At 25.6% G+C, this 120,023-nt stretch overlaps 6 protein-coding genes across 12 annotated transcripts; 3 read left to right on the forward strand and 3 right to left on the reverse strand.

Annotated features, from left to right (window-relative positions):
• Nucleotides 1–4,554: 4,554 nt before the first annotated feature.
• On the reverse strand, nt 4,555–28,569 carry LOC145831256 (coiled-coil domain-containing protein 66-like). Of its 4 annotated transcripts, none has more exons than XM_082938430.1 (20): nt 28,462–28,569; nt 26,851–27,461; nt 26,074–26,276; nt 25,764–25,902; nt 19,855–20,008; nt 16,603–16,743; nt 16,396–16,488; nt 16,036–16,210; nt 15,761–15,922; nt 13,743–13,897; nt 13,338–13,438; nt 12,047–12,187; nt 10,493–10,613; nt 9,388–9,515; nt 8,266–8,467; nt 7,109–7,165; nt 6,889–7,005; nt 6,510–6,688; nt 6,263–6,306; nt 4,555–5,708 (listed from the first exon to the last, which is right to left on the reverse strand). In XM_082938430.1, the coding sequence occupies exons 1-20, from the start codon at nt 28,470–28,472 to the stop codon at nt 5,529–5,531; spliced, it is 3,114 nt and encodes a 1,037-aa protein (XP_082794556.1). In that variant the 5' UTR covers nt 28,473–28,569; the 3' UTR covers nt 4,555–5,528. The 4 variants fall into 4 exon arrangements, 3 of the variants coding, with proteins under 3 accessions (XP_082794556.1, XP_082794555.1, XP_082794557.1); XM_082938429.1 differs by having other exon boundaries at nt 4,555–5,711; XM_082938431.1 differs by lacking the exon at nt 7,109–7,165 and having other exon boundaries at nt 4,555–5,711.
• An 11,860-nt stretch (nt 28,570–40,429) lies between these two features.
• Nucleotides 40,430–50,056, reverse strand: LOC145831887 (uncharacterized). 2 transcript variants are annotated; one of them, XM_082939238.1, is made up of 4 exons: nt 49,840–50,056; nt 48,775–48,968; nt 40,987–41,131; nt 40,430–40,629 (listed from the first exon to the last, which is right to left on the reverse strand). In XM_082939238.1, exons 1-3 carry the CDS (start codon nt 50,013–50,015, stop codon nt 41,016–41,018), a joined length of 486 nt encoding a protein of 161 aa, XP_082795364.1. In that variant the 5' UTR covers nt 50,016–50,056; the 3' UTR covers nt 40,430–40,629; nt 40,987–41,015. The 2 variants fall into 2 exon arrangements, with proteins under 2 accessions (XP_082795364.1, XP_082795363.1); XM_082939237.1 differs by having other exon boundaries at nt 40,987–41,134.
• Nucleotides 50,057–66,765: 16,709 nt separating this feature from the next.
• On the forward strand, nt 66,766–69,744 carry LOC145831527 (universal stress protein Sll1388-like). Its single transcript, XM_082938806.1, has 4 exons — nt 66,766–66,843; nt 67,225–67,314; nt 68,557–68,663; nt 69,543–69,744. Exons 1-4 carry the CDS (start codon nt 66,789–66,791, stop codon nt 69,735–69,737), a joined length of 447 nt encoding a protein of 148 aa, XP_082794932.1. The 5' UTR covers nt 66,766–66,788; the 3' UTR covers nt 69,738–69,744.
• A 13,257-nt stretch (nt 69,745–83,001) lies between these two features.
• LOC145831543 (thiosulfate sulfurtransferase/rhodanese-like domain-containing protein 2) lies at nt 83,002–87,488 on the forward strand. Its single transcript, XM_082938827.1, has 4 exons — nt 83,002–83,407; nt 83,622–83,948; nt 84,143–84,396; nt 86,530–87,488. The coding sequence occupies exons 1-4, from the start codon at nt 83,027–83,029 to the stop codon at nt 86,849–86,851; spliced, it is 1,284 nt and encodes a 427-aa protein (XP_082794953.1). The 5' UTR covers nt 83,002–83,026; the 3' UTR covers nt 86,852–87,488.
• A 200-nt stretch (nt 87,489–87,688) lies between these two features.
• LOC145831742 (uncharacterized) lies at nt 87,689–98,280 on the forward strand. 3 transcript variants are annotated; one of them, XM_082939064.1, is made up of 15 exons: nt 87,689–88,122; nt 88,962–89,081; nt 90,538–90,643; nt 92,241–92,320; nt 92,577–92,700; nt 93,635–93,769; nt 94,828–94,983; nt 95,667–95,824; nt 95,915–96,037; nt 96,233–96,379; nt 96,538–96,669; nt 96,772–96,852; nt 96,908–97,045; nt 97,455–97,530; nt 97,880–98,280. In XM_082939064.1, exons 1-15 carry the CDS (start codon nt 87,887–87,889, stop codon nt 97,961–97,963), a joined length of 1,896 nt encoding a protein of 631 aa, XP_082795190.1. In that variant the 5' UTR covers nt 87,689–87,886; the 3' UTR covers nt 97,964–98,280. The 3 variants fall into 3 exon arrangements, 2 of the variants coding, with proteins under 2 accessions (XP_082795190.1, XP_082795191.1); XM_082939065.1 differs by having other exon boundaries at nt 97,862–97,995; XR_014369682.1 differs by lacking the exon at nt 97,880–98,280 and having other exon boundaries at nt 96,895–97,045; nt 97,455–97,525.
• A 4,569-nt stretch (nt 98,281–102,849) lies between these two features.
• LOC145832325 (uncharacterized) lies at nt 102,850–107,348 on the reverse strand. The gene is made up of 6 exons (XM_082939643.1): nt 107,242–107,348; nt 106,771–106,871; nt 104,572–104,709; nt 104,017–104,151; nt 103,346–103,554; nt 102,850–103,005 (listed from the first exon to the last, which is right to left on the reverse strand). The coding sequence occupies exons 1-6, from the start codon at nt 107,283–107,285 to the stop codon at nt 102,850–102,852; spliced, it is 783 nt and encodes a 260-aa protein (XP_082795769.1). The 5' UTR covers nt 107,286–107,348.
• Between the last annotated feature and the right edge of the window lie 12,675 nt (nt 107,349–120,023).

Raw genomic sequence — 120,023 nt, forward strand, 5'->3', positions numbered from 1 at the left:
GGGCCAGAACCGGCCCGTGGGCCTTACGTTTCCCAACCCTAATTTAGACTAACAAAAAAGATATTTAGTATGACTTTATGAGGAAAAAGATTATATTTGAATGGAGCAGATATAAATTCATAATTAAAAAAAAAATAACTAAAAAAGTATTATTTAAGTATGAAATTCATTTTTAGATATTCACAATAATTTTTACTGTCTTTTGTGTAGTAAAAACGACAATAAAACTGCTTCCACAAAAAATGCAAAACGGATTTTTAAAAAGTAGAATTAATGATGCTTCTAAGCAAAACGACAGCAAACTTACTTCCTTAGAACATCAAACTTAAGACAAAAAAAATTAAAAAGATTTCTACATAAACTAAGTTTGGCTTCAGAATAGATTTCCATGGTCTGTATTAGATCTGAAAATTATGTACTTGATAAAAAGAAATTTTAATCGATATTTTCATTTTTATGTTAATTTTTTAATTAAGGATATGCGATGTTTTACTGTCTAAACTCCTAAGAAAGTGTTTTTTCACTAAACTTAAAAAATATATCTAGGTTTAGTTATAAAATCCTTAATTCAAACAGCCTACATTAATCAACAGTGGTTTATTGAACAAAAACAAAATTTGCTCAAGATTTTTAGGTTCAAGGACCTAGATACGCAAAAAGACCTTTCGGTCATCGAGTTGCATACCCAACTTTATTAAAATTATAATGAGCTACAAATGAAAAAAAAAAAGAAAAACACTTTAAAGATGTTTTTTAAGCGCAAAAAATTGTTTGGAATAACTTAGTTATAGATTAGGAGTTTTTTATTTTTAGTCAGATTATAAAAGTCAAAGGAACTTATGATTTTTAAGTTTATTTTAGGTAAAAAATTTAAAAAATACTATTCAAAATGCATATTTTAAAATTCAATAGTTTTTATAGCAGCCTTATTGATTTGAAAACAAATTTTTATATTAAAGTTGTTTTTGATCCACAATCGATTATTTATAGCTTGCTTTTAAAAATGATTTTTAGGTCATCCATAGTGCTTACATGAAAAAGTTTAATCAATAAAAATATTTTGTTTAATTGTTATATTTTTTAACTTATGAAACTAAAAATCTTAAAGAATTAAGGTTAAATTACAAAAAATAATAATTTTTATGTTTTTGACTGAACTTATTAGTTTTTTTCAACTAATTTTTGAAAAAGTTTCGAGAATTGTAAAATTCACTTCACAAAATTGATTTTTCAGAAATGTTCTTCTTTTTTTAATATACTAACTTATGGATTAAACTTATAATTTTCGAAATTAAAGTGTTAAAATCTCAATTTTTATAGAAGAATATTTTTTTCTTTAAGAAAGTAATAATAGCTATCAATAAACAAAATTCAGTGTATACTGTTTATTGAACAATTTAAATAAAATCGTTCAAAATACTTGGTCCTAGGACCAGGTGCACAAAAAAACGTTTCAGTTATCGAGTCGCACACCACTTGGATACCTTTTAACGTCTTGTCCAGGACAACCATAGATTTTTAAACTATAAATTATCAGTACTTTTATAAGCTTTTACTTACTTATGAACGATTTTTAGAAAAAAAAAGTTTGTTTGTTTTCAAAAAGAAATATATACCTTGCGTTTATAGGTCTTCATGTGTTGACCAAAGCTTAGTTAGTTAACTTTCACTCGAGGTAATATACTTTTTTTTTAATGTTGATATCAATACTTATTATAAACTAATATAGTATAAACTAAAAAAACATAGCAATTTTAATAAAACTTAAGTGAGCTCTTATAAATCCGCCCGATTGATGTTTATTTGAAATAACTTGTAGCTAGTTCTGAGTAGTACAATCTGAGATTTAAAAAAACCAGTCGCTGTTTAATTTATTGTCTTTCGCACTTTAATCGATATGCATCTAGTTTTGGAAATTCGAGCACAAAAAATGGCAGTTTAAGATTATGTTTAGGGTCATAAGCTTAAAAGTACAAGTAAATTTCCCCATATTTTTTTTCAAGTTTAATTTTAAAAAAGTTATGAAAAATACGTTCATAGAAAATTCTGTTTTCAGGACAAAAAGTTTTTTACGTTTTTGTAAGCAATACTTTAAAGCCTATTATATATTTCATATATAATATTAAACAGCTTATCTTTTTTTGGATAATCACTATACTATATTTTAGAAATTATTAAATATACTACTTATAAATATTTAGTATACTTGCTTTGTGCAGTTTTTGCAAATCAATTAATAAAAACTTAAAAAAAAAATTTTGTACTAAAAATATCAAAAACTGGTTGTATATAAACTTATACAATTTCTGAAATACTTAAAGCAGAAAGAAATCTAACAGAGTTTTAGTAAAAACCTAGCTCTACACAACGCTTCACAACAAATAGTTTAATTTTCTAGTCACCTACAAATTTATTCCTACTTGATCCCTCTCTTCAGCCCACTATTAGATACAAATTTTTGTACTATAATTTCAAAGCTATTATCTATTTGTCAAACAAAAGCTTTTAGTTTAATGTATTTTTGAATAATAGTAACTTTAAAAATTAAAGGTTTTAGATAAAGGTACAAATTCTATCCTGAGTAAAAATGACAAATTTTAAATATAACGTGTCGTATTGTTTTTATAAACTTATCTCTTTTATAGGCTCATCTTTTTTATTTTAACAAAGTTGTAAGAATTTTGAATCAAAATTAATTTTTAAAGTTTAATTTTCAACCATGCTGCATTGAAAATTGGGCTGATCGAAACTACAAACCATACCACAGAGAAAACAAAGTTTATAGTGGAATTTCACTTGTCAGGTCACTTAGTTACTGCTAAAACTACAGCTGTAAACACCAAATCAAAGAAAGCAACATAAAAGAAAAAAATCTTCAAGTTTAGTTTAACATCTAATTAATTGTTTTTTCAAGCACTGAGCTACTGCATGAAAAGTTGTCTTATTTACAAACTTATGTACTTTGATATAACAGTTTTAACGGTAAACCAAAAGGGAGTTGAGAGTTAGAACGAATTGAGTATAGTATTTAAAGAAAGTTATAGTTAACTGTTAATAAATATAATGTACTTAGTTCAGAACAGTTGAAGGAGTTTTAACTCGTGGTACTTTGTATTTTTATAACTTTATATTTAATAAAACTATAAGCAATTATAAATGACCTAAAGTTTGGAAACAAGAAAAACTTGTCTACTGCAAAGTTTATCAAAAACAATTTAACTTTTAAATGTACACCACTGTTAATTCTATACCTTGATTAAATTAACTTTTCGTGTTGAAGAATCATCAAAATATATTTTGGTAAACTACTTTAAGTTGTGTAGCTATATAACTGTAATAAGTTATAGCTCATTATATTTTTAAAGGAGTTTTGTTGCTTGTTAAAAGATTGTAGCCACGTGAGCGAAATGATAAACCACTCATTTTTAAGTTATGCTTGCAGTTTGAAGAAGCATGCACAAACCAACAATATTTGAGTAACACATTTTATAATTTTGCACAGTGTCTTGAGAAGCAAGTACAAAAAAAGAATTCGAAAAAATAAGTAATATACTAGAAATTTAGGCCCTATCTATTATCAACGAAATGAGGAATAAAACTGTACTATTTAGTTTTTTTAAAGAAATTTATTCTAGAAAACTCAAAAAAAAAAACGTTGCATTGAAAATTATAACGATAAAATTTATCTAGATACTAAATAATTACATTGGAGTTATAAATAGTTTCAAATTCCTTATTTATCAAAAAAACTTGAAAAAAACATATTTAGAATTTATTCAAAACTTATTATGTTGCATTAAAGAACTGCAACGGTTTTTCCACAAATGAAGCCAAAAAGTTTTAATATAAGTTTTGTCAAAAACAGAAATTCCACCAAAATTTCAAAAAAAAAAGTTATAGGAAAATCCATTAATTATAGCAAATTTATAGGGAAATTATCAAAAAATAAACAACAAAATTTAAACGTTGCAAACGTATTTTTAAGGTAAACAAAGTAAAATATACCATTAACCGTTTATAAGCACAGTCTTAATAAGAAATTTACTAAAGTTCGAGGGTTTTTGAAATCTAATTTTTGTTAAATAAGCAAACTTTAGATAAAATATGCAAAATTTAAAAAACGAATTTTTTATCCGCTAGGTGGCGCCATAGAGTCACAGTTTAGTACTGAGAATGAAAAGATTTTGATTTAAATAAATTTATTAAATTTTTTACTTGTCTTTTACCACGCGGTGTCGCTGTTTTGGCTTTAAAATTTCAATCACCAAGCGAAAAAATGTATTTTATAGGGATTTGCACATATTTTTAAATTTTTTTAGGGATTTTTTAAATTATTGCAAATTTATATGCAAGTGGGAACCCTGCAAAAACCGTTTTACAGTTAACATTACCTTAACTTGTAAACAAAAATTCCATAATTTATATACAACTCTAGGTATAAAAAACACATAAGGTAAAACAATACTTTGAAAAAGTATCGTTGTTTAAATTATTTATAAAACTCAAGATATTTAAATTTAATAAAACTTAATTTTTTTATGAATGCAAATAAGGAAATATATTTGTAGTAAAAAACTTTGTATAACATTAACTACCTTAAATTTAGGTTTCTTCATACTTTTTATAAAGTGTATGCACAAATTTTAATTGACAAAATATTAGTAAATCACAAGACAATCAAATCAAAGCTTTAAAATACTGGACGTAGAAAAACTTATATTTTTTTTGCAATTAAACAACTAATAGTAAAAAAGAATGAGAAATTCATAATAACAGTCTCTACTTAGTCAGTAACTTTAAAAAGTCTTAACTATAACTAAGAAACACATTAGAATTTTTCATGATTCGATCTACATTTGAAAAAAATTGTTTAGCATAGAGGTGGGCAAATTTTCTAGTCCGCAGGCTAGATTTAGAAGCAAAAGTTTTCGTAGGCCATGTAATCAAAAAAATAAACGATAAAAAAAAGTCTTTAAAAAATGCTTAATAAAATGATTTTTTTATAAAAATTACTGTTTACCGAAAATCAAATTAAAAGCTCATATTAAATTATTTGTTTTTAAAATCTCAATTTTATTTGTTTTGCACAAATTGATGCGAAAGTACAGTACATGTCGCGGGCCAGATATTTTTGCTTATAGGGGCGGATTCAACCCACGGGCCGTATGTTGCCCACCCTTAGCACAACAGTAAAAGTATTGCTAAAAGCAAAAGTTTTAATAACATAATCGGAAATTTGCTTTTGAAAAAACACAATTTAGAATTTAACATAAGTATAAACTGACCTGAATTATACTTATAATAACATGAATTAGTGATTTTAGTTTATGGATTAATACAAAAAATTTAATGGTAACAACGTCACATTTTAATTGTAAAAATAAAACACAAAACTTTAAGTGAGTTCATGTTAAACGTTTATTAAATAAATTGTACATTTAGATTAACAAACTTACTATCTTTCAAGTTTAGAAGGTAGAATCTTATAGGACTAGACAAAAGTACAATTTAAAAATAAACTTTAACGATTAACTTTCATTTAAAGACAACTGCTTGTTTTTTGATGTTATAGCTACTGGATAACTAGCAATTTCTCGCTGTTTGAGTAGTAGTCCTTGTCTTAAAATAGATATCTCTTTTAGAATTTGATCTTGCCTTTCCTTATTCTTTAACCTCGCTGAATCGACTGTTATATCTGTGTTCGTTTTCTGCTTCGAAACAATTAAAATTAGTACTTGTGTATCGTTGCTGATAATTAAAAAATATGTTTATGTGGTTACTGATAAAAAAAAAAGATGTCTCTTAAAACACAAAATATATATAAATTACTGGGGTACTTACGTTATATTACGTTTATAAGTTACTTTCTTATGATGCAGTGTTTAAATTTGTTTTATAGTGCTCAATACGTTAGAAATAAAGCAGAGAAAATTATGTTTAAAATAAAAACAAAAACTGTTTTACGTACATTTCAGTTTAATATTTAAGATAAAAATATATTCAGAAACATACACCATGTGTTGTTAACAAAAGAAAACATCGGCGAAAGTCTACAGAGCAACAGCCTGGACTTTCGTATGCCGTGAGACAAGCTAAAGTTATCAAAAAGGTTTAATGATACTTAAATATTTATTAGAGAAAATTTTTGTTTATATTAGTCAAACCAATGATTTTTGAATAAAAGATAACGTTATGTAGAAGCTAGCTGTTTTGCTTTTGAACCTAAGCAATAAAAATATTTAAACTATAAAGTATAACTTACTTTTCTTGTAGCTGTGCTTGATATAGGTGCCTCATTAACTGCATCTAAAGAAATATAACAAAATTTACACCTTCATATCAAAAAAATAAAAAAATAACTTGCCACTTTATTGACTGATATAAATATTCACAAAAGTTAAACTTAAATAAAACTTTGAACTGTCAGATAAAAAAAATAGTATAAATAAAACGTGTTAAAGTAGTTCAGTGAACTTTTGTCGCAGATAAATCAGGTATCAAAAACTGACTGGTGTCTAAAGCGTAGTTGTTGTAGCCGGTGTTTGGTCTCGATTGAGGAACATTTGGATCCAGTACGGCATCACTGCGTCGGTACTCAACAAAATCAGCCAGATTTCCGGGAACTGGCGATCCTGCGGTGTGCCTGTTGGCCTGATATTTCGCATCCTGGGTAGTTACTGACATCGGCCTACAATAAAGGTTTTAGGTTAAATGAAAGAAAATATAAGCTAGAAAATATGAGTAGTGTTATTTTATACTATTTCGAGTAAATGATATTTAGAATACTTGGACAATTAATAATTTAATAAAAGTTATACCTAATAATTCCTACTTGACTATGAATATACGTTTAAGAGTATGCATTTAAAGAAAAAATGTTTGTAAGACCTCTTGTCGATGTCAATGTTTTCCAAATGTAATTTATGAACGAATTGTTCTTCAACATCATGTTTATTTTGAAATGACTCTTTTTCCATATGATTGTTTGCATTCCGTTGTTTGTTACTATAAAAACGTAACATAAACACATCAATTTTTAATAATGAGTCTATATAAAAATAAAGCAACAAAGTCAATGTAAGCAACTATACTGATTAAGACACCTAACCTTTTGACTGTAAATTCATCATTTACTTTGTTTTTTCTCCTAGTTTCAGTTACTTTCCTAAAACAAAGTTTCCAATATAAATGCTCAGTAAATGCTAAAAAAATTCTGGATTTTAAAAAATTACGAGTAAAACTAGAAAAGCAAGAGTCTTTTCAACTTAAATCTTATAAACTCTAGTATATTATATGTTTTGGTTTTAAGAAAACAAATAGAGAGATCTCAACTGCTGGAGGAGAAGTAATATATTTATTCTTTCAAAAATTTATTTTGCAAACTAAGTTTCGGTCAAAGACCTCGTCAGTGCTTAAATAAATCTTATTCAAATAGAATCAAATAGAATTTCTATTTGAATAAGATTTATTTAAGCACTGACGAGGTCTTTGACCGAAACTTAGTTTGCAAAATAAATTTTTGAAAGAATAAATATAAACTCTAGTATTGTAAACATAAATTTATCAAAGGTTAAATTAAAGCAACGAACTATCTATTACAACTTTGTAAAAACTATTTAGTAGATTTTCAAAAGTAAAAGCTGATTTATAGAAAGAAAAAAAGCAAAGTAAAAGATGCTGCTTTAACTAATCAATTTTGAAAACAATAGTAAAAAATAAAACAAAACTGTACACAAAATATACAACGAATAAAACTATTTTAACTTGTAGTGACAGAAAAAAGCTATAAAAAAAGCAACATGGGTTGCCAAAGGTTTTACGTAAATTTCTACCAGGTTTTTGAAAATTATTTTTTTTAGGCCATTTTTAGTGTAAAATTAAACTTAAGTTAAAAAAACTATCTTAAATAGTATAACAACATTTAAAAGATACTGTGAAGCTTATTAAATGTGTTTTTTACGGAAAACTTTTTAATGATACAATTTTTTTTTTGATTGATGATAGATATTCAGTATTTTATCGAAATTTATTACTTTACAAGCAAAAATAGTTTAAAATTCCAGGTTTTTCTAGTTTTTTTGCCTAAATTTTCAAATTCCAGGTTTTTCCAGGTTTCTAATTTTTTGGCAACCCTGAAGCAATGAAGCATTAAGCTGTTATACTATATAATTAAAAAAAAAAAAAGTTTTGTAAAAACGTAAACAAGTTAAGACAACTTAAAACAGTATACTTTGAACAGACAACTTGGAATTAATAAGAAGTCACCTTCTCACAGGGTTGTTTTCCTTCGTTGTTCGCAGGAACAATTTTTCATTTGCTTGCTGCTGCTTCTTCAGCTCACTTATTCTCCTCTGTTTCGACTCCTCCCTCCTAGCTCGCTCCTCGCTGCCTCCAGCAGTGAATTTTGAGGAGGCGGGAACAAACTTCTTCTTTGATTTGTCGCCCACTCCCCACTTCGGCTTTGCACCTTTAGATGTTTAACGTTTTGAATGTTTAGCGGACTTACTATACTTTTAGCAAGTGTTTGAATAGTAAACAAAGGAAGAAAACTAAGTAAGTTGTGTTGTGAACATAAGTGTTTAAAATATAAGTTTTTAAAATGCTTGCTGATAAGAGATCCAAACGAGATCGTTAGAATATAACTAAATTGTTGTTTTTATTGTGAAAATGTTAATCAAATTAGGAATTATTTATAATTTACACAGATTTATAGCAAAAACTAAAAAGAATGATTTTTATACTTGACAGGTTTAAAACATGGGAACCTTTTTATTTTTCAGAACAAAAATGTAGAACCTATGTGTAAATATAATTCTCTTTTAAGATTAAGTAAAATTTATATCTAATAAAAGCAATAAATATTATTAATGCGGCTCCTTAAAAAAATTAGGCGACTTAAGAAAACTACAAGGTCTTATAAAAATATGTACTTGGATTAAACTTATACTTACCAACAGTCATATACTTTAATCTAGTCATATCTAGTTTTTTCATTAAAGCTTTTAATTAAGCACAATATTTGGATATAGACTTAAGGTAGTAAAAAAGGTTAATCAAATAAAGACTTTTTACAAAAAAAAAAAAAAAATAGATGTTATAACTTTTTAAAGAGAGTTGTGCAAATAAAATATTTTATTCACGACTGGTTTCGGTGGCAAAAAATTGCGTCCTCATAATTTCTTTTTTTGCCACCGAAACTGGTCGTGAATAAAATATTTAATTTGCACAAATCTATTTAAATAAACTCTTTACATTCCAGTAAATTGAGCATTCTTTTTCATTAAAGGCAAATAACTATATAACTTTTTAAAGAAAATTAAAACATATAAATAGTATGTAATTGATCGTTTAATAAACTAGACACTAAAACAAGTAAACAGTTCTTACCATTTTGACTTTTTTTGATTTTATTTTGCTTAGCATATTTGTCATACAAATTGCTTGGACTAACTTTTACATCATTGCGCTTTTTTAAAACCGACACTTTTTTATCATCTTTTGTTTGGCGAGATGAGCTGTAAGTATTTTGTTAAGGGTATTTATAAAATAGTCGTTATATAAATAATTTTGAGTACGTTTTGAGAAGCTTACATTTCTGATTAATTTTTAAAACTTATTTTAGTTAACATGTAACAAATTCGCCCATTTTCATTAAATTGTATTTGAGTTTTCGGCCATTTTTGTGTGTTGGCGATTAATGTTATTACTTTATTGAGTTGTTGATATAAGCTGTATTGCACTAATTTTGTACATATTATTTATAAGCTGTTTTCGCACTCATTTTGTACATATAATTTATAAACTGTTAATGCACTAATTTTGTACATATTGTTGTTTCTCATTGCTGTTATTAGTTTAAATATAATAGATTAAATTATTTGTAACTCTGTAGCTCTTGTATTTAATTCTATAAAAAGTAACTAAGCCTTTATATAAAAGTAATCCCTTAATACAGGCAATTAGGGTTACAAACAAACATAGCAACTAAACAGTATGAGTAGGTAAATTTTATTTTTTCAAAAAAATAAAATAATTGTTACAAGTGCACTAACTCGAAGTTAAAATAATTTCTTTAATTTTTAGTCTTAACTTTGAAAAAACTAAAACTTGAGTGTGCTTATTCAAAATTATTTAAATTTCAGTTGTTCATACTTTATGTGTTCTTCAGCACGTCTATTTTACCCATTAACTCAAGTTACAGCTTGTTTAAGACATAATGTTTTTAAAAACAATTACAAAATAATACTGTATGTATGTGTAGATAATTTACTAAAACCTATTTAGTTTGTTATATTGTGTTTCATATTTACGATATTAAATTATTAATAAGTACATACTAAAACATATGCTTTATACTAGTATAAACGTTGAAGTTTATCAATAATTCCGTTGTGACAGCTAGAATTTAAGGTTATGTTGGCTAATGGAGAAAACTCACAGCTGAATTAAAAACTAAATTATTATTATCTTGTAATAGTTATGAGTTTCACACCTGTGGCCTTGTATTAAACGCTGTTTTCTACTACTTGACATCGGTAGTGGTATATACTCAGTTGGTGCCTCACTAACGAATGATGTATTCAGACTGTTACCAGTGACATTTTTCACTTGATCTGTAAAAATTAGGAAATAGTTATAAATCTTGGTACAGTAAAAATGATTATAAAAAATAATTTATAAAAACATGGTAATAACTAGTGATCTCTCGTGCGGATACTTTAAAGTTTTTATAACCTTTAATGCTAAATTAACTTTCAAATAAAAATTTTTCATCCATTTGTTACTCATAGTAGTGGTCGGAAACTATTCTATTCGACGTTGCCGGATATATCAAAAAGTAAATTTAGGAAATTAATTTTAGTAAATATAGGATATGGTGTCTTATTTAAATTTTAAATAAAAAGTTGTATTGAACTGAAATAATCATTTTAAACGCACTATTTAGGTATAAAGTTATATAAAGGGCACATTAGAAAGTATTTGTTATAAAAAAGCTCGATTTTAGTTGTTTAGCACAAGCTGTTTCAGAATAAAACATACATCGCACGCCAGAGGTTTCGGTTCGCGGGCTGTGCGTTGCTTAACTCTAATCTATGGTTATTTTTTATCTAACTATTAAATGAAATTAGACTACTGTTTCAAGTTTATTAATTTTCAGTTCAACAACTTTTGCAAAATAGTAAGGGTGGACAACATAGTGCCTGTGGTTACGAACCGGCCAATTTAAAATTATAATGACATACATTTTTATTAAACAGGAAAGATTAAAAAAACTTGAATAAAAACTTAGAAGTACTATATAAACTAAATAAATAGTATACTGTAGTGCTCATTTCATGGTTATACTGTTAAAAATTCAAAGAAAGTCAAATAAAAACTTTTTAAAATAATAGCTTTACAATGGTAAATTGTCGAACAAATCCAGCTCATTATAAACGAAAAGCTGTTATTTCGGGCCCAGAGAATAGGGAAATTGTCCAACATTAATATAAAACAACAACTAACTGATAAAGGAATAAAAATTGTATAAAAATTAAAACAGAATAGAAAAAAAAGTATGCAATGAGAAGAAAAAGGAACAATCTCTGCATTAATCAACATGCTTGTATTGATCGAATTAAGAAAAAGATATGCGAATAAAGTACAAGTTGAAATTTTACCGTTTTACTTTTCCTTTAATTTTAGTAATTTACAAAGAAACGAGAAAACATTTAAATATTTGTTAACATAAAACATAGATCAAATACAATTTGTAAAAGTATCTGATATTCTCTATTTTTATGCTTCATGGTTTACTTGTGTCTTTTCAGAAAAGTTTAGAGTGATTGGTTTTAAAATATGGCCATTCGTTTCTACAAAAAATACTATTACTCTTTTTAATTAATTAGATTTGGTAGATAACTATTAATAGTTAATTAAAACAAAAAATTGAAACTAACAGTTAATTAAATTAAACTAAAGTAGTTAGTTGATTTAAACTTGGTAACAATGATAAAAAAAAATGTTAACAATAGGCAAAAAGTAAACAAAAACTTGTTTTAATAACCAGTTTGAATGGATATTTCTTTTGTATCATTGAACGAGTTTGACTTCGTCACTGATATTTCTAATCTGATTGGATTGTCATCACCTATCTTCTCAAACCTTACTGGCTGAAGTACAGATGTTTGATATTGTTCTCCTTGCACTACAAATTTTATTTAAACATAAAGTTTTGTAGTTATATATAAATATCTAACTAGAAATAGAAAAGTAAGATTGAAATTTTATTTGTTTAGTATTAATAAAGTTAGTAGATATTGTTATAAAGTTGGTAGTTTGGAAATATATATAACTTAAAGTAACAATTTTGATTTCATATAAAGTGTTTGATCGGAACAGGTTGAATAAAAAAAAAGACATTATATACTTAAAGGATAGTTGTGTATAATTTAGTTTTAGTCTTTTTAGTAAAACAACTTAAACTATTAGTCAGAATTTATTTTTATTTAGTAAAAAATGTGAAAAGTAATCCTAATTCTTTTAGTATTATCTGTGATAGATTTGCAACATTGCAGAAACAAAATAAAAATTTTTGTTGTAAGTAAAAATAAAGATATAAAATTCAAAATTGAAGGTTATAGCACATAATAAATTAATATTCATCTGATATGCATACTAAAAAATTATCAACTTAAAAAAACTTCTGTTGTGAAATATAAAATAATTGGAAGCTACGTATTATTTGCAGTAACAGAATAGGCTTGATAAAATTTGTAACAAAACCAAAAACTAACTCAGTTCATTAATTAAGCACAGAAAATTTTATAAATGATCAAGTATAGCATACAGAGATAACTTGATTAAAAGTTTATGAATAAGGTGCTAATAACAGTTTCAATTACAACAAAAAAGTTATAAAAAGTATAAGTAATTTTTACTATTTTTTTATAACCCAAACATGTATATTTTTAATTTTCAAAACAGAGTTGTATAAGAAAATAAAGAATAAAAATTCGTATTTTGTTTAGCATTATAAAATTTTACTTTATAAAAGTAATGAGCTAAAAATATGTTAAAAAGCTAAAAAATACTACACTTTTAAAGAGGTTTCTTATTAACTTTGCTATCAAAATTGTCCCTTGAGCATAATATGTCAATATCATCAACTATAAAGTTTCTAAAAATAAAGCTTAAATAAAAACTAAAACTAAATATAAAGTTTCAGTACTGCTAACAAATATAGTTTACAATTTAAAAACTACCAAGTTGTAAATTTGAAACTAGATGAATGTAAACAACAGTACTGTTTTTGACTTATAAGTTAGAAAACAATAGCATTATTAAAATTTAATAACCTTTATTTGAAGACACAACTTGAGGAGTAGGAGAATTTATATTGTTCACATTTATAGATGGAATGTTAGAGTTTAGTATATCTTCATTTGATTTAGCTTTTCTGCTTGTAATAATTAGTACATAATTATATGAAATTTAAAATAGTAAAAATTTGTTAACTTGACATATGCATTTGACTAAAAACAACTTGTTTTAGCTGACAACTAACTTAGTCATTAGTTTTACTTTTAAAATATAAGCTGCAACACTTCTTTAAAAGTCTTTAGATTACAAAACTTGTTCGAATAAAACAAACCTATAAATAGAAAACATTTCTTAACCTATTTAAATTTAAATAGGTGTTACAATCTAAAATTCTAATTTTACATGCAATGCATATACTCGCTAGTTTAGAAGCAACGCACATGAGCTCGATTTTGTGATGTTGTTCAAGTCTGCTTGTGTCATGACCATTTTTCCTGAGTAATTTTTGTCTCCTTTCAAATTTTTCTTTCAATGCACTAGCTTGTGCTTGCTGCATTTGTTGGTACAGCTGCTTTGTTTTTTGGTCTCTGACTTCCTATTTAAAGTTGTATAAAATGATATTTTTCTATCTTAAAAAATAAATATCAGTTTTTTTATTAACAACAGTTTTATGATGTATGCCTACTGTAGAATTTGTAGACCCCGTAAAGGTCACCAATGATTATATTTTATAAGTAGCAAAACGCCGTTGGTCGAATAAAATACTTGTGTAGATAAACAGTTTGTTTTTTTGACTTTTGATAGTTTGGATCTTCTGGATTTAAAACCTTATTACGTTACCTCTGAAAATAAAAGTTTTATAAATAAGCAGCTAATGTACAAAATATCGTTATTTTTTCACTGAATCAAAATTTTGAATAAACTTTAAAGATATGGAAAGTTTTGAAGAAAAAGCTTGAACAAGCATATGGATGTTTTATTGATTTTTCAAAGATAAAAAAATATAAAAGTTAAAAAGCTATCTACTTTAAGCTTTAAAGAGTTTGAGAGCAAGAATCTCGAAGAAATATTCTTTAAATGGTTATAAAATATAACTGTAATAAAAACCAATACTTTTTAAATTAAAATAAATAAAATTATAAATATATAATTGAAATTTGAGAAAAAAAACAACTTAAAAACTAAATATGAAAATAAATTTAAAGATTTTCTTCCTGATTGTTGGTCTGTTTTACCTACCATTAATAACCTAACTAAATGTTTAATTTTAATTTTAGAGTTCCAAAAAAACAAAAAACTTGCAAGTGCGACCTAAAAAGCACTAATAAGTTGGAGGATATTCCTAATGACCGCGACAAATGGCGATCTTTCACTTATAGAAGACTAAAAATAAGAGAAAAAGCAATATTTAAAGAAACCCAAGTAGAGTAAGAAATAAAAATTATTACATTTTTTGTTTCTTTTATTATAATTTTGTTGCATAACTGTGTCTGTCTTATTTTTAGTACATATAAGGCATTTATTGCGATTTTATTAAAACAGAAGTTGAAAACTACTGTTTTTCAGTTTATAAGTCAAAAAATATATACAAATGTATTATGTAAAAAAAAATTCTGATATTGCTTAAATAGTTTCAGTGCTTGTTGCAACTAAAAGTCAAAGCAAAACAATCTTAATATTATTGAGTGAAATATTACAAACATACGCAACATGACGAAAGAGCTCTAAAAAGTTGCATAGAAGCACTGAGAAATTAGTCAATCCAAAAAAAAAAACAATACTAATTATAATATAGTATATTTAAAATACTTTTTTTTTTGTGCATAACACGCATAGGTGATTTCAGCTGACAGTGAGCCTACTAAAATGTAACTAATACTATTTAATTCTTACAAAACATTAAACTATAATTTACTATTAAAAAATATACAGTTTTATATTTGTTTTTTGTATAAATATATGCAAGGCAAGTTCAGTAAAAAGTTCGTTCTATGTTATTAAAGTAAAAAAAAACTTGAATTTAAATAAATATAGAACAAATATATGATTAAAAACAACACAATTAAAAAAAATATTTTAAATATACTAAGAATGTTTCAAATTTAATCTAGGATACACAATGAAAACTGTAGAATAAACTCATATTAAGATTTTATTTATTTATTTATTTACAACCCTAGAAACAAATGCAGCAAGAGTTTAGCTATAATTAATGATGATAATTAAGAAACTGATAAAACTATATTTTGTATTTTCTAAAAATTGCCCAACTTCAGCATTAATTTTTTCTTAATTATTTAGCCATATCAAAATTAACTTTATTTCAAAGACAAAGGTAGGACAAATTCTTTGAAAAAACGAAAAACTATTACTATAATCAATAGATTAGAAGACAAAATAAAAACAGAAGTTGGGAAAAACTATCATGCCTAATTTTCAGCATAAACAAGATACCAACTTCCTTTTGCATTTGATTTATTCTTTCTTTCTCAAATTGTGAATGCATAGAACTTATCTCCTCTTTCAACTTTCTGTCAGCTTCTTTATCCTCCAACTTTCGAATTCTTTCCTCCTCGTCCTTCATCCGCTTCCTTTCTGCTACTTGCTCAGCAATAGCTCTCTACAACAAAGTTACAATTAATTGCAATTCCATAAACTATTACATACAGAAAATACTATTTAGTTTTTAAATCAGCAAAAATTAAACATAAAAGAATAAAAAAAAATACTTACTCTGTGTTCCTGTTGTTTAATTCGCTTCATTCGCATCGCGTCCATTTGCGCTGGATCAAGCAACGAAGTCATTTTACGCAGGTGACTTATTTCCTGAGTGTCATCGTTCAACGAACTTTTTGTTTTTAGTGTGTCACTTAAATGAGGTGGTAAAATTTCAAGACTGCTTTGACTTCTGTAACATAAAATTAAGCAAAAAGTTTGAAAAACTGTTGAATAAAAAAAGTTAGTTTCAAAGAAAATACACTACTTCACAATAGCCAAAACATACTTTCTAAACGTTAGGGCCTGACTCTTTTAACAAACCCAACAAACAAATATACAAGGCTGTATTACAGTATAAACTGAAAAATAACTAACTGAATATTGTTTTTCTTAACATCTGTAGCTGACCTTGCACTCAAAGGTTCTTGAGAAAATGGTATTTCCTTTTGTACAACACTGGAGTTCTCTCTGTAGTAAAAAGAATTCAATATAGATTAATATTTTATGATAATCAAAATTGTTTACAATTTTACGTGACATAAAAACGCATTTAAGTTTAGTTTTCTAAATAATATATCAAACCCATTTTTATTCTGCATTGTATCAAAATGTTTGAACCAAAGTTCTTCATCTTCAGTAGATTTGTCAATTGTTGACTGTACTTGTATTTTAGACTTTTTAATTTTTTGCTCATTAATTTGCTTTTCTAGTTCTTCTTTCCATCTAAACCATAAAGAGAAAGTTTATATTTTTATAAATGGGATTTATTTGATTTTATAAGAGTTATAATTCATGTTCAGCACTAGATACTAAATAATTGGAAAGGTGTGCACATTATATTCTTTTTTTTAAGCCTACAAGATTTTTTAGAGTTTAGTGAGTTTATCAAAATAAATTTTTATTTTTGGTCTTTAAATATATAAATAAAAACTGTAAGGCATATTGAAAAGTAGTAAATTGGTATAAATAAATCAGAATGAATGACTAAGTAAATATTCTTATTTACTATTTATCTTTGAGATGAAAAATGTCTCAAGGCAGTTTACAAATAATAGGGAAGAATAAAAAGAAAGCACCGAACATTAAGAAAAATACTCAAATTTGATAATCAAACAGGTCTGAAAAGATATCGCTCTAAAAGTTTTTCTTTTTGGTTCCTTTTTTCAAATAAAAGTGTCAACGCATGTTTGTGGATTACATATTTTTATAAAAGTTAGGCAAAAGTCAAAACATATAATTTAAGACGAAGCGGGTCAAAATTGCACCAGTTTACTAAATTGCACGAAGATATATTTGCACGAAGACAAATTTGCACGAGGGAGAAAAATTGCACGATGACAATTTTGCACCAAGGGTCAATTTTGCACGAGTTACATTTTTGCACAAGAGTAAAAAAAAAACAGATAATAACTAAAAGATGAATTTATAAAAAAAATAAAATAAAAAAAGTTACTGACTGAGGGTAAGGGTTAGGTGTATCAGTGATAAAAAAAAAAAAGCTACCGACCGAGGGTAAGCGGTAACAGTGATAGTAAAAAGAATTATAAATATAAGCTACCGACCGAGGGTAAGGGGTTACAGTGATAGCAAAAAAAAAAAAAAACAACTAAATTCAAAAGAAAATAAATAGTAATTTAATAAAAAAAATTCAACCTGTGCAAAATTGATTGCTCGTGCAAAAGTGTCTTCGTGCAATTTTGTAGGATGTACAATTTTGTACCCTCGTGCAAATTTGACAGCTACTTAATTTAAGAACATTGTAAAAAACTTTGATAAACTCTAAATGTGATTATTAACACTTAATTAGAAAAAACAGAAAATTTCTTATAAAGGAGTTTTTTGAAACTGAAATCGCTCAAATTAAAAAAAATGAGTTAAAATTATTTTTACATTATACTTAGCACGGTAAAACTTTTACCAAGCTCAACTACAAAACTTTAATTTTGATTAAATATTGACTTTTTGCTTCTTTTAATCATAAAAATTTATTTTTCAAAATCCTTACAATAGGATTTTTTCTTATAATGCAAGGAACAATTCTTGATAATTTGAGGTGAATAATGTAAAAAATTGAGGAGAAGATATAATTTTAGCAAGTTTTTAAATTTTCAATTAAATTGATCATGAAAAATTGCGGTCTTACGTTTGTGTATAAAAATTTTTACAAAAATTACTATATCGTAGTAGTTAATAAATATTTTCACATTTTATAAAAACTGACTTATAGTTTATACTTTTATTTTAGCAAATGTGAAGCTGAAAAAAACCCTTTGCCCTAAGACGTTTAGTAAGACGACGGGCAGCTCACTCTGACCTTAATATTTAGCTAACCATTTTACGATGCTTCTTATATTTTTTCAATTTATCTAAATTTTTCTTCATATAATTCTTATAAATTATTATTAACTACTTACTAAGAAAATAAAATAAAAAGAATGCTAAACTAAACCTTTTAACAATAAGACAACAAATTTTAAATCATAAATCATTGTAAATTAAGTATGAAAAATTTGTAAAAACAACACTTTAAGATAAACTAAAATCACTAAAATCTAAAATATGGTTCCTAAAATTTCTTATATTCATAAAAATTATGCCTAATTGACATTAAACATTTGTTTGAAACTTTAATAAATTATTTTAAAAAATATACAAAAGATTCAAATTTTAGAACAATATATATTTCATGCTTATTTCACCAGTTGTTTACTAAACAATGAAAATAAAATTCATCGATAAAATTTACATCAGAAAAATAAAAAAACGATGAATTGGCTTTTCTTGACGTTTTAGTTAAACGACACAAAAACAAATTTTTGGTAACTGTTTATAGATAGAAAACTTTTACTGGGAATTATTTAAACTTTCATTCCTTTTGTAGTATGAAGAGAAAGACAAATTTAATAAGAACGCTCTGCCATCGAGCACATAAAATCTGCTCAAGAGATTTATTTGCTGATGAAATAAATCAGAAAAAATTAATACTTGATAAAAATGGCTATCCACAAGAACTTGTAAATAAAATAATTAATTTACACCTTAAAAGTTTTAATAAAATAAAACCAGCAGGGTTGGAGAAATGTTTGATTACTTTATTACTACCTTATGTCAATAAGAACTCAAGAATTGTAGAAAGAAATATCAAACAATTGATAAGTAAAACTTATCACCCAGCAAAACCGAGAGTTATTTTCTTATCCAAACCAATGATTAGACCTGGGGGCAAAGATCCGATATCAGAATATAAAAAAATTATGTTAGTTTACCAGTTTAACTGCTTCTGTGAAGAAAGTTATGTTGGAATGACTTCAAGGCAATTTGGCAAAAGAATAAAGGAGAATATTCCAAAATGTATTGATGAATTTTGTAAAACGAGTAATAAGGAAAGTAAATCTATCAGATTGATTGTGCAAGTAATTATAACTTGAAAAGATTTAAAATTATTTAAAATTGTTTTAACATTTTTGATTTAATTAAACTTTCGCTATATGTATTTTGTTAAGAAAACCTAAATTGTATAAACATGAAGACTTTGATTACACTGTTTCGTTGTTTTCATAAATTGCTTTATAAGTTTTAAGTATGTTTTATTTATCTACTTTTAGTTGCATTGAAATTAGAAGTACTTATGTATTGTTAATTACCCTTTGCTTTATTAATACTTTTACGTTGATTTCATTTTCTTTATATAAGCTAGATTTGAAATTTTATTTTTACTGCTTAGTAAACAACTGATGAAATAAGCATGAAACAAATATTGTTCTAAAATTTGAGTTTTTTGTATATTTTTTGAACTAATTGACATTAAAACAGTTTATTTGAAATGATCAAAACCTTTTTTGTTCCTGCCGTTTTTTCGCACTAAATGCATGACGTCTAGGTGCAGATTCTCCAATAAGGAATGAAGATCTTATTGCAGATGGAAGATTTTCTTCTCTTTCTTGCAATTTTAATAATCTTTCTTTTTCTTTTGAATCTTTTTCATGTTCTTGTAAATTAAACTTTTACTCTAGTTAAGATAATTTACTTCGGATTTCGTTTTTAATATATAACTATTTAAATAGTGATATACAATATATTATTGCAACTTACTTTTTGGTAGAATAATACAGTTAATAACTATAAATCAGTAACAAAAACATCGGCGAAAGTCTGCAGAGCAGAAGCCTGGACTTTCGTATGCCGTGAGACAAAAATCAAGTTTAACAAAAGGGTAGATCATATTAATTCGATCATCAGACCACAAGCCTTTGGTAGGCTGGGACCGGAACAAACATGAAACTTAAAAATGGGGACTTATTAAACTGATAGTAAAAAAATGTTGCTTTCAAATAAAGCAGATCTGTATTAATCTAGAACAACTTAACATTTTATAGATACTCTATAAGTATATAATCTAGTAGACCTACATAAGTATATCTAGCTTAGGGGTTTAGGGCTCTCAATATTTTTTTTAATAAATATTAATGTTTTAAGTTTATTTTGGGTACTAGAATACTTTTAGTTCACACGAAACTTTAACATAATTTTAGATATATAGTATTCAAAGACTACAATACTATATAGTTCTTATATAAGGGTCTCAATAAAAAAAAATAATTTTTCATAGTTTTTCAGAAACAAAATTTATTGCAACAAATTGGTTTCAAAACTTACATATTTTGTTAAATCTTTAAGGCAATATTAAAATTTTTATCTTTTATACTATCATTCATTTTACAGGGTTGCCAAATTTTTTGAGAAATTTCTTCCAGATTTTCTGAACTTTATCTAGGTTTTTAAAAGTACACGTTTTGGGTCTATTTGTAGTTTACAGCTAAGTTTAGGTTAAAAACTGTGCTAAGTAGCATAACAAGATTGAAAAGATACTGTAAAGCTACTTTAAATGTGTTTTTAAATAAAAAAACTACTTTAATGATGACAACTTTTTTTAATCTACATGGTAGATTTTCGTGTCAAATTAAAATTTGACTACTTAACATATAATAATTGTTTAAAATTTCAGGTTTTTTCAAGTTTTTTAGTGATTTTTCTTAAAAATTCTAGGTTTTTCAAAATTTCTCAAATTCCAGGTTTTCCCAGGATTCCAGGCAACCCTGGTTTTACTTAAACGTGATTAAATATCTAAAAAAAAAAGAATAGAAAACTGATAAAAAATGTATATACTATAACATTTTTGATTACTTACTTTATTTGAAATTATTTTTCATTGCATGAAAATACTATGCGGTGTAACACTTCAACAGTGTTTTTGGCAGTCAAAAGTGGCTTTCTTTACTTTCTCTCAAATTTATTTAACTTAAATTCAGTAACGCGCTTGTTTTTAGTGAGTTAGTTTTCAGTGTCTTAGTTGATAACACTTATCTATTGTAAAGTGTTGTGTTCGCATCGTACACTTGTACGATGGCGACTGTATTTTATATGAACTTTTGAATGAAAGTAGTTTACTTGTATAGTTTGTTATATGTTTTATCGCATTTCCTATTCATCGTAATACAGTTTTTTGTTTCTAAGACTCGATTTCTTTATATACTATTAGTTTAAGCATTCTAACAATCTTACAGTACTTTATTAGGCTAAGCTTAAATGATAGTCTAAGGTTAATTCGCGTTTCATAAATCGACTTACCTAAATCAATTCTAAACATTTAAGTAACCGTCACCGATATTGTTATAACGCGTCAAGTCAGTTAATATCCAGGTTCGCGTAACTAAGTAACAACTTTACATCGGTCGATCGGTAAATGGTGACCCTAAATATTTGAGCACGCACCTTAATTAAGTTCGTAATCTTTTGTTTTTTTTTAATTTCTATCATTTTGTAGATAATGACCCAAAATTAGTTTAAAATTTTATTAAGGCTTTAAACATGTCTACTAGTATTATGGACATAGACTATTCTAGGCCTAGTAGCAGCCAACTTGTTAGGAACTGGAATGAACTTAAACAAAATAAATATAACTTATTAACTTCTGATTGTCCCGAGTATTTTCGGCCCGAACCAGTAGCCTACAGAAAACTTAATTGTAAGTACAACCAGATTAACGTCTTAGAAAGAGACCCATTGTATTGGTTACTGCAAAGTCTAGATACTGACATCTATCAACTTGTATTATGGGAAGAGCGCGTAGCTAACTGCTTAATGTCTATCGAACGCGGTCGGGACCCGGTCTACTTAACAGACCATATAGCTCACCAATGGGGTGGAAAAAGGCGCACCGAAGTAATCAAGTCAAAACTCAATAGTCTCAAAACGATTATAAGAGCCTGTAACGAAGTCATAAATTTTAACTTGAAAATTGATTTGTTTAGAGCTGAGATTAGCAAAAGACAAAGTAGGCGCGATATACTCGAAAAAACGGAGTACGAGAAAATTGTATGGTTTCGAGTATCAAGGATTTAGCAATACACAGTACCATGCCATATTAACTACAAGCTAGAACTTGTTTTGAAATTCCTTTCCTCATTAAGTCTTATCGAAGAATTCTCGCATATAGAATCCGTAATTACCACATTCGAAAACTTTTGTAGGTACAACGGCATCGACTGATTATACTATAGTGAGAAAATAAAATTTGTCTTATTTTCTAATATATTGCCTTCTAAAGAGATGTGTTTATTTTTCAGTACTACGTCAATTGAGCACAGAAATCTCGTTAACTTAAAGTTATTTATACGTAATACCGATAGAAGAATTCTGTAGAAACTCAAGCACGAATCTTTGCAAAAATTACGCAAATTAGAAGCCGAATTAGCCGAACTCGATCGCAAAATAGCTGCTAGAGATGCAAAACGCAATCGCGCTAACGCCATACCGGATTATGACGTCACAAGTACAGCGTCACGTAATGCAGCAAAAAAAAACCTGATGATAACCAACGTTCTGAGCAACCACAGCCAGCATCACCAGGGCCAGAGCCTACGACTAGCGCCAACGATCCCAGCCAGCACCACATCGGGCAGTCCCAACGATCAGCGCAACCGCAGCCAGCATCAGCAGGGCCAGAGTCAACAGTCAGCACCACCGAAGCCAGCACCTATATGACCAGCGCCAACGATCCGAGCCATCTTTGCCAGCACCACAACGGTCAGCACAACCGAAGCCAGCACCAGTACAATTAGAGCCAACTGCCGGTTCAGAAATCTCTTCCGTCAAGCCGACAAACTCACGGAAATCATCCTCGTCTACAACCAAAAGCACAGCAGCGACTACAAACACTTCTTCCAGCATTAATTCGTCCGGTAAAGCGACAAACTCACGAAAATTGCCCTTTTCTCTAAACAAAAGCACAGTAGCGATGCCAAACAACGACGTAACTAAAATAAATGTTAGGCCCGATTGCGAAATCTTAACCAAAAAACACATTTCTTACTTGAAACGCAAAACGATTGCGAATAACAAAAAACCTTTAAAAATTAGCTTAGAGCAGATTTTTAAAACAAACCACGAATTATTTTGGCTTATACTTCACAAATGGCGATTTAAAACCGAAAAATCTTTAAACAATGAAACACGCATTTTAAAAACTAATCACGAAATATTTTGGTTCATTTTTCATCGATGGCGCTTTAAAAATTTTTAAATCGTTAAACCTGTTAGTCAGAAAATAAACCGTTGTGAAACTTTGAGTATATGCTCGAACGCAATTTTTCATCACTGGAAAATAAAATCAAGATGTTAGTGAAACTTTACGGTTAATTAACTCTTAGAACAGAAAATTGAGACCACCAAAAGAGTAATTTGTTTTTATTTAATTATAGCAGACAACTAGTCTAAGAAGCTTTCAGAACAAAGCTTATTACGAAACCGAGTCGTAAGAAATTGAAGAAGTGTTTTTTAGAGTTTTAACTTTAACTTAAATTTTATGTCGAGCTCTTTCTAAATACTAAAAAAAAATTGCCTTAATTTGTTAAACTTAATTTTAATTTGTTTTTTAACCACATTTTTATGTTCAAACTCTGAACTATAATTTACAGTTGTGTTATAATAACCTTTGTAATTGCTTGTAACAAACTTTATTGGCATGTTTTTGTTGTGCAAATCTCAGCGTATTTATAAAAACATTTTTTTATTAAGGTCATTCGAGCTATTTAAAAAACCTTATTCAACATTTAAACTCTAACAAACAACTCTGTTTTTAACTTTCCTAGAATATTAAAGTTTTAAAAATAAGTACAAAGTTCAACAGCTATATATTTTACGAAAACAAGTTTTAACTTTTGAAACGCATGTAGTTGCTTGTTTTGTCAACTAACCCGTGGTAAATGTGAAATGTTTTTAATATGCTAAAAATTTGTAGAAAATATTTTGTTTAAACTGAAGCTATAAATGTTTTTAAATTTCTTATAAACATACTTGAAGGACTTGAAAATACTTGAAAAAGTATCTTCTTTATATTTTTACTTAAAGTTAAGTTAATTAAGTAGTTAATTAAACTCTATTTGCACTTTCGCACGAAAACGGCTCGAGAATCGAAAGTCATAAACGAGTCAGCGAAGGAGAGGCAGAGATCTGATGTACCATCAGCGTACGGTGGCCGAGGTGGAGAACAGATGAGGAAACCAAGCATGTACGAGGAGCGTGTACGGGACACAACGGGGAACGAGTACTATCAGTGAAGAATTTCTGAAAATTCTTTCAGTTTTTTTGTCATTTTGTAAATTGTTCAAAATTCTTAACTAATTCTGCACGTCATCAACGGACTCTATAGCATTTTCGAAGTAAAGTGATACTTATTTACAAATAATCAGATAAAAGTCGACGACAGTCAGCGGTCATTTTTCATTCATGCTTCTATAATAGAGGTTGTTTAGTGTTTTTTACAAGTTCAAAACTAATTAAAAACAATATTTTTCTTAACCCTAAGTGAAAATTCCAAAATGGCGAAATAAGTGGACAGAATGTAACACTTCAACAGTGTTTTTCGCAGTCAAAAATGGCTTTCTTTCTTTTCTCTCAAATTTATTTAGCTTAAATTCAGTAATGCGCTTGTTTTTAGTGAGTTAGTTTTCAGTGTCTTAGTTGATAACACTTATCTATTGTAAAGTGTTGTGTTCGCATCGTACACTTGTACGATGGCGACTGTATTTTATATGAACTTTTGAATTAAAGTAGTTTACTTGTATAGTTTGTTATATGTTTTATCGCATTTCCTATTCATCGTAATACAGTTTTTTGTTTCTAAGACTCGATTTCTTTATATATTATTAGTTTAAGCATTCTAATAATCTTACAATACTTTATTAGGCTAAGCTTAAATAATAGTCTAAGATTAATTCGCGTTTCATAAATCGACTTAGCTAATTAACTTAGCTAAATCAATTGTAAACATTTAAGTAACCGTCACCGATATTGTTATAACGCGTTAAGTCAGTTAATATCCAGGTTCGCGTAACTAAGTAATAACTTTACATCGGTCGATCGGTAAAGCGGATTATAAGTTTGGTTTATAACAGAAACCAATAATTATTTTTGTAGAAATTAGTTTATAGTACCGAATTTATTTAAAACTAACGTAAGTTTCTTTTTGTTTAGATAGGTTCTTTGTAAATTATTGTATATTCTAACAACCTTTTTTGTTTTTATCTCAATAACCAAAGATTATCATAAATTAAAAGTATTTGAACAATAGAAACTTATGTTATATATAGTAGTTTTTTGATCCTAATTTCAAATGTGAATAAACAAGCTCAAATAAGCAAAAGTTATGACTGTAGTAAATGTTTGAGCTGGTTTTAACTAACTTGGTTTTGACACATTAGTTTGATCCAAATTAGATACGTTTTCACTTAAAGAAGATAACTTCTCATTAGTTTTTTTATTACCAACTTCAATTTGTAACTTTTTTAACTCATTTTCATTATTTTCCTTGATTCTTATATCCTAGACAATTACAGTTTCAAATTAAAAATATATTAACTAAAATTTTAAAATTAAAAAAAACTATTATTCAATTTTTTATTAAAAAACAATAAAATATTGTCTATGTATGCAACACATATTGTATCAAAAACTAAAATTATGTAAATAGTTATGGAAATAACAAAATTATACCTTATTAGTCATTACTTGAGCTCTTAAATCATCCATCCATTGCTTTTTATCTCGTTCAAGCTTTTCTTTTTCTTGCTCACGAGATCCAAGTCCCATTAACGGAGAAGCAAATGTGTAAGTTTTGTTATTTTCAACTTGCTTAACTTCTTTCAAGGAAAAATCAGACTGTTGTTGTTTGTTCAGTGTGCTTGAAGTTACTGATTCTAATAAAATTATTAAGATTAAAAGATTTATATTATAAGTTGTAAAGATAAAAACTAAAACATATAAATAAGATGAAAATTTAAATGAGTTTATAAAAGTAGTTCACAATAAAATTAAATTGGTAAATCAATGAAAAAAATATTTAGCTTGTTTGTTACTCAGTTCAACATTAGAAAAGGAGACAGAATTTTATAAACATGCTTAATAGATTTGATGTGTAAAAAGAAATTTTCGTCAAGAGCTAAATACCACTTATTCACTGTAACTCATAACAATAACCCTTCACTTTAATTACAAGATGAATAACAATAATGATTGCAATCTTAAAAACTATAAAGAGCTTTAGAGTTGTTATACAAACAGAACACTCATGGAACTAAAAACTATAAAGGTAAAAATTTAAATTAATCTATATTAGTATAAAATAATATTAAATAAATAATTTCAATTATATCAAACTAACAACCAACAATAAAACCAAAAAATATTGTCTATAAACTATAACTGGTAAGTTGTTAATAGACAACTACAGTTTTTATTTTCAAATAAATTTTAAATAATTAAAAAACTAACCTAATTCAGCTGAACCTTTTAATTCGATTTGACTATTGTTTACTTTTTTTGTAGAACCAAATTCTGATTCAATTGTTTTATGTGTAGAGATAGAATTTTGACTAATTTTTGTACTACCAGAACAGGAGCTAGCAGTCTCTCGAAAATTTTCACTTTCAGCGTTAGTGTTAATTGCTTTTGAAACATCTATATCATGTTGTGTTTTAACTAAAGAAAGAATAGTATTTAACTGGTCTTTAGTTAAAGTGACATAGTTAGGATCAAAAACATTATTATTAGTTTTATTTGCTGAAGAACTTCGTGAAATAGTCTTGTTGTTACAATTATTTGAGTTAGTATTAGGTCCCTTGAGTTTCTTTTTTAATTTAACAGAATTTTTTTCACACAACTCTTTCTTCTTTTGTATTGAAGTTATTTTTGGTACTACATTTTTTTTTACATATTTTTCTTTGTTTCCATTTTCATTAGTAATTAGATTTTTTGTTTTTAATTGATTATTTGAGGAAGGAAGACTGTTTATTCTTTTGCCTTTTTGTTTTTTAGCTGACTCAAAGAATATTCCAGTTACAGTTTTTCCTTTAACAGTTTGAGTCTGAAGGGTAAGCCCATTTCTAAGCAATATTTTTGATTGTAAATTTAAAAGCAAAAATATATTTTAACATCAGTTTTTAGTTTTATAAAAAAATTAAATAGATTAGCAATCTAATTATATAACAACTGTACAAAATATCTAAGTCACAACAAAAAAGATGTCAAAAATATTTTCTCTAAGAAGACTTTTGTACTTTTAACAAAAAACTAAGCACATAAAACTACAAAAACTTAGCTTTTAATTAAAATTGGTTTTTGTAAGCATCTTTATTAATATGTGTAGTTATAGACCCTAGACATAAAAACTGAGACACAAAACATTTATTGTTTAAACTACTGTTTCGAACTATCATCAATAAGCTTATCCATATAATTGCTTAGTTCAGGAGTTGGCAAAATGCGGCCCATGAGCCAATTGTGGCTAAGCAGCAAAAATATGCAGCACACTATCTACCTTTAAGCTAAAAACTTACTTTTTTTAATCAAAAAAATAAACTGAAGTAAAAACTCACAGCAAGACTCTTTGTTTAATAATTAGAAATTAATAGAGCTTTATTATTGCTTTTTTTAGACTTTTGGTTTGAAACAGTAGTTTTTTCTTTGGTTAGTACAATTAATTACTAAATAATAATAATAAATATATTAATTTTTTTATATTTATACATAAAACACTTAATTGTCATCTTATTTTTTAAATGCTGCTTTAAATTTATTAATAATTACAATTTAATTCTTGTGATAAGCATCAACTAAGATAAGATTCACTACTAGAAAAAAAAACTGTTAACTATTGACTGGAATTTTTGTCACAAAAGGCTAAGGTTATTCTACAGTTAGCAAGGTTTAAAATATTTAATAAACATAGAAGTTATTGAAGTTGGGTAAATACTCTCATCCGTAGCATATTTAAATTTTTAATTTAATTTTTTTAACAAAAATGTTTCTTATACTAAACTTTTTAAATTAACCAGATGTTGTTGAGAAAAATACATAGTTTCTATGAATTTCAAACTTACTTACCCAAGATTCATTACTAAAATGAACTTAACAACAGTATTTTCTGGAAAAGATCATTTAATTGTTGGCAATAATTGATGAACTAAAGACATGTACACACTAATTGTAAAAACTGTTAAAAAATAAACAAACATTTAAACTTTTTAGACATTTAAATTTGAAGTTTTATTTTAACTAAATAAAATTAAAAAAAAAAGTTATATATCAAGGTGTCACTGTCTAAAGAAAACATAGCCTGATTAATCAACAGGGTTGCAACTCTTTGAGGCAAATAAGGTAGAAGGAGCAATGAAAAAATAGCTTGAGCTACATCATACCAGCCTGAGTTTGTCAAAAAGATAAAACAACTAATTACAGCCAAAAATATAAAACTGTTAATCAAGATAGTCAGTATTCATGTGTTAAACTGTAGGAAAACGTTTTAGGGCAATTTAATTTAACTTTAAGCTTTTGCTAAATAACATACAATTTTAGAATTACTAAAAGAAAGAAAATAGTGAATGCTCACAACTAAGGTCAATGGATTGGTGTGGAGAGAAACCTTTTGGTCATCAAGCTACACACCATTTGATTGTAATTAATATTTTGAGCTAACTTTATAAAAATAATGAAAATAAATAATACAAAAAACTTGAAATCTAATTATATATATTTTTGAGTAGAAAAATGGTACTTGCTTTGGCAGTACATATACCCTTTTTTAACCCATTACTGCCAATATTGACCATGGAAACCATAGTCTACCATGGACTCCAGTCTCTTCCTATTATTTTGATTTTTATAAACATTTACATTCACACTTTTCTTGTTACCTTTTCTACAAGAGCTACCATATAAAAGGCAACAAATAACTCAAATTTAAATTAGAGGGGATAATTGATCTGAGGTAAATTTTACAGCATGTAAGTAAATTTGCAAAGCAAACAATGTTTGACTTTATTATAATGATGATAATAAAACTGAATTATTAAAAAATTGAGGTTATAAATATGTGTAATTAAGTGTTAGAAAACATGACTTTTTTAACCATTTTTATTTAACAGCACAACAACTTCACCATGGTGTTTAATTAATCTAATTAAAACACATCTTCTAATTAGATTTAAAATTTTGAGTAAGGGACTACTAGCTGCAGCTAATAGAAATTTTTAAAGTTCAAGTTAGCAGTACAACTTATTTTAAACTCATAAATAAAATAAAGTGTAGAAGTTTAGTAAACTAGTAATTTAGTTTACAGATATTTACCAGTAATTTAGCATCATTTAGTAAAAGATGGCATACCTTATCAACCATACAAACTTCGTTTTTAACTGATATTTTAATGAACACAGGGCTTAACTTAAACCAAAAAATTAAATATGCTTTAGGTTACTGTTGCTGTATCCAAGTTTAAAAATACAATTAAATTAAGAAAATCTAAGAAATATAAATTCTTTTAATTTTTACACATGTCTCAATTTATATATTTTTTGTGTTATTTGGTTTTAAGCAAATTAAATACTTTCAGTAAAGTAAATAGTATACTAGGTATAATTAATACAATTGGGGTATACGTAAGATTATGATAAAACAAGAAAAATCAAATGGTTTTTTTACTACTTAATTTAAATTCAAAATAAAAACTTGAGTTTAAAATTAAAATAAAGTTTTGTGTTTATTAACTAATGTTACAAATAAATAATAAACACTGCTTTAAGTTTAAGCTTTTTCGTTTAGCAACGTTATCTAACAGTCGTTTTTTATATAAAACCAGTTTTTATGGTAAAAAACATCATTCTCATACTCAACAAACGTTTTCTGACCAAAACAAGTGTGTTACATTACATAAGTCTACTTTTTGCTGTCCCATACTTTACTTTTAATTACCAAAATAAGATTTAAAAATACCGTTTAAAAAATAATAATCCCTTGGTGACCGATAGAGGCCATCTGGAGAACGTTAACCAGGCCAAAAATATCAATAATAAAAACCTAAAAAAGTTGGAAATCATATAGTACCTAAAAAACATGAAAATAAAATTGCTATTTTAAACTGCAAGTATATTTAAACGGAAAAATATTTAAATAAAAACGCTTGACCCAGGTATCAAAATCTGGGCCACTTAAACTGAATAACACATAACGAAGAGACGAAAATTCATATATCTTAAAACAAAAACTACAGTTTTTTTAGTTTTTATAAATTAACAGCAAAAGAAATCAACACTTAAGTAAAATACTAATTATCTATAACTTATCTATGATTTAAAGGGGAAGGTTTTAAATAAATTTAGTTTTAACTTCATAATAAGTAACTTTAACTACAAAAAAGCTTTTCTGAAAAATTCAGCAACACATATTGAGACGGTTTAGTAATTTATTTCAATGATTTTAGTGCAGCAATCAGCAAAATAGCCTGAATCACGCATTTCTACATTAAAATGAGGTTCAAGGTTACTTTTATAAAATTCATTTAGAACATCATACTAGAATGTCAAAATTTTAACAAACTACAAAAATTCATGAAAAAATTTTCTTCTTGTTCAAAGATCAACCGGATATACACATCCTGACTTTTAGAGTTAGGTTCTCTGCATTTGTGTTTAGTACTTCATTGTTTTTTTATCAGTAATTTTTGTGGCGTTGCGAAAGCAAAATCGATACAATCAAATTAAATATTATTGGAATTAAGGTACAGACAGCTGTAAAAAAAAATCAAAAATCTAATTGCATCGACTAATCTTTAAATTGAAAATCTAAAGTCCAAAGCACATTAAGAATACAGGCCAAACAAATATCAATCAATAATATTGAAAAATAGTTTATTATTTACAGAGAAAAGGTACTGCTAATAAAAACAAACTGTAGAATGAACAAAATCCTATACATTAAATCAACGGTTTATAAGTTTAAAACTTGTTAAATTACTAATAGTTTCAAGTATAAAGTATCTTATCTTAATCAAGTAGATTTTTTGATCAAAGTTGTTCAATTTTTATGCAAATATTAGTTTTGTTTGAAAGCTAATTCCACATTTAAACTGAAAGATAATTATGACTGCATGCATTTTTCGATTTATTTTCATGGTAATTAATTATTTTAATGAGGTTCAAAAATGGGTTACAAATTAGCTGTAGTTAATTAGTTTTAAAAAGCATTAGGAAAAGTATAAGTCTTCAGTATTCTAAAGAATAAATATTAAGTTTTGTTAGTCGTCAATTTAAGAAATATAATGAGTATTGTAGCTGTTAAAAACTATTCTGTACTTTTTCTTTGAAGAGATTCAATATGGTTAATATATGTTTTTTATTATAGAGACCAGATTGGCAAGTTGCATTATAATTTAGGGCGATTTTATATGAAATAAAACTTTTTAAGAACACTAATATCAGTATATATAAAACTTGAAACAATACACTTAATAAAATTCAGTAATCGAAATAAGTATGGTGGTTTCATTTAACAGTATCATCATTAAATTCTAAGTTCTTAAAACGAAAGTATACTGTTTAATACAAAGTCAAAAGCAGAAGTAAACGTTCTTTTAAATAAATAGAACCTGTCATTTACTAGAAGCTAAATTAATTTTCTTTCTTTTAGACAAAGGTAAATTATATCTAAAGACTAAATAAGAAATATTATATAATAAACTTAAATATAAAAATTAAGTGTCGAAAACTTATTACTATTATTACTTTTATTTTTTTTTAAATATGATGTATATAGAGCAAAACTAATTTAAATTTTTCATAAAAATTTAAAACTTTTTGAAACTCAAAATTTAAAATTGCAAAAACATTTTCCTTCAATTAATAGTTCAAATTTCTTTTATAACTTACTTGATATCTTTTAAAAATTATTGTTTCACAGGTTTCCAACAACACAAAAACTTTAGATTTTTAGCGATCATTAAATATAAAATGTAAGTATAAGTTATTAGATTAATTTATATAACTTAAAAACTTATAAAACTTGTCCTGTACATGACTTTAAACTGTATTCTGGTGTATGACTCGATAACCGAAAGGTTTTTTCGTACACCAGGTCCTTGGAGTAAATATTTGAGCGCTTTATCTTTTTCGTTTAATAAACAATAATAAAATAATAAAAATACATTGTATTGTAAAAAACCTATTATATAGGTTTAAATTTCTATTGAAGAAAAAACGCATGACATTTATAGAAATTTAGAGGTGGAAAACACACCGAGAATAAAGTCAATAGCTTCTAGATGGCTTTAGTGTAATAAACAAAAAGTAAATATTTTGCTTGTAATAATCGTCTAAAAAAGTATTTGATTAATTGAAAAAAATAACTTGATGGAGTTTTTATCAACTTCTGCTACTATTTATACTTAATTTAAATATAATTAATTTGTTTTTTTATATCTAAAAATGCTTTTTTTTAGTACTTATTTCGTTTTTATTTAAGTTATTGCAACTGTTCACAATAAAATAAATTTTAAAGAAGAGTTTGTCAACTAAAGTACTAATTTAAGTCGTAATTGAAACATTTCGTATATCATATGAATTTATATGAAGGTTTTAAAGAAGATTACCTAGGCGAGATTTAAATGCCTTCGGATTTTTTATACAAATGAAAATGTCTATTTAATTGTTAGTGACGTTGTTTTTCGCTATAGGACTAAGTAGGAATTTATTAATTATGTGAAATAAAGACGGTCAGTCGACGTAACATACTTTTGCGGTTTGTTATATGGCTTATATGTTATATGACTTAACTGTTTTAATAGCTAGGTTTTATCTAAAAATCATTCTGTTCGACTTAATATAAAAAAGTATTTAATTTCTCCTAATGTTTGTTTGAATTCCATTATCTTGATAGGCCTATGCAAGTTGTAAAAAAAATTATATAAGTTATTAAGATGAAACTTAAAACTAACCTACTATAAAACGTAGTCAGCAATAATACGACATTTACGTCAGACTTACAAGTTTTTAGACCGTAATATAAAGGTTTTTGTATCTGAATATTACAATTATAAAGGTTTACTTTTTAAAATTTTCTTATGTTAAAATTATTATAGTCACGTGAATTACAATGAAATCAAACTTTAGTATAATTATAACTGCTAATTTTAGAATCCTATAAAGAAGAGTTCAAAATATTGTAAAGTAAACGATTTAGTAAATTGTGTATGATTAACGAAAAACGTCTGTTAAAGTAGATTGAAAAAACAAAAAAAAAATGAAATAATGAGAAAAAAGAAGTTATGTGTAGGATGAAAAAAAATGAAGTAATAAAAATAAATTGAAATTATGTTAAGTTAATACTAAAATAAGATTTATAAAATTTATTTTTTACGTAACACATTAAAATCATTATATTTTAAAGCAGGGTTTTCCAAACTCTTTTACTAAATCGCCCCCTTTTCAGAAATTTGATAAAAAATTGCCCCCCCCCCCCATGGTTTAATAAAGTTTTTTTTCTTCTAAAGTACGCACTTTTGAGCCAAAAATCTTGAATTCGAAATGTAATTTAGTCTGGAACTTTTTATGCACGCACTTTTGGGCTGTGTTCAAAGTAATTTACAGAGCTTGAAAAAATATATAGTTATTTACTTATAAGTCCAGTAAAGTGTATTAAAATACTTAGATATTAAAAAGCCTTTTGCAATCTGTAATCAATCCTCTTTATATATGAATTGTTTTGAAACAAATGAAATCTTTAGGTTAGTTGTGGACAAATTTTGTTGTTAGCAAGTCATTTTTACTAAAAAGCCTTTCTAGTGTCTTGTTAAAAAAGTGTACTTGCGGGCTGCATAATTTAAAAAACTAACATACAAGAAAATAAAAAAACTTCAGAAAAATTGTAATAAATTGATTTTCTTATTATTGTGATCTAGGAAGTATTATTGTGAACTGAAAACCAAACTAAAAGCGTATTTCAAAGTATTAAGTATCATTAAGCCTTATTTTATTTGTTTTGCACAAGTAGTTTTCAAATTACTTAGTTGGCCGAAATTTGGCTTGATCTGGACCGTACGTTACCCATCTAAAATCTTAACTAAAACCTGGCATGATAATAATCTCTTATATAACGAATTTTGTACATTTAGATTTTGCTAAAAATTTGCTAAATAAATTATTTAAGTCGCACAATATACTTAAATTATTTTGTAAATATGAATATTCAAAAACTATTTAACCATAGGTTAAAAAACTACAAAAGAATGAACAGTTTATTTTACACATAATGAAATAAATATTAAAACATCATTGCTAATCTAGTTTTAGGAAGTTTGACCGACTGGTTGATTATCTCACATTAAAAAAAAGGTTTTATCAATAGCTTCTGTTAATGCTAAAAGATATTTTAAGCAAGTTAGTTGTAAATTTTAAAATAATTGATTACTTTTTTAAACTATATGTTTCGTAGTATAATACCATGAAACAGTATTTGACTTGGAATAACCTTTAAAAAATTAAACCATAATCCTAACAATATTTTCTTTTCTTTATTTAAATAAAAATAAAAGGTTTTACAGTTCATTTTGTCAGCAATAAATTTTTTTTTATTAGACTAAAATTTTGTTTTGTAACTGTAGCAGTTTTTTCGATGGCTTATTTAATTCTGTTCAAAAGTGAATTTGTTTTCTAGCTATCAAACTATAATAATGTAACAGAGGTAATAGTAAAAAATTAAAAGCTAGAGTTGAAATATTAAAATAAACAACACATTTTAAATGTCAAAGTATTTAGAATTAGGATAAAACAAAAAACAGTTGTACTAATAATTTAAAATTCCTTAATAAACAGATTTTTAAACGTTAATAAATCAAGTTAAAAAAAACTGACTTTAAGAATCTTTTTAGTGAAATAGTTAAAGTCATTTCAATTAGAGACCTCAAATCTATACTCTTTAAAGTCAAAAAATCTTCTTTGAACTAAAAACTTTAATGGTTTTCAAGATTTTTTTATTCATACAGATTAAACAAGTAATAACGAAAATCTGTCAAATAAATATCTTTCAAACAAATTTTTTATTCACTATGCTATAAAAACTTTTAGTGCAATGTAAAACGACAAATATAAACTACAAAATAAACCAAGTCAAAACATAACTATTTATAACTTTAAAACATAAACCACTCAATAAATACAGTAGACTTCTGCTTGAAATTGCACTTTGAACAAAATCAAAAAGTGCGAACTCAAAAATACATTATCATTTTTTTAAAAAATGGCTAATTTCAATATGTAATAATGCAATAATGTTATGTTAAACGTCAAATCCACTAAAACATAAAATAAACATTCATTACAAAACATTGATCTATATAAGCTATTAAGTATAATAAAAACCTTGTTTTACTAATACTTAGTTAGTTATATACTTTATTTAAGTTAAGTTTAAGAAATTATAAATTTGTACTTTTTTTTGGGTAGAAAAGGGCGAACTCAAGAGGAAGTCTACCGTAACTAATATTCATTTGGCATTAAGCAAACCTGTTGTAGAATAAATAATTTAATAATATTGTTATTACAAAAAGGCCACTTAAATACAATACAAAGTAGCTTAAATAATAAATCTTTTAAAAAACAACCTAAATTAAAAACCTTACTGAAAATAATGTCTGCAACTGAAGTCTAATCTAATGTGAAGGTTGAGCTTCATGACTGCTTGCAAGTTTTTCTATATCTGTTTCTAAATCAGTCAAATAAGGCCTCAAATTTTAAATTATATCTTTTGCTAAATATGTTGATAGCTGAACTTCCTCCAAAATGATTGGACACTTTTGCCTTAGTTTTTGTTGAGTCCAAAAGCTTTATATCGTTCTTTGAAAAAAATTACTTTAAGTTCAGGGTCAGTTTGTAAGGCTGAGAAAGTTTCCTGTAAGTCAACGTTTACTTAAAAAAATCTGCTTCGAAGGGATCCATAATCTACTTCGGGACGTTTAATTGAAAAACGTCAGTAAACTGTTCATCAATATCACATTTAAGCTGTTCCAGATGAGATGAAAACACTTCTAATTCACCTTCACTTATTTAAAGTTTTAAGTTTTCCAAACTTGCAAACTATGAAAACTGATTATTAAAAAAAAAAATTTCTTACTGTTCCAAGTTGGTTTCTGAAACTGGTTATCTTACTTTTGACTTTTACAAGATTTAAGTTTTTACCTTGTAAAGTTTTGTTCAGATTGTTGATCTAACCGGTTACATGACAATTCAAATTCGGACAACTCAAATTCCGACAATTTAAATTATTAAAAAAATGTTTAAAAGGCTATATTTAAATAAGTAAAATAAATTAAAAAAAAAATACATATGTAGATCTTATTATTATATATGTACAAGCAACTTTTTTCTTTTTTGCTAAATCTTAAGTATTTTTCAAGTACTACTAAAAATAACTATGTTTTTTACTTTATTGAAGCCATATCTCAAAAAATAGTTAACGTTTTGTTAAAACAAAAAACTGGTTCGTAGATATTTATAAGATCTACATATATATTTTTTATATTTGACAGGTACACATTACTTTTTTAGTTGTGGCCCTTTCAATTTTTTCTTATAAATTTGAATTGTCGGAATTTGAATTGTCCGAATTTGAATAGTCGTTCACCCAATCTTACCATATAATTCCGAAATGTAACCAATGTCTATTTTTCTTTTAACAAGATTGTCTGCCAATACCTTATCCTTTTCAGAGAAAAATCAATAACTGAGTTAAAAACAGCCAAAAACTTTTCTTTTGATACTCATCTCACTTCTATATGCAATATCAACTTATCAAAAACTTCATCATTGTCTTTGCACAGCTGTTTAAAAAGACGACTTTGTAAATCATGTCTTTTTATATTGTTCATAGCTTTTATTACAAAGTTTAATGAGTCATTTAAACGGACGCTCAAATTTTTTGTCGCTATTTGTTGGCGATGTATATCGCATTGAATGGTAAATATATCAGGGTTTAACTTTTTTTAATCTGTGATTAATTCACGATACTTTCCTATCATAGACGGAGCACCATCTGTTGCAGTTCCTATAAGATGTTTTTAAGGTATTTTCATTACTTCAAAATAATTTTAATTTTTTAAACACAAACCTTCCTGTGCTATATATTAGTTGAGAGAAAGATAGTTCTTCGTATGTTGTATCATTAACTATTAAATACACGCAAACAAGAAAAAGACATTTATTTTCCAGCAAAGTGGACTCGTCAACCTGCATCGAAAATAAATTATTGCACATCATTCGAACTAACTTTTGTTCAACACATTCTGACATTTCATATATACTTCTTTTTTACAGTGTTGTTGCTTAAAGAATAGAACGTAAAACATTACTAGTTCTTTTATAATGAATGACTTTTTCAAGAACTGTTTTTAAGACAGGAATAAACGTTTTTTCCCCAATGGTGTAAGGCAGTCCTTGTTTAGCAATGATAAGAGACAAATGTTAAAAAGCTAATTGTCCATCTTCAATACTTTGTGTAGATTTCTTGAACATGTTTGCGATTTAACACTATTTTGTTTTTTCATCTCGACGTTTTCTGAAAAAGTCTACATTCTTATCTACATGTTCGAAATGAAATCTATACTGTACGTAAACAAAATTGTCTTTATTTGTTTAAGTTTTAACTCAGAGTCAGATATTTAATGGCAAGCTAAAATTATTAAAATAACATGATAGAAAGTAGAAATTTTATGATTGCCCAAAATTATAAAATCGCTCCCGATTCGCCCCTTACTATTAATTCCCCCCCCCCCTTTCGCCCCTTTACTAAAATTGGCCCCCTAACTTACTAAAATCGCCCCCAGGGGGGCGATATCGCCCACTTTGGGAAACCCTGTTTTAAAGTAATTAAAATTTTAATATACTTTTATTATTTTAATACTTTTATTAAGACTATTTTGTTTTTTGCATGAAATCTAGACCACAGAAATTAAAATAAGATAAACAAGTAAAATGGGTTAGAAACGATCAAGCTAGAAGTGATCGGGTTAGAAGTGATCGGGTTATAAATGATCGGTTTAGAAATTATCGGGTTAAGAATGATCGTGTTAGAAATGATTGGGTTAAATCGGGTTAGAAATGGTCGGGTTAGAAGTGGTCGGGTTAGAAGTGATCGGGTTTGAAGTGATCGGGTTAGAAATGATCGGGTTAGAAGTGATCGGGTTATAAATGATCGGTTAGAATTGATCGGTTTAGAAGTGATCGGCTTACGACCATTGCACACCTTCAAATAAAAAATCATTCAAGAAGATGATTATAATAATATAGACTATGTTTTTAAATACTACTTTTATTTAAACTAAGTTAATTTAGAATTTAAGTCATTTTTAGTTTAAAAACATTAAAGTTTCAAAATATTAAATCAATTATTAAATTAAAATATTTTTGTAATCAATTTTTTGTTTAAAGTAAAATTTCTTATACCTGCAGAATTTTTTTTTTAATTGCTGTAGTGGTATCTAAATTTCTTAATGCTATCACTATAATATTATCATTTATACCATTAAGCTGTTTGGCACAATATATTTTTACAACTTTTTTTCATTAGTCATGGACAAGACATAAAACTTTATCCATAGTGCAGGGGCGTCGCGTAGGTCGGAGGCATATGAAAAAATGTTCCACCTAAAATGTATAATATTATAAAACCTTTTAAATTGTATATTTTGAAATAAACTTTTGAATACAATCGATTTGTTGTATCGGTAATATTATCGTTTTACAAAAAAGTTTTAAAAAATATCAAACAAAAAACTTTTAAAACTACTTGTAAGTTTATCGCACCCCTTAAGAAAAGCTATGCGTTGGTACTGTCGTGGTGTATGACACAATACCGAAAGATTTTTTGTACACCAGTTCCTTAGACTAAACTTTTCGGGTGCTTTTTTGACTAACAAAAGACACTATAACGTAGTCATGAAGTTAAAAAAAATAATGCCTTTTTGTGTAACTTTAACAGCTGTGGATTAAGCATTTAGCTTTATGAAACATATATACTGTTTTTTTGAGTTCGAAAATTTTCAATAAGCTCTAAGTGGGCTCTGTGGAAGTTGATTTAGTTTATCTAATTTTTTCTTTTCCGTATATACTGATAAAACACTACGTTTTAATAGTAAAAATGCTTCACTGTCTTGATAACAGAACCGCTCTTCAGTTAGTTTAATACAAAGTATCTTAAAATATAAGATATATAAGAAATAAAGCAAAAAATTATAAGGATTGTTACGTCACTAAATAAATCTTTAAAAAATATAATACGGTATACTAACAATTATCTCTTATTTTTCACTGATTACATAATCTCATTATATAAATAATATTTAAAAAAAGAAAATATTACTGATGCTTCAATTCATTCTTTAATGCTTTTTTTAAAGTTTAAAGTAAATTAGGAACAGAAATATACGTAAAATATATATTTTTTTAACTTAATAGTTTTTTAAATGATATAAAAAAAATTACGAGCTATGAAACCTTAAATAGTCTTAATTTAGTAAATAGGAGTATTAAAAAAATGTATGGTCAATATATTTAAAATTAGAACAAAACTACTCCTTTGAAAAAACAATAAGCTCTAATTTCAAATTAACCTATATAGTTGAACAAAAGTTTATTACTTTGCACATTTTAGTATCACATTTCAAAAAAAAAGTGTATAAAACTTCGATAAAAATAATCAATTTATTTTAGATAATATTTAGTTTATTGTTTTTAAATATAGCTAAAAATGTAAGTGTTAAAAAACTTTTAGATTTTGTAAGTGAATGAAGAGTATATATAAGATAAATTTCCAGAGTTTACTAAAAGTGAAAACTATCAAAATTTAAAATCAAAAAACTCATTACCTTACTTTCGAACTTCAAGTTTAGTATTACTTATTTAATCTAATAAATATAAATATAGAACTAACGTTTTTTTTTGTAAAGTATAGATAAAAGTTAAAAAAAAACAACAAAATAAACAGCATAAGATAAAACATATTTTCTATGACTTTAATTATATATTTTGTTAAGTTAACGGAAAATAATAAAAAATGTTAAAACTTTACTTAAAGTGCAACTTTTTATAAAATTTGCAAAAGAATTTGAAAGTATATTGGCAAGATAAACAGTAGTACAAATACTAAAAACGAATGCTATAAGCTTTGAAGGTTAACTGAGGATTCTTCTAACTTTATCTTATATTGAAAGTTTTTTTTCTTTCCCTTGAAATACTTTTATTGTTTTTTTTAATAAAAAAATGTATAAAAAATAAATAAAAAATAAACGAAAACTTAATTTAACATTAGACTTTCTATAAGAAAAAAAAAAGTTTTCTTGTTTATTTTAACTTATTTTGAATCAAAAGTTACAATAAATATTAGTGAAAAACATTTTTTTAAACATCAATGCAAGATATAATTATTAAAAAATTTTTTTTGTATACTGTTGTTCAAAAATTGAATAAAACTGAATCCTTAAACATAGTAAAAGTTGTAAAACTATGTTTTTTTGTTTACTTCATTTTAAACTTATAATTATTGAACTAAAAATTTTCTATAAGAATTTGATAAAGTAATTTAATAACTAACTTTAAGTAGTAGTTACTTTTTAGTTTTTGTTATGTGTTGACGACATACGCATTGTTAGCAATTCCTCTTTTCTTTTTAATAACTACTTCATCGTCACTTGCTTCCACCTTAAATACTGGATTGTCTACTCCTTTTTGAGTTTTATCTTCTATAAAATAAGTTTTTATCAGTATATTTATAATTAAAATTGTATTTTAGATATACTCTATTTATGACATTTTTTCTAAACGCTTCCATAGTACTTAACTTGCACAATAGTACGTGAGGCAACCTAACATCTGAAAAGTAATGAGTACTAACATGTTTTCAGAAAACTTTTATGTTCTAGTTTATTTTATTTTCCAATGCTTATTGTTAGTAAAACACGCAATTATTACTAAAATTAAGTATAGTAAGTATTAGTAGATTAAAATTAAGTAAATAGTTTATATAAACAAATAATTTTCTGGGTTTAATAAAGTTCAGCATTCAGTGTCTAACTGTTCAGAATTCTTAAAAAACTGAAAGTTGACATAAAGAAGCAGGAACAAATCACAAATATCTAAAACTTAATCGTTTATTATTTAAATCTTAAACTACACAATATTTTTCCGTATTTTTTTATAGATTAGCTAAGCTGACTTTTATTACAAAAGTTAGTTTTATTTCATTAGACAGCAATTAACACTAAAAAAAGGTCCATTTGTTTACTAGGTCTAGAGTTTTTTAATTTCAATATAAACTTGAGGGGAACGGGTCAACATTGCACGAGGGGACTTAATTGCATGAAGATAAAATTGTACGAAGACAAATTTTCACGACGTGACAAAATTGAATGAAGATTATTTTGTACCAAAGGTTAGTTTTGCACGAGAGTAAAAAAAAAAAAAAAAAACTAAAAGATAAATTAATTAAAAAATAATAAAAAAGTTACTCACCGAGGGTAAGGGTAAGGGGTAACAGTGATAACAAAAATAAAAAAACAGCTAATAAATATTATTATAAAAAAAAAAAAGCTACCGAATGAAGGTAAGGGTTAGGGGTAACAGTGAGAGTAAAAAAAAAAATTAAAAAAAGAGTTACCGACCAACGGTAAGGGTTAGGGGTAACACTGATAGTAAAAAAAAACAACTAAATAAAAAAAAAAAAAATAAAACTATTAAAAATTAAAAAAATAATTCAACCCGTGCGAAAATGTATCCATGCAAAACTGTCTTTTTGCAACTTTATCTTCGTGAAATTTTATCCCCTCGTGCAATTTCGTGCACTCGTGCAAATTTGACAGCTACCCCAATTTAAATCTTATTTATTTTATACAGTATATAAATTGTTTACCAAAAGCTAATTTAAATTTGTTGTACTAAATGAATTTTATTTTGTTAAGATTAGAACCTTTAGGAACAAAACAAATCTAAATACATTTTTATTTTTTTAAAGTATAGCTACTTGAAAAAATCTAGTCAAACCTTTTACAGACTTTACCGGTTTTGTAATTTGAAATTAAAATGATACTAAAGGTATCTAAATAAATGTTAAGAATTTCATTTAAATTTTTTTATAAACAACTTAATTTATAGTAACTCCCATAAGCCAATTGATTACTTTTGCGTTTTTTTCTATACATTTAGTAATCTAAGTACTAGAATTTAAAAGTATCCCTTCAAAATATTTAAAAAGTCGTTAGGTTAAAAAAGAATATTTGTTACAAAAACTTATATAGAATACTAGTATAGGTAAAAAAGGTTTTAGTTTTGCATTATGTGTTATTTATTAAGAAAGTATATTTTAGTATTAATCTCTAAAAGTATTGTCTAGAAAAATTGTTTTGTTTTACTGTTTCTATCTTATATATAGAAAAATATTTAAATAATAATTTGTACTAAACACTTAAAAAATATTGTATCCATTTTAATAATAAAAAATTTAAACAGTATTTTTTCTTTATTACACTAACACATGTTTCTGTGTTAGTGTTAACACACTTCAACGGGTTAACAAATTTCAACGAACCTCTGTAAAAATAAATACTGTAAGGAAAAAATAGAAGCTAAAGTAGGTATATATATGTGTTTATTAAAAGTATAAACACTGAAGATTGTTGTAGATTAATGGTTAATAGTAGTTACAATACATACTCTTAAATTCGACTGTTATAAAAATATATAATATTTGTAATTATTAAATCAAATTACATAAATTAAAATAAAATAAAAAATCATGATAAAAGCAACTCACATGAAGAAATACGGATTAAAAGTATTTAACCGTTACTAAACATTCAAAAAACATTCAATATTGACGTTATTTTTAACATTATGTATTGTATCTATTAATCTACAATAATATATAGTATTTATTTATATTTTTAGTAAACACACATATATATATATATAAATATATAACTTATTGAAATGGCGATTTTAAAAATTCTGGAACATATGTTTCATAAAGACAAAGAAGATTGTCTCTAATCTTCAGCCAGTTCGAATTTAAAATAAAAAGCACTTTGGTAAACAAAGATGCAAAAGTTTACAAAAAAACAAAAACAATATGACGTAAGAATTGAACATTGTACATTACAAATATTCAGTACAAAAATCGATCTACCATCTAACTAATCAAACAACCAAAATTAACGAAAACAACAGTTAATTGACTATAAAATACTTCAAAATTTGTTGTATTTTAAGATGAGCTTTTTCATATGTCGACAAGACGATATAAATTCGCTCCTCTTATTTAAACAACCTTCCTTTTTTAAAGCATACATAACGGCTGTAGATTCTTTTAAGCACAGCCTACAAACAGGGTTGTTACCATCTGCTATTGGCTGTGCTCTTTTTATCACCTCCCAAGTTAATTTAAAATCAATGTTTTTGCGCTTAAGGCCGCAAACATACTTTGAAAGCTCAGTTTCATTTTCGTATACACCACCTTTAAAGGATTTTTTATGGTTGGCATACCGAAATCTGAATTGAGTGGAGCATAGGCCGATGTAGAACTTCTTCTCAAGGTCAGAGTTAACTGTTGCCTTGTAGATAATGTTCTCTGACCGGCAATTGCCCCCCTTCAAATTATATTTACAGCCACCAGCGCAACTACACTGATTTTTGATTAAATTACTTTTGTTTAAAATCCTTTGGTTATGTGACTTAATTAATCTCTCCAAATTCGCCATACATGAATAACTGATTCGCATATTATGTTTGTTAAATATCTTTGATAATGGGTTATTTTTGTTGAACTGTTTTTTTACTAGATTTATGAATTCTCTGCCGATGTTTGTTTTAACTGAAGTACAGAATGGGGGATTATACCAAATTATACTTCGCTTTCTTTTACTTTTATTGGTCGTTTTGTTTTTTTGCTCCGTTGTTTCAAAATTAAGTTTATCATTGTAACCGCATTTTTTCATTATTAGTTCGTAATCTTGCTTTGTCTTTAAAAAGTTTTCTTCGTTGCTTGATCTTTTATTTAAACGTTGATTAATTATTTTTGGTATTTGGTTATAATATTTTTGGGTGGCTAGAACATTTATTTATATACATAATTTTTGCGTTTTGCTTTTTATAAGGCATATAGGAGAGATCATATAAGTTGAGCTTCACATCCAGTTAGTCAGTCGTCAACATTGGTGATTCAATAGTGACTCTTAACCCCATAGACTTGAAGAAGGCGTGCGTTTGTTTTTTAGCCTTTCAACTATAAAGCCAGAAGAATTGGGCAGTACAGCTAGACCATCGTCCCTGTACAACCCAACTCTTTCTAAACCAAAGATATTCTTCAACCCATCTAACAAAAAAAGACCTACTAATTCACATAACTCTGCACCCATGAACGATCCCTGCGCTACATCAAAAAGAGAGCTGGTTTTATTTGCTCTCTTCTTTTGCCACAGGTTTCCTTGTTCATAAAGTACTGATTTACATGCGTTTTTTATTATAATATAAATATTATTTTATTTAAATATATATATATATATACATATGTATGTAAAGGTTTATTTAAAGATGTAAAACTCAAAGGACTCGAGTTTTACATCTTTAAATAAACCTTTTTATTAATAAAGCCCTTAAGGTGGGCTCAGTGTGAAAGATTTAATTTATCAAGTTAAATAACTTAATTATATATGTATATATATGTATATATAAAATAAGGTTAATGTTTAAACGTAAACACTTTCAACTGAGCCCACTTGAAGGGCTTTTAAATAATTTATTCAAATGGCGATTTTAAAAATTCTGGAACATATGTTTCACAAAGCTTTAATTTTTCATAAAGCTTTGATCATCAGCCAGTTATTTTGTATTTTGAATTTAACTGGCTGATGATCAAAGATTTATGAAAAATTAAAGCTTTGTGAAACATATGTTCCAGAATTTTTAAAATCGCCATTTGAATAAATTATATGTATATATATATATACATATACCTACTTTATAGTATTTGTTTACATAGCTTCGTTAAAAGGTGTTAAACCGTTAATACACAGAAACATGTGTTAGTGTAATAAAGAAAGAATACTGTTTGAATTTGTTATAATTATATATTCCCGTTAACTTGTTTCGCTAGGAGCTTTATCAGAAGACGCTTAAATTTATATTTAGAATAGTTATATCTATTTTAGCAATTTACGTAAATTATAAATGTTTAAGTAAATGTGTAAAATAATAAATAGAAAAACACAATAAAAAAAAAAACTAAAAATAACAGAAAGAAATAAAATAGACTTCAAAAAAACTTTACATTTATATGTAGTTTAAATTTAAGAAAAACAAAAAAGATTTACTTAGCGTTTGTTGTCGTTTAAATAAATAACTAAAGTCTTACATAAAAGAAGGATTGTAATGTTAATATGAATATATATCATAATTGCCTTGAATTTAAATGCCGTTCCTAAAAAAACAACTTCTTTATTACTTTATGTAGTTACTTTCATAATTTTTCTAAAAAAACATATATTTAAGTTAAAGATAGTTAAAACAACTGAAATTAAAGTTTGTTTATAAATCAACCATTCCATCTTATTTTCTAATAAACAAAACATAGCTACCAAAAAAATCTTACTATTATTAAGCGGACTTATAGCTAGAGTAATAAAATAAAATTATACAATTTTCTAATCTTAAACTGCATAAAATAGATGAAATTTGGGTTACTAAAATGTTCTTTTCTGATGATAATCACCTTGGCATAGTATATTTTGCCATGGCCTACTATTTTTTCAAAATAAATTATTGGTTTTATGCTTTTCAAAATCTACACTGCTCTTATTTTAGTTTAACGTTGTTTATTGTCGTAATATGAAGACTTAAAACCAAATTGTTTATTAGTTTGTAACGCTAACAGGCTATACGCTTACTTTCTAAGATGGAAACTGTATAATAAATAATACATAATGAACCTACTTAATGTTTTTGCTGTTTTACTGTTGCCAAAACACTTCATATTACCAACTACAGTCAGTATCAGAGTAAACCAAATCTATTTTTTCAAAAGTGCAACACAAAGTTAAGATATAGGTTCTAGCAAAATTAAGTTTTCTAACAATCTAACATTCGTCATAATTTATTCTTTATATTTTATTTTTCTATGTTACTTTGCATCTTTTGTTTTTTTTATGCTGAAAAATATTTGTAGGCTCATTAATACCTACTGCGCTCATTAAATTAATGTTAGTATATTTTTATTATGAGTTATGATGTTTGAAAAACAATAAAGAGAGATCTCTAATTCAAGAGGAGAACTAATAAAACTTATTCTTTAAGAATTTTAATCACTAAACAAAGTTTCGCTTAATGAACTCATCAGTACTTACATCAAAATATTATTCAAGTAGAATATCAATGGTAAACTTTTATAAATTTTGGATACAGTATTTTATAAATTTTGGTAAGGATTGCTTTATATATTAAACTTTAAAAAGGAAGAGTTCTTACATTTATTTCACCCGGTGATTTTTTTAGTTCAAAAATTTTACATTATTTTATTTATCAATATATTTTGATTATAGAACAAATAGGCATAAAAACGAAAAAGCATATTGAAAGTTTATTCGATTTATTAATAAACAGAAGTGTTAAGATTTGTAACATTCTTGTTAAAAGTATAAGAAACAAATAAACTTGATTTACTTAAAGAGAAACTGTTAGTCGTGACGTACATTGTTGAATATTGGAGCTAGATTTGAACACAAAGTTTTGAGAAATACCTAAGTAAACATCCAAAGCATATTGGTTTTTATTGTTTTTATCATATTTAATCGCCTAAATGCAATATTATACACCTTTTTTTATGCCTTTGTTAAAATTATTTTTACTTAATCGTAGTAACGATGCTTAAAAAGATTATAATGTTTTGAATTAATTTAAAATTTCACGTTGCTAGGGTTTTTTTTTATTTATATAAACTCATTTACAAAATATGCCCTTTTCTAATATACTAAATACATATGAAAAGTTTCAATGAATAAATATTTTATTAAATATGCGTGAACTGCTTTACTAGATTTTTTTTTTTTGAAAAATTAAGTTCATAAACTGTTATTGTTTTTAGTATATAAATGCTATACAACTAAGCTAATTTTTTTTCACTAAATCAACGTTTAGTAATAATAATTTTGATAGTATGAAAAGACCCTAATATTTAGAAATTGTTAAGAAACTTGTAACAAGACTTTTATTATATTCAAAACTATAATTTTTAATTAACTATTATAATTATATTTATCTTCTGTGTAGTACGCATCTTTTAGGTACGTAATTTTGGTTAAGAACCTACTCTTTTATCCTAAGATCGTTGAGTTCATAATGAAAGCTTGCACTTTTTACTTTAACCAGAAAAATTCTACCAGGACGGTATAACATTACGGTTTTTTAAATTTAAGCTTCCTATAATTAAAAAAAAAAGGTTTATAAAGGATAAGTTAGCAATACAGGGTAGAGTGACTATCACGGGTAAACGGAGTCAGGAAGTTAATATTTTAAAGGTTTGAATATTTTTCTGTAAACTTTTTTATTAAAACCTTACCAGTTAATTGATTAGTTATTTTAACAATCATGAAAAAAATCAGATAAAATTTTTTACTAAATTAAAAATATGTATATGAATCAATTTATTCGTTTAACACCTAATATAGTTTTTATAAAATGCTTAAAAAATATTATTTAACCTTTATCTTTAATAAAACTCTGGTAATCATTAAACTTTGTTTTAAGGTAATTCATGATCGACTATAATAATAGTTACTTCTAACAAGCTTTAATTATCCTTAAAGTATATATCTTTAGATTGGGTTTTCTTGAGTACCCAACTTTGGGCTTTGTTCAAAGTGTGTACTCAAACAGAAGACTACTTTATTATTTTATCAACAGTTAAAAAAACTGAAACACTAAAGAAAGTATATTTTAGAAGTTCCTTAAATACGTTAAATTTATTTTTTCAAAAGTGATGTAGGAAGAGCTTTACACTTTAAAGTTTTGTCGTAACTTAACATATTATTTTGTACCTAAATTCATGATTTTTTCTCAGATAAATTAACATGGTAAGGTAAAAGTTTAAAACTATAAAGCTTTTATGATAAGCTTTGGAGTTTTATTTAAAACAAATTGAAAATAAAATTATAACCCTATAAAAATAGAAACAAGATATCGACCAAACATTTTATATTTTTCTAAAGTTTTGTATGCATAATCATATCAAACTACTACTATGTTATATAGGTTAATATCTTTACAAAACGTATCACTCAAATTACGTCAATCCTTAAAGATATCCTTAGTTAATAAATCAGTATCTTTGAAAACAAACTTTGAGATATGTGTTTTTTTAATTCAATGTTGTCTCCTTGTTTACTATTATTTTCTAAGTTTTGAGATGAAGTATCGGGACTGATTGAATTCCTTGATCTTGGACGGTTAACAGTTTTCATTGACTTAATGTTTTTTTTGTTCGTGCTATGTTTCTCTGAGCTCGTCAAATCGTAAGGGATAGTAAAATTATACCTTTGCATAAAAAAAAGTTTTTAAATTATATGAATATTTTTTTATTATCTTTATGCTTGTTATAGCAGTATTTAATTTATGAATATCTAATAAGGTTTAAAATATTACTAGTTTGGCCTGCTTGTAGTTACATATAACTACAAAGGCTAAAGTAAAAGAAAAAATTAAGAATTCTTAAATATTTTCATTAGATGATATATATTACTTTAACTATAAAAGAATTTTTAAATTACATATTTTAGAGTAATAATATTTTATCGTCGCTTGAACGTTTTAGATTGAAAAAACAATAAACCAGTTTAAAAATATTCTCTCCAAGATTTTGATATTTTTTTAAATTTTACGCCTGATTTGTTTCTATAAAACTTTAATTGGTATTTTAAAAAACATCTTCTGACTATAGTTTGTTTAAAAAAAATTGAACGTAAGTTTCATTCGTAGAATAACCATGATTACTTTGTTTTTTGTGTCAGTTATACGCTTTAAAAATATCTCTTTTATTATAAACCTCGAAATTTTAGTTTTTTTCTACTTGTAAAAGATTTTATATAAAAAAATTATTCTTTAAATTATAATTTTATACATTTCTTATTTTACAAAAAATACGATTTGTTTCTTAAAATATTTTTTCTTATCAAAAAAGCAAGTCAAAACTGTCAATTAAGAATTAATATTACATTTTGTATCCTGAAATCATAGTTCTCAATTTATCATGAGTAGTGAATTTATTTATAAAACGTTAGTATTAATAGATTAGCATAAAAATGCTACCTAATTACATTATTAGAAGTTTTCAAAGTACATAAATAGATGATTTAATCCGCTACTGCTAGCTTTTGATAAAAAGTTTTACCTTTACAAAGTCATTTACCAGAGAAAAATTAAGGAAAGTCCAAGAAGTAGTATAATTCCACCAATGTAGGCAAAGGCATCATAAGAGGAAAACTTGACTGCAGTAGAAACTACCAACAGGATAAGACCTACAACAGCCATGATAGATCCAAGCATGTAAAACAGCTTACATTTGTTTAGATCGCCCTTTTTCATTGTTTATGAAATGTAATTAAGCAATAATTATGAGAAGGTTAAAGTCTATAAAAATAATAACTGTATAAAAATTTATAATAACTAGTTAACCTTTTTTTATAAACTTTTAACTAAACTAGTTTGGAATTATTATATATAATTAACAATTAAATATCCTAACTCTTGCAAAAATCTTTTAAAAGTATATTTATTTTTTAAAATATAATTAATACTTATAAACTATAACAAAGGCGACATTATAGTTTAATTTGTAGTATAAATATACAAAAGATAAGGTAAATAATTGTATTTAAAAAAATTCAAATCATCATTAAACTATACTCATCTTAGAATATATGTTTAAGTATGACGTTTGTATAACAGGTATTAAACTGCTTTATTTGAAAACTATTTAGTTATATTTAATTTATAACTCTTGCTTGTCGATTAAAAGCTAAGTGTGTTTATCTAAGTTTTAATTTTATAAACGGTTTATCGATATAATCCTAACGTGTAATTAATTTTAACTTTTTTCAATAAAATTAAAGTTTCTCAATTTAACATCAAACATTTATGTCTAAAAGTGTTTAAAAATATACAATATTCAAAACTATATAAAAAAAAACTCGGGTTATAAAAAACGATAAAGTAACTTTCTAAAACTTTATAAAACGAGAAGTGTTTTAATAACTAATGAAATTTAATAATTTTGTTAGTTTATAATAACACATAATATGATAATTTGAACAGTAATTAATATTGTTTGTCGAATTAAACTATTATTGTTTGTCGTTAAAAGCTAAATTTAAAAAAATGGTTGTTTTAATAATTCTTTTGAACATAAATTACAACAGTATGAACTTTTAAATTATTTAACACATTTTTATTAAATTAAAAGAGAAACTGAAAACTACTTAGAGAAGTTTTGCAAAGCCTTGCATTATTAATATATATGGTATACTTATTTTATGTAAATTTCTTCAAAATATGTTTCAATACGTTCAAAATTATTTTTATACTAAAAACTTACTTCTTTAAAAAATAATAAATAAGTGTACTAAAATTATAAAAGTATAAACACCTTCAAACTTTTTGCATTTTTAACAAATAGTATATGTTTATTTAGAGTTTTAATTCTAAACTTTATAAATTAAAATTAGATGTATTTATATACATAGAAAAGTATAAAATAAAAGTTTAATAAATTTCGACATAAATGATTGAAATCTTCAATTAATAGTACTACAAAAATTTTGCTTTTATATTTGTAAAAACCAATGCAGTAAAAATTTACTAATCTTTAAAAAACTACAACAAAATAAATACCATGAAAACATTCGGTGAAATTAGTTCCCTAATACTTTTCCCTATTTGAAAGATATAATATTTAATGTCTTTCTTGAGAGAAATACGAAAATATAGAACTATTTATTTGGAAAGTTAATAAAATGAAAAATTTATTGTTATAATATGTTTTAATCAGGTGGACAAAAAGTAAAAAATTATTTCAAATTTAAATATTTTTCAATTAAGAAAAACTTTAGTATCAATTAGAAAATATCCTTTTGATATTAAGTTAAATAATAAATCTTTATTTTCTAATGTAAAAACAGTTTTGTTTTAAAATTGTCTTGGCTAAGATAATGTAGTAGCAAATAAAAATGTTTTAAAAGTAAACTTTATTCTGTAAATATTAATTGATAAGAAATAACTACAATTTAATAAATTTTTAAAAAATTCCTGACCGGTTAAATTTTACCGGTATACTTTATACTTATATTATAGATAAACTTTAAGTAAATACCCTAAAAACTATAAGTAAAAAGTTAGAAGCATTGACATATATTTTAAACTTTTAAGTAGTAAGTACACTATTAGTAATATCACTACACATACTTTTTGGTTTAAAATATTAAAGTTTTAAGTTAGTTTATTAGCTTTCTCTATTGATTATAACAATATCATTTTACATTACTTTCAAAAATTCTAAGATCAAGCAGCTAGTTCTAGTATGTCTTGATAAAAGTTCAGTAAAAAAATGTAAATGAAAATAAAAATAAAAAAATACATAATTTTAGGCTTCTAGTTTTATATAACTTATACACAAGTAAAACTAAAAAAAAAAAACTAAAATATCTAAATTTACAAGTATATACAGCTTAATTTATAAATTATTTATTTCAGAAAATTTACAACATTGAATAAAACTAATATTTGTCAAAAACTTACCGAAAATGCTTACAGTAAAAACAACTAACTTTTAAACTTTCTGTAGCTGTAAAGTGGAACAAAAATAGCAAAAGAAAGCTAAAAAGAAATAGGCAAATTTTTGCCTCTGGCGTTTCTCAATGTAATATAAAACTTGGTTACTGGTCAAACTATTTTTTTTAGTTTTAACTTTCTAGTTATGTATATACTTCGAAGGTGTATGATCAAATTACAACTTAAATCTATAAATTTTAAGTATAGTTTAAAAAAATAACACATCTAAGAATAGTTCTATTGCAGATAAGTTTATCTAGTTTTTTTAAACTTAAAGTACTTTTTTACATATAATTTTAGTAAATAGTAGTCATTGGAAAATAAATTATGAATAAATATCTAAATAAGTTTACTTTATTTTGAGTCAGAATTTAAGTAAATTGAAAACTTATTACTTAAAGTATATAATCGTAGTGTTTAAAATTAGGAAATGACGTTGTTTGCATTCGTGTTATGTGAAAGTAGTTATATTCACACTAGCTATTCACAGTAAAGTTGTGATTTCAAAAAATATGTTTGAAAAATATATTAATGTTTATTTCTAGCAAAACATTAAATTTTTTTTTATGGAGTGGAGACTATTTTAACGTAGCAAAAGTTTTATAATATCGGTAGCTACAACTTTATACAAAAAAAGGATAAGTCTATACAAAAACTGTATACTCTATTAGGATTTTAGGCTTTTTTTATAAGTTTCAAAAAGGTTATCTTGTTTCTTTTTCGATTAAAATATTTATATAGATTACTGTTAATTTATAGTTATGTTTTTATATACTTCATTATACATATATTACAATGTTATATTACGTTAAAATTTAATAGTTTTTAATCAAAAACTAAGAAATGCAACTTAGAATCATTTTAAAGTACTATTAAGCTTTAATTAGTGTTATTTAAAAACTGATGTGTTTGTTAATAAAATGGATGTTTTTTTGCAAGTTTTTCTTTCGTAGTTTTGTTAAGAAATACCCAGTAAGTCTCATAATAAATGCATAGATAAACTTGTAAAACACAATAAAGTATAATTAATAATGTTTTTATATAATAAAATATTAGTAACACAAAGTTTAAAAATATTTTATTTAGTTTTAAAACTATATAACTAATAAAAATTCAAATTAGTCTAAGTTATTTGTAAAACTTTTCAACACTAAATTTCTGTAATGATTCATGACAATAAAGTTTAATAACTTTAACTTTGCAAAAAAATGTTAACTTCTTTGTTTATTTCAACAAACTGAAATAATTTAAATATCTTATACTTAAAAAATTTATTATATATTTAGACTACTTAATACTCAAACACAAAATTTTTACTAAATAATTTTAATAATATAAAAAACATTTTTTTTCCTAAAAAAATGATTGAATGTCACTTAAACTTAATTGTTCCGCTAGCTTGTGTAAAATAAAAACCTAAAATAGCAGAAAAAATTTCTGCTTGAATGAATTTTACCTAGTTCATTGTTTGCTAAATTTACGTTCCTTAAAATGTCAAGCAAGTTTAATTCAATAACAAAAAAATCTGTGCAAATCGTTTGTCGGTTAAAAAAACAAATAAGTATCAGAAAGAAGAATGTTGTTGTATGAATAAAACTAAGAAAAAAAAAAGAATTTAATTCACATCTTAAAAAAACACAAGAGCTTGTATTTTGATTGAAACTTTATAATTTATAAATAAAAGTTGTAAAATCAAAATATTTTAAACACTTATTTTATAATAAACTTACTATAAATTATGTAGTTTTATAAAAGTTGAAATATTTAAGTGAACTAATTTTAGACACTTGATATACGTTTATTCTTTCTTTTATTGTGTTTAACTCTAATATTTAATTTAAGTAGTTTGATAAAATTACAATAACTATTAGAACTTGCAGCAGAAAACATAAAAAAAATAATAATAATAAACATTTTCAGAAAGTATATATTAATATATTAACTTTTAAAGAAACCAACATTATAACGGCTTGTTTTAGATATTTTAGAATTATTTTTTTGTAAAAAACTTAAAAAAACAACTTTAAGTGATAGTTCTTAAAATAAAAGTTTAATAAAATTAGGATGAATATAATTTGTAAAACATGAAATAACTCTTTTTTATACAACTTATGAAATTTCTTTATAAAAACTTTATTTTCCTACCATTAAAAATTACAAACTTTATTTTGTAAACTATAAGTATAAACATAATTTAGCTGTAATTTTAGATTTTATAAAATGCTCTAAAAGATTTATTTCAAGAAGTTTACTACATTTTTAAGTTTTAATTTGTCGTAAAATTTTTACTTGAATTTAAACAACTTCCTTTGTGAGACGCATATGAAATTAAACAAAAAATGTAAAAAAAAGTTGTTTTTGAATTTAATAGTTCAAGAAGCAGCTGTAACTAAATCAAAACTTTTTGTTTACATCTATTTTGTAAGATAATACTTTAAATGTTTATTAAAACAAGCTTAAAAAATTCGTGTTTTACTTATAACTTTAATACTGTCATTAGCTAATTTTTAATACAGTACCTAAAAACTAGAAGACTTGAGGAAAATTAAATATAGTAATTAAATTTCATGTATTAAAAAAAACTAAATATGATAATGACACAAGTAAAAATAATGTAAAATAAGTTTACTTTATTATATTCAAATTTTTCTTACAATTTGTTTGTAATAAAACTTTATAGTTTGGCAAAATAAAGCTGTATTGGACTAGTATCTGACCATAAAAAAACAGTAGCGAGTAAAAGTATATTACTTAATTATTATTAATAAAAGTATATAACACCAATTGTTGAAAAAATACCAATTTTAATGAACCTACTTAAAATAACAAGGTTACTATACAAAAGTTATTTTGTGAATCAGTTTTGTTGGTGTAGCTTTAATTCGTCTTAAACGTACTTAAACGTACTGTCCTGGACAAGACTTTAAAAGGTATCCTTTGTGTGCGACTCGATGACCAAATATTTTCAGCCTATTTTTTGTCGTTCAATAAACTATATATACTATAACTATAATTTAGTTATGAATGTAGCAAAGGCAGTAGATCTAAAAGTTTGATTTATGCTACATTAGAATTTTGTAAAAGTATTTTATTGTTAAATCTTCTTTAAAATTCTTTTAAATTTAGACTTTTCTATGTAGTCTATTTCAAAGTTAAAACTATTTTCAATTTTTTTTTGAAATAATACTTTTGAAAATTATTTAAAAATAGCATAGAATGATATTATTTGAAAATATCTGTCTCGGCACTTGTTTTTATTATTAATTTAAGACACTAATAGTTGATTTTAATAGTTTACTAATAACTTCATTTGTCTTCATTATATAAAACATTCTTAAATAAAACTATGTATCTAATGAGTTTTTAGTTAAAATAATTTTAAACTACTTATATAAAATATGCAAATACAAAGCAAGTGAAAAGTAATAGTTTTAATTTTTAATTTAAGTAAAACTAAATTTTTTACAGATCTTCAAAATCAAAAATTAATAAAATAAAAAAAACTATTATATTTATAATAAAAATCTCGTTGATTGCATATTTCAGCTGGCAAGATCTAACAAGTAGCGATTCTAAAACTGATAGGTTGTATGCATTTTCGCTCTGATTAATGTTTCAAATGTGCTATCCATCTTATTTTCTTCAAGACTTGATTATTCAGGAGATATTTTAAAATAGATGATTGATCTCTTTTAGGCTTTGCATCGTAATCAAAAGTTTAACTTTTTCAGTACATTGATTCATGCTATTGTCATCTAACATGAAATTGTTGAAAAGTGTTTAATTCCATAATAACCACCAAAATTAATAGGACGTTACTTAAATCATGAGGAAGTGTAGAATATTTATGTGGTTGACGGTTTGTTTTATACAAAATGTAACAAAATAAAATTAAAGCTTGACTTAATAACTTGTAACACTTACTAAGCTAACCTTTAGATTTTTTCTTCACCAAATCTGCAATGTTGACTTTTAATTAAAAAATTTAAATAGCAAGGTGTAACGCCTCTGGCTAAAAATTAAATTTAGCAAAAGAGTTTTCTCTAATTAGGGGTTTTTTATTAATTTGTTAACTTTGCCGCCTTTAGTTTTAAATGATTAGATTTGCAAAAAGCTTAAGCTGAACTCCCTGGTGCTAAATTGTGAGTATTGTAATTTAATCTCTTATTTTTTTGTTCTGTCTCTTAAATTGAAATGTCTAATAAAGTAAATTGAAGTTAATTTTACTGTGGTTTGCATAAATTTAAATAACTAAACTTTGGTGTTAATAGATCATTATATTGAAATTATCTGTAAATTGGTTATATAAAATTGAATAAATAAGCTTTGTTGTGGATAATTAATTAAGAAGCAAGCTGCTGTTGGTGCTCTTAATAATCTCTGAAATTTACAAATCAAATTTAATTAATTTAAATATCTAAATATCTAAATATCTAAAATATCTAAAATATCTAAAATATCTAAATTTAATTAAATAACTAGTGGGCCATACCTAACTCTTGGTATATCATAATGAGTAATAGATCCAGGCCCCCCAAAAAGGATAGTATGTTCTCTAAAGAGAACATACATCACACTTTAGACAAGGTCAACAACCCCGAAACTCGCTGTAGCCAGCGAAACATTGACAGAGGAATCAACAAAAGGGGTGTTGACCCACACTCTTCGCGCCGTAGCCAACCTGGTCCATCAGACCAACCACAACCTACGTGCGAAAGATATGGTGACCACGACGTGAGTGAACACGCTTTAATTGAGGGTATAGAAATCAGTGCCGAGATTGACATGAACATAGGGGAGGATCAGTCAGGAAATAACCAAAAGGGGGAAGAGCCCCAGGCAGCGATGGGCAGTTATCAACAACCTAGAGACCAGCCTAATCCAAGTGGTCTGCCAAGACAAAGCTACCCACCCCAACAAAATTCTACACCTAGCAACTATGGGCCTCCACCAAGGGTGACAGGACCACCTAGCAACAGCTCCATTCCTCCAGCAAGAACCTCACCCTTGACACTCCAACAACAACTCCAACCTAACCACTTAAACATTGACTATTCCCTCCAAAACAACAGGAGACCCTCTATTCAAGTGCCACCTCAAGAACTGGGTGCCGAGGAGTTAGTACAGGGGATCAAAGATTTGAAGGAACAAATTCGACGGGCTAAACTTCTAGAGGAATTTCGAAAATTACAAGAAGAATTACATGAATTGAGAAGTCTAAATCCATCCACAAGGACAAATCACGACATCTCAACTCAGGTTAGACAGAATACATACATGGATCCTCAAATCCAGGTTCCCCACCAGGTTTCACACACCTCAAAGGCTCAAGACCTACCAAGGAGCCAGGTGATATCTCCACCTCATGCAAAAAACGAGCTCCCAAACTCTCCGCAGTGAGAGGGAGAGTGATTGGGGCTACACTATCTCACACCCAAGCTGTCCAGTTTGTAAATAAAACCGCCCCACGACAGCAACCCCCATCTCAACCGAGACCAACCAGAAATGCCTCAAACTGCACTATAAGTCATCCAGGAAATGAAGTGTCCACACCTTCAAACAAACCGAAGATGACTTTTCATATAAAGCAAACAGCCTCACGTAGTGCAGCAGAAACACCTGATGAGAACCAAAGTTCTGAGCAAACACAGCCAGCATCACCAGGGCCAGCGTCAACGGTCAGCGCCGCCGAAGCCAGCACCTCCACGACAAGCGCCAACGATCCGAGCTACCTTAGCCAGCACCACAACGGGCAGTCCCAACGGTCAGCGCAAACACAGCCAGCATCACCAGGGCCAGCGTCAACGGTCAGCGCCGCCGAAGCCAGCACCTCCACGACAAGCGCCAACGATCCGAGCTACCTTAGCCAGCACCACAACGGGCAGTCCCAACGGTCTGCGCAAACACAGCCAGCATCACCAGGGCCAGCGTCAACGGTCAGCGCCACCGAAGCCAGCACCTCCACGACAAGCGCCAACGATCCGAGCTACCTTAGCCAGCACCACAACGGGCAGTCCCAACGGTCAGCGCAACCGCAGCCAGAATCACAACAAAAATCTCTCAACACTACCAATCACAACAAAGATAAAAGTTTAAAAAAATGGACATTTCAACTAAATAAATTCCCTGCACCCAAACCGAAGAACCTCCCTCAGGGCCTACTATTTGTAGCGGATTCAAACACAAATGTCATTTTTTTGGTTGACAGCGGATCCGAAATTTCAATCCTGCCGAAGGAATTGACTAACGGTATAGACAAATATTTTCCTAAACAAAGTAGAACCATCCAAGGGTTTGGTAACAAAACAACCCACCCTATTGGTAGCGCGGATGTCGAACTTCAATTTGGGAATTTAGAACCCATTAACCACTCGTTCTGGGTTACTCAAGAATCACGCCACTTTGGCATTATTGGCATGGACCTGTTAAGAAAGAACGAACTAGCGATCCTGCCATCTACCTCTCAACTATGCAAGATGGGGTCAAACGAATCAGCTAGACTGTTCGCACCTGCTGAGTTGCCCACCCCTATAGTCGCTTCAGTCAACCACATCAATCTGGGTGGTAAGAATACGACTCCGTTAGAAGAAAAATGCAAAAGACTATTAATGGACTTCCCTGAAATTACCAGGAAGCCAACCTACCACGCAAAGCCAAAACACAACTACGAGCTCGAGATAATATTGGATAATTACAAGCCTGCCATGGTCAAAGCCAGGAGACCTGGTGTTTTTTTGTACAAGCATAGAAAGATATTTGGTACTTTTTAGATGAATACTACTTAAGGGCTTATTCAAATAAGCAACAGTTGATTTTCACTGATTATTTTGTACAACACCTAGAAGCTGCTTGCATTGTTTATATTACTGTTAAATGACTTAACTTTAAGAATTTTTTTAATTTTAAAATTAATGGGGTTTTTGATTTTATATTTATTTGTACAACCATTAAAAATTGGTATCTTATAGACATGTATTTTTTTTTTTTTTTTTTGTAATTATCTTAGCTAAAATAGGTACTGTGTGATATTTTATATAAAAATCTAAAATGTTCTATATTGCATTGTTTTTTGGTTGTCTCCTGTTTAGCACTGGGAAAGCTTGCCAAGCAAATTGTAAAAATCATGGCTCAGTAACTTTCACTCATCTAGTTTGGTGGGGTAAGTCGAACTGCCACACCCCAGAGACCTCAGAATGAACCATTCTAATAAGAACAAGCTGCCACTACGTACAGCAGAATGGTAGTGACGATGTCGATTCGTCTGGAAATGCATACATGGCAGCACATCTTCGAATCCCATGGGGGCAATGCCAACCCGTCTGCTGATGATGTCAAGCAGACCCTCAAATCCGTTGGCGTTGATGACGATGGTGAACAACGCCAGGTCGCCAGCGATTAATTCGCGGAGAAGGACGTCAGTGGAGCCAAACTTCCCGCCAGAGTTCCGGGAGAACCGCTACAAGAAGAGCGGCCGCAGCTGGAGCAACCAGAGAAGAGGAGGAGAAGGCGAGTAAGAAGAGGCCGAGCCTCAACCTCCAGTGTAAGAGTAAGGAATCATCATCATGAACGGTAAACACTGACTTTTAAACAAGCTTTTGACTCATGATTGTAATTAGGAACTTGTAAATTTATATTTTAAAAAAGTCTTTTCTTTACAATTTCTTTAGAATTTCTTTTTTATTTTGTAAAAAAGCATTTTTACCACACTTAAAAAGTGTCTTAAGCATTTACTACATTTAAATACTTATAGTTTTAATTTTACTTTAAAAATAGCTAGTAGAGTGTTTAAATCCAGATTTTGAATTAGCTCAAAAATGTTGTTATATGCAAGTACGTTTTAGCACATAAAGTTGATGATCATAAGTATCTCTTAAAATATTATTTCTGTTTATTACATGTAAATTACAAAAAGAAAGTTATAAACTTATGTTGCATGCTTATATATCTCTAAGTTGAGTGCTTTAGTGTATAATGGTTTTCACCTGGACTATATTTAAAGTTTTTTTCAGTTTAACAAACGTTAACACCTTAAAACTAATATTTATCTAAAAAACCTAAGTTAAAATTCTAAAAATGTTTAATAAGAGGGGAAAATGTAACGCCTCTGGCTAAAAATTAAATTTAGCAAAAGAGTTTTCTCTAATTAGGGGTTTTTTATTAATCTGTTAACTTTGCCGCCTTTAGTTTTAAATGATTAGATTTGCAAAAAGCTTAAGCTGAACTCCCTGGTGCTAAATTGTGAGTATTGTAATTTAATCTCTTATTTTTTTGTTCTGTCTCTTAAATTGAAATGTCTAATAAAGTAAATTGAAGTTAATTTTACTGTGGTTTGCATAAATTTAAATAACTAAACTTTGGTGTTAATAGATCATTATATTGAAATTATCTGTAAATTGGTTATATAAAATTGAATAAATAAGCTTTGTTGTGGATAATTAATTAAGAAGCAAGCTGCTGTTGGTGCTCTTAATAATCTCTGAAATTTACAAATCAAATTTAATTAATTTAAATATCTAAATATCTAAATATCTAAAATATCTAAAATATCTAAAATATCTAAATTTAATTAAATAACTAGTGGGCCATACCTAACTCTTGGTATATCATAATGAGTAATAGATCCAGGCCCCCCAAAAAGGATAGTATGTTCTCTAAAGAGAACATACATCACACTTTAGACAAGGTCAACAACCCCGAAACTCGCTGTAGCCAGCGAAACATTGACAGAGGAATCAACAAAAGGGGTGTTGACCCACACTCTTCGCGCCGTAGCCAACCTGGTCCATCAGACCAACCACAACCTACGTGCGAAAGATAAAGGCAAACTTCATGGGTAATTAAGTAGAACTTAGACATTTCGTTATGTAATGTGTATGTTACCAACCATCGTTTTAAATTATTCCTAGCCATAGCTTTTGTAGTTACAACATTTTCTCCGTAAAGCGTACACAGCGTAAAAGCTAGTAAGTTAGCAGTAAAAACGAAAAAATTAAAAGCTATAATTTTGCCAATTTTTTTGAGTTCAAATGTTTTACACGTTACAAAAAACAATGAAGACCAGTTTTGTACTATATTAGAAGCTACATATAACAAATTACTATAAAAAAGCTTATCGATTTAGAAGCATTAGTTTTTAAAATAACGATATCATATAAACCTTTTAATAAGGGCTTAGAAGTTACTTGATTTAATAAACTAAAACATAAAAAAGGTTTCTAATGTGAGAATTAAGTCCATAACACTCTGAATGAGCTTTGTAGTCTGTACCAACTAAAATAAAGGAATAAAAAAATTGTATTACATGTTTAAGTTTTTTGTAAAAAAATGTGTAAAATATATTACATTTTTATATCCTTCTATAAGTTAAAAACTTATTTAATTTTAGTATAAAATAATGTAAGAAATAGAAGGTTTCTAGAATAATTTTAAACAGTAAATATAGTCAATTTATTTTTAAATTATAATTTCTACTTTTTCTGTTTAAGAAAATGAAAAAAAAAAAATTACTTTGTTTCTGTAAATTCATTACCTCTTTGAACAAACCATGTTTCTGTTTAGAGTATTTGATAGTATACTTTTTTAATAAAACCTAGATAATTACGTATTATTTTTGATATTCGAGCATTGTTATTTTGACGATAAGGCGTACAGCCAAAAATTTAAGTATGTCAATTTAAGTTAAAACAAAAGCTTTGTAATTTTTTTTTCTGCCATTCTAATTAAGAGCAATGCGCATTCTTGCTTTTTCGCAGAATGTTATATATTAACCAGAGTCATTAAAAATGCAAACTTATCTAAATTATCGCTTACAGAGTTTATATTTTTTGCACTTACTTTTTAAAAGACTACATGCAAACAATATTTGTTTGCAAATTAAATCTCGCAACTAAAACCTACTAGGTTTTCAAAAGCATTATTTAAGGAAATAAAGCATTGTTTTATAGTATTGTAAAATGTAGTTATTTTTTTATAAGTAAATTTATTGGATAAAATCTAAAATTTTATTTTTAATTAATTATTAATTTGTAAAAATATTTATAGTCTGTTGACTTTTAGTTTGATATTTTTCCTTTGTTTCTTAAGTATCTTCAAAGAGAATTTAATCAAAAACCTAATAAAAATAAACTAAGTTTTATTTACTTAGTACTTTTGAATAAGTAATTTTCTATAACTAAAAAAGGGGCATAAAACAACATTAACTAAAAAAAAAGTTTGTAATTATTTTTTTGTTTCTTATTAAGTTATTTTAATTTATTTTTCTAAAATTGAAAGTCAATTTTATCAACTTTATTCACAAACGGTCGCTTCAGTACTTCGTGATTAACCCCGCTTTGTAAGATCTCAACAGCGCTTTTTTACGACTATACCTGCCTGATGAGTGCTAATAAGGACAAAACCGGTCGTAGGTTGTCTCGAATGCTGTTGTTTTTGGTCGTGTTGTGAAGTTCATTATTTATTATATTTAATATTAAAAATGAAGGTCATAAACGTTTGATCTGAATTATATAATTAAAGTTTATTGCAAGAAATGAATGTAATAAGTATAAATTAAAACATAATTTATAATTTTACTCACACTTTAATTTTGTAATTTAAAGTATCTTTTTTGTTTGCTTAGTTTTTTCTGTTTAATTTTCATATCATTAAAGATACATATGATATTTCTAAAACGAAAAAGATGAAAATAAAATTAAAAGTTGTAAAAATGAAAAGATTATTTTAATTAAATATAAAGTCTTCAAACATTTTAATAGTTAAACTATTGAAAAAGCATCTATGGAGATAAAGTGCAGCTACAACAACATTTCTTTGTTCCACTAAAAACATTCATATAAAACTGTATTTTTATGATACAAAACAGCAAATGAGACTTAAAAAAATATATATTCACTATGTCATTTACAGCTTAAGACCGCGGACATAGAGTTTAAACATTAACTAATAATTTTAAAATCAAATATTTGTCAAATTTATTTTCTAATATAGATAGCAAAACTTAATTAAAAAAAACTTGTCGTTTAGAAAGTACCTCTAGAACAGGGTCTCAAACTCATTTTCATAAAAGCCCCCTAGACAGAAATAATCGCACCTAAAATGGTGATACAGCCCACTTTGGGAAACCTTATTATAGAATCTGTTTATTTGCTAAAGCTATAAATATTTTATTTATAGAATTAAAAGAAAAAGTTAACCAGAATGAAACATATTATATGATTGAACCTATTTATCTATTTAGGTTTTTCAAATCGTACTACTGTCTTAAAATAAAATTTCATGAGTTTCATGAATTTTACTTAATGAAAGTTTTTTAAATCATAAAATATTAATAGTTTCCTCATGGTTGTATGTCAGTATAAAACTTTACTTTTTCTGCTAAACTTAAAAAATCATAAGCACTTATTTATTATAAAAAGCTGATAATACATTTACTAAAATTATAAAAAGTATTTTTCGTATGTTTAAGTGTAACCTATTCTTAAAGTCTGATTTATTTTTTGATAAGTTAATCAACCATAATAAAAAAAAAGACTGATATTGGAGTAAGTTTAAAGAACTAAACCTTCCATTTTCTATGTTAAAAAACAAATTATAACTAAAACTTAAACTAACTTAAAACTTACTTGAATTTGAAAAAAAAAGGATTAAAAACAAAAAACTTTTTAAAATGATATTCGTAAAAATTCAAGTTATTTAAAAAAAATGTTTTTTATTTCAAAAGTAGAATTAATTGTAACAAAAGTCTAATCTAAAGCTTCTTTAGTTGTAGCAACGTTTAACCAACTGAACTTTTGAGCTCTTGTTTAACTAAGGGTATTTTTTCACCTTTTAGTGTTTAGAATAGAAGATTCAGTCTTGTGGTTAGTAATGTAGTTTTTGAGTACTTATTTTTTGGGATAATTTTACATTAAGTTTTAAACTTGAACTGCAAAACTATAAAAACTCAGTTTAATTTAGTTTTATGATTTTAAGTGTTTTAGTAATGTTGTTTAATAAAGTTAGTCATAATTGTTATTCTTAGCCTGGACCACTTATTTTATAAAAATTAAATAACTATTCAAAGTTTAAAATTAATCGTTTGGTAATAGAGATCCTAACGAAACAAGTTCACTGGAATATATAATAATAAGAAATTTACTTAGTACTCTTTCTTTGTTAAACTAAGATATGTTTCTGTTCTTCAACAGAGTTCTGAAAAAAAAAACACTGTAAGGAAAAGAACGAATAGAAGCTAAAGTAGGTGTGTATATAAGTTTATTAAAAATAAGAATAATTACTATACATTATTGTAGATTAATGGTCAATAATAGATACAATATATTAGTTTACTTTACTTTTCTTTATTATAATATAGATTTTATAGTAACAAATATTATATAGTTTTCTAACAGTCGGATTTAACATTATATATTGTATCAATTATTAACCATTTATAACAGTAATTATTTATATTTTTAATAAACGCATATATACAGTACACACCTATTTTAGCTTTTATTATTATGTATTCAATCATTAAAGCCCATTTTATGTAAGCAGGAAAAGTTCGTTTCTCAGGCTAGACTGTTTAAACCTAAAAAATAATTAGTTTTATATAGTCGTTTTTTTCAATATTTTTAAAGCATAATTTTATCATTGTAAGTTATCATTGGTGCTTCTGAATATGATTTTAAATGCAATAAAACTTAATAGAAAACATTAATGTTCTTTAGCTTTAGCATTTATTTAATTTTTAAGTTCTAACTTTACACTGAATTACTAAGTAATTTTATAGTTTATAAGCTTATGAAAGCTTTCACTACAGCAAACATTTTCAGTTTGATTTACTAAGATACAGTTTTGATAAGTCTTGGTCGATAGTACTTGAAAAAGTAATAGTGAAGTTTGTGTTGTTATATTCATTGAATAAATTAAGCTTATTTTACATTGTACAGGGCGGTAAGTCTAAACTTAGCAACAGTGTTTTATTTGGCTTGGTAGATAAAATGTTTGTTATTAAAAAACTAAAACAAAAAATGTAATAAAGATGTTAATTTTAATTGTCATATATAGATTTTTTTAATAATTTATAACTTGTTACTTAAAAGTTTATTCATTTAATTAAAAGAAAAACTTTTTTTTTTTTTTGTATTGTAAAAAAAGTTTTACACTTCTAACTTCTCACACTTAATTTTCTTAACTTGTAAAGCAATATTTAGTTTTATCAAACTTTTTTTTTTCTTATTTTTTTAATTTTAATACTTATCGGTTGACTGTATAAAAAAAGCACTTTGACTAGATTTGCATTATAATACGACTTATACGACGTGGTCTACGACTCGATAAACGAAAGGTTCCTTCGTAGACCAGGTACTTTGACCAAAATTTTTGAGTGCTTTTATTTTATCGTTTAATAAACAAAATTACATGTTTACTGTTATTTTCAATTACCTTTTTTTTTTGTAAACATTTTTAGTAGTACTAATTAACATGATTTTCTAAACATTAACCTAAAAATGTGTTTATAAAATATTTATTTGGTTACTTTCTCAATATTCTAGCTTAATTTCAGATGAAATCAAAGTTATTTCAATAAAGTTCCTAAAGCTCAATTAACATCTTAAAGAAGTAGATGCCTTGAATTATCACTAACAGACCATCAATCTTCCAAACTCATCAACTTGTGCTTTCAAATGCAAGCTTCCGTAGACACACAAACTATACTTTTAAAAAACTAAACTTATTCGTTTAGTGTAAAAGTAAATTTGCCCTAAAATGGATTTTTTCTATAAAATTTTACTGTTAACTAAATTCTACATAATTTTCTTTTGATCAAAAAAGAAGTCCTTAGAAAAATTACTTATCTTTTATACAATTTTAAGCTCTTAACCTCAATTTTTAGAAACCTAAATTAATGTTATTTTGGAACTACTAGATTAAAAAAGGTTTTTTATGTATTAAAAAAAATCATCTTTTACAAGACAGTTATTTTTAAATAAAATAAGAGTTATTTGTAACAAAACTTTATTTTACAACAAAATTACTCAAGAAAGTACGGCAAGTCGATATTATTTATTCAGCAGATAATTAAATATTTATAAGTCAATTTTATTTTTTTCGTTAGAACTACAGTTTAAAGTATTGTACATTTTCTTTTTATTAACATATTCGAGTAATGTTCTTTATTTAAACTTTTGAAAAATGTTAGCCTATTGTTCGTTAACAAAACTGTAGTTTGTTTAAAAAAATCTGTTGTAATCTTTTTCATTTAAACTTTTTTTTGTTGTTGTCTCATTTTTACTGGATATAGCTTCAAGGTTATAAAGAACCAAAAAAAGCAAAATTTTATTGACTTTTTTTTATATAGTTAAGCTTACTTAAATAGTTTTTAACCATTCTTAAATTTTAAATTACTTGAATATACACTTGGATAGAAAGTTACAAGTTAATTTTTATAATAGTTTTTTGTTAAAAAAAAGTAAATTACTCTAAATTAAAGTACTTTTTTAAAATTACTTAAGCTTGTTTTTGTAGATACTATAATTTACTTAAAAGATGAAAGTTTTCATTGCAGTTGATTCAAGTGAAATAGCTGAAAAGGCTTGCAAATGTTGGTTTAATATTTGTAAATTAATTCGTAACTACTTTAAATTGAAAAACATTTTATACAATCATAATTTTTTTTGCACAATATTAAATCTTAATTTTTGAATACGAATTTATAGTTATAAAAAATGTTAAGGATTCCATGCCTCATAAAACAGGATAGTACTATTGTTAAGTTTCAAAATTTTTAATAACGATAGTTTTTTTTTTTTTTTCGACTTATAAAGGAATATTATCATTTAATTAATTATTTTTACAAATAAAAAAGTACGATAAATGTCGCCGTTATTAATTATAACTTGTATGTCAACTACATATTTGTTATTGAGTTAGGTTTTTACATGTTTTCATTTTTATTATTGATTACAACAACAATCTTTTTAAGGGTACTTTGAAAATTTGCACATAAATGGAAATCAAGTAATAATTGGTCACTACGCGGAACAGCCAAAATTACCTACTGTATCATTTGAAAGTTAGTAGTTCAACTTATTTGTTTTTGATTTAAACAATACTTTTTTATTATCGAATATTTTCTAAAAACAATGAATATTTAGTTTTTACGAATCATAAAAATACAAGCTTGTAATAAAGTATTTATGCTTAAATTTTTATAGAAATATCTGTACTCAAATTTAATTTTGTTTGTTTAAACGTAATAAACTTATTTAGACATCTAAAAAGGGTAATTGATAATACTTCAATACTTTTCCACATGAGCACTTTATTTTATTTCCTATTTTTTCTAATTGGGTAAATGTGCTATCTAAGACTAAAAAATAGTATATTTAAAAAATAACTACAAGTGTAGCCAAAATATCCGTTATATAAGAAACACTAGCAAGGAAGTAACAAATCTAATTGAAAACTTAATTAACGATGTAGAAAGTTATATGTCTAAAGTTCTAATTAAAATTAGATTTAAATTCTGATCAACAGTAAAAAAAAATAGGGAGCCTAAAAGCTGCAGTTTAGCAAAATTTAAGTATATTTAACTATTTTAACTTATTTTTCTGACTTTATCTTAAAATTACAGTTAAAGATCTAGCTAAAGTAAAATTTTATACAATTTAAATTTTTAAGTTTATATTCTGTTTTTTAACCTCATATTACACCAAAAAAGAAATATATTATTTTTATTAACTATTTAGGTCAGTTTTTTTGTAATAAGATCGCGTCATAGTTTTGTTAAAATATTGATATCAAATTGTGATTTTAATGATACCAACCTAGTACTTAAAATTGTAGATTTTTTATTTTTTAAATTTTGGTAGCACTCATTTGTTTTTCGGTTTTATCGAATTAATAAAACCTTAATAAATTTACATAAAAATTCTACAATTAGCAATATATAGACTTCAAAATAAGACTATTAATAACAAGCTATTCCCGGTATCGTTAAAGTAGTAAGCAGTAGCGTATTTTTGATATAATTTTGTTTGTTGAGCTTTTTTTTTACTAGGATTGTACAGTACATAAGTGATAAATGAAAAATATGGTTATATATCTAAAGATGTTTTTATTTGCTGAAATCTTATTTTTACAGTTTTTTGTAAAAGTTTAATGCAATTGATTAATGAATATATAAATATATGACATCAAAAAGCAGAACTATATATTTAAAAAATTTTCCCTGTTTTTACAAGCTGAGAAATTGTATAGTTAGTTTTCAAAAGATGTGCATTATGAATAGGTTTTTCAATAACAATATTTTCAGAACTAGGTAGTTTTCCTGCTGATGAAATTTCAAAAATAATGAAAGACCATAACAAAAAAATGCAAGATATTGAATTTACCTTCACTACGATTGCAAACAAGCATAAGGTTATAATACTAACTATTTAAATTTAGAATTATTTATGTACTTTAATTAATTTTGGTTGTTTTTAATTGTACGACAAAAAAAGCGCATAAAAAGTTTGGTATAAGGACCTGTAGTACAAAAAAAACTTTTGGTTGTCGACTCATACTCTACTGATATAGTTTGGCGTCTTGTCTAGAACATCATTAATGCTTGACTGTTTATTTTTATTTTGTTATTTATTTGGATTTTTTGTTTTCTAAAAAAATATTTATAATAAACTAAGTTATAAGTATTAAAAAAAAACTCTCATTTAATAAAAGTTTTATTTAATTATACCTTGGCTGTTTTTTAACTTACTAAACAAATTGATTCGATGTAAAAATTAGTAAGATTTTAGTTACTTAGTAGATGGTAATCAAAATTACAAATTTTAATCTAAATTAGTTATATATATATATATAGTTTACACCTTATATTACATTAAAGTTTTATAGCAAAGATACCTTTAAAAATTATTAGTGTGACGAATTACAGTTTTAGTTTTAATGAAATTAAACAACTAATAACAAGTTTTGTTTTTATAACATAAACTTGAAAAGGATTATCATACATGGCTGTGTTTACTAAATATAGGTATTATTTACCTTTAAGATACCGATGAGTTTATTGCTGTATTCCTTTTGATCGAATTATAAAAGAAATAGTAACAAATTTTTGAAAAATTATTAATGAAGTGTATATAAAAAAGTTATTTGTCTATGTTTTTTACTTAGAAATAATCTTTTAAAACTTATTGCAAGATTATGTTTACTTGATCCTGCAACTTAAAAACTGAACGACTTAAACTTAATTTTCAAACCAATTAGAAAATATTTTCAAACAATTCTAAATCGTTTTAGAACAGCAAAGTGGTTGTCGAAACTTCTACTCATTCAACAGGACACGCGATAATTGATGCTGTTGAGAGTTCCGGAGCAGATATGATAGTTATTGGAAGCAGGGGACTCGGACTAATAAAGAGAAAATTTCTCGGGTCCGTTTCTGATTACGTTCTGCACCATTCTAATATCCCTGTTACTATTTGTCCTTTGTAAACTTGGCAAAAATAAAAAGAATACAATCTGAAAGTGTTTAGTTCTATTATTAATGTAAACCAAAAGTTGTAAAGTTTTAATATTACAGCTACTAAATACTACTTTTTAATAACTTTTCCTGAAGAAATAACAATAGTATGAGAACTTTAGCAATCTTTTGTTACTTTAGGCTTCAAATATATATCTCAAGGCTTACATTACAAATTTAGGTTTAAGTTTTTTAGGCAACAATAAAAAACGATTATTCTTAAAGCTTTGAGTTGAATTCTTTAAAGTTGTTTTAAACTTGAGTTTTAGATCAATTATATAAAAAAAAAAAAATTTAAAAAGTTTTTATATGTAAAAAAAAAAAAGTAAACTGGTTTACTTTTAACATTAATTCAAAAGCTTTCATTTAAAAAAAAGTAACACGATAAAAATAGTTTGTACAGCTAATTTTGTTTTTATAACACTTTATATCTAGAGCAGTCTTTTTTAGTTGTTAACACTAAATTACTGATAAAAATGGAACTTAATCAAGAGATGGATTATCAGATTTTCTTATTAAGTGAAAACTTGTGATTTTGAACTTTATAAGCGTATTACTAGACATATTAACTTGAAGTTTTTTTAGTTTGCACAAAAGCTAACTTTGGAAACACTACTTTAGATATGTTTATAAAACCATTAGTACATTGCAATAATTTCATGTCGACATCTTTAACAAAAAGTAAATAAAATATTCTTGAAATACAGATTAAACAAATAACTTTTACGAGGGCAGAAGGGCAAACATTTAAAAGTTAAATATTAACACAAGCGAAATTATTCTGGAAACATCAAACAAAATGCTTTTACTGCTCACAAATTTTACTTTTAACTTTATCCTTTTTAACAAAATAGTACTTCTATCAAAGAATTTTTTTTTTCTCACATTCGTGTATATTTAAAAAGGATCCATTTTTAAAGTTAGTGTAAATTAAAAAAAAACAAAGTTTTTAATTTATCTAATCTAATGTTTTAAAGTGCTGCTTTATTTCATGAATCAAAGTTTACAAAATAAACAACTTTTTAATTTTCAACATTAATTTTTTTTTTTTCAATGCTTACCATTGATAAAAGAAAGCAAAACTTTGTGAAAAAATAGCTTAATCTAAATATTGATTTGTGCATAAATCTCATTTAATTAAGTATTAAAAAGTAAAACAGAAACTCCAATTTCAAGTAAATTGTCTACTTGTACAAACTGTTGAACTTTACATGGTTGGTTTAATCAAGACTATACGAGTTTTTAAAACTTATTTTCACCAAAAATTAGTTTATTTTAGAAATGAAATTTTCAAAACATTTATTTCTAAATGTAGTAATGTATTGCAGTCTTTCTATACTAAAAGCATTCACAAAAATTACTTAAGTAGTAAAGTATTCTTTAAGTAGGTATATAATCATTGTTTTAAGTCTTACTTTAATTGTATATCAAGTTTTGAAATTTCAAAGTAGTTTTAATTATGCATAAACTTCAAACTAAAGATTAATTGTAATTAATGTTGAGGATTTAAGTAGTGATCTCTTTTTATAAAAGAGTTAAAAAGCTTTGATGTTTATTTATCATTAACTTCGGTTGACACCAAACAAACATTATTAAGAATAAAAATTAAACAAGGTTAATGACAGTTACAGTTCAACAACGTCGAATTTATAAGAAATAATTTCTTGTTGGTTTTGATACAGGTAACTTTTATCCACGTATTAAAACGAGATAATGACAGAAGCCCTACTATTTGCTTAAATTAGCTGAAATAAAAGGTAAAGACATCAAATTATAAAAAAATTTAAAACTATAAAAATGTATGACAACAAAATATGAATAAAAAAGGCATTAATGACCAATGATTTGTTTTTATGGGTATTTCTTCGAAAGTGAACTTTGCTACTTCATAGGTCGATACACTTCAAACCACCAGAAATATTTATATAATAGTCAAGAAGAAATTGTTCTATACGCTTTGACAAACATAAAAATATTTGTAAAAGTAATACCAAACACTCCGTTTAAGTTTTTATTTCTGAATAAAACTGCTATGGGTATAAATATGTTTTAAAATATGTAAAAAAAATATTAAAAACAAATTTTCAATAAATGTTATTAAAATAGATAACATTACTTTAGCCCTTTTCGAAATAAAAATGCGGTTTCTAGTTCAGCAATAATGGCTATCTTAAATTAGTTACTTACTCAAATTTTCAATATAACGGTATAATAATGCTCGCCGTATTTTTTAATATAAATACTATATATATATTTTTTAAATCCAAATAAAGCCATTGCTCTTTGGCAACATTTAAGTAGTTGATAGCTTTGACGCTAGAAAACCTAGCTTTTGTGATTATTAAATTTTGATTTAAAGACTAAAAGCAACAAATTCTAATTTATAATTGGGTTTGTATACTAAAAAATACTGTTATTACGATATATGAATTAACTAAATTCTATTTAAAAACACAGTAATTCGATATAAACAATACAACACTTTATTTGCTAAATTAAAACACACTTCTTAAGGTTTGATATAACCACATATATTCAAGTGCACTTACCTTTGGTATTTCAACAAATAAAAGTTTCTTTAAAAATAAATTACTAAAAATATATTTTATTCCAGGAACTACAAATTTTTTAAACAAAAATATAAACTAACACTATTAAGCAGTAGTTAGTAGAACTGAAAGGTTTCTCTGCTAATAGTATTGTTTATTGACAAAAACCCTTCTATAATGACTGAACCTACAAATAAATGAGAACAAAAGTCAAGCACAGAACGGTCTAGGATTAATTTTAGAATTTAAGACTATAAATACCTCGTAATAGATTCTTTAAAATAAAACTCAATATCGATAAAGTTGTAACTTTTTTACAAAACCTATATCCAAACTTTTTAAAGAAAGCATAAGCAACTAACAGATTATAAGCATTTCCACCAGAATTGATTATTACTAAACTATTTTAAACTTTTTAGCTTTTTTGTAGAATTTTTAAAACTACCAATACGTAAAAAGCTATATATATTTTATAAAAAACAAGACTGCAGGAGCAAAACAAGAAGTTAGTTTTAAGAATATAAAAATGCTCTAAGTAAATAAGCTAATATTTTATTGATCTTGTAATGAAATCAACATTTCATTTTATAATTTTAAGACGTGTGAATAAATATGGGATTATTTTGTACCGAAGGGTTATGATATTTATAATTCTAGAAATAATTTATTTTAAAACGGACACGATAAACAACAAAAAGCTTTTTTTCAAAACAATATTCCCTAAATTCCCAAAACAACCTTGTTTTATACTAAGGAGAACATCGATTTGAGCGAGTTTCTTTATGGAAGATTGTAAGTATTTACATGTGTTGTATCATAATATATTATTTGTTTATTAACTAATACAATTTCTTTCATAAGTTTCATTAATAACTATATTTAATAAACTACTTGACATCAATTCAAAGTGTGTTTTAATAGGTTTTATTCATAACTTAGGAATAAGTTACTTTAAGTAAGACCAGTATTTGTAACTTTAGTACTGTAAGCTACTAGTAAGTAAAGCAGTCATTTTTAGCTAAAGTACTTGGAGAACACATATTTAAGACCATAAACATAACTAGTGTTAAAAATATATCTCTGTGGTAATAATCTTAAATTAAATGCTTACTTTAACAAAATAGTTTTATAACTTTAAAGAAAATGGTTTAGTAATTATTTGAATAAAAAAAACATACAAGATTGCTTAATCGAAACGTTCTTTCCTACACCAGTTCCTTAGATCATTTTTTAGCGCTTTTCTTTAATTGTTCATAAAAAAATGTTAAACAAAAATAAATAACAATTTTCCTAAGATCTAAAAAAACTACTCAAAAAGTTCACTTATTTCTGACAGGGTTCTAGTTTTCACTATTTACATTAATTTAAGATATTTTTACAACAAGCAAGTTATCCAGAAATAAAGAACTTTATAGACTAACAGCGCTGTACCCTAAATACTCACTTAACATACTTTATAAAACATTTAGATAGCTTAAAATTCCACAAGAATTTATATTTCCAAATCTAAACTACTGTATATTGGATTTAAGCCAATGAAACCATTTTTTTATTTTTCATTTAATTACAAATTATGATGTACAAACTTGTCACTAGAATTTTAAGCTAAAAATTCGTTTATTAAAAGTCTTCAAGGGGCTTTTCTGTGTTATACAATAACTTTGACTTTATTTGTGAGATTTATATTTTTTGTTTATTTTATAAACATAAAAAAATTGTTTAGATATAAACTTGTAAACTTATCAGGTAAAAAATAATGTTAATTATATATAACGATTGCAAGTAGCTGACATAGAAATATAACTTGATAATCATATTTAGATTGAAGTTATTAAAAATGACAAAGTAATTACTAGTAATAAAATTGAAAAATCATCAAATGTAAAAAAGTTGCTGCTTCGTCTCATCCAATTAAAATGTACTTTAAAAAGAAATAATTATTTTGAGAGTATATAAGACAGAGAAACATAAATTGAATTAATTAAAATTGTTTCTAATGCTAGTTGTTCAGTTTTTTCATTCTAACATAACTGTTTATTTAAATATACAATAAGTGACTTTTGGTGAATAAAATCTGAAGTGACTTTAATGTATTTAATTCGACATTAAAAGTTTTTACGACATTAAAAATGCTAAGAGTACATATATGTCAAAGTTACCTCCGAAAGGTGCAAAACTAAGTATAAATACACTCTAAAAGCTAAGAAAGCAGGGTCTTTCAAAGCTGAAAATTTGTTATAAAATCGATTTTTTTTGCATAAATGTATACGTTTCTTCAGATTTGCAGATCCGTTCCAAGCTACGTGCCTGATACAATATAATAATTTTTGAAGTAGTTTGAATAGCTCCGAACTTATATTACGCGTTTTTCTAGCGTTTGTGAAAGAAGTTTTTGAGTTATAAAAATAAAAATGTATAAATGAACATGATTAAAACATAGTAATAATTTTATAAAAACTTAATTTTTATGTTATAGCAAATAAATGTCGTAAAATAATTTTAAGCACTTAGTTATTTTCTTAGTTGTATCATTAAAGCTACTGTAGAAATACTTACTTACATATATAAAAAATAAAATATATACTACACACATCAGATGCGAACTAGTTAATAAACATTTTTTAATACTAAGTACAAAGATTTAAATATAAGATAAATAAATCTATTTAAATGTTTAAACATAACTTTATTTGTACTTTTCTATTTAAGTATTAAAGAAAAATATTATATGCAACTACATAAATACTTTAATACTAAAGAGTTGTTTCAACAAAAACAAAACTAAGTAATTCAAGTCTTTATAACAGGTTAGTGCCCTTCCTCGTCACCGCGTCACCAAAACCTCTGTTGCTGTAAAACTCCTTAAACAAAGTTCTCACCAGCTCATTCGCACACTGCTTTTCTCCCAATAAGTCCTCGTACGCCTTACTCCCCCCATTCGCCTTGCTACGGTACGCTTGCGCGGCCCGCCTGTCGATTGGGTCCTTTTCGAACAGCTTTCTCCACAGCCTTTTGGCGATCTCCCTAGAAAACACGTGACTGGCGTAACACTTGGGATGGCCAAGCTCTCCACTCTGACTTGGGTTGCCTTTTTCTTATTTAAAAAATTGTCATGGGTGACCTTAAACTGATTTGAGTCATCCTAAGTTTAAACAAATTCTTTAAAAACTTATTTTATCTTTTTTAAGTAGATTAACAATATTGTTTATTGAACGATAAAAGAAAAGCGCTCAAAAAGTTTGGTCTAAGGACCTGGTGTACAAAGGAACCTTTCGGTTATCGAGTCGTACACCACATGCTTATAAAGTTTCTTACGAGCTATAACATATAAGTTTTTTTATCATTTAAATATTCAAATCTTTAGTAACAAAACAACCAGTTAAACGAAAAGAAAAATGAAAGAAAATAAAACTAAACGAAAATTAACTGAATTTTATGTTTAATAATGTACTATGAATCTAGTTTAGTAACATCAGAACTAAAAAATATATATAACTTTAAATTAACTTTTAAAAGAAGATAAACAACACTAATAACAAACGTGTGAATACTTGCATTATAAGTTACAACTTCTTTAACGAAAGTAAAATGAAATACGCTGAAGCATTTTTACGAAACTTTTATTTATAAGTATTTTGTGTTACAAATGTAATTTTTATTTTATTTAATAATTTAATTTGAAAAGTAAAAACTATTTTATATTTGAATAGTTAAATAAATTATTTAGTTTTTTTTTAATTTGAAAAAGAGATTTTTAAAATAACTGAACTTAACTTTAATAAATGAAAATATGAAGATAAGTACTGTAAAATCTATGCTTTTAATAAGAAAAAAACAATAATGATATTAACAACAACAAATTTCCTTCTATTTTAAAGTATAATTTTTTTTTTAAACACTTGTCCAAGTCTAAAGCTAATAATAGAAAGCAAGCAACATTTGCAAACATGAAAAATAAGATTTTTCTTTGGTTTCCTCAAAAAAAATATAAATAAAATAAAATTTTTAATCTTAAGTTTGCTTAACAATTATGTTAGCTTTTTTTTAAATACTTTATTTTCTGCTAACGTAAAAACATCTATAACTTTTTTTTCATTTGCATGCTAGAAAAAAAAAGTTTGTATGCATAAGAAAAAATAGTTTGTAGATATTCTGAACTTAATTCAAAATAGTAATCTTAAAGAGTAATCTTAAAAAATAACTAGATAGAAAATGCTAAAACCCAGACTAAACAAATGTTACTGTAACCAATCAAATCAACCATTAAAATCAAGTTCTTCAACAAAATTTGTTATAAAAGAACTAAACATTGTAACTAATCAACTTAGTCTCATTAAAAGTTAAATTCAAAAAGAGTGCAAAAAGCATTTTCATTCTAATTAATTTGTTTTTGCAAACAACTACTTAAAATATTTCAATTTAACTATTAACTGAAATTGATAAAAAAATATTTAAGTTTTGTTTCAAAACAGTGGAAAATATGTATACTAAGGTAATTTTAATGGTTGTTTCTTTCACAGTTGATTTTTAAACTTTAAAAATATCAAAAATAGTTCAAATTCAAATCTTGTTTGACGCTTTGAAGATTCATAAAGTTCTTGAATTTTCGACCACTAAGATTCAAAGAATGTTTTTTATTATCTCCAGTTGCGGGTCTACTATGCTTTTTCATACAGTACAACTGTGCTACTAACTATATTTTTAATAAACACTACATCTTTTCAAATTACAATGCGTAAAATATATTATAGAAAATTTTTATAAAACAAAGTGGCCCGTTATAGTTTATTTGTTTAATATAATCGGCCAGCAAAAGAATTTAGTGGTAAATCTAGACCGTCGACTAGAGAAGTCGCCCATCCAAACTACGTTATAAGTAACATAATAATGAAAGTGTTATGTTTAAAGTAAAAAATAATGGCAAAAAGTTTGATAACTTCAAATTACTGACCTCAAATTAAAATAAATATCCGGTTACAGATAAAAAAACATAGTTTGTGTATCGGTTGATTACTAGTTAATCGGTTTTTGGTGTATCGGTTTTCAAAGTAGCCTGAGTTTTTTTTAGCCGTTTTAGCGGCTCTAGTTAGTCTCCCTCTCCCAGCACCTCCTTTTCGGCTTTTAACTTTTTAAACTTTCCCTTGCTTCTCAAAATGTCTTTCAAAGTTGATTTCCTATGCTTAATTGACTCATTGTAACATATTTAGGCACATATTATTTCAAATTTTGAGTTTTTTTTTAAATTTATAGTTAAACTCGTTTTCAATTCTTTGCTATCTTATCCATTTAAAAACCAGGTATTTTAAGATTGACCGTACCAAAAATATCTAAATTACTTAGCAATATCAGAAATCTTACTGAGCGCGAAAACTAAGAATCATTAAATTAAGTTTATAAAAAGTATTATAATCATGACGTACAAACTGCTTGCTTAGTAAAAGTTGGACTTATTTTTGTAGTTTTTATGGTAATTTGATTTTAATTGAATTAAACAAATCTTCTTTTCGACTGAAACAACCGGATTAGCGACGAATCGGATAAGCAAGGACTAGTTAAGCAAGGAAGTTATCTATTTATTGAATTCTAGCAAGTGGGTCGGCTGCAGGTATAAGGATTTTTTTTTGTTGTTTGTAACATTATGCAAATGAGTTGAAGTATTAATTTAAGTATTTTGTGCTGGACAAAACGTTAAAAGTTATCCAAGTGGTGTGCGACTCGATAACTGAAAGGTTTTTCGTGCACCAGGTCCTAGGATCAAATATTTTGAGCGCTTCTTTGTCGTTCAATAAACAATATACTTATAAGATTTAAATGTAAGCCCTATTCCCACCATTTTTACCTGGAATTTCTTATTTATACCTTTTTTCTTAACCTATATTAATATCTAAAAAATAAATAGACTTTCTTGTATTAGTAAAATCTTAAAATAAAAATAAATAATATAATATTAAATCAGAAGCGCTTTAAATTTGCAGCTGACAGCTAGCAAATTGATAGTTTAATTTACAATCCCCTTTTACGTAAAAACTTGTATATTCATAAGTAGTAATATATAGTTTTAAAGTAGTGTCAAATAAAACAGTTCTAGATATGTGTGAAACAGTCACTATATTTATTTGAATTTTTTGAAGTGGTTAAAAATGTCTGATAGCTTATATAAAACTCGTATCAATTTGTAAAAATCAAGGTGGACCCCCTATGCCAGTAAAGTCTTTGTTTATGTATTTTTGAATTAGTTTTAATTAAGAGTTTGATCAAAAAGTCATGAAAAGTCAAAAAGATAATCGAAAAAGTCAGATTTTTTTTTTCAGCTTGATCTGTGTTGCAACCTTGTAAACTTTTATGAATTTTTTTAAGATGATACTTATAGATTATTTGACTTTTAATTAAAAAACACTAATTTTTAACAAAATTTTTGATAATAATTGTCTTTGAAAATGAAAAAAAAATTGGTTCCACATATGCTATTGAATTTAAAGCTATCAAAAAAGTTTTAAGTATGTGATATTCTAAAGTTTATTTAAATTTTCAAAATAATTCTTTATTTTAAAAGGGTTGCCACTCTTTAAGCCAAAACTGTCTTGAGTGACCCTAAACTATCCTGACTCATCCTGAGTTTTTTGATTTTATTAAGAATTTTTTTTTGATTTTAAAAAATTAATATTTTTTTTTTTAAGGTAGAAAAACATCAGAAGAAATCTTCAACAAAATTAGTCGTAAAATATCAAATATTGAAATTAAGAAAACTAAATTTTATTCAAAATCTATAAAACAAAATTTCTGAGATTTTTGAAATGTGAAAAATATTCAGAGATTTTTATAAAAATACTAAACTGGCTTTAATCATCCTTAGATTTTCACAACTTTCAAAGTATCCTGAGTATTCTGAATGCATGGATACCCTGTTTTGATTGTAGATTGTATAAGAAATTGGTTGAATAAAAACTGCACTTGTAAAGTGAAAATTTGACTAAAATCTGAATGAAGTTAATAGCTTTGAGCTTCTTATATTAAAGTTTTGATTTAAGTTAGGATCAAAGGTTAGGATGATGGTTAATAATATATGAAACAAAAATATTTGATACACACTCAACTTTATTCTAAATTGAAAAGTTTTATTGAATAACTATAATAATTTTGTATTTTTAGTGTTTTTTAGTTATTAGTTATTATTTAAACAATATTTTATAGATATTTTTAATCCTGAATATTAGCTTAAAGTATACAATATGAACAAAAATACAAAAAAAGAAGTTTTTAAGCTCTGCAACTTATTAAACTTTGATGTAAGTGTCGCATCGCCTGGTAGAACTTGGATAAAAGCTGGGACTATTTATTTATGGACTTACATCATACCAATTTTAGATAATGATGTTGATGTTCCAAAAAATGATATATTACTTAACATTATTGAAAATTTGCTCAAGTATTTTAAAAGTGTTTGCTTAAATAACAAAATAAATGATAAAATACTACAACTACCGACAAACAAAGTTTTTCTGTCTTTTCAAAGATTAGAAAAGAGACTTACAAGATTTTCTTATTCTAGAAAAGATATACTAGATTTCGAAGAAGGTATTAAATGTTCTTTTCAGTATAACAGTTTCAATTGTAAAACAAAAAAATACTTGCTCATTGGACTACTAGAATATATTTCAATAGATTCTAAAAGATTTTTAACTCTTACAGATAAAAGTGGTACACTGTATTGTTCATATTGCAGTGATTTAAATTCCTTTATTGGACAAATAGTTCTCATAACTACATGGAATTTTATTCCTTGTTGTTTAAATGACTTTGGATTTATAGAATTAACTGAAAGACCTTTAATAGTTTTCAATAAATCTACAACTAATCAACTTATTTATAAAAATAATGAAAGTTTTACAGACATAGAATTAAACAACATTCTTGACCTTTTTAAGAATCCAGCATCAGAAAGAACTATATTGTTTCCTCATAAAAATATTGTAATTAGTTACCTTGTAAAAATTATAAGTCATAAATTTTTAGTTTTTAAGCTTTCTAATGAAATCACACTATTCTGTTCTAGTGTTTCTAAAGAATATTTTACAAGTTTAGCATTAAGGGAAGGATGTATTGTTTTAGTACATGTTAACGAAATACTAACTAGTTTAGATAGCTTAAAAGGAAAATATATAACTTCTTTATCACTTCCAAAAGTTTTAAAGCATTCCCATAAGCTAACAAAGTGGAAACCGTTTCTTGAAATAAAAAGTATATTTGAAACAAAGTTAAAAGATCTTTCCTGTGAACACAAAGCTAATATATTCAAAGTTGCATCTAATTTTTTAACTTCCTCAAGTGTAAACGATAAATTGCAGTATTTTGACAGTATAGATGATATTCTTTCATCTAAACTTTTTAACAAATTTTGTTGCATATTAGTAAATAGTGATTTGAATAAAAAATTAACAGAAAACCATGTTAGTTACCTAAAAGACTTTAAAAGCTATACAATCAAAAGAATTAAAGAAAATGCTATTCAAATGTCAAAGAGTATAATTTCAAGTGGAACAAGTCATCCTGACTATTGGTCATATTGTATTATTGAAGCAAATAATTTGCTAAAAATGTCTGAAAAATCGACTCAAGAAGTATTACTACTTGGATCACTAGTTTGCAGCTTGGTATCAGGTCTCTGCTGTCTCTCTGATTGCACTTCTGAGTTACCTATTGTGTTTGTTGATAAAACAAATTCTAACTCATTAACAGTTTCTTCAAAAGCTATTGGAAGTTTTTTAATCATCAAAAATTTTCAAATTGTTGTTGAGAGAAAATGGATAACAGTAAAAGATGAATACAACTATTCAGTATATATTTTGCTTCATTTATCTAACTTTATTTTGTTGAATTCTAATAAATTAGAACTAAAAGAAAAAGTTTATTATAGTTTTGATTTATTTAACATGATGACTGAAGAAAGCACACTTTCAAGTGAAAACATCTTAAATAAAGAATCTATGTTATCCTCTCATGTTTCTTCAGCTAGCATATTAAAAGATAATTTTGTTGTTCTTGTTCTAACAATGTTTGTGAAAGATGATAAAATAAACAATGGTTTTACTGTATTTTGTTTAAAAATGCCCACTCAAAATTGTTGTACCAATGTCAAGTTTAGTGAATATACTCTTCATTTTATGTCTGATACTGCTAAATATCAAAGCTTGTTTCTGCCCGGTGCTGTTGTGAGTTTAACAAACACTTTATCTATTATCAGTAATGACAATAACAAATCCTACAAAATAAAAAGCTGTATGGTTCAGCATCTAAACTGCTTGAGCCAATTTTGTGAAATACTAAACTATACAGATAGTTTTGCAATAAAAGTTTTAAAAAATCTGAACTATAAATGGAATAAAAGTGAATGGAACATATTTAACAAACCAGTTTTGTGTACAAATAAGTTTAAAACTGTTAGTGAAGATTGCTTAAGAATTGTAAATATATTAGGTACTATATTAAAGAGATCAACATTTCAAGAGGGTATTTATAACTCAACTAAAACCAGAATTGATATTTCTGCCAACGATAAAAACTGTAATGAGTGTGTGTCTATTTATTTTGAATGTAGCTTAAACTCTTACAATAGATGTTTAGGTTTGCTACCTGGTTGCAAAGTAATATTTTACCATTTAAAAAAGTGTATTTCAAGAAATGGAAATATTTATTTGAAGTATATAAAAAATTCTTTGTTCAAAGTCATAAAAACTCCTATTAAAACTAGAGGTACTGAATATAAAAGTTCAATAGCTAAAAATACTAAAATCAATGGATCTATTAAAAACAAAGATATTGAACCTATAGAGTATCCAGAGTGTAATATTGGTGATCTTTATTTTGACAATGAAGTAGAAAACTATTCAAACTTTGTAATACTTGCTTCTCTAGTAAAAATTTTAGATGTTGAAATAAGAATAGAAGAAAGCTTTCTAGCTTTCTCAAATGCTACTTTGAACAAACAGAGTAATTATTTACACTTCAAAGCAAACTGTGTATTAGATGATGGTAGTGGGCAAGCATTGGTAAGTTTCGATGAGTCCAATATTAACTACTTTTGTCTAATTAGTCACATTTCAAGCCAAGAATGGAATAGAGCATTATTACTTTTGAACTCAGTTGAAGAAAAAACTTTTTGTTTTACATTTTTAAACACTTTACCAGAATTTGAATCAAAAGACAAATTGTCAAAAACAGCACTACACCTTTTATTTAAGGATATAAACTCTAAATGTCTAGAACCCAAAAATGTTGTTGTTTCATACAATTTTAAGAAGTATAAACCAGATAGTAAAACTGAGTTTTTAAATGATTTTCATTTGGAAAATCCAATGTGTACAATAAAACCTATACATTTTAATGAAGAAAATATGCCTTTGTATGGCCTTAATTTGAATAAAGTTAATTTATCATGTATTAAAGTGTTTTAAATTTTTCTTTTAATTTATTTAAACACTGGTAAAATTACTGTTACTTCAAAACTTTTTTTTTCTTAATTGATTTTTTTAATATAATGAAAACTAAATCTAAATGTTACAATTTGCTAATTTAACTTTATATAAAGAAATTAATCATGATTTATTGTACTGAATATTCTTTTTTTAATATCATACTTAAGTTTAAGCCATAAACATAACTTTATTTAATTTTTTTTTAAGAATTTTAAACATTTTTTTATAAGTCAAATCTTTATGTCTCCAAAAAACGAAGCAAAGTTCTACAAGAAAAAAGCCTTTTCTCTTTTTGTGGAAAGCTTGAAACAAAATAGTTTTACTTTCTGGAAATGTTGTAATGAAAAGTTTTACAGCAAAAGCAGTGTTCATTTACATGTGTCTAAAAAGCATTCATCTGAAGTAATGAATAGAGCTATAAAACTAACAGAAGAAGACAGTTCAAAAAACCTGGAAATTTCAAGGAAAAATAGTCTAAACGATAAACACCTGAAAAAGTACCTGAATGAATTTGTCACTGATTATAAATGCAGCTGCAAAGTTAAAGCATTCACTGTCATTTTATTCTACCATTATGTAAAAATAACAGATGATGAGTTAAAACAACTTAAATCATGGCAGGTAATGTCTTATTTTTATTACTTAATGAAAAATTAAAACACTGTGCAGTGTATAAACCATTAACTTAAACTTAATTCTTGCTTAGCATTTAAATATTTTCATTTTTAAATATAGCTATGAGTATAGTTAAATTTTTTCTAGTAAAGTTTTGTAGAGTAACAAAATAGAGTTTATAGTTTTCTTATACTTTTACCACAGTTATATTCAATTTCAGACGGACTTATGTAATTGGCTAGGTTTGAAAGGAAAATTTAAAATGGCAAAAGAAGGAGTGAATGGTACATATGAAGGATGCAAATGCAGTGTTGAAGTTTACATTAAACATATGATGACTTACAAACTGTTTGAATTAATGACTGTTGATGATTTCAAGACAAGTAATGGCAATGGACTTGGTTTCACAAGTTTAAAAATTTCTGTTGCTGATGAAATTTGCACTATGGGTGTTGACCCCAATCTTGTAACTCCAGAGTTTGGAGGAAAACACTTAACTCCAAAGGAGTTTCATGATTTTATGTCTGAATTGACTTCAAAAAAAGAGGTAAAACTATGTTTTTTTATCAGTTATATACTTAAATATTTTGTTATTAAATTTGAAGTTTTCATAGATAAGCCAACTTTAAACTTTGCAATTGTTACTGTTTTCGTTTTTAGTCCTCAATACCTCTAAGTTTTATAGTAGAGGCAAAATTAAATTCTTCTAATAATTATTACAACATAATGAATTAATTTCAGAAAAACAATTCTGTCCTACTGGATTGTAGAAACTTTTATGAACACAAAATTGGAAAATTTGAGGGTGCATTAGCTCCAGACATCAGAAAATTCAGTTACTTTCCAGAATATGTCCGTGAAAACCAACACATTTTTGAAAATAAGAAAGTTGTTATGTATTGTACTGGCGGTATAAGATGTGAGCGAGCAAGTGCATATGTAAAGAAGTTTACTGATTGCTCAGATGTCTATCAACTTAAGGGTGGAATACACAAGTAAGATATTTTAAGTTGTAAACTTTTATTAAGTCAATAAGGGTTGTTGTACTTATTTTTTTGTAAATTAAGGGCATAGGGGGGTAAACACTCTTTTTTGGTTTTTGATCTTATTTTATGTAGTTTATACTAAGCTACAAAACTCTTTTTACAGATTTGAAAAATTCAAAGTAATTTTTGAGATATAGCTGGTCAAAGTCAGAGTCAACAATAGGTTCCTTATGGGATGCGCAAACTAAAACAGCAAAAATAGACTATTTCACTAAAAATCTATCTCCTCCTACGTTTTTTGAGATAACTACCTCAAATTTTCAGGAAATGTTCCTTGATATTTTAAGAAAATTCTGTCAGAAAAAATTTATAAAAAATGAAAATTTTATATAAAAAATAAACAAAAAAAAGTTTTTTTTAGTTTTTTTGTTACAAAATTTTAATTTCTTAATTTATTTAAATTCTGTTCCGACAGAATATTGCAAGAAACATTTCCTAAAAATTTGAGGTAGTTATCTCAAAAAACGTAGGAGGAGGTAGATTTTTAGTGATTTCTAGTTATTTTCTGACGTTTCTGGTAAAAATATATTTTCAGCCTAAATTTTTAACCAGTGTTCATTTTGTTAAAGTTTTCACAGTTAATTCAATACTAATATTTAAATTGAAAAGCAGCTAATGTACTTATGGGTCATTAGATGGTAGATATAGGTATAGAAGAGAACATATTGTGAAATGCGTCCTTGATAAAAGCAAACATCTTATTTCTAATAAAATGCTTATGACCTATATTTTATTTACATGATATAAAGCAAATAAAGAAGATTAAATGAAACTGTAGAAAGCCAAACTAAAAACTATAATTAAACACAAATGAACAATATGATAACTAGTAAGTATCTTAGAACATAAGACAACAAAGTGGTCACATTTTATCTTCTTTAATGAGCATTTACGCAATATAACATACTTAACTGCCACCTTTTCTACTGTGAGAATTTGAAATTAAAATGTTGTTTTATAAGCTTTGCAAAGATTAAAATTCCTTGAAAAAATTAGTTTTTCTTCATTCTTACGACAATTTGCTTAGAAAAATTTCAGAGAATTTTTATTGTCACAACTTTTTGTTTTCGAAAACTTAAAAGTGTTCTTATTTTTCTACTTTTTATTAGCATACTTGCATATCTTTAAAATTTATCCAATATTTTTTGCTACCGTGGTACAAAATATTTCACCTAAATGTTTGTTTTAAGATAAAATAGTTATATTAATTTCAAATAACCGTTTTTTCTAACTAAAATTTTATCTGTAAATGTTTTAAAACAATTTAAGAAATGTTTACTGAAAATTTGATGTTTCAAATCAGAAAAATATATAAAAGGAAGAATGATTTTTATTGAATTCTTAGATTTCTGAGGAATTTGATTACGAAAAAATGAAAGATCATTATTTTGTACCAGTAACTTTTTACTTAAATAACTAATTAAATTTTTGTAACTTATAAAAACTGACTTATAATTCATTATTTAAGCTTTATTATAAACTTTTTGTAAAAAGTTACTTGGTCCCCTTATTATCTTAATATTTAAAACTATTTCAATGTATTTCTATTATTTCAATATTAAAGTGTTAAAGGTTTTTCCATGTACTATTTGAATTTAAGCAAGTAATTAAAATAATCTTGACAAAGCCGAAATTCTTTACTTTTAATGGGTTTGCAACATGTAACACAAGATCTTGTGCTTTGATCGAAACTTTATGATAAATTAAGCTTGTCCCACAGCATATTAAAGACCAGACTTTGGATCTGATGACTTTCGCCTATTTTCTCTACCTGTGAAATTGAATCTAGTTTATACACTGTTTTTAGTTAAGAAATAAACTATGACACCTAAATATAAAAAATAATTGGGATATGATAGATAACTTTATCATTATACAACTTTAAAGTTTATTAAAACTTCTTTTATATCAATGTTGTTTTTACAAGTACTTTTAACCCCATTATAGACTTCAGTTTTAAATGGAAAATATTTTAATTAATTATAAGTTTCAACTTAAATATAGTTAATTATAAATAAGAGATATATAATAAAGATATCAAATATTTAGATATTGCGTTTAAATTAAATGAATTATTTTTAGATACATTGAAGAATATCCTAACGGCTACTACAATGGAAAACTGTTTGTTTTTGACAATCGTTTTGCGATTGAAAGAAAAGGAAGTAATCAGAAAAAACCTATTTCTAGTTGTCTATACTGCAGTGAACCTTATGATTCTTATGAGGTTTGCTCTAGTAAACTTTGTTCACAGTTAGTCATAATATGTCAAAAATGCAGAATGGCTGGTAAAAGCACATGTTGTGATGTTTGTTATGAAAATAGTGTCAAAGGAAATCTAGTTGAAGAATGTACATGTACACAAAATAGAAAAAGAATTCCTAAAGAAATTGAGTTAAAATGACTACTGTGCACTAAATAAAATTGATTTGGTTTTATTAAATCTATTTCGGTTACTGCTCAGGGTTTCTTCTCATCTTATATTCATATGAAGTGTTTAGATGATGTGTTGTACTGTTTAAATTTAATATAAATTTTTAAATGCTTTATAAAGCAGTGAAAAAAGGGGTTTAAGTAATATAAACACTGGGTTTAAGTAATATAAACACTGTTTTACATATTTTTTGAACTCAATGCTTTGGTATCAACCCATCAACAAAAAAATCAAGCACAGAATCTGGAACATATGCAAGCACTATTCGTCTTTATTTCGAATATATAGCACATCATTTATAACTTATTTTAAAATTTAAGTTTGAATTTCATTTTAAAGTCATTTTTAAACTTAATATTTAAGCTTATATGTTATGTTTTTTAGGAAATTTTTGTTGTGTTAAAAAATTATTTCTCATTAAACGTTGAGTTTAAAAGTTTTTGAATATAAAATTGGCTTTAACTGCACTTGAGCTCTAAATTAAGTATTAAAAGCGTTAAAAAGGTACTTTAACAAAACAGTAAAAATATGGAACATTCGAATAGCACTACAGAACATTTACGAAAACCTTTATTTCTATATTAACTTCAAACAAAAGTAATTTTACTTTTTTTCTGAAAATTTATTGGTAGTTATGATTTCAGTTTTGTAGTTTTATAATAAATGGTATGAAACTGTTTTAATGAGTATTAGTTCACAAAACAATAATATCTTTGTATTAATTAGTATTACATTCATTTTATTGTAATGTTAAGTTTTTATTATTGTAAATATGTGTATTAAATTTTAATTTTATTAGAATTTATGTGTTTCAAATGGTAGTATTTTTGTGAGTATAATAAAAAAAAAAATTAACAAGCAGTTGACATAAATAGATGAAAACAGATTTAGAAGTTAATATATACAGAGTACTGTTATTTTACATTTATAGAAATTTATTTCTCATCGCCTACCTAAGTTTCTTTTAAAATTATTTAAACTGAATATAGAATCATCAAAAAAACCATGTTAATTCTAATACTTATATTTACATTTTTTTCTCCTAACCACATATCTTGTGATGAAACTAAGTTCCCCGCTGATTTAAAATTTAATGTAAAGTTAAATTTGAACGAAGCAACTTTGCTCGGGGATGGAAAACTCCTAGGGCTGCAACGGGGATCTAGTGGACATGTTGACGAATTAAAAGCCGGTAGCTATGAGTGGCAAACTGTCTGGGATAAATACATATCTGGATACAAGTTTGTTGTTATAACATTTTAAAATGAGTTTGTGGACTTAGTATCCATTGTGTACGGTCATTTTTAAATTACTAATTAATAAATTTCTTGTTGGTGATTTAAAAAAAAATCAAAATTTATAATGAATGGTTTGATCATTTTTGTTTATAGTGTATCTTTCATTAAATTTAAAAACTATCATTAAAAGTGAACTAATTTCTTTGGTTCCAATTCTCTTAATACTTTTTTCCTTTATAAAGCTTACTTTTATCTAGTACAGCAATTTTCTAAAAATAATACTTCTTTAACAACAACAACTAAAAGCTGTGCAGAGTAGATTACCAGAAATTTGTGAACACTAGACTGTTATAAAATACCATTTTATGTGTTTTGAGTGTCTTAGTATGGAAATAACGTGTTAAGAAATTAATGTCGTAATAATTTTTTATGATAAAAAAAGACATATTAAGTGTTATTTAGAAAATATTTTCTCACCAAACCCAATTTTTGTGCATAGTCAATTTACTTTTATGCATAATACTGTGCACGTGTAGCAGCTTTAGAACCACTGCTCAATATCTAAGTTTTTTGATATTAAATTGTTTTCTTAAAAACAACTTTGATTTCTTATTTAAAACCAAAGTTATATTGTGTCAACTTTTCTTTAAAATAAAAGTTGATAAATATTTTTTCATGTTTTTTTATTTATTTTTAAGTTAAATTGTTTGGTTTTGCAGTTAAAGTATTAATTACTAGTAAGTACTAAGTTATTTTGTTAATGTGTTTAAAGTTTTAATTGAACTTTATTTCTTTTAGCTTCAACTGTTTTACTGCTTAAAATCATGTTTGCTATCTAACAGACCAGCGGTGATCAGAGGTGGAATAAAAAACTCGAACGCGATTTCTGCTTGGACAGACAAGTATTTGTTGGAAAAATACGGAGATGAGCATGTGCAAATAGAAAGGAAAAACGAAAACAGGTATAAAAAGTCATCTTTGTTAAAATTATTATTTAATGAAGTTTTGTTATTTGTTTTTGTAATTAAAGTATTTTTTGCATTTACTGTGTGTTTCAAAGATAGCAAATAAAAAAAAAAAACTACTTAGTTATTGTTATGATGTTACTTAACATTTGAGAAAAGGAACCGTATACTTTTTAATTTTCATTAAAACTAAAAGTTATTTGAAAGAAAGTAAAGTAATTGTTACCAAAAATGTGTTTATTAATTTAATCTAAATGTATATATATATCAGGGTGCTTATTTTTACAGCTACTTTTGAGTTTCCGACTGACAATTTTTTTATGTTTTGGAAATATCATAAAAACACTCTGTGCAGTATTTTAGATTATTTGAAGAAATTTTTACCTTGGCATCAACCAATGTTCTAAAACCACCCCAAATCAAAATTCCTGTTATCCAAAAAGTAGCGGTTTAACGAAAGTTTTATGGTGACATTTCTTGTTTTTTGAAAAAATGTAGAACTGTTTCTTAAGAAAGTTTTGTGGTGGCATTTATTGATTTTATATAATCTTTATCACTTTTTGTAAGTTTTATTCATTTTTTTGTTATTTTTTCATAAAACAAAAAATGCCACCATAAGCATTTCTTTAAATCGTTTAAAATTTGTTTGTGTGGTAATTGGCTACATGTAAAACAGATTTTAACTAAAAAAATTAAGGGCGCACTTTTTGGATCCCTTAAAATTTAAATTGGGGTGGTTTTTAGAAAACCGTTAAAGCCTAAGTGAAAATTTCTTCAAATCATCTAAAATTTTGCACAGGGTGTTTTTATGATACTTCCGAAACATAAGATTTTTTCCAGCCGGAAACTCAAAAGTAGCTCTAAAAATATGCACCCTGATATATATATATATTATATTCAAATAACGAAATGAATAAATATATTTCAAACCGTACAAGTTTACGATTAAAGCATTTAGCTATATAAACATATGTTCTGTTTTTTTTTAACCTACTTTTCTGATTAAATTATTTTAAAGCCCTTCAAAGAGGGCTCAGTGGAAAGTGTTTAAGTTTTTATAACCACATCATTTTCTACATTATATATATGTTTATATAACTATAAAATAAACAAGAGTTTTATAGAGCTGTTTAATATATGAATTATTTCTTTCTCATATAATCCTCAGTAAAGCTTTACTAATTGAAATTAATAATTAAATTTTGTCTAAAAACGTTTGTTATCATTTGTAGACTTTTTGTTTTGGACATTTCGCTAGTTAAAATGTCTTTTAAATTAAAATGGCTCCTTAATCCCTCCTAAAATTTACTAACACTAGTGAGCTGATATATTAAAAGTTATCATGATTTTGAAATAAAAGTTAACATATTTTTGAACTTTTTTATTTAAATTTAATCAGTCTGTAAAATGAATTATAATGAATTTAAATTTTAAATAAGTCTTACTGCATTAGAAGAGGTATGCGTCGTATGAAACTTAGTAAGTTTCTATCGGGATATCATACAAATAACTGGTATGTTGTCACATTTTTGCCAAACGTGATGAAAGACGACATAGTGGTGAGAATGCAAGCATCACTTTTACTTTCAAGTCATGTTCAGTTATTTAATTTTCGTTAATCTTTTTCTATCTAAAATAGTTATCTAAACCTTTTTTTTTTGTTTATCATGTAACATGTATATTTTTAAACTGCCCTTTGTCTTTAATTATATACTCTATTTTCATATAAAAAAGAATTAAACTAAACGTAAATATATGTTTTTATATTGCGCATAAATAATACAATATATATTTTTCGATGTCTAAGTGTTTTATTAGTTCTTTTTTAATGGCATGTGGTGGATTGGCATCAGGAATCGGCAAAATGCGTCCGAAAAGCGAAAACCTTCTGACTAAAATGTATTTTTAAACTATAAAAATGATTTTTAAACAAAAAAAAGTTTGTCATCATCAAAAAGTTATTCATTAAAAAACACACTTAAAGAAATTTATGATATATTTTCCATATCTTTATAATATTTAATACAGTTTTTTTACCTTAAGCTTAACTTTAAACTAAAAATAGACCCTAAAACGTGTAATTTTGAAAACCTGGAAGAAATTTTGAAAACCTAGAGAAAAGTTTCCAAAAAATTTGGCAACCCTGTAGTAACTACAAATGCAGTATTACAAAATTTAAAACCATTTGGATTTAAACTTATACTGTTTATTAAATTACTGCAACTATTTTTAACCAACTGCAGTCTGCGGAAGACTTTCTTATTTACATTGAGGCGAGTGAGTAAGTTTTTCAAATAAAATTGGCCCTTCACTTATAATTGACTGCCCGACCCATGAGTTAATTTATAACTATATTTTTAACAATACCTTATTTTTGTTTTACTTAATTTTAAAGATGTACAATTAAATTAAAAAATTATTAAAATCAGTGATGAATAATGTGCTATAAGCCATTAAAATTTTCTGTTTTAAAATATTCTACTTTAAAAAAAAAAGTTCAATTATATTGTATCATTTAAAAACTTTTTAAATGCATGTTTTCAAATTAAATCTATGGGTTTTATTTTTATTGAAATTTACACAAAGTTTTAGCTTGAAAGTAAAGTTAAAATTACTATTCTAAATCATGCATTTTAAATCATGTTTAACATGTTCACATCTTGATTTATTTTTTGTTGAACAAAATGAATGATGAACTGGTCTAATTTTGTAGAATAATAATTTTATAATAAACAATTTTTATATAAGCATATACTGTATCTGTTTTTCTTTTTTGGATAGATACTGACAATTACATTTTCTTGTGAACAGTATTTTTATTTTCGTATTTACTTAACAAAAAGAAGATTATGTATACTTTTTTAGGATTATTTTTATATATTGCATAAAAAATCAATAGTATTAAGAAAAAAGCTAAATAGAATTTTAAATTTAAGTTAGCCATACAATAGTTTAAATATTTAATAATACAAAAGATCAAAATAATCCATTTTAAAATTGATTTATTTAAATTTATTACGGTTTAGTAAAAGTGTTATTAATTGAAATATAAACATGGAGTTTGTGTATGACATCCTAAACATCGTTGAATTAAATTACAAAAAAAAATTACTTAATTAAAAAAATTCAAAACATAATCTATACGAATAAAAACAGGTTCCGAAACTTTTGAAATGTAGTACTTTCAGAGAAAATTTGCAAGAATTAAATTTGTGGATTGGAAGCGCAGGAACAAGGTTAATATTAACTCAACGTTATTGTTTATAGAATAAATTGATAAGCTAAAAGTGTTTTAATTTTTATTTTATAGATATACCTATTTTGTTAATTCTTTATTCAATATTTTTATTTGTTTTTTCAACACTCACCAGAAAATAGATGAACAAAATAATCTATTCAAAAGTTTACTATATCCACAAGTTTCAACTTTATATTAAAGTGGTTCTTTTTTATTTTCATACAAGTTTTTTTACTTGGTTAATGTTTTTTTAGATCACTTGTTCATTGGGACGCAGATGATATTTTGCATTGTGTAATAAGTGGACAAAAAGACTGGATTTTATACGATTACAAATACAAGCAAATACTTAACAGTGTACATAGTAGTGAGGATTCGGTTAGTACATTTGCACTATTTTAGCTCTGTCAAAGTTTATAAGTTATACAGAGTTTTGACTCTGGTAGATTAACTGTAAATAACTAAAAAAGTCATTTTTACATTTAACTAAGGTTGAGTTACTCTTGTTTTTAAAATGGTTACCACTACAACAAGGTTAATCTTTAAATCCTTGGGTTTTCTCGTAACACAATTTTTTTAATAAAAAGTTTTGTTAACAATATTATTGAAAAAGTTGTTAGACTTCTTTTCTTCCCATGAAAACTATACAGTTCTTTGATACTTTTAACTTGTAGAAAAATCAGTAAACTTTTATACTTTCTTAGTATTTATTACATATTATTTTTTGAAATTCAAATATGAGTGAATATGAAATTTGTAAACTTTAAATGACAAAATCAACTCTAATTTTAAAAACGGTTTCAATTTTTTATTAATATTTTCTTAGAAGCGAAATAAAATTACTGTTTTTTTAATTTAACATTGAAAAATCTATAATGATAAGTGTATATACGAAGCGTATAAAAACAAACTTACTATCAAATAAAAAAATTATTATCGATTTATAATTTCAACAGTTTTCTTGTTCTAATAAGTTTTAATGTATATTGTTGCTAACTCAATTCTAATTTTTATTTCTTTAATGAGTTCTTTTTATAAGAGGGCTTAGGATTTTTTTTAGGTCGTATCTAAAGAATCGATTTTAGAAAGTTTTAAAACTTTGATTAGTAATACAAATATGCAATAATTATTGATTTTTTTATAATTGTTGTATATTATAAAACTAAAATTAACAAACTAGGTTATATATTTTGTAACTGATCATTGCAATTGTTAAATTATTGATGGTGTACCTAGTTTTTAAACCTCACAGTGATTTTAAGTACTATGATTAAAATAATATATTTTCTTTTATTTGAAAATTAAATTACAGAAGTCCGGATACAGTTTAATGGATGTAGACAAAATTGTCATGGAAAAAAATTCGGATTTGTACAAAGTACCATGGAACCACGCTCGTTTGAACGCTGGTGATTGTCTTATTTTGCCTAATAAATATATGCACCAGGTTTGATCGGTTTTGTTTTTGAAATCAAAAGTTCAACGTTTGAAATTAAAGTATCACTTTGAAATTTTAGAAAAATCTCATACCATAAGCCGTTCTTTTAGGAAAATTATTAGTTAGAAATATTTTCAACAAATTTACACTTAGTTTTAGTATGTAAAATTTTATCTGGAATTCTTAAGTATTTTTTAGATTTCAAAAAACTTACGGTAGCTTTTATTTAAGAAGCTTAAAAATAGTGTAGGTTTTGTATAGATATGAAATATCGGAAAGTAAAAAAAAAAGTAATTTTTTCAATAGACATATTTTCCTATATTTCAATTTATTTGTATACTTTTTTATCTTTTGTGTTTATGATGTAGCTAAGAGGAGGAAGTATTAAAGTTTTTCCTCTTTTTCTTATAAAGTAACTAAAAGTTTCTCTTTTAAAAACTTATTAAGAATACATTTTTAATTTTTATATATTATTCATTTAAATCTCAATTGTGCTACTTAAACTTGAATCAAGAAAGTTTGAGATAATAAATTTTTAGTAAACTTGTCTATTCTTTTTCATTTCTTAAATAAATTAAAAAAGTTGTAAACTCTAATATTATATTTTTCAAAAAGTACATATAGTTTCAAAATGTTGAATGTATGAAATCGTTTAATATTTATATTAAGTACTAACTTGTAAATTTACTGATGTGTACATTTTATTATTTTCAAGCTTTACATACTTATCATCTGTCTAAAAAAGTAAGTTTGTTTAAAAAAAAGCAATTTTATTTTAAATTTACTATTTTTTTTAAGTAATTTTTACTTATTGAAATCGCTAACTACAAATAATACGCTTTTTTTACATTAAACTTCCAAGAGCTGATAGGTATACATAAATGCAATTTTTTTATATTTTCGATAAGTGCAAAAACAAAAATCCTCTTATGTACAAATTAAAGTATTTGAAATATTACTAAGTACTTGGGCTACACTTTTATATTAATTTTACAAGACTGTATTTATAATTAAGAGATTAAGAAGCTTGACAGTTAATCAACACTTTATCACTACTATCTTTTAAGGTTCGTTCTCATTCGCGAAGTATATCAGTAACTTTCTTAATGCAACCGGAAATACTCAACACAACATTTAGTGACAGTGACTGTAAAAAGTATAGAGATGGTCAAGATCTTCAAGTGAATTTGAAAGATGTTGATGTTTGGTGGGATCGGAAAACGGTTTAAACTTCTATCATATTTTAGAATATAAAACTTTATTAGTTTTACACATATTGTTAAACTAAATAGACGTTTTTAATATCTTATACTTAAAAATTTTTAAGTTAACATAAAACATTAGCTAAATTTCCGTTTATTCTGTTCCATGACAATGAATAAAAACGTTATTGAAAACTATTTTTTTCAATTTTATCAATTTTATTTACTGTGATGATTTATGTTAGGACATTTTTTACATGTTATGCATTAAAGTATTTAAAAAACTTAAATAAATACTAGAAAAATTAATATTTTTATTAGCTTGCAAATTTATAATATTTCTTATAAAAAAATGTTTTACTGATTTTTTGTAAAATTAGAAGTGCTTTTAGGTTTTTAGTGCAAAATTTTATTTTTGAAATACAAAATTTTGATGATATAGTTATATTAAAAACAAAATACATACAGTATTTTTATAAAATAGAGTATAATTGAGAGTTATATATAGTTAGAAAAAGATTATAACTTCAAACAACTTGATTGCTTTATAAGTATTTTCGTATAAAAAATGTTTAGGATAGTAATTTGCATATTTCGTTTAGTATTAAATTGTGGATTGGATACCCTTTGCTTTATTTTGATTTGTAGCATTTATTGATGTATTTAGTTCTTTAACTTGTTGTAATGTCTTTGATACTTTGAAGGGACAGAAAACCATTGACATTGGATATTGGAATATGCGAATGTACAAACTAACTTTGATTAACTTGATAAATTACATGGGAAGTCCAGTTTTGAATATTAGGCAACTTACTAGTTTATTTGCATCACTGTTTAGGAGAGACGAAGTTAAAATGATTCGGTATGTTTTGTTTTTGTTTTTACTGTCAGTATTTGAAAGTTTGTAGTACTAGTTTTTTTAAGTTGTTTAAATAATGTGTTTAAAAAAAAGAAAATTGGTGGAAACATTTGACACTAACAATGATAAATTAATCGAAGTTGAAGAGATTATAAATTCTAAGAGAGACGAATGGAAAAGCTTTGCAAGATCACTAGACGATGGTGGTTTAGTTAGGTGCAGTGTTTTTTTTATATAATCAAAATATTTAAGGCAGTTATTAGTTTCACGAAATATTTAAACAATAATGTTTTGTTTTTTAAAACTAATAAGTTGGCAGTTATTTAACTCATTTCAATCGTTTAAACTGAATATTTTTTAAATATTAAAATCATATAAATAAAAATAATTTTAGAATACATTTTGATACAGAGAAAGTACAGATTTCGAATTGAGTACTTCTGGCTGGAGTAACAAAAGTCAAGCACCTTCACAAGAATTTGAAAATAGAAAAGAAATAAAACTAATCAAAAATATTAAAAAAATTGCTGATGAATTTGGAGAAGTTACTTTTAAAAAGTTTAGATTTGAATAATATTTATTTAATCATTGCACAACAAAATGCTAATTTTAAACTTCATGATTTTGTAATGTGTCTAATATTTTTTAGCATTTAAACAGACAATTGTTTTCTTATAAAATCCACTACACCGTAGATAACATACTAAATGTTTCAGGTTTATCGAAAATTTTGAAGGACCGTCAAAATTGAGTTTTTTTTCTGTCTTAGATGTCAATATGGATGGTAGTATTAGTGATTCTGAGCTCAATATAAATAAAGTTGATGTCAAACTCAGACAGCTGTCCAGGTTTTGTTAAGTTATATTATTTTGAAGCCAACAAATAAAGTGTTGTCCAATTTTTATTTAATTATAAAATAAACTGTGTTACCAAAATTTGAAAAAATCCAGGTATAAACTACATTCGAAGAAAAAAACAAAATCTTTTAAAGAAGCAAAGAGAAAAAGTTATTTGGACAAAATAGTTGAGTTGTAAGTTCTTTTAAATCAATGTCTGTACGTCAAGTTTTAAAGTATATTTAAACAGATGTGTGAAAAAGATTAGAAATGACAACAAGGATAAAGAACTAGACTTTGAAGACTTCAAAAGTATTTCTGCACAAGTTATAAATGATACCCAAGCTGAAGTTGATTACCATCTATTATTTTTACTACTTAAACCGAGGTTGATATCAAATAGTTTAAATATTAATGAATTTTAGAATCATTTTTCACTATCTATACTTGAATTATAAAAGTAGTAAACTAAGCCATACTCATTTCTATTATTTTATAGGTTTGTTGATTGAAGTTTAAATAACTATTATATTTAGATAAATAATCTTCACTAGCTGTTTAATTAGAATAATGAGTTATTATAATATTTACATGTAGTGTTTATATTTACCAAAATAAAAGCTTTTGTACATTCAGTTTTTATATTATTTATTTATATACCCTCTACAATTATTTGAGTATTTTCTTCATTGCTTATTTCGGTATCGTCTGAGAATATAAAATAATTTTTATGAGGTATTTTTGTAAACATACTTATATATACGAACTGGTATCGATTGTATCATATTTTTATACAGAAATGGATATCTTACTCCATATACCTTCGATGTTTATTTAAAAGATGAATTCTTGCATAAATCAATGCTATTTATGGTAAATATTTGTCTTCATTATGTTTAAAGATAAAGTATCAAAATATTTTGTTTTTTTTTGCACTAAATTTATTTTTATATTTTCAAATAAATTAGAATAAAGGCTATAAAAGTCGATCAATAGGCGGTTTAAAACTATTCTGTAGATTAATTGGATAGGTTAAACCAGTTTCGCAAAGTTTTTACAAAATTTTCATTTTTTCAAATTTTTATAATAAACAATTTAAATAGTTTTTGTAGTTTTAGATAAATATAACTTGGGTATAAATACATTTTAGAAAAAAGTTTAGATACTGTATATTTTTTAATTACTTTTTTTAATTTTGTTAAAGGTTCTAATGATTTTTTAGCGCAAATTTGAAAGCTGTCAAGAATATTTTTCACTGATTTTCCAATTTATAATTGAAGAAAACGATATTATTGCGAAGATATAAATAAAGCATAAAAAATACTGAAGATTGTTGGCCATCAGTTTGTGTTTTATAAATTTACTCGTATAAAACTAATTGTTTAAAATGTTTTAATAAACCGTTATGACTAAGTTTTTTTAATTGTTTATCAACTGCTAGTTTTATAAACAATCTTAATAACTTTGTTAGGCTGTTAATGAAAATTTATAAACGTTTTTTTTTCGAACTGATATTTTCTATAAAGCAAATAATAAATTTATGTTTTTTTTTTAAAGTATTTTTTACGAAGTTTCATTTAAGAAACTTTTATTTAATTTATAACATGTTTGCTTGAACTTCTTTTAAACCCCATTTATTACTTTTAATTTGTACCTTATTTGTGAATAGAAATTTTTTATTACAAAAAATCGGAATTTTAAACATAATATTCTAAAGAAATAAACAGAAGAATTTGTTGCGGTCATATTTATGGACTTATAAGCAATTTTTAAATTAATATCGATAGTTAAAAATTAATTGCACAACGATAAAGTACAAGTACTTAAATTGTTTCCTGTAAAAAATTCTTTATTAAAAATAAAAGCGTTGCATGAAAAACTTGATAAACTTGATTTATGAATATTAAAAAAACAGTTAACTTTAAATTGAATTTTTTTATACTAGTAAATTTTTCAATAGATTATTTGTAAGTATATTTAAATATATATGTTTAATATTTTTTATAAGATTGAAACTATATTAGAAAGATCTACATTTCATCATGACATTGATAACTTTATTTAAGACGTAAAATTCGAGTACAGTCACTTTCGGCTTAAGTACGCACTTACCCAAAAACATTGTGTTTAAGATTTGTATTTTTGTAATCTTACTTAAAATAAACTCTGTTAGCAAAAATAACTATAAAAAACAACTTAAATTTAAAATTAAATTTCTATTGTGCAAGTATTACAATTTTCGTTAAGAGCCGATGTTAGAAACTTCATTGCTCAGTTATTCAAACAATCATTTACTAAATTCACATTCAGGAGATACAAAAATTTGTTTAATTCAGTTTAAAATAATTCAATCTAGGAGTTTTTTAAAAAATTAAACCATATTTTCTTGAGTACGCATTATTGGGTTTTATTCTAAGTGCGTACTCAAGAAAAAATAGAATATTCATTAGATAAACGTTTAAACAACTGCATAAATTATTTTAAAATTTTCAAAACATTATATGCACGCATCTATTGAGAAATCGTATTTGGACGTACTAACAGTATAGTAAAATTCTAATTTCAACCTAATACTGTTTATCAATATTTTATAAAATAGTTTATTTAACAGTTGTTGATTTGTACAATTTTTGACAGAAATTGAATAGATTTAAAGTTGCCTCAGAAACATACTTCTTTTGTTCTAGTAAACTTTTTAAAGTGAGGATGACTAAATTTGGTATACATGAAAAAAGTGCCAGAAGAAAATCGTTTATCGAATTTTAACAATCAAGAAGTCATAAAATTTTAATTTTTTTATTACTTAACAAATTTTACAAGCATTTCCTACTTTAAATGCATTGACAAGACTATAAACATACGTTAACTACAACCTATAAAATTTTGTCTTACCTTAAAATATTAAGCAGTTTACGCATTATATTCAACAAAGCAATAAATTTTAACCCTTTAATGAGAAAATGACATGAAGAGTCAAAATTTAATGAAACTTTTACTGCTTGTGCTAAATTGTTGAAAAGTTTTTGTTATAACGATAAAGCAAGATAGTTTTAACGTAGTTCAAAGCTTAATTAATTCTTATTAGCATAACGCATTTGTTTTGATGAATGAAAAAACTAATTTTTATTTGAAAAATTATAAAACTTTACTTGCTATATCATTTGAAATAACTTTTGTTGTTTGACTTTTCATAGTTTTGACCACTAGTAAATTTTCAAAAGTCGGTATAGCAGATTAAGAATTGAAATCCTTTATACTGTTTTAGTTCTAAATCATTAAACTGTTTTTTAACTCAAAATGAGCTTCTACTCTGTAATAATATTCAGTCGAAATAAATCATGCATATATTGTCTACACTCTACAGGATTTAAAATAATACGTAGAAAGACCGAAAGAAAAAAAATAATTCACAAAACGCAATAAAAAATTATTTTACATTTACTAAACAACATTTACAGTATTTTTGTTATGATAATGTACGAAATTGTTTATTAAAATATAGCAGTAAATGGTTTTACCTGGAAATAAGAGCAAAAGCATCTATTAATTTTTGCCCTTTTTTTTTTGATGTTTTTATTAAAAAAATACAAAATGAAAACCGGCAGTTATTTCTACTGAAGTTTATTTATTGTTTAAACAATACTTGATTCAGTACAGAGTTGCCACTCTTTGAGTCGAAATATTTATCATGAACTACCAAAAACTGTCCTAAATAGTGACCTGAAATTTTTCTGAATAATCCAGAGTTGATCATCTTTAGAAATTTTTTTGCTTCTCGTGCAAAATACTTATACCTCATGTAAATTTTTATTCAAAATAATTGTGCTAAATAAAAGCTTATGTACACACTCCTACATCTGGTGTTTAAGAAAATATAACTATATAAATAATTAGTTATTGAAAATGGATCAATAAATCTTGTTTTCAACCTTAATAAAAAACTGTCTTTAGATCTAGAAAAGATGTTAAAACTATCCTAAATTTTGTTTTACAGAACTACCCTGAGGCAGCCTAAGTTAAATAAAAACATAATATCCTGAGACTTTAAAAATCTTCAAAACATTCTAAATCTGTTACATCCCTCTTAGTAAACATTAAAACTTAGAGACTGGAGTAACAGTTAATGATTTTTCTTTGATTAGTTTTTACTGAAACAAAAATGAACTAGTAGTAGATATTTTTAGTTCTACTAAATAAAGCCTTCAGGTCCTCAATTATCAGATAAAATGTAAAAAGGATTTTTTAAATTTTAGTGATACTAAAATGCGATTAAAGATACCTACTTATTTAACAAAAACAAATGTTTCATTTTTATAGATTTTAAATAAAACTAAAAATTCTTAAAACTGCTTAAAAATTTAAAAACGCTTTGAAGTTTTCGTTTGTAGTTATGGGAAAATAGTCAAGTCTTTATTTATAAAGGATTATAACATTTTAAATAAGTACGAAAGAACATTTACTTTCAATTTTGCGCAGTCGCAATTGTGGTGCTATTTACAGTAACACTTACAGTAACATTTACGATGCGTTTAAAAGTGATAAATTGTAAACGGATCGTTCTTTTTAATTATAAGTATACAAAACTTGATAAAACTAACTGTGCCTTTAGTTATGTTATCGTCTGTTGTATTTAAAAGTTCATATTTGTTACCACTTACAGCCTAAGTCTAGCTTTAGTTTGTTGTTGTGTTCATTTCACATAACCTTCATTTGTTTTAGTTCGTGTATAATAAGTGTTTTTTTTTTTCGCATTTGATGACGTAAGACAATAGCTTTACCATAGGACACACAGATCAATATCCTCCCTTTATACTTATCAGTCCCTTCATTACCCTTTGAGCAAACCCGTTAGCTTTTCAATTTTATTTTAAAAAGTTGATATCGCAAGCTGTTATTAAAAATATTACTACGTAGAAATTGATATCCCTAAAACTTTTATTTTACCTGCGTTTTTAATTTTAAAGTTTATTTTTGTCAATATTTTTCACCAGTATTAAAAAAAAATATTACATTACTACAATATTACTTTAAGTCTTATTCTATAAAGACTTATATAAAAAATTATGTATATATGTTTTAGAAAATATTTAATTTTTATTTATTTTTAAATGCTTTAAATAAGGGGTCGGCAACGTATGGTCCGCAGGTCGAATGCAACTAACCAGAAATCTGTTGTCAACGAAGTATTTTTAGCTTAAGAAAAAGAGAAAAGTGAGTTATTAAATTAGAAGTTTTTGAAAGGCTTATTAAAGTAGATAAGTTTGTGCTGGTAAAACACTTATTTATTATAATTTTACTTTTGAAGCAAGTTTTTAACTTTTTTTTTAAGTTTTTCAAAGCTATGCAGCCCGTTAAGACATTTTCTGATAGGTCTAGCGGAATAAAAAACTTGCCTTACACTACCTTAAATTAAGAGCTCTGAGTTTTTTTTTTATACCATGTAAACTTAACTTTATTTAAATAGAATAAGGGAATTTAAGTAAAATTTTGTCTAGTTTAAAATTGTACTAATATGTTACTTTTTTTTAATGCAACTAGAACACCTACATTTTTATTACTTTTGTTGTATTTTACTTGAATAAATACCATTACAGACTTATTTAAGTATTTTTGTACCTTAGTTTATGTAGAAAAAGTATAATTCATTAATTGTAGGCATTTAATAAATTCAATTTCTACAGGAAAATAAACTTTGTTAAACACTATATATTAAATGCCAATAAAAAAGCACTACAAAAAACAAAAACTAAAGAAAATTTGTATTGACCTTATAAAGTTATAACTGTGTTTAATATATTAACTACTAAATAAAATTTAACTATTGCCTCAAAATATTTGTATGCAATAGTAAACTTGGAAAATAATAAACCGTATTGAAATGTAAATTAAATTGAAAATTTCTAAGTTTTTTTTTTATATGTATTTTTTTTAATGTTAAATATTATATTTGAATAGTTCAAACAAATTTTTGTTATTATAACTTCTATTGCAAGTGACTTTTAAATTTTTTCCGCTAAATATTTAAAAAAATAATAAACCATCAACGTGTTTACACTATCAAACAGTGGTAAGTTAAATTCATACTTTGCTAAGTTTTTAATTGAACAACGTTTTTTGCATAAATCTTTTTATCAGAATAAATTTTTAAATTAAATTTTTTATTTTAATATGTTTCCATTATTTGTAATATTTTTAACATTCCATTTCTTCAATGGTGAGCGATGGTAGTCTTTTTTCTTTGTAAGGTAAGGGTAAACTACTTTTACTAGTTGTTTCAACTACTGGAAGATCTTTTACACTTGGCTGAGGGGAAATTTTTGACGCTGACTTCTTCGAACGTTTTGATACCTTCAAATAAAAAATGTAAACTATAAACAGCTTTATATAAAATTATTTTCTAAACCTAGAGAAAATTTCAGTTTCTTAATCATTTGATTGATTGAAATAAATTATTTTCATTGAACAGAGTAAAATAATACTTAAACTTAATAAACAAAACAATATAATTGTTTACTTGAGCAAACTTAAAAATAATCTTGAGTAAGTGAAATTACGAGTTTCTTAACCAGTTATTTATCAAGAATTTCTTAAATACTAAACCATTAAATTTGAAATGTATTTTTTTTTAATTGAGTTGATATGTAAAGTCATGTTTAAATCTTAACAACTTTCTTTTCTTACTACTTACTCTGTATTTTGACTCTCTAAGTTTTTTGCACAACTTTCTTTTCTTACGTTTGGCAAACGCAAGACATCTAACAAAACAGCTTCTGGCAAAACTTTTGAAGCAGTCAAGAGAAAGAAGAGCGTAAAGAAGGTAGATTATGAAGAATGTAAATGCTAGTGCTAATGTAACATAGAGAGGAGTAAGATCGATATAGTTTTGAGTTGGAGATTCTAAATTAAAATATAAGAGTTTAGAAGTTAAGTTAGAAGATATAAAGTAGTTGAAAGTAAGACTTAAAGGTAGTAAATAACTATGTTATGATAAGTTAATAAAAAAGTTTGATAAATAATAAAACCTTTTATTTATGTTTTAAAAACTGTAATTATAATCATGCAATTTTTTCATTTTAGATTTTGTAACTTGAAATACTACTTCTATCTAACTTAAAAATAAATCACAAACTGTTTACAACAAAAAAAATTTAAAAAGAATTATTCATATCACTGAAGATGCGTTAAAAAAGACTCTAACAAAAATTAATATTTTTTTTATTGGAATTTTACCATGCAGAGCTTTTTAATGTTTTATTTTTTAATATATGTTATTTTTACAGTTGTTTTGCACAAAAAAACTTAAAACTAAATTATATAAATAGTTCTAAGCAATTAAAAAGTAAATTTGAGTATATTTACTTGAACTGCAGCTCAATGGAGGTAAGGTTGACTCATCAGAATTGTCCCCACATGAATCAAAACCATCGCACTGTAGGGAGTTGTAAATACAATTTCCATTTCCGCACAACATTTGGTTTGCTTCAGCACAAGGGTCTAAAATAAATTTTTATTTTTAAATTCCTAAGCAGTTCATAGCAATTTTAGTCTTTTAATAATACTTTTGAAAATATTTTAACTAACTTGTAAGTAAGTTTTTATCAAAATTTTTGAATTTTAATAGATATTAACAATTAATATTTTTTATGATTAGGTTTACAAATTGTGGAACACATGTATTCTATTGTTAACTTATTAAACGTACTTAAAAAAATTATTAGTATTATGTACAATTTTTTTTTTCTTAAAAACTATTAAATTTATATGACTCTTCGGTAAAGATTAAAATTGTTTGAATACTTTTGAAGTCTAAGTTATAGTTAAAAACAGTTTGATAATTAACTTTAAAAAAGAGAACTTTTGGATTATGTAAAACAAAATTTAAGTAATATGTGTTTTAATCAAATTGAAAAATACCTTTGTCATCGGTAAAACTTGCCCAATGAGCAGTGAAATTAGCGAAACGTAGACCAAGCGGATCACCATTAGCTACATTCAGCTTAATTGACAAGTACTTGTCTGTTCCCGTAAAAACTCGTCCAGAAATTGAATCAGCTAAAAAGTATACGAAAAAAATATTAGAAAAATTAAAAGGGTATTTAACCACTTTAGACATAATCAAATGAATAAATAAACCAATGTAATAAAAAAAGTATTTTCTTTTAAGCAGGGGTCGAAAGGCATTTTGTGGTCAAGGGAAAAGTTTTAAAAATAAATATTTGCGGGTGGCAGTTGTAGTTTTAGTTTTTACTCTTTAATCGAAATATTTAGTTTAAGTTAAGAATTTCCATTTAAAAGTTCTTAAGAGTTTGTTACTTTTTCTTTTTTTTTAATTTAAACCGCAAAATATCTAGTTTAAGTTTCGAATATCTCTCCTGTAATTTGTACCTAAGACTGTTGTTTTTTGTTTTAATTTAAACCCCAGAATAACTAGTGAAGGTTTTAAAACTTTCTTCATTGACCACATTTATTGTTCGAGGGCCGTAGTTTTACATTGCATAGGCTACATCCCTTTTAAATTGAAAACATACTCGTGGGCCACCTTTTTACCGTTTGCGGGCCACAATCTGCCGACCCGTGACTTAAAGAGACAAAATTATTGGCTAATAAGTAGCTATACTCTATCAACCAGAATCTTGAAGTATTGAATTAGTGTTAGCTATAGCTAACTTACCAATCGAAAATGGTCTATATTGTCGTGTTAAGTCAGCTAAACAAGTTTATGTCAGCAAAGTTTTCTTATCAAGAATAAATAAAACATTTATCTTTACTATGAATGACTTAATGATGTATATCTTATAAGTTTGAAATACTATAACATATTCTAAGAATATTCTAAAAAAAGCTTATCTTAACAAAAATACTTTTTTTGGAGTTAGTAAGAATATGATGTCTGGTTTTAGATTTTTAGCAGTTGTAGGATAATTTTCAAAGTTATTTGCCAAAAGGTACCTTTTTTTGCAGATTTTTAATTAGTGTTCAAAAGATTTCTAAATGATTTGATTTACTTAAGGTACTCTGGTAAAAATTTTTTAGCGAAAGTGTTTAACCTTATATAAAATTTTCTAATTTAGACTAAAACTACTTAAAATCCTATATCAATTTCAAAACTAAATAACATTAGTAACTAGTAAAAAAAAATAATCATCAACATAGATTACTTGCCTATGGTTTATTCATAGCTAAGTATATCGTACCTCAAAAAGTACTTTTCTTAAAAAATAAGCAAAAAAGGTTATAAAATTAAAGTTAATTTCTTTTTGGTTTCGTTATAGTATAAGTATAATAATGTATTTAGTATCAAATCAAATAAGTTTTATTCTAACTTTATAAGTTATGGTTAATTGAACTAAAAAACCTCAAATACAGTTAGCATTTAAAAACAGAAACACCTAAATTTAAGCTTAAAAAAGGCTTTTTAATTTTCAGGTTCAGACTTTGAAAATAGTTTTATTATTTTTTCATAACATTATAAATTGAAGATTTTTTTTGATTTTACTTATTCACTTCAAAGTTATTTATTTAATTTGTGCTAAAGTATTAGATTTAAGAAATTGTTTGACTTTGACTTGAGATTAATTTTTGAATCAATTGAATTCAATTTTTTTTTATTTACCTAAGAATCGAATACTAGTTATACTTTATTTTCTCTGTAGTTTTGATGTTGATGCATCAAAATCTTTAAGGTAAACGCTAAATGAAAGTTTTAGACTACTAACTTTTATTACTAACCGCTTAAGTTTTATAAAAGTATTTTTATCGTGTGATAAACAAAAACCTAAATCTCGCAATACTGCTCAAGTAGGTTTGCTGCAGGATTTTTCTGAATAACTTTGTAACTTAATTGTTCTTTTACATTTGCATGTACAATCACCTAATCCTTTAACGTCATGAACTTTTAAAAACGCGACATCATTAACTATTTGTACATTTAAATCCCAAAAAAATTATATCCAAAACTGACATTTTGTTGATAATATTAAACCTGAGTACCCAAGTTTAACTAATTTGTATCACACTTTTTTCTTCTTTTTTTTTTTGTTTTTTATATGTAATACTAATAACTTGTTCTGTTTTAAATTTCTTTGTTTTATATAAGCAATTTCTAAATAAAACTTGGGCAAAGTGTTGTAATTAATGGAGCGACTGAGACATCAACTCCATCATAGAACTCCAAGTTGGCTAAACTGCAGTCCGTAGGTTGTACATCGAAGTGACTTAAAAAAAAAAAGCTTAGTTATATATTACTCAATAAAGAACCTAATTATATACTTAAAAGCTACTTTTAAAAATACTTTAGTACGAAAAAAAATACTTACAAAAGTAAACGAAGTTTATTAAGTTAGAATATAAGTTTAGTTTAAAAGTAGTTAAAAGAGAGTAACATAATCATTAAACAGTTAATTGAAAACAAAGTTGTGTTAACCACATATTTTGTTTTAAGTTTATAACAAAATGTTAACTTTTTCTGTAATCATTACCAGTTTATATCAATTAAGTATTGCTATGATTCTTTTAGTTTTGCTATAAAACTCAGTTTGTTTTGTCTTAAACTGTTTCTTTAAAAAGTATACAAAAAGGACTTACTCAAGAACGAATCTAACTTTTTCTACATTTTTCTGCGCTCTCATAGAGTATATACAAGAAATGTTGTTTGAAATACGTGGTGCTACATTTAATGGTTGAAAAGTAGATACATAACCCCCAACATCTCTTGATAATATTCCGCAGCTACCTCCAGTTAGTAGATCAACTATTACAAAAAACAAGTAATAAACTTTAAATAAAGTACATCTAGTTGAATTTAATTACAAAAAAATATTTTGTTAGGTTAAAAATTCATACTGACTTTTTATGTTTTACGTACATATAATATCAAATTCTTATTTAAAGTTTCACTTATAATTTTTAGTTTTTGTAAAACCAAAACTTTTATAACTCTTTTATCCGTTTTAAAAAAAATTTTTTGCTTCACTGGAAGAAATTTATACTACGGTAGAAATAAGTTATCTTGTAATAGTTGTTTTAGGAAGTCTAAAAAAATAATTTTTTAGCAGAATATTAACGTTTAGAATATTTTTTAAAGTTCTTCGGACTTATAAGTATTTATCATCAAAACAACCTTAAACAATTTTACGGAAAAAATGTATTGTTATTCTTGTTTGAGCTTAACAGATAGTCACAGGATTTTGAATTTGACTAGTTTTTTTTTTATTTTTAGATAACATATTAAAACAAAAATTACTAAAAATTTACTTTAAATAATTTAGATAGTAGTTTTTTAAATTTTTAGGTAAATATAAACTAAAACTTTTTAAAATTTTAGTAAAACTTAAAAAAACTATTCATTTAATCATACAGTAAAAATGTTTTATCTTTAGCATCTTCTTTAAAGTAAAGTTTTTATTATAAAATATGTTTAGCACAAACAAATAGTCTGAATAAACGTTAGTTAAAACTAAACCAAATCATAATATTTTCAAACATGAGTATAGTTTTGTTATAATATTTTCAAATATATAATTCAACACTTTAAGAACTTTTAGTTTATTTATAAAACATAAAAGTATTGTTTTTATAAAGCTGACAAATCTTATTTTAAATGTACAGTACACACAAAAATAGCTAACCTGTTACTTGTGCCAATGTTTTTTCAAGTACAAAAATGTAACACCAATGAATGAAAAAATACTTGTACATAACTATAATATCTAAAAGATTGTAAAACAAAACACACTAGTAAAAATTTATTTATTAGATTTTTTCATTTTTTTTCAGCCCAATTTTTTGTAAAATATCATATCAACGAAAAAGCTTTAATAAATTCTAAAAGTTGCTCTAAATAGTTTCTCTTTTACGTAAATATTTTTTACATATGACCTTATAAAAACAACTCTTTTTACCTACCTAGGCGATAGTTTAACACATTTAAAACCTTAAACACATTCTTAAAGTTTGTGATTATAGTTTCTTTTGATAATCGTGATCTTGTTTAAACAATATTTTTTATCGCTTTGCAAACTATTATTAAAAACTCATCGTTTTATTAAAAATACTTCAAAAAATTATGGTATTAAACATGTTTTTTTAACAACTTTATAACATTTGTTCACAACGAATTTAATCTACTACTTGTTTGATTATTTTATTAGATAACAACAAACTAGTCAACTTAAGGTTAAACAGTAAAGTAAAACAGTTATGTTTCAAGGTGTTTTGTATAGCTCTTTATCATCTAAAAATACTACAGTAGAAAAAGTAAGTCTAAGTTAAATAGTGTCAAAAAAAAGGTTTATGATAATTTATTAAGTTATGTAACAAAGAGCGTTTATAGTTTAAAAAAAACTTTATATAACTTTAAACATAGTATTTAGCTTACCTTTTAACATTTGCAACATTAAATAAACAATGTAATATCATTAAAGCTCGATATTTAAAACATTAAAGTAATGTACATTGTACTATTATACGGAATTTGTATATACTTTTTTTGTAGTTATAAATATTTATAAATTAAAACTATGATTTTTGAACAGAGTATAAAGCTATTTTTATTCAGATACAAAAAAAGACTTAGCTTTCTAAAATTATATACAGTAGGAGTAGGGAAAACGGTATGCCACCTTGAAACCCAGGGAAAAACTTCGTACTTCACGTGAAATTCATGCCATATAGTTTTGAGACAAATTTTAAACATTTTCACAAAAAACCTTACTTCAATTTATTAAAAGTGCTTTCTTAGCTAGTTTTTATTAAAGTTACTATATTTGTTTTAAAAAATAGTATGTTATATTTGCATTAATCATTCTAAGACCATACATCTGTTCGATTAGTTCCAATTGTTTATTTAAACACCATAACTTTGTTTTTGTTATACCGTTTTCGAAATTTATTGCACACCTTACGCGAGTGTATGCTACCTTATTGATACCACCAATGTACTTAGGTTATACTAAGTTTATCTAAAAGGTTCTAGTTTTATAAAAAATTATTAAAGCTTTTTGCTGACTGACGGCAAAAACTTTTATTTGTTTATAGTAATATTTTTTTTATTTTTTTTTATTATTTTTAAAATTACAAATATACTTTATATTAAAAAAATATTTTGCTTTTAGGTTAGTCGGTTGAATTGGAGAAAATTTCGATATTTTGTTTTATTCTGTTTAAATCTGTAGTTATATTTTAAGTAAAATTAAAATTAAAAAGAAAGTTATAGATTTTTATGACAAATTAAAATGACTCCCATATATCTAGTTATTCAAGAATGGTTATAAGTAGATTTAAATAGTCAAAGAAATTCAATTTATTATAATAAACAAAAAAAATAAATTTAGACTTTATATGTTTTAGTTTAAAAGGTATGCCACCTGAGCATTATACATTGTACTTATGCATGTCACACTGTATAAGTTTAAGTTTACTTTGTCTATTTTCATTATGTTAAGTTTAACATAAGATTATTTAGTATTGTTGCATTTGTTGTTGTTTATTTGATCGTTTTTTGTGACTAGACTAAATGCTGACAAAAAAAATAGTTTAAGCTTAATACACTTTAAAATAAGTTATTGCCATCAAAAACAAAGTTGTCTGCGTACTTAGAGTTTATCTTAAAAATTACAAGTTGAAAACTTTTGTCGATTATCATTTGATATTACTAAAAAAAAAAGTACTACATTTCACTCAATAAAAACTCTTTTGTTTTTTTAAGAAGCAAAGATTTAAGTGTTTCAAAGGTTTTAATAATTCAAAACGTTTTAATCCCTTAAACTATTTTTTTTTTAAGTTGAAGACTAGAAAAAAGCAAGTAAAAATTTGTTTTTCAAAAAAAAACATATATGAAGAGTATTTTGTAGTAAGTTTTATTTCAATCAAGGCAAAAACAGTACTTTAGGAAACATACAATACATAGATTAATTTAGTTTAGCTTTAAATAAATTGTGTAACAGGTAAACATTATTTCATTTTTTTGAAGCTCGTTTTTTAAATTTTATTATGAAACTTTTTCTATGTATTTGAAACTATTTTGTTTCAAAAAACTTTTATTTTCTAGAACTTCGTAAAATATTCAAAAATTACTTAGTACGGAAGGACTTGACTTGAACAACAGTTAATCGTTAATATGCCTACTTGATAAGTCCTAATAGTTTAATGCTTAACATTAATTCATGTTTATTAAAGCTAAAACTTCTAGATTTACATGATTTTATATTCCTTTTGAACATAGCTAATTTCCGATAAGTGTTTTTATTTTTTATAGCATTTAAAAAAACACTAAACAACCTTAACAGCTTTCTTAGGTTGTTTATTAAACGAAAAAAAAGTGCTAAAAAAGTTTTTTCTGAGGACCTGATGTACGAAAAATCTTTCGGTTATCGAATCATACACCACAATGGATACAGTTTAATGTCTTTTCCAAGACTTCTTAACAATACATAAGCAAACTTTGTTTCTGGGCTGATAACAGCTATAAAATTTATTTCATTTAATTCGAAGTTACATGGTAATTTTCAAATATTATATATTGGTCGACAAAGTATGATTTTTGACTTGCTTCTTTATCAAGTAGAGGTTCAACTTGGCAAAAAAAAAAAGCAAAAAAAGTTAAACATATTTGATCTTTGAATTAACTATTTATTAGATTAGAAATACGACACTGTAAAACTATAAGTGACCAAGTAAAAAAAATATTTTTAGGGTCGTACTTGAACTTTTTAACTTAAACGAATAAATAACTAAACTCAATCAAAGATTTACAATTTTTATACGTGAATGAATAACGTATATATTATCGTAGATCAAGGCTCGGCAGGCAGTTGGTGCTCGCGGGCCAAAATTCAAGTTTCCAAAATCTTCGCGGGCCGCAGTTTTAGTTTTAGTGACATTTGAACAATATTTTAGTTTTAGTTTTAGTCACTCTACAGAAAATTTTTACTTTTAACTACTTTATTATTTATAAATGACTTTCAGCTACACATAGTTTAAACTATAAATATTTATTGGAATAAATATACATTGACTAATCTACTTAAGTTTTAATGAAATAATAAATTTCTCAAACACTTATAAGCTAAACTCAGTTTTTTTTTTTTACTTAAAACCTAACTATTTATAATAGCTGAGCTTGAAAAACATTTTTGGGACACATTTATAAATCTTTATACTATGATCAACTTTTTCATATTTTAAAAATATTAACATTAAAAAATAATTTTTTGCGTCTAAAATTTTTTGTTTCCAGTTTTTAAAACAATCAGTACTTAGTTAATTAAATAAAACTAATACCTATTTGTATTAGAGTAAACCTAAAACAAATTCTTTAACAAAGTTAGTGGTAAAATACTTTAATAAAATACATTATTAGTAATTAATTAGTTTTTTTCATGGTTGCCACTTTAAAAGCAAAAAATGTCTGAGATATATCAAACAAGCTTAAATTTATTAAAATTAAAAAGTTAAAAATATGCTTTTAATCAAGGTTAAATACTTAACTAAAACATCATCATTAAAAAAATACACAATATTTAAGAAGACGAGAAAAAAAAAACAATTAGTGAGCTACACTACAGACATAAAAATGTTCTGAGGTTTCCAAGATTTTTTCAAACTTAGCTTGAAATAGATGCTTAACACACACCTGAATTATTAAAAATATCTTTAGTAGGTTTGAATAGTCTGAGTTTTTCTAATTTTTAAACTAGCTTGTGTGTTTGGCAACGCCGTTTGAAATAAAATTCAGATAATAAATAAATAACAAAGTTTATTAACAGTAAGTTAAAAGTATAGCAAAAAAAATCATTAGAAGTCAGCTTAAATCGACAATTTAGTTACTTAAATATTTTTAACAAAAATATAAAAACTTATTAAGCCATTAATGAAGTAGAAATATTTTTTAAGCATTATAGCAGTCTTTATCTGCAATAAAAATATTACATTTAAAAAGAGTAAATGTGAAATATAAGACGAGCAACAAGAATTAAAAAACGTTAGTTATAAGTTTATTAGAAACAAAAAAAAATAAAATCGCTTTTGTCAGTTCCAACAAAGCACATGATTATTTTCAGTGACTACAGACTGATCAGAAAAATTTTTTAAGGCAAAATATAAAGTAGCAAAAATAACTTCTAAAAAGAAGTTACCCTTTAGAATTTTAAAATTTTTCAAAGAACTTGTGTTGGCGGTAGCAAAATATTTTTGTTTATTTCTCCAATGACAACAAGAAGTCGCGTTTAGGAAATGTCTTAAGATTATAAAGCCGCAAAAATAAAATTAGGACTTAAATAAATCTGTTAAAATGAGAGTACTGATACAACAAAAATTGTTCATTTAATTTTAAATTTAACTAGAATACCTTTGTTCTACTAGAGATGTTTTTATTAACTTTGACATTTAAGAAAATTTATAGGTTTAATTCAATGCAAAGCAGAACAATAGGCAAAAACATTTTAAAAGCAAAGGTGCGATGCACCGATATAAAAATTTTGAAAGTATTTTTTTTTGCTTTAACTGTCAGTATAAAATAAAGTTAAATAACATAACAATATTTAAAAATACTGCTAAGCTACTTTAGGTGTGTTTTTTAATAAAAAATTTTTGTATGGTAGATTTTATGTGTCAAAACGAAATTTCACTACTTAACATGTATAAAACGTTTAAAATTCAAGATTTTTTCAAAAAAATCTCAAATTCAAGGTTTTTCTAGACTTTTTAAAGCATAAATTGTCAAATTTAAAGCTTTTCCGGGTTTCAAGTTTTTTAGCAACACTGATTGTTCACACTTGTGTGTATACAATTAATCAAATAATATTTCAAATTATATCAGCTGTAAGATTTTAAATTTAACATATATTATAATGAATACGAACACTGTAGATCGAACAAAACATACATCATTAGTTTAACTTGCCACTCTTTAAAGCAAAAAAGCCAGCTTGAGTGACAAAAAACTAGCCTGATATTTTAGTATACAAAAGGCAATTCAATCCAAAACTAAAAAAAATAATAAATTGGCATTAGATTTGAAGTCTTTAAATAGTCATAGTCTGAGTGTTTTGCAATGTTTAGTTGTTTATTTGCTTGAATTTGAACTATTCTGATTAACAATGTACAAACTTAATAAATTTACCATATCCAAATCTCGTTTGTATTAAATAGCTGTTTCCAAAAAACAGCAACTGTGTATATCAGTATGCAACGCATAAGAATTAACTTAATTTGCAAAAAAAAACTTTTTTGTAAAATTAAAATATACACCAGACAAAAACTATTGTAGTTTATGTATTATTTACTGTTTATAATGTGGTTGTACACAATTAGATATTACATGTGGAAACAACAATCTTAGAAAGTTATGCATACACTAAACTTAATCTTACTTATTTAATAAAAAGTGGTTTAAAATGTTAGCATGTTTGTACAATGGTGTGCATAGGAATTTATTTAAAGTGCAGAGAAAACTTCTAAAAAATCTAAACGTGTCAAAATCAAAATAAACTTTATTTCTTATTACTATGAAATTTAAACTGTTTTAAGCTCTCTCAAATATTATAATTAGTAAAAGAAAATCTATAAAATAGACTTATGAATAAAAACTTTAAAAATATATCTAAACTGTAAATAAATGACATCGTAGTTAATTACTGTTTATTACTTTCGTACAAAATGGAAAATATTTGCATGTAGTTTATTTACTAAAAACGTATTATATACGTAATATACTAAAACCAAGCACTCTTAAAACTGTTTTTTCATATAATAACTTGCTGTTGTAAGAAGAAAATTATTATAAAACTGAGAAAAGGGCCCTGACGGAATGCTAATCTGTCTTTTTAGTATTTTAAGCTAAAGTAATAAAGTCTTTTAAATCTTTTAAAATGTTATACAAACGAGATTACACAAATTAAACCAAATAACAGAAAAAAAAATTCTTGAAATATATTTTTGCTCAGCGGGCCACATTTACATGCTCGCGGGCCGCAAAATTTTCTTTCGAGGGCCGCATTCCATTCAAAAAAATAACGTGCTCGCGGGCCGCAGTTTGCCGACCCCTGTCGTAGATGGATACGATAAATTTCTGAGAACATTTTTATTATTGATGACTTAATTGCTCGCACGTAGTTACTTACTTTTTGTTTAGCTAAGAGGTTTTTTATTTTTGAAAAGTATTGGTATTACATATGTTAAAATTTGTAAAGTCACGAACAACGTTTGATAAACTTTAAAACTTGCAAACCGATCAGCTCATTCAGTCTTTATTTAAATTTCAAAGTCATTGTTAAGTCACAAAATAATCATAATAAAAAAACGAAAACTATTTAACCCACTAATTTTCTTGTAATAATTACCTCACTTCATGTTTGAGCTTAAAAGGTAGTAGGGTGTTTTTATATCAACAGCAGAGATAAAACTGCAGAACTTGCAACTTGCCACAGAAGAGCAAATATGGTGTTTGTGACATGGTATAGTTGTAAAATGTAAAAACGATAAACGCTTTAAGTAAGAAAACTATCTTGTATCATTTTAAAATAACAAAACTTTGTTTTAAATAAAAGTTCTTAAGTTTGATTATGGTCGTCAATTAACTAAGTTAGTATACGTTTAAAACTATTTTCTTAGGCAACGTGTTTTCATGCACTGTTTTCGTATGAGCTCGTTTTTTAGGGGACTGGTCAAATAAGCTAAAGGGTCACTTTTGCACGAGAGGTCACTTTTGCACGAAGGGTCTTTTTTTATCTTTCAAAAAACTATATCTTTTAAACAATATTTTACTCCTTTTAAACAAAAACTCTTTTAATAGCTTATTTAACACTTTTTCGAAATTAGTCTTCTAGAAAAAACTGTTAAAGTTTTACAATGGTATTTTTATCAAAAACAAAATTCAAAACTTTTAATAATGAGAAAGTGTCGATAAACGTTTTAGTTGAGTTACATTTATTTTCTTACAAGCTGTGTATTATTTAGCATTACAAGTAATGATAAATTCTATATTTTTTTTTACAGGAATAGTTTTAACTATTTCAGGACCTAGAAAATGTTCTTTATATGACGATAAAATTCAAAATATCCAAAGAAATTATCATAAAAATTAAAGTTGTAATGTACTTAGTACTTGATTCCTTAGAAAATAAATAATTAATTCATTAAATTTACTAAAAAGCTTGAAAAATTTAAAATAAAATCTATTCTTGTTTTGTAGATTGTGTCTACTAAATATGATCTTTTATCAACATTGAAGGTTTACCTTATCATAATATTTCTTTGAACAAGTTATTTAAAAGCAATCAAAAATTGTGAAGTTTTTTAATTTCTCTTGTTGTTTTAACGAATTAGAATAGCAACCATAATGTATATAATAAAAACAAATTGTACAGTAATATTTCTTTATTGTACCAACATATGCATCTGTGTGTTAACGAATCAACACAATTCAACTTGATTGTTAATAGAAAGAATAACTCAGTTAACAATCCAGTTGAAGTGTGTTGATTCATTAACACACAGAAACATATGTTGATACAATAAAGGAAGATCTGTACAATTTGTTTTTATTTATATTCCAGTGAAATTATTTCACTAGGATCTTTTGTTAGCAAACGATTAAACCTATATTTTTGAACAGTTACAATAATGTATATAAATGTCTAGGTGCAATGTATTCAGCTTAAGTTGATTGTATGTGAATTTTAAAATAAAATTTATCAAAAAACTGTCTGAATAGTTATAAAAAATAACTTATGAAAAAATTGATTAAACGTTATAAAATAATAAAACTACTATTCTTAAAGAATAATTTTTGAGTTTATTTTAAAAATCAGTGTCAGTAGAACTAAAAATAATTGTCTTAGATGTGCTTTACAAACTGTAAACTATTTTTTTAAAAAGTTAGTGAAATTTATTTAAAATGATTAAAAAACAAAGTTGCTAGCTTTTTGTAGCATAACAATAGTTACTGTTAAACTATAGATTGAAACCCAGTATTTAGTATTAGTAAAGGGTCTTGTTTTTACGTTGCTTTAACTTTATGATACTTTGATTTTAACAAATAATGATTTAAAAACAGAACTGTAAGATATTAAACGCTTCTCAGCGTAGTTTTTTTTTTCATAATTAAGATAGACAGAATTAGAAAAACTATTTAGTTATCTTGTGAAAATAACTTTTTTTAAATTATATTAGTGTATTATAGAAGTAAGCTATTAATTTTATATTGTTTTAAATTATAACCAGGTTTTATCTTCTGATTTCAAAAACATAAGCAAACCATCTGATAATGAGTCAAAGCCGTAAAAAGTTAAAAGCTACATACTTGTTTTTTATCATACATAACAGTGTTAGTGCTACAAATCTAAAATTTGTTTTTGCACAACAGGTGTTAAACTCGGCAGATCAAATGGTAAACCGAGTAGAAAAGAATCAAATGTACAAACCTGCTTCAGTTGTCAAGAACACCATAAAAAATTTTTGAGTATTTAAGAGTTTTCAACTAAAAAAATATTATTTAAACTTTGGTCATAAATTAAAAAACAATTTTTAAAAGTCTGCTTTCTACAAATTGTTTGTATTATAAAAAATAAATATTTCCAAAAGATCAGAAAAAAATAGCATTAAAATCGAGAATCAGATAGATTTTTAAGTACATGTTAAAGTTTCTGAAAAAATAGGTCCTTAGAAAAGCTAAGTCTGACTAAACTTTGTTTTTTATCTTTAATCTTTATTTTTTTTTATTAAAACTTATTGTTTTTAGGTTTTAGAGGTTATAGTTTTGTTAGTTTCTAAATAGTTAATAATTACATATACTTTGCTTTACTTGTTAATTCTGTAAATTTAAAGCTAAGTGTGATAACATTTGCTTTCTGTTTTCTTATTTGTGTAAAAAAAGAAAAGTAGATAAATATCAACTTTTTTATATAAGTACTTATTGTTATTAGATAAAAATGTCTATAGGTTATTTTACAACATTTATTTTTTTTATTTTTCAAAATTATGAATTGTTATTAGATTTATTAAAAGAACCATATGAATAATTAAGTTGTTACAATTTTAGTCGTCGTAAATTTAAATGTCGAAGTTCGAATCATTGTAATTTATTAAACAAATTTACAATCGGAATAGAACTACCAGATAGAAATCAGGGGCGTGTCTACTGTCTATATTTTTTTTAGTGGGGTTCCAAGTTTTTAGTTCAATAATAGAGTATTTTGTGTAGAGTCTTTAATAATATACTTTAGAAAACACATAATTGTCTACTACGTATATGCCTAAAACTTCTCAGGTATATAAAATGTTTAGACAATTTGAAAATACTATTAAAACAAAATACAAAATCTAAACAATAATTTAGATCTTAAAATTTTACTAAATAGTTTTAATATAAACCTAAGTCCCGTTTTCATAAACAACGTAAAAAAAATCCCTACATTGTGAAGCTAACATGAATAACAATTTTTCTTATACATAAGAAACTAAAAACGAAATATGTACTAATAAAAATTAGTAGTTAAATTTTTTATTAATAGAAAAACATATACAATAATATGTAAACAGATTACTCATTCTAACAGGTCTAGTTAAATAGTATAGCCAAAAATCTAGTTTAAATCGTAAGCGAACGATATATTTTTTATAACAAACTAATAGCAGGCGCGAAAAGTTATTTTAAAACTTGATTTAGAAAAATGTAAAACTACGGTTTTTCGAATGTTGTAAAAAGAAAAAAAATATATGGTTTGGTCAAAAAATTCTAAAGCTATAAATAAAACTTTTCGAAATGTGAAATCATTCATAAATTTTTTTTTTTTTAACATTTAATTAATTAATTTTGGCTGAAAAATTTAAATTTTTAAATGTGAAACTTTTATAATTATATAACTATTTTAAAGTTTATAATTTTTTTTTCTTCAATTTTGACTAAACATTACTAGATATCAAAAAATTTACACAAAGATATGAATTTTCAGTAAAATATCATAAAAAAAAACCATATTCAATCGTATTTTTACTATTGTTACAGTTTTTTCGAGGGTCGCACAGGAGACAGGAAACCCAGTCAAAACAAACCGTGGTAGAATTTTTTTGTATGAAATAAGATTTGATTGGGAACAATATGGAAAGATTTTGATAGGTAGGGAAATTATCAGGACATGAAATAATTTGGATGAAACTTAATCCTAATTGAAATTGATGTACCAAAACATTTTTTTAAATTTTTTGTTACGTTTAGCTTTTCGTCGTGTTCTGAAAAGAATTTTTACATGATCATTGTTTTTAGTGTAGGACAGCAAACCTGCAACCGGAAATATAAGATTTTTTTATGTTTTAAGAAGTACAGTGCTTCTAAACTTAACGGTCCTCAATTATACGATTCCTCGCTTATCCGTCCAATTTTGTTCGAGAAGTAGATTTTTTATTTCAGCTGAAGTTGATGTCTTTGTGTATTTTTTACTTTAAAGATTACAATAAAATTCACAATTTATAAGTAAAGATAATAATATCTATAAAGTTTTATTCAATAGTTTTTATTTGATAAGATGTTATTGATAACTGAAGATCGTTCTTAAACTTTTTAAATGAGGAAACATTGTTTTGGTAGTAAAATTAGAAATCTGAAGTAAAAGTCAATGTTTTAGTATAAATACATAATTAGTCAATTTTTATAAATTATTTCTAAAATGTCGTATTTCTAAAAATTTCTCAAACTTAAGGTTGTAATTCATAGTTTTCGCGCTCAGTAAGTAAAAAAAAATATAGTTTGTTTGCAAGTTTTTTTGACTTTCAAAATGATTTACTTTTGATTCATTCTACATACCTGAGTTAAAAAACGCATAACACAGCAACAAAAAGAAAACGAGTTACACCAACAATTGAAAAATAGCTAAAAATTAGTACACCAACAATTGAAAAAAAGCTAAAAATTTTTGAAACGGCAAAGAATAATGTGCCTAAATCTGTTATAATGAGCCAGTTTAGCATAGTCAAGTCGATTTTGAACAGTATTTTGAGAAGCGAGGAAAAAATAAAAAGTTTAAAGCCGAAAAGGAGGAGCCGCTAAAAGTCATAAAGAATAGAGGGAAGCTATTTTGACAAGCTAGAAAGCGCCCTTAACATTTGGTTTCTTCAGGAACGTGAGAAGGGCTGTCTAGTAACTGGTGTAATACTGTTTGAAAAGGCTTCTGAATTCTACCGTTTAATTTACGGTGAACACTTTAGACTTTTTTTTCTGCAAGTATGGGATCTCAATGAAGATTTTGCAGGAGTTTTTACTTGCGGAATCTCAAAATATGCGATGAGAAATTAAGTTCAGTTAGCTCATCTGCTTATCAACTTGTTAAATAATTTTTAGGCTTAACCGGAGGCTACTCAGAACATTAAATTTT

This window comes from Thalia democratica, chromosome 3 (assembly GCF_965202585.1).
Source record: "Thalia democratica chromosome 3, ktThaDemo2.hap1.1, whole genome shotgun sequence".
NCBI classification, from domain to species: domain Eukaryota; kingdom Metazoa; phylum Chordata; class Thaliacea; order Salpida; family Salpidae; genus Thalia; species Thalia democratica.

Excerpts from the sequence above, each read along its gene's own strand:
- LOC145831256 (XM_082938429.1), bottom strand. Across the intron at positions 16,489-16,602 it reads ACAATGCAGAATAAAAATGG|AGAGAACTCCAGTGTTGTAC; the intron begins GTTTGATATATT and ends TTTTTACTACAG. Across the intron at positions 10,614-12,046 it reads AGAAATATCCATTCAAACTG|ATCAAGTGAAAAATGTCACT; the intron begins GTTATTAAAACA and ends TAATTTTTACAG.
- LOC145832325 (XM_082939643.1), bottom strand. The coding sequence starts at position 107,285 with ATGAGAGCGCAGAAAAATGTAGAAAAAGTTAGATTCGTTCTTGA. Across the intron at positions 106,872-107,241 it reads AAAGTTAGATTCGTTCTTGA|TCACTTCGATGTACAACCTA; the intron begins GTAAGTCCTTTT and ends TTTTTTTTTAAG. Across the intron at positions 103,006-103,345 it reads TTAGAGAGTCAAAATACAGA|GTATCAAAACGTTCGAAGAA; the intron begins GTAAGTAGTAAG and ends TTTTATTTGAAG.
- LOC145831742 (XM_082939064.1), top strand. The coding sequence starts at position 87,887 with ATGTTAATTCTAATACTTATATTTACATTTTTTTCTCCTAACCACATA. Across the intron at positions 88,123-88,961 it reads AAATACATATCTGGATACAA|ACCAGCGGTGATCAGAGGTG; the intron begins GTTTGTTGTTAT and ends GCTATCTAACAG. Across the intron at positions 95,825-95,914 it reads GACGAAGTTAAAATGATTCG|AAAATTGGTGGAAACATTTG; the intron begins GTATGTTTTGTT and ends TTTAAAAAAAAG.
- LOC145831887 (XM_082939237.1), bottom strand. The coding sequence starts at position 50,015 with ATGAAAAAGGGCGATCTAAACAAATGTAAGCTGTTTTACATGCTTGGA. Across the intron at positions 48,969-49,839 it reads CTTTCCTTAATTTTTCTCTG|GTATAATTTTACTATCCCTT; the intron begins GTAAATGACTTT and ends TTTTATGCAAAG. Across the intron at positions 41,135-48,774 it reads AAAAAAACACATATCTCAAA|AAGATAAAACTCAAAAAGGA; the intron begins GTTTGTTTTCAA and ends CTTATTTTATAG.
- LOC145831543 (XM_082938827.1), top strand. The coding sequence starts at position 83,027 with ATGTCTCCAAAAAACGAAGCAAAGTTCTACAAGAAAAAAGCCTTTTCT. Across the intron at positions 83,408-83,621 it reads AACAACTTAAATCATGGCAG|ACGGACTTATGTAATTGGCT; the intron begins GTAATGTCTTAT and ends ATTCAATTTCAG. Across the intron at positions 84,397-86,529 it reads CTTAAGGGTGGAATACACAA|ATACATTGAAGAATATCCTA; the intron begins GTAAGATATTTT and ends AATTATTTTTAG.
- LOC145831527 (XM_082938806.1), top strand. The coding sequence starts at position 66,789 with ATGAAAGTTTTCATTGCAGTTGATTCAAGTGAAATAGCTGAAAAGGCT. Across the intron at positions 67,315-68,556 it reads ACCTACTGTATCATTTGAAA|AACTAGGTAGTTTTCCTGCT; the intron begins GTTAGTAGTTCA and ends CAATATTTTCAG. Across the intron at positions 68,664-69,542 it reads CGATTGCAAACAAGCATAAG|AACAGCAAAGTGGTTGTCGA; the intron begins GTTATAATACTA and ends AAATCGTTTTAG.